The sequence below is a fragment of the Zeus faber genome (genome assembly GCF_960531495.2).
Source record: "Zeus faber genome assembly, chromosome: 15".
Classification (NCBI taxonomy): domain Eukaryota; kingdom Metazoa; phylum Chordata; class Actinopteri; order Zeiformes; family Zeidae; genus Zeus; species Zeus faber.
In genome coordinates, this window is record NC_137194.1 from 25049048 (window position 1) to 25170554 (window position 121507).

Below are 121507 nucleotides of genomic sequence, written 5' to 3' on the forward strand. Positions count from 1 at the left end.
TACTTTGTTTTGTCCCTTTCAAAGCAGGGGGGGATGGGGGGGTAAGTAAACCGGCAATATGTTAAATGTTGCAGGAATTACTTTTTATAATTAATTGCCGCTGTATTTCGAGGGGCAGGTCTATTACAAAACACGTATTTTTAAACCCGGGTCAATAACCACTTTGTTTACATTGATTTCGGAGCAGACAATTAATACTTGAATGTTAATGGAAGTTTTATCAGAGAGACTTGAGTCCAGGGTACAGCACTTTGTGTAAAATATTTAATCGTACATATCATTCTCGAGGCGTTGACATTATAGCGGCCATTGAGATTATAATGTTATAATTGCGCGAGATCTTTCAGGGCAGCTTGTGCCGTGTGATGAATACAAAACCTGCAAAAATGCGGGAAGATTCACCGGCAAACCACAGTTTCCTTACGGTGTCTCGTCATGCACTGGAACAATCCGTTACCGTCTTTTTTTCTGTTTTGTGTTTTCCAAATAACTAAACGCAGTCATTTAGAGTATAGGATGCAATCTGCCATCGGTGTCATTAGCCTAATAGCGGTTCGCTATTTGTGCCACATCATTTGGTTTGAATCTGGCTTTGGGGTTTGTTTGCACTTGCAGTTGTTCTGTTTTACAAATTATCTACTATAATTATTCTTCGAAAGCCTCCTTGTGTGGGTGATCTTAAAGGGTTATTTTCCTGCGAGGTTTTTTAATCAAGCTTTTATTTTAAAGCTTGCGGGGAGTCTTATTTATTTTTTAATTGCTTATTTTTTTGCTCTCAGGTCATAGGAGGCTCCGCTAAATGCAAAAAGAGAGATATTGGAGGAGAGTTAAACAAACAGGATGGTTTGGTTTCTTTGTAGTACTATAAAAATTAAGGAATGAGAAGAGTGATGTGTGACTATGCCGGTGTTTAATATTGTACCGGGACATGTGTTCGGTATAATTTCCTCAACTTTGATAATTCTCCAGACATTTGAATGTTTGACTATCATTACTTCTTCCTTTTTTCTACAGTTGTATTTAAAAAAAGACCCATGCAGTTACATGTTGTTCAATAAAACATTAGAAAGCTTTTTATCATTGTCATGTATTATACCTTTCCTAAAATCCCCATTGAGAGGAAGCTTGAAGGTTGTTTTCCATTTTGATGAATTAGTCAAAACCCTTCCCATGTCTTGCCTTGACAAAGTGAAGAGGTCTGAGCAATGGTGGAAGGCAGACTTTATTCAATCTTTTCACATGGAATTGTTGATTGGCTATATCCTTGATCGGCTATTGATCACTGGATGTGTTAATTTCTGCAAAAGTATGCCTGTGTGTGTGTGTACGTGGTGCGTTTCCACGGGTCAGGCCCACTGGGTATTAAGATTGTGCAGGCTCCCACCTCTAAAGGTGGAATTGTTGCGATGATTTATTGCGCCGACCCTTTTCGCGACGCATTTAAAAGGGTGTTGACACTCGTGGCCTCGTGGCATTTCAAACCAAATAGCCTTAGCTTCAAGCCTCCAGCCTACTTGGCTCGAGGGAAACCTGTATGGGTGAAAATACATCATATCTAAGTGATAATATAAGGGGGAAGCGTCTTCATTCTTCTCTGTTATGCCGTTTGAGTTGTTGTGGAAGTTCCTCCCTGCTGCCAAAGGGGGGCAGCAGATCAGCTGTTGCAGCGTGTTCACAAAACTTTTAATTGATTGCATCGAAGTGTCCATGGAGTGGGAAGGAGGGGAGTTGTGAGGGTGCAGGAGGGGTGAGGGAGGGGAGTTGTGAGGGTGCAGGAGGGGTGAGGGAGGGGAGTTGTGAGGATGCAGGAGGGCTGTTTTGAGGATGCAGGAGGGGTGAGGGAGGGGTGTTTTGAGGATGCAGGAGGGGTGAGGGAGGGGTGTTTTGAGGATGCAGGAGGGTCAGGGAGGGGAGTTGTGAGGATGCAGGAGGGGTGAGGGAGGGGAGTTGTGAGGATGCAGGAGGGGTGAGGGAGAGAAGTTGTAAGGATGCAGGAGGGTCAGGGAGGGGAGTTGTGAGGATGTAGGAGGGGTGAGGGAGGGGAGTTGTGAGGATGCAGGAGGGTCAGGGAGGGGAGTTGTGAGGATGCAGGAGGGGTGAGGGAGGGGAGTTGTGAGGATGCAGAAGGGGTGAGGGAGGTGTGTTTTGAGGATGCAGGAGGGGTGAGGGAGGGGAGTTGTGAGGATGCAGGAGGGGGTGTGGATGAGGTGGGGGAGTAATGAGGTGAGGGAGGGGAGTTGTGTGGATGCAGAAGGGGTGAGGGAGGGGAGTTGTGAGGGTTCAGGAGGGGGTGTGGGTGAGGTGGGGGAGTAATGAGGTGAGGGAGGGGAGTTGTGAGGATGCAGGAGGGGTGAGGGAGGGGAGTTGTGTGGATGCAGCGGGTTGAGGGAGGGGAGTTGTGAGGATGCAGGGGTGGGGGGGGGGGGGCTGTGGGTGAGGTGGGGGAGTTACGAGGACGCAGGAGGGGTGAGGGAGAACGAGGGAGCATGTGGGAGGGGTGAGGGAGGGGAGGTTGGGGAGGTGAGGGAGGGGGAGCCAATGGAGAGGCAGGAAGCTGCGAAGCGTTTGGACGGTGTCTCCGCGCTGCGCCCAGTGCGCCGCGCCGCGCTCCGAACACGCGCCGCAGGGACCCGGACGCGCAACGCTCCGCGCTCCCGCCGCACGACGCCGAGGTAACGACGCACGTCCGCCTCGTTTGCTTCCACGCATCCAACTTTCACGTCTCACTGTGCGTCTCGCCCGCGGTGCGCACGACCGCGCGACGTTGCCCTCATTGTCCGGCTCCGTGGCTGCGCGCAAAAAAAAAAAAAAAAAAAAAGCGACCGCGACGCGAGGAAACAGTTTGGGAACGTGGAGAGCGTCGCTTCACCAGGAAGCGGGATAAAAAAAAATACAATAAAATAAAATTAAAAAAAAAAAAAAAAGGTTCGAGCGGAGCGCGGAGGGTTGACGCGGGGATTCGGGAGCAGGAGGCTGCGGTGCGGATCCTCCAGCTGTGCCGTCAGGTGCGTCTTTTTCCTCCACATCTGGACCCCGGTGTCAGTCAGAGAAGCCGTTAAATAACCAAAATATCCAACACGATCCCGTATTTCAGGTTCCGCTCCTCATCCTGCTGCTGCTGTGCAACTCACTTTTATTATTTTGGGGCAACTTCCCTTTACGCCCGTGCGCAACCTTTCCTCGGTGTTGGTCTTTTTAGGATCCGGACGGAAGGGTTGCTCGTGTAACTTGATGCGGCGTTTTGCAAATTTAGGATCGCCCCTGAGACGCGGCATCCCGAGACCCGTCCAGCTGCAGGGGGGGTGTCAAAGAGGCGGTCCGCGGGCCGGATTCGTGACCGCAGACGGGTCCGATCCGGGCCACGCGATGATGCGTGGGTGTGGGTCGGTGGGGGTGTGTGTGTGTGTGTGTGGGTGGGTGATTATTTTTTCATTGATATATTGACATTGACTTATCATCTTTATACGTGTTAGGGTAGATGTCGCCGAATCAATTATAGTTGATTTAGTCTGTGATGGTCAATCTTGATCACCAAATAAACCAAAAGCTGTAAAACGAAACGCTTCATAGTTCCACCAGAGACGCGGGAGCAGGTTGGAAAACAACAAGACTTGCTGTCATTTCATCTGCTTGGCTCCAACTTTATCCCAAAACGGCATCTTGTTGGGCAGCTTCGGTCAAGCAATGAGTCGGACGCCCCTGGTCTTAGCTGACAGGCCCAGAGAGAAGAACCGTGATGTCGAAACGAAACCTTCGCTCTGAGACGGGGGGGGGCGACGAAAGTGGGCGGCTGTTAAGCACCCGAGATTATGGATGTATGAAATGAGTCATGGGAGTTGTAATTGCTGATTGTTCAATATACTGTGAAATTAGAATGCATGAAATGACTGCAAATAAACAGGTCTCCGCCGCCTCCGCCGCGCATCCCTAATGAATTCATGTCGTTATCGATGTTAGTCAGCATCAAATTCTTGCTGTGTGTGTGTGTGTGTGTGTGTGTGTGTGTGTGATGGAGGGAAGCGATTTGAATGTTTGTTTTCATGAATTCTGAACAGCGACAGTCTGCCTGCCCTCCGCAAAAACCTTAGGCCCGACGTCATTCCGTACATATTTAATGAAAGCCCTATCAAGAAAGACCCTGCTGATGGACCCTGGCAGGAGAGTCCTCGAGTGGTGGAATCCAGCCAATGTTCCCATCGGGGGGATTAAGCGGGGACTCTTGGGCAGCTTGACGTTCCAGCCTGATAAAACTAATGAGTTGAAGAGATGCGCCACTGTACGGCGAAGAAGAGGCTCTCTCTCTTCCTCGCCGGGCAAGTGCAGCGTTTTATAAGATTCAAGATTCAAGATTCAAGATTTTTTATTTGTCACATACATATACATACTTTCATACATATATGCAGTGAAATGTCATTTATACGAGTTAATGAAGGCATGTGGAGCATACCGTCCTCTAATGTATGGACACCTCGCATCGAACAGTGTAACTATCCCGCGAATGACGGCAAAAGCAAGTTCCCCTCATGTCCGAGCAGCGCGAGGCCCTGATCAGAAAGACGGAGCGCCTTCGGTGTATTGGATGCGGTGGTTTTTTTGGGGGGCGGGTGGAGACGAGGCGCGGAAGGGAGATGGAGCGCAATGACCTGGCGGCGCTCTCCTCATTTCCATGCCATCGCTCTCGTTTCTCTCTCTCTCTCTCTCTGTGCATTAACACTGTGTCAGGTGGGCCCCGCCCTGCCCCGCTGCTTGCAGGCCGCCGACGTGAGAAACATGACGGGTGCCTCTGTGTCCCTGTGAGTAAACAAACTCAAGAGTTCCAAACTCTGTTACATTTTTCCCCTTTTCACACTGCACCACAAACCCGGTAACACCCGCGAACATCCGGCATTTGTCATCAGTGGGAAAGGTTACATCCGGGTTTCACTCCCGGGTCAAATGATCCTGCAATAGACACGGGTTTTTATCGGCTCAACCTCTGATCGGCTCTGTGGACAGGGCATCCAGGTCCACCCGCTCACTTTGGCCTCTTTACCGGCGCAATGCGACGCACATTGAAGTTCCGGCGTTGGTGCGCAAAGAGACAGGAATATCCGTGTATCATTCCATCATTTCATATCCCATTTAGAATCCAAAATCAGAAGTTATTGCCTTTTTTCCGCATGGGCGACCTTGAAATGTTGTGTGGGGATCGCTCTGTGGGGAGCACAGTGGAGAACCCCCCCCCTCTGCTCCAGCACCCCCTCAAGCCGGTCCCCGGTGTGGACAGGTGTGCGCAGCGGGTGCTCCACCCGCCTTCTACTGTAGCGATGGGTCGTTCCTACTTTTGAACGGCTCCAAATACGTTTTTTGTTTTTTTTCCAATTTCCACAGTTTTATGTCGTTGTTTGTTTAAGTTGCTGTCTCCTCTACTGTGTTGTTCCCAATCACACCGGAACCTAGACACGCTCCTTTTCCGATGCGTTCGTGACGTTGAACGCGACGCACCAGAAAAATACGGCATTTCTCCTGGGAATGGGAGAGGTGTTGATCTACCTACTTTGAAAACGGTAAAACGGTGTTAGTTCAATACTGTCAACATGACGATCGCTCTACAATACAAGCCTGGAGACAAAAAGACCAAATCTTTTTTTTTTTGAGACGCTTTTCCGTGCATTGGTCGCGCTCATAGATCTGACGCCCGAGGTCTCAAAGTGTTTTTAACCGCGGGTTTCACAGCTTCACCACAGGAGCCACTAGCTCTGGTACCGACATACAGTGTATATATATATATTTTTATTGGTTGAAATGTAGTTTAAGTTTAATTGAACGATAGTTGTGACGGCTCGATGCTCGGGTCGGGTGAGGTCGACGGAGGCAAAGTGGCAGCGGGTTGATTGCTTCATTTAACCGCCACTCGGAGGCTTTTATATTTTCCACAGGCGCGGCAACAGTACTTGAGCCGGAACAGGTCGCCATTCGGTGGCTCTCACGCGCAGCGGCTGCCGACAGCCGGTCGCCGGCTTTGATGGCTCGTTGTTGTAGAAATCGACGCACAAAGACTGAACCTTGCCTGGCAAGGCGATAACACCGAGAGGGGCCTAATCCGGCCTCATTATGTTGCAGATCTGATTAAACGGGTTGACACACGCACACAAACGCACGCACGCACGCGTGCGCACACACACACACACACACACACACACGCACACGCACACGCACACTAATACACTATCATGAGAAATGTGACATCGCTCTCAACATTGTAATATTTTATCAAAACTAGATTTATTTTTTTTTTTTCATTGAAAGCAAAACTTACGATATCCGCCCGTGCGCGGTGATCACCGCCGCTTTCCACTGTGGCCGCAAAAGCCCGACCCCCCACCGGCCTCCATGGACGCCGGAGGTGGTGAGACAGTGAAATAGATCGACCTCTTTCCCGCACGGCAGAAAGCCCTGAGCGTCTGGAGAGGAGAAGTGGCGACGCACAAAGAGATGGTCGATGGTGATGCTGTCGGGGTGGTTTGGGTATTCAAGGTGGATTACGGCTTTTTTGTGCAGATTTCTTTCACTTTTCTGGTATGCTTTATGGTGGACTAATGCTCCCTCTAGTGGTTGAAAATCACACGTTGGATTTTTAATGGACATTTAATGACGATACAATAGAGGCTGATAGACCACAAGCAAGTCTGTTGTCAAAGATGGCTGTACCTCTTACCAAGTTTAGTATATTTTTTACGATTTGCCAGGGTTCAGACATACAGTGGTACTTTGACTTACGAGTTGAATTCGTTCCGTGATAGAGCTCGTAATTCAATCTGCTCGTATAGCAAATCAATTTTCCCCATTGAAATTAATTGAAATGCCATTAATCCATTCCAGCCCCCAAAAAACCACCCCGATTTTTTTCTGTTACGTGTTTTTAAATAAGAAAAATATATTTATAAATAACAAATATTGTATAAAAACATAATAAAACACAATAAAAGAGTGTGTAGATCATTTTTGCCTTCTCGCAGATGATACCCCCCATCACGCTATCTTCTGTGAGCTGCTTCTCCGTCAACCACACCAACAGCAGATTCTCCATCTTTTCGTGAACAGCGGTCCGCAGCTTGGACATCATTTTAACGCCCTTGGCTCTTAGACATCATTTTAACGCCCTTGTCTGGCGTAATACCCTTTATCGCCTCCTTCTCCTTCAGTATGGTACATATGGTAGAAGTACTACGCTTGTACTGCCTCAACAATTCCATCACACGCACGCCTCGCTCATGTTTTTCTATTATTTTGCGCTTTAAGTCAATGGACATCATCCGCTTCTTTTTCTCAGCACTTACTTTTTTCGGACCCATGGTTCGAAAAAAAATAAAAATTGGCAAATAACTGCACAAAAAGCACAAATCGCGAGCACAAAACACAAAAGCGATGCTTCCACGCTCAGGTAACCAGGTGAAGTGAGGGAGTGAGACGCGGAATGCTGGCCGCATTCGCTCGCCACGCCAACTAACAGCGGCACCTGAAGCTCGCTCCTCGTAACTCAATTTTTTGCTCGCAAATCAATACAAAAAAATCGACGGAACGACGCCTCGTAACTCTGAAAACTCGTATGTTAGTGCACTCGTAACTCAAGGTACCACTGTATTCGGTTCCACCTGTTTCATCTGCTGGAATCACGCTTGTCCTTCTTTTGCAGATTGCGTTTTCCTCCGCCGATTAATTGATACTCGGCTGAGAGGAGAAAGGATGACCTCCTTCGATGTTTGCCGTGTTTTCTTTTTTCACTTGAGCCTTGATCATGCATGCACCCTGCAAAGCGCCGGTTTCATCTCTCTCTCTCTCTCTCTCTCTCTCTCTCTCTCTCTCTCTCTCTCTCTCTCTCTCTCTCTCTCTCTCTCTCGCTGTGTCATGCTTGTTTGTGGAGGAACTTCATTAGCGGCCGGCCCAAACCTCGTCAGGTAGGCGAGCTCCGAGGCAGCGGCAAAGGATTTGAAGTTTCGGGGGAAGAGACTCGAGCGAGGCCGACTCAGAGAACCTCTTTTTAGGAATCGGCGCCGTTGGATTAAATTTTGAAATACATGTTGGCGGCATGCCTGGGATGCGTTCCGTCGTTGCTCCCGTCGCTAAGTGAATGAAGGCCCCCGCGCCGGCATTGTGTGTTATCCGGCGTCTGGCAGCCAGACGGTTTCATTCAACCTCACTGCCGCTCGCGGTATTACCCTTAATTCATCGTGGCCTCGGGTTCTGCTTCTCATTATCTGCGTCCCGGCCTCGTCTACCCGCTTAACCGAGCTGTCTCTCTCGCCCCACTTTTCTCGGCTTTTTATCGCACCGTACTTCTCTCCGTCAATGGGATTCTGCCGATGGGTTACTCTTTATTTCGAGAGTTAAACAGCATGTTTTTCGAGATAGTTTTTCTATTCCATTACCCCCCCCCCCCCCCCCCCCCCCCCCCACGAGCCCATTTTGAAACCCAATCGACTCAATAATACATTGTCGGTGTGAGTTGCTCTCCCAGGGAAGTGATCTTGCACTCGTCCAGTACAGGAGGAGGTTCTTCGGCTTGAAATGATCCAAAGTTGCCAGTTTTTCACATTTCCTGCAAATTACCCACTTAAATATCCATTTAACTTTCAAATTCAATTTCGCTTTACTGTCTATTTGTCCTGTTCCTTTTAACTCCCTCTAGTTGACACTATAACCATATTCTGTATCATATTATGGGGTGAAGACTAGGGATGCAAATGCACGGGCAAAGTATCATGGGTTTCTGGCCACGGTAACAGTATGGTCTCGGTATCTTTATATTTAAGGTTTTTCTTTTTTTTTATTAAAAAAACTAAAGAGTGTAATAAAGGTTTTTATAACAGTCTGCCACAAATAACTAGTGTAACGCTCTGTGTGTACGACTGTGGGGGGGGGGGGGGGAGATGGGGGTTCAAGTTAATTGGTGGGTTGTTATAATTTGCATACGTTTATCTGATTGGAGGTGTCCAGGATAGAGGGTAATTAAGTTACTATTTATTTATTTGTATATAATATTTTAAAAACGTTTCACAATAAAAGAAAATATAAAAAATAAAACCATTACTATAGTTAGTTATTTTTGTGTAGAACAGGTATAAACAGTAATTTTCACACATAAATAATAATAGTAAATTAACTTATTAACAGATTACCACGGCACCGCAATACCGCGGCTCACGTGTGTGCATTGAACCGCAGGGGGCTGCCGAACGGTTCGATAGCACACCGCATACCGTTGCATCCCTGGTACAGACTAGAGGATTCACATATACACTGTGAGTCCTCCGTCACCAAAGTCCTGTTCCTCCTTCGGCCCTTTTCTTTTTTATTTTCCTTTGTTACTCGATATTCGCTCCCTCCCTCCCACGGTGGCTCCTTCCCCTTAATTTGGCTTTGCATCCTTTCTATTTAAGGGCGGCAGCAGAGGAGGTCTGCTGGGAAGAACTGCGGGGTGGGGGGTGAGGGTAGATCGGTGTGTGTGTGTGTGTGTGTGTGTGTGTGTGTGTGTGTGTGTGTGTGTGTGTGTGTGTGTGTGTGTGTGTGTGTGTGTGTGTGTGTGTGTCACTTGTGGCCTCCTGCTACAGAGTCGTGAGCGAAACGACCGAACGAACGACCGACTCTTTCGTCGGAGCGACTCCCGACTACCAACTCATTTCATAAGATTTGTTCACCACGACCGAATCGTTTGCAAGTCACAGTCACTAACTTGTGAAATGGGAAGCGCTGGAACACGGAGGGGTTGCCGATCCGGTGGGGCGAGGGGAGTCACGGGATGTATGCACCGAACGCACAGAGTGGGGGGGGTGGTTAAGCTGCCATGCGTGACGCGGCACAGGGCTTTTCTTTTTGTTTCGTTCAATTGGGAAACGGAAATAAAAAATATTAGCGCTGCCCCCTGAAAGTCGACGAATCGAATCATCAGTCGAACCCCGTCAGTTGACTGAGATCCTTCAAGTCGAGCGGTCGTTTTTTTTTTATTTTGTTGTTTTTTTCCAGTCAGTGTTCATTACAATCTTCTTCTTCGTTATTCGGCTCTTCCCGTTAGGGGTCGCCACAGCGGGTCATCTGCCTCCAATACCTTCTGTAACAGGATGGAATGGATACGAGTTACAAAATGCACAGGGATAATCCGTTCCTCCAAATAAAACAAATAAAAAACAGTGTGGGGGCGGGAGGAATGGGTCACGACTCGTAGACTTGTTGAGATTATTGTCTGCGCATAACGCATGGAGAGGGGGTGATCGGGGAGGGAACTGCGGAGAAAGTGTCCCCGTTACGCACGGTTTGGTACCATACCCACGTTTCCTTCCATTAGGAGACGTGACATAAAAACACACTGTTCTGGCATCGATCGCTGGCTCGTGGGTCGTCTGTACCGTCAGAGAGGGAGACAGGTGCGAATCCAATTAGATCCAATTATCACTTTCAGACTTTCTATTTGTCTTTTTGTTTGGAGAAACGGGGAAGGCGGAGCTCGCATTTGGAGCCGCAGCTTGTGGGGAAGTGCCGGATCCGGTGAAATAGGTGCAGGTCCTGATCGAGGAGGATCCGGAACATTTCCCAGAACATGTAAATCGCTGCTGCTCGTATGTTCAGCCTGCACCGGTGAAAATAAGATATTTTCTGAGCTCGTTCCGACCCAGTCAGGGCCTTCAGGGACTTTTTAACCGGCATGTAACTCACGGTACTTGGCCGTAAACACTCTGTGCCGATTCGTACGTGAGGGTATGAATGAATAAGCAGCACCCAAGCTACCGTCTCGCCGGTTCCATCCCGGCGAGACGAAAGAAAATCCCCACTTGAAGGTCTTCTGGCAAGTCGCCGAATTTCAAGAAGAGAGCTATTATTAAACTCATACACCGACGACGTTGCGGGAAAACCTCAGCGGTTCCATTTTTAAACTTCAAATGGGATGCTACGAGCGTTAAATATATATTTTTTAAAAAGCCAAAAAAGAGAAATTAAAATATATGTATCCAAACTGAGGCAGCGCAAACAAAACGGTCGTTAGGGTTAATCTCCCTCCTTCCCTCTCTCTGTGGGAAGCTGCATCGGTCAATATCACTGAGCGGTGGGATGTTTGAGAGACACACACACACACACACACACACACACACACACACACACACACACACACAAATAGATTTTCAATACCAACTGGCCCAACTGTGCGGGTGAAGAAGTTTAGACGGAAATGAATGTCCCCTGTGGTGTATTAGAAGAGGAAGAAAAATATAGAACAAAATTCCCGAATTTATGGTTTTGAAGAAAAAACGGCCGACAGCGATAGATAAACAGATGGCGGCGTACTACGGCATGAGCAATGAGGTGAATCCTAATGCTCTCACAATATGGCGCAGAGTGGTGTCAACCCGGTGAATGCCTGGTATTACTTTGATGGTGTGATTCAGTGGGGATTAATTAGGGATGTGGGAAGGCACCGGGGGTCTCGTCGCTTGTCAATTCGGAACCAAGGGACCCCCCCCCCCGGTTATCGAAGGGAACGAGAGAAAATTGGTTCAGACGGACGAATGGCGGGCGTCGGGAAAGCGGAACAGATTTTGTCAAGAAAAGGTCATACGGTCATTGGAAGTGTGTGTGTGTGTTGTGTGTGGTGTGTGTGTGTGTGTGTGTGAGGATGAATAATGGATCTTTAGGAGGAGTTAGGGGGGTACCATTCCCACCGGGGGCTGCTAGCCCACGTGCTGGCCTAAGACGCTTAAGGCGGGGGGTTAATCTACGTGTGAGGGAAGCGGCTCGAGCTACACTGAAAATATCCCAAAAAAACCCCCACAATTTCCATGTCAATTCCATACAAACATATTCCTGGTACCTTCTTTTTTCAAAATATCTCCATCCATTCTGCCCTCTCTCCCTCTCTCTCTCCCTCTCCCCTCTCTCTCTCTCCCCGCTTGGTGCTCTATCTGTGTCGGTGTCTCGTCTCTCTTCGTCTCCGTCTCCTTCCATCTTTGTTTATCCGCCGCCTCTTCCAGTTGCATTTCATCTCCTCCACAAAGCCCTGTCCTGAATATTCTCTCTTACATTCTGTCTGCTCTTTTCAGCTCTTTATTTGGATTTTTTTTCCTGAATTTGACTCGTTCCGGGTGTCAACGCCAAGTTGGTTAGGTTATTTGTAATTTTTTTCACGCGCGTCGCTCTAATCTCCATTGAAATTCGCCACTGTGGTGATTCCAGTCGCCGGGCGCCCGTTACCGGAACACACACGGATGGCTGGGCTGCGATTATTTTTAATTCCCGTTAATTTTTAAATACACACCCAGAAACCTTGGTGACAGTCCCCACTGCTGGGGACACCTGGATGTCCAGGTGTTAATAAGGAAAAGTATCCTTTTTCCACTCTACGGGTTAACTTCACTGATTCACCCATTATGTGTTTGTACGTGGCTAAGCTTGTTTTATGATTTTTTTTTTTTTTTTTTTTGATTGTTTGATTTATCTTAGTTAGCACCTTTTGGGCCTGGCCTACACATGACTGTCCAAAATACTGTCCAGATAATTGACAGAGGCCTCAGCTGAAAGCACCAAGTCATCCAGTGTAACGTTAAAACCAAGGGACTGTTTTAATTAAATTCTGGATCCAAACAGAAGTGATTCCATTTTCCTTAAATTATGTGACAACCTATTATCAGACACCCACCTGCAACATGTAGTAATTCAGCACTCAGAGAACTTTCTACTTAACTTGTATTTTTGTGAGACCAGCAAAGCAGAATCATCTGCATAGTATTATGAAGGGAAAATGAGAGGACCGAGGACACTTCCTCGAGGAAGCCCACAATCAATGGACCGAGGCTGAGACAGTGTCCCATCGACATCTAGGAGTTGTTTTCTGCCGCTCAGATAAGAGCTAACCAATTGGACTGCAGCCTCATCAAAACCCATCACTTCCAGTTTGGATAGCATGTTACCATGATCAACTGTGTCAAATGCCTTCTGAAGGTCCAGCATGACCATACCAAAGAATTGCCCCCCATCCACCTCTCTCATTATATACGTATATATTTTTATTTTCTGGTTCCAGCAAATTAGAGATTATACCTCCTAACATCGGGAATCCAGACAAAATTAAACAGATATCCTTGAATGTGATGAAATTGTTACTCTGTCTCCTCTGAGATATCACGTTGTTGGAAATCACTCTTTTTGTACAACAACAACAAGACCCGTTTTGTCATTCTCCCCTTTCTGTGCAGTGTAGAAAGATGTCATTTCACTGTGGAACACAACGCTGAGCCAGTTGCTGAGATAAACAAGCCTGTTTACATGGAATGCTATGTTAAAATATGGAAAGCAATAAAATAAACATAATGAATGCAAATTAATACAATTAAGTTAAATTGAATTAAATTAAAAGTGAGGCGTAGCTTGCAGCCATAGTTCTGTCAGACAACTTGACGGCGCTTCCACGGCCTTATGGGCCGGCCTATTCAAGCAGCCAATCCCTCCTGCTCTACCTGTTCTGCTGCCTGCTCTGCTGCGTTGCTGTGCTCCCTCCACCTCCCCTGCATCCACCTGTTGGGCTCCACTCTTCTATATAATGGGGGGATTCAGGCTCATCACTCCTAGAGCCCAGACACCAAACATAAACGATGAAAAATAAATAAAGGTCATTTTGAAGTAAATATTAAAAAAAAAAAATCTATTCTGTTAAAATTACATTTCATTTGAATCATATTTGAGTAAATAGAGGAAAAAAACAACTAGTTGCACAAATGTGCAATGAATCACAATTACATTTTTTAAATGCTAATTATATATATAGTATGTACACAAAATTTCTCAGATATATTATTACTGGGAAGTGTATTGAAAATAAATTTGAATAAATGCACATTCAGAATGGCTCTTGGAGAAACTCTGACAACCACTGAAACTGCAATTTGGTCGCAATCTGCATCCATGGGGTTTTATTACTGTGTTTGGCTGTCTCTCAGAATCTGGGGGGCTGACGAATGGGATTCTGTCACCGAATCTTCCAGATAAGATACAGTTTTCATAGCACATTGAAATCAGCAGTCGATTCTTAAAGAAATATGCAGCCACTATCCATCAGACCCCTCGCAGGGTTTCAAATGTATCAATTTAAACACTAACATCAAGATCCACTTTTGTACTTCACATATTGGTTAGTATTTACAGTGTTGTCCTTGGGAGTCATTTTCAGAACAGAACAGTTCTGCCTGACTTTCAAAGTTGCAGCGTAGTTTTGAAAATGCCTAGCTCAGCAGTTTTTAGAGCCTGGGCTAAAGTGACAGCTGGCATTGCTCAAGCAGCGCAGGCAACCTGTTCAGTATTTTTATCTTACCTTTTGGCCCCTTTCCCTTCTCTTTTTTGCCATTTTGTTCTTCATCCAGCATGAAGTCCTACGTTGAAGGGCTTGTGGTGGAATTCTTTAAGCGTCGAACACTTCATTTCCTGTATTCTGGTGAATCTTTATGCACCAATTTGTACCTTTTCTATGTCAATTTATAGTGGAATTGCCTTTTTTATGTAAAGAAAAACACAAAGGTGACCAGGTGACAAATCAAAATATTATGGATTATAAGAAGAAGAAGAAGAAGAAGAAGAAGAAGAAGATAATGTAGTAGGGCTCTCAGGCATTCTGTATTCCTTTAAAATATGTATTCCCCTGTAGATCAACTTTTCTTGTTTAATATTATCCCACATTTTAGCCACAACAGATCAAACATTGATCACATCTATTATAGAACTAAATTAGATTAGATTTATATGACAAATTCATTCCTAAAATATGGGTAGCTCCACAGACAGAACAGTCCAACACATCTGTAGTACAGTCTATAGATATAGAACAGCCACATACAATAAAAACAGGTCAGGATAACACCAAAAAGACCTTGCGCTTATTTCTATTGTGGTTCTTAAAGGAGGTTGGAATCAGCTTTCACAACAATGCATCGATAACAGACAAACAAACACATCACTACATTACTTCCGATTTTTACTCACCCTTCAGCAATTTTTTTTCAGCATCGATTTGAAGTTATTGGAGTTACTGCTTGTCTTATGAGTCACAGGAAAGCTGTTCCAAAGTACTGTAGCCACATACACAAATTATTCCTTATCGAGTTTACCTGAGTGGAATAACTATTAACATCCGTCACACAGGTAAAATAGTTCTTCAGGTACATAGGAACAGCACTATAAACAACTGTATGAACAATGCTCATTCCAATTTGAGACAGCAGGTTTCCTACATTCAACCAGCCAAGGCTCTCAAAATGTGAGCTTAGAAGGTGCGCTCTCATGGGAATTATATGGGAGTGTAGAACAGTCCTTACTATATTTTTTTGTGTGAAATCTGAAGCCTATTTTTAAGAACATGGTAATGCCATTGTACCGTGCACAGCAAGAATAATTGAAATGGGATTGGATCAGGGCTCCAGCTAGTGTACCTATTACTCTCCTATCTAAAAACCTTGAAATTCTAGCCGAAGAATCGTCTTCTTTGATTGATCTTAGCGCCTTTTGGGCCTGGCCTTCACCTGACACATGACTATATAAAGTACTGCCCAGACAATTAACAGATGCCTCAGCTGAAAGCCACAAGTCATCCAGTGTTACTTTAAAACCAGGGGACTGTTTAAATGAAGTCATGTATTGGTCAATTTGATCGTGAATTATTTTTTCAATTATCTTTGACAAAACACCCAAGATAGAAAGTGATCTGAAATTTCATTGGTCTAATTTAGATCCCTTCTTAAAAAGCGGAATGACTCAAGCAAGTTTTAAATCGTTTGGAAAGGTTTACTTCTTTAATAGACAGATTAGCAATATGGGTGACATTATGGAGTATTAAACTCAGGAGTATCTCTTAGGAACCTAGAATGAATATTGTGCAAGCCCGTGGCTTTAGAGCAGTTCAGATTGGATAACTTCTCAAGCACAACTGCCTTGGAAACTGTCTCAAAAGAGAAGCCCTCAGGTTCAACTCCTAACTCAGAATAGTACTGGCGAACATAACACATTTTTGAAACTCTCGCACACCTCAAACCTTATTCCCAATATCTAAACTAATGCTGCAGGATTTGGTTTTCAGCCTTCTACTAAAGCCAAGTAGTTTAAGAGACTTCCATGACTTATTTGAATTACTTGAATAATGTCTACCATTACCCAATCTGCTAACTTCATTCCTTGATCCTTTGTAATGTGCCCAATTTTGCTCCTCTGTGATTTTCCTGTAATTACAAAATTTAAAAACATCCCTTGCCTTTATTGCTCCCAGAATGGTATCATTTATCCAGGCTTCTGTCCTGTTTTTTTTTTCTCGTACAATCCTCGGGCTAGTTTATCAATATCTTCTAAAAACTTTGATTTAAAAAGATTCCAACCTTCCTCAGCATCTGAGCTATGTGACTCGTGGGTCCAATTTCATTCTCTTAGACAATCAGCAAATGCCTGTTTATTCTAATCTCTTTAGAGACCTAATTCTTACGGAGTTACGGCCGCTCAACACAGATTTAGCGAGTTTCCTTGTACAGAATATGATGGAGTGGTCACTTATCCCGTAATTTAAAACCCCACTTGTAGCGATCCTTGTCCTGTGTGATACTAAACGAAGGTCAATCACAGTTGGAGCGGAAGTGCAAATTCTCGTCCGGCTCCTTAATCAACTGGTGCGATCCGACGAGACGACATAACTTCATGAGAGACTTGTATCCCGAATGTTCCGTTTTCGCAATGTCAGTGTTAAAGTCCCCTGTTATCACCACCTCTGAAGTGGTAAAATCCATACAATTACAGCAAACCGCTTCCAGCAGTTCATTAAAGTTGCTCTGACCAGGTGGCCGCTGGCAAGCACCATACAAAACAGGCTTGCATTTCAGTCCATATTTTATGGCTTGCATATCCAGCCATATCGTATATTCAATATTATTAACATCTACTTCGTCTACTCACTGATTTAAGCCAATATTCCATTGCACACTGACATACAATCTGCCTTTGCGATTTGGTCCCTTCTCACAATAACAAAATTCTCTATATCGATTTCAGGATCCTTGATTGAACTGTCCAGCCATGCATCTGTAAAGAATAAAAATCCCCCCTTATTGGTTGTGCACAGCAGTCGAATCTCACTCTTCTTGGGAAGAAGGCTCCTGATGTTTAAATGTCAGTGAAGATGTCTTGAAGGGAAAAAAAAATCCACGCTAGATGTTACCAGGCCATTATCCGGATCACTGGCCTCCACATGAATCTATGCCCTGGTCACCTGGATGCCAAACACTCACCCCCGGCACGTCGATTCGGCCCAGTTCTGATCCGCTCTCCGCTATGTAAACCTTAGGCTTTGGTCCCAGACATTAATGTATATCCGCCAATAATAATAGGCAAATTGATATGATAAAATCACAGCTGTTGACTTGGCATTTGCCTTTGAGTTTAAAGTCATGCTTGGCCGGGTACCAGCGGGGATACAGGAAGGTGTCCAGAAGGGTGTTGTTTCCATACCCAAAATGCGTAATTACTTTAGATAAAATCGAATGGTCGGAAGTAATTTGTAGGTCCCTTTCCATACAATTCTTCTGGCCAAGAAAAAGTTTATAACATTTATAACAATACCATCAATTAAAAATACCACCACCACGCCAAACTTGTCAGCTGCCATCTTGAGACCTTGAGACCAGAATGAGACCTGCCCCTGCGTGCGTACCGTGCCAGAGGTGAGGAGGGGACGCTGCGCCACCACTGACTGAGATCATAACTGTGTGTGTGTGTGTGTGTGTGTGTGTGTGTGTGTGTGTGTGTGTGTGTGTGTGTGTGTGTGTGTGTGTGTGTGTGTGTGTGGCGCACAGCGGAGCAAATTGCGCCCAAATCAATCCCTCTCCATGTGTAACGCGGAATTTGTGCCCATCTTCCTCTGCATTTTTCCCGCGGGTGCTCAACCTTCACCGTGGATGCTCGGGCCCAGAAGCACCCACGGGATTAGAGTCTGTGGGTGGAACTTTCATAAACCAGATCAGTATAGTAATTTGTGGTGGGTTATTTTTTTTTATTAATGTCATCCACAATGAATTAGATATGATCAGATTGACCTTCTACAGTCCCAAAGGGGAATTGTAATTATGTAGTGGGATCAGATAATGTTAAAGTCAATATGACATGAGGAAAAAAGTGAGAAAGAAAACCACTGATTGCTGATAGGACGATGAATCATTAGAGCAGAGGATTAATGGTAATTAGAAGACTTGAGCTGAATATGAAAATGAAAAAAATAATCTGATGTTTTGGATGTATATGATATGTGAACATTTGATCGTTCCTTTCATACAGATTTTAAACTATCTCGTACATTCTGACAGCGAACTCTTAGGTTGACTTTTAAACAATCTCATCACTGCCAGTGAGTTGTACAGCAAACATAGGCACTCACATACTTAGTGAGCTAGAAATATAGCTAGAAATGTAGACGCCTACAGGTGGATGGAGTGGAGGTGGAGGGAGTGCAGCAAAGCAGGTGGAGCAGGAGGGAGTGGCTTCTTAAATAGGCCATAATGACATGGAAGCCTAAGTCCCTGTCAAGTTGTCTGACAAAACTAGCGCAGCAAGCCACACATCATTTATACTTATACTAAATGTTTTTGTAAGTTAGTTTAGTGCTGCAAATATTTTTATATGGCATGTATAAAAAAAAACAAAAAAACAGAATAAGTATGTGGTACTAACCTAGGACGTAGAAAAAAGATAGTATAATGCAACGTCATTTAACACGAGCCATTCTGAATTCTTACAGAATTTGTAGTACATCATGAAAGCACTGCCGGCAGCGTTAATGTTTCCATTGCGGTAATAATCCAGCAATTCAAACAGACTGATGCTGATATCATCTTGTACAACTTTTATGAGTTTCATAAGATGAGATGAGATTTAGATTCACAATTGCACATTGATTGAAGTTGGTGTCCGATATAACAACATTTATATAGTCTATTCTCGCCTCATTTGCCCCCTGTTTGTTTCTCTTGCACACACACACACACCCACACACACACACACACACACACACACACACAGACTCAGTAGATCGCCTCTTTCATCGCGATGAAATGCACATTCTGACAGAGAGCGGAGGACGACATGGAATTAATGAGAAAACTGGCTATTGCAAGTGACAAAAGTATTATGTTGCAGATCCCCCTTCTTGGGCATAGTCAGTCGAGTTTGACAATGTTTTGCTTATGCAGTGAAGTGTGTCGTTTTATAAAGAGCAGCATTTTGCCGACTAAGCCATTCGCATATTTCTTAGATCGCTAGTGGTGGTACCGCAAAAAATGGCAGCACACGTACACAGGCATCACAAAGAAGTGGGTCTTAGCGGGAAATAAAGATCTTATCTGATGCTTCCAGCTGCAATTCAGATAAAACTCTGCCCCTTTCCATCGTCGCTGCAGCTGATATCCCCAATAAAATTGGAAAATGTATTGCGGCAGATTGGTATTGATTCTCACTTTCTGTGGCGGAGGATGCAATTTTTAAGCCATTAAGTCAATGATTTCAAACCGCAGATTGAGGTACAATCTAAACCCAAAAGACAAAAACCAGTGAAAGGATAAACAGGACGGAATTCATCTTCTTTGATGAGTGTTGGAGAACAGCACAGATGGTGTGGTAATCCACCATGTTTTGTTTTTGAAAAATAAATCGATATATATTCATTTAGTTGGAACATTTAAGAAACAGACGTTGAGTGTATTTGCATTGTGTATATGCTCCTCTATATGCCATTTCCATCATTGGTAGCAGGGTCAGACTTTCCTCGAAATATGAAGTTCAGGCACGCGTGAATAATTTATCAAAAAATATCCCCACTACCTCAAGTGACCGAGGAAAACAAAAATCCAGTCGATGCGAAGGCGTGCTTTTGACGAGGGCAAAACCGGATGTTGAAAAATAACGTTGTAGTGTAATCCGCCCGATGCAGACCATAATATGGATTTCCACTTTAATCCAAATCCAAATGACCGTATAGCTCTCAATGTATTGTGATGCATAACGAATCGGAAGTTGAATTAAGTCAGCACCTCGAAATCAATATTTGCATTGAACCGAAAAATCTGCCGATCATTAGCTAGTTATTTTTTATATTGCACCCCGCCCCGCCTATATTGATTGTTTTAACCCTCCGCGCTGCCCCCCGGTGAGACCCGGTGCTCCTGCCCGGGCCACGGTGCCCTGTACGGCCCGTGTACTACCACAGCCTCTCCTAGAATAATGCATCAGTTTTTTGTTTTTTTTACCTTTTTCAAATGTATAACTTGATGAGCATTAAGCCGTCCCTGAGCACACTGAGCCGCGCTACGTGTGTGGGGGTATGCGTGCAACATTTTTCTAAAAAACACAACATTTCTGCTGAAACACTGCATATTTTGCAAATGTTAATTTTCTTATCTGAACAATTACAAGCCTTGAAGTTAAATCTATCAGTCAATATTCCACTGTGATTGAAGGTTTTTCTTTTTACAATACAATAGTTAGTGTTGCTCATAATATAGAACGATGTATTCCTGATGTTTTGTGAATAATACAGAAGATAAGGAACTTCAAACAAAATGGCATACAAAATCCCAATCGCAATATTGGTCTAAAACAATCGCAATTTGATTATTTTCTCTAATAGTTCAGCCCTCGTCTGAACCTGCCTGAGGATCTCTCTCTACCGGCACATGGCTGCTGCTTGAACGTTTGGCTCTTTCTCTCCGGCTTGGTCCCACAGGCGAGACTCGGAACCACGTGCTCCGGATCCTGGAGGTCAATGTGAGGAAGACAGCCCCGTCAGGTGTGATGTGTAAAGGGTGGAACGGTGTGTGTGTGTGTGTGTGTGTGTGTGTGTGTGTGTGTGTGTGTGTGTGTGTGTGTGTGTGTGTGTGTGTGTGTGTGTGTGTGTGTGTGTGTGTGTGTGTGTGTGTGTGTGTGTGGGAGGACGAAGAAGAAGAGAGGCAGATTTGGAAGGGCGATGAGGGCACCCTTCCAACTCTGAGCGTTGAGGAGTGACGGGACCCTAACACCACAGAAATGTTCTGATCCCTTATCCCCTCGTAGGAGCTGATGAGAGAGAGAGAGAGAAAGAGAGAGCGTCTGGGCGGGGGAAGAAGAACAAACAGCAGGCCCATGAGGGAGTTCAATTATGGATGCGACAGGCATCAGATTTTCAATCGAATCTTGAGAGGCGGCGGGAAGTGGGGAGCGGGACGGAGGGGAGAGAGAGTGAAGGAACGAGGAAAGAGAAAAGGCGGAGGGACGGCGGGCGCCCTACCCAACCCCGCTTGATGACAAAATAGCCGGGAGGAAGCTTCTGAAATATTCAGGGCGGAGGAGGGCGGAGGAGGGCATTGCCTGGTGAGCGTCCCGCTGCGAGGACGCCTGTTGCCTCTCGTAGCCAGAGAGGTCGGCTCTCTGGAGTCCAGAGGGAAGGGAAGTTAGGGACAAACAACTCGACCGCAAGACGTCTCGAGGGGCCGAGGCGCTTCCTGTTTGGAGGAGGCGGCAGCCTATGTCAAATCCAGCGAAGGGGAAGAAGGCTTTCGTGAACGCCCCGGCCGAGTGGATTTTCCTCAGGTTCACCACCGCAAGTTGAGTGCACATTCTACACCCGATAGCCGCCTCATTCCGTACCTCTCGTCTGGACTTCTTCTCCTGACCGAACGGGTGAGCGCTCCCTTTATAAACTTGGCGTGGACAGGAATCGCGAGTATTTGGCTTCAACGCACCGCCACATACCACAGTTAGCCGCCAACGCCTTGGATCACCCCATTGCCATGGTGCATGACTCTGGGATGCCTTTTGCAGAGACAAAAATTGAGGTTCATTGCTTTTGTCCCACTGTTCGCTGAAGCTGGAATGGTGGATCACTTAAATTAGATCTCGCTACCCCCTGTAGCGTTCATATTGCGGTTCCCAAATCAACTTACTGCGCCAACTGAGAGTCACAGGCGGAAGATGGAGTATTCACCTTGAATCGCACGAGAACCCCGGGTCCAATCATTTGGGGACTTGAACTCGGAGATGTGTCAATCAGAACGCTACCTCCACCATCTTTACAAACATGTTGCCTCTTGCTGCAATATTTATATTCCAAATTCTAATTCCACGCAGTGTATTTATTTGTGTGTGTTCGTTCTCAATGCATTTATTTTTATTATTTTTACCTCAACATGAATGATCTCAGCACAGACACTCTGCCGCAATTGATTTAGGTTTTTGCCCCCGTAACAGTATTTCCCAAGCTGGATACCATCAGCGTCTTCTGTCCTTCTGTTCTGTAAAAGCCTTTGACACATTTCTGACATTTTCATTTTAGATTTTTTTTTTTTAAATGTTTTTATGTCACAATGCCTCCGGGCTTCGCGTCCTCCTCTCTCTTCGCCGGTCCCGTGCCAAAATAATCTGAGATTAAAGCCGCAAAGCCGTTAAATCGAGTTATATCACAGTTGCCGTCAAGTCATCGTCGCCGCCGCGATGTTGAGCTCCAGACGTAATTGTGTTCAATTTGCTGAAAACATTAAAGGATAGGTTTAGCCATTTTTCAACCCAGGCTGTTTCCCATAATTTACTGTATAACTGTTCTTTACTTTTGAAAAGAAAACAAAAAAAAACAAGTAAACTTCAACCCTATGGTCAGACAGTCTATATGTTATACTGAAATATATATACTAAATATATACTTCACTGTTTGCCCCATTGGACTGGCATTCAAGCACAGTGAGAAGCTGCGGTGGAGTGATCCATTTCCCTGAAGTTCTGCATTCAGGGAGGTTGTTATAAATGATGGCAAACAACATTTTGATTAGGCCCAGGCTAAGGAAAACACCAAACCCTATCCTTTAGTGTCGATTCTTGACACCCGAGATTCAGGTGTGTCTCCTTCGCCATCTCCACCGTATCCAGCTGGCAGTGTCACCACCACCATCATCATCAGTGTCAGCAGCATTCAGCATACTTCACCTGCAGCGTGCTGTCCTCAGCGGGTGTTTTTTATTTTTTTTTATTTATTTTGGGTTTTTTTATGAGCTGTCTGCTGTGCTTGTCGTCGCTGGTGAGCTCTGGCCGTTGAGTATGATATTCCCTGTCTCCGCTTCAACCCCTGGGCTTGTCCCCACCCACCCGCCCAAACAGCCCCCTGACACAAGCAATGCATATAATGCATGAGGTAGGCACTAGAGTGCCGAATTGGGCCCACTGCAAAGAACATGCTGTTGTTCGGTGTCGGTTTCCAGGTCCTTACTTGTGGTGCTTCAAAATGAGTGTGATAATGAATGTTTTACTGGAGGATGATGGGTTGAGTTCGTAATGCTTATCTGGAGCTCCTCAGTTCACATCACTGTTTTTCTCTGCGTAAAGTGATTTCAACCATTCCAAAATTGCTCTCATGTATGACTGATCAGTGCCTTTGCCTTATTTTCCTGATTCTCATATTATGAATTTCTTTTTTCAAAATGAGCAAAAAAGGCCTGTCGAATGAGTGAAGATCGTTCCACTTTTTGCTCCAATTTGCTTCCCAAAAAACATATTTGAACAGAGTGTTATTTTGAAGCCACGAATGCAGCGAGCTGTTAAATATCACAACAGCGTGTCAAAGAGCTAATCGCACCACAGTTCTTTAGCGTGAAAGCGCAGCCCCCCAACAGGGGCCCGGGCTGTGAACAGGGCCCGTCTGTCTGGCCGTCCTTCGCGGCCCATCGCTGATTTTCGGGAATTCCAAAACGCCGCACCGCCGCGGCTCCACTTCCCCTTCGCCTCGTTATCTTCATGACGGATCACAGGGTTTTTCCTGGTCCAGAACTGGTTCTCGTTGTTTTGCAAAAACGCTTTGACCGTGGATGTCCGTCGGGGCTCCCATCAGGTTCCTTATGTGTCCTGGTTAACATCGGCCAGGCGGAGCCCTCACATGCTTCCCATCGCAGCCCATAAACCCACACGTACAGGATCATCATCTGTGGCGGCTGAGCGAGGAAGGCAGGTTGTAGTGGGGTGGGGGGGTTGGGGGTGAGGGGGCTCGCAGGGACGTGCTGTACCGCTCGCCCCCGCGGACGGCTCTATTAAACTCGAATTCCATCCAGCTAATTGGAGATTGACCAATTTAGAACATGTTGGCTTTTGATTCCCGTTATTTTTGGCACCATTAACGTCAGTATTGTAGGCGTGGGGGGTGGTGGGGGGGTCTTTAACATAAATGAAGCGCTCCTGCATCAAACTCCTGTGTCATGGGTAACTTTAGCCCTGTTTCAAGCAGCACCGTATTCATCTTTCTACCAAATAAAGAAAAAATAGGGCAAAAATAACTTAATTCATATATTTATTTTATTCATTATTTTCTATTATTTCTCTATTTTCCCCGTCATATTTTTCATATTTGCTCTTATTTTTCCGCTCTTATCCCCTTCTCTTCCTTTTCCACATCAGATCAGCCGTGGTGCCATTTAGACGTCGTTCATAGAAAGAAATAGAGGAAAAACATTTGCTTGCAAAGAAAAGAGCATTGCCTAATCATTCATGCTTCTTACTTTTCATAAAGTATCATACAATATTCTTTAAGTGTTAAAAAAACAAAAACAGTCAGCTGTTTTGCACAGGGGCATTTTGGCAACAGCATCGCCAGCAGAACAGCTGTTACCAAGATGAATTGGTGCCAGATGTGCCTCTCTCTCTCTCTCTCTCTCTCTCTCTCTCTCTCTCTGACATCTATTAGGCTACTGCGACTACTGTATGTATTATTTAATTCTATAAGAACTCAATATATGCTTGTGTGTGTATTTACTGTAGTTTTCCCACAATTCCTCCCACTGACACACACACACACACACAAAAACACCCTCTTTCTCCTCCGAAGTGCACATTGTCTCTTATTTAACATACATATCGTCCTGCTCTGTCTCTCCATCCGTCCTTCTTTTTTCCTCTGCTTCTCCTCCTCCTTTTTATTCTCTCCTTCTCCCACCGAAGGTCAGGATTCACACAAGGGGACAGTGCACACTGTGCTAATTGGGAGGAAGGCGTCACTCTCAATGAATATGCAGTGGTACTGTGAATGTGTGTGTGTGTGTGTGTGTGTGTGTGGTGTGTGTGTGTGTGTGCGTGCGTGCGTGCGTGCGTGCGTGCGTGCGTGCGTGCGTGCGTGCGTGCGTGCGTGCGTGTGTGTGTGAGATATGAAAAAATTATGCAGACGGGGGTCAGCAGAGAGAGAGTGTGACCAACCCCCCAGTTATCTCGCCTCTCCTAAATGTCATTGCTTGGGCTTCTTCACATTCCAAGCTCACTGACCCTTTACACACCCCCCCACCCCTACTCTCCACAATTATGCATTTATTATTTATTATTGATTATTTTTCCAATTTACCAAAAAATTGTTTCACAATTAATATATATAAATTATTATTCCCACAATTAATTATTTTATTTTTTTATTAATGATTGTTTTCCCAATTTATTTTTCCAATTTGTATTCATTAATTAGTTATTTTCACAATTAATTGTTTATTTTAAATTATTTATCATTTTCACAATTAATATTAATTAATTATTATTTTCACAATTATTCATCATTTATTTCGGGACATTAAACCGTATGATGAACTCTGTCAGGGTTCATGTGCTTGGAGATCGTAACCTCGGTGTGTGTTCATTTTGTCGTCCATCCATCCGTTCATTCTTCCTCTGGCTGTCGTCCCTCCCAGGTCGATCCTACTCCCGGGGGAGGAACCGGGGGGAGAGAGAGGTGTGTTTCGCCGGGAAGCCTCTGACGAAAAAACCCCAGAAGAGCCGGGAAAACTGGGAAACGGGGTTCCCGTCGACTTAAGGTGTCTCACACTCGAAAGGGAGCGACTTGCACCCAGTTTGACTCATTTTCGCGGAGAATTGTCTTCTCTTTTCTTTTTTTCTTCCCTCTGTCATTGAGTGGACATTGGACCCCGCCGCCAAACAGGCAGCTGGAAGGTTCCCGGGTCCTTCAGGAAAGGTTTTCCTTTTTCTTTTGCCACTCTGGATTATCACGGCTACAAGAGCAGGTCATCACTCGTTATTGGGCTATTTTCTCTTCTCCGGTCTCCCCTGTCCTCCTCCTCCTCCTCTTGACGCTGCGTGATAAAATATTGAAAATCATCCTCCCGGCGCCTCCCTTTTTCGAGAGTCTCTGTCTCGAGTGGAAAAACCTCCCTCTCAGGACCCAACACGCCTCTGGAATAAACCGTCTGCTCGCACACACACACACACACACACACACACACACACACACACACACACACACACACACACACACACACACACACACACACACACAATATAACACTGTCACTATTGGTTGGTTTGGAGCGGAGGAGAGGAGGAGGTGAGAAAGGGATGGAAATGAAGGGCAGATGGCGCCTACACTAACAGACGGATGAATAAAATATTCGGATAGAGAGAGAGAGAGAGAGAGAGAGAGAGAGACAGAGAGAGAGAGTTGTGACATCTGTCTTGGGAAAGTGAGTTAGACACGCTTGATACGTATCTTTCTCGCTCCGTCGGCGACCTCTCCTTCCACAAACACACACACACACACACACACACACACACACACACACACACACACACACACAGACACATATACACACACACACACACACACACCTATCAGCTCTCTTTTTCTACTCCTCTTTTTGTTTTTCTTCGCTGGTCACTGGTCCACCGGAAGGGACAGAAAAACAATAACAAATCAAAAACTCAAGCCCTGCCGACCTCTCCACTTGCCCTGTCACTCCCCCATATTGTCGGGGCTACGGCCTTGTGCCCCCTCCCCTCCCCCTCCCCCTTCTTTTCCCGCCTCCCCCGTCTCCGGCCCTCTGGCACCCTCCGACTCCACCCCACCCTCTTCCTCGTCTGCCTCCTCCATCTCCTCCTCTTCCTCCTCCACCTCCTCTTCCCTCTCCCCGGCGTGGTGTGATGGTGGCCCCCCACCGCCTCCTCCGCCTCCTCCTCTCGCCCCGGGAGACATGCCCGAGAGGGACATGGCGGCGGTGAGCCCCGTCAAGTCCCTGCGCTGGGAGCAGCTGCCGCCCATGTCGCGGCGCCGTGTCTACTGTGCCCCCGTGCACCTGGGAGGGCTGCTGTATGTGCTGGGGGGCTGCGGCGAGACAGGCCTGCCGCTGGACAGCGCCGAGGTGCTGGACGTGGAGAGCCAGACATGGAGCCAGTTGCCGCCGCTGCCCACGGCGCGGGCAGGGGCCTCGGCCGTGGCGCTGGGCGGCCGCGTGATGGTGCTGGGCGGCATGGACCACCAGCAGACGCCGCTGGCCTCCGTGGAGGTGTACCACCCCGACGAGGGCAAGTGGGAGCGCTGGGCCGGCCTGGGCCAGCCCTCCATGGGCGTCACGGCGCTGGAGAAAGGTAAGAGGGGTGTACTTCATATGTTCTTGAGATAAATTCATTCAGCATGAGAAATGACACATACGGTATTTACCACCTTTCAGGGCTTTAGGTCAAAGGTAGCATTGTAGCGGAGGTTTTTAAGTTGGACTGCCTATTATAGTGCCCTCTGTGGCACTATGCTGCATCTATTCAGGATTTTTGGCTGTTTAATAATGCTGCATGTGCATTGATTGTAATCGAAAGATGCGTTGGTTGTATGTGTTGGTTCAGAACAGCCAGGGCAGCTTACTAATAGAGATGGTTCTGAGCTGCACTGTCCTTGCAGAGATTCTCCCTCCACGGCTATATTTAATTTGCTGCATTACGATATTAAATGCAGCAGAACTGCATTTCATACTCTCCAGGAGAAAGAAGAGAACGATAGAAAGTGGGCAGCGCTTGTCTCAAAGGAAGGATCAGTGAAGGGTCGTTGGGTGGCAAGTTGACTTAATCCGAGATTGACTTTTTCCGCTTCTGCCTCCTCCTTTATCGACTGTGACATCCATTCCTTATTGAATGTGACTCGTACTTTCATAGAGTCATTTATAACGGGAAATGGTATTTATTACATATAAACACTTTTCTTATGTTGAAACGTAACTTAAATATCATAGTAGAATCTATTATATACTATATCTCTTCGATGTTTTTGAATGAATATTTCAAGAGCCTTGGTCGGATACAGTAAATGTACAAGTCGAGGCTTTTGCGGCTCTGAGGGACGTTCAACCGTCTCCTAAAAGTTGCCAAAGTTGGTCTCCCAACTCGAGGGATTTTGAACCGCGCCGCCACCCGAGCCACGCCGTTTTTGGGCAGGTTTTGACGGCTTATGCAGACGGGCCGTGCGGCTTCGACGGCCGCGCACCATGGTTTCACTTGTAATCCTGCCCATTTAAATTAGAAATGAAATGTTGCTCTGGCTCGCCCAAAAAAAAAAAACGTTTCAAAGTAGTTTGGGGAAAAATGAAGGAGGCAGCAATCAAGAAGGGGCCTCTCATGACAACGTGCAACTCGAATTAGCGCTCTTGTGGAACACAACAGCGGCGGCAGGGAAAGGCGGCAGGCGCTGTTTCCAAACTGGAAAAAAAAAGTTTGTTGATTAACTCCCCGGCTTTGTTGTTTTCTGGGCGGAGGCTGCTCGCGGCTGATTCACGCCAGGCGTTGCGTTCGGATCTTTTGAGCCGCGAAGTCTGGGCATAGGTTTGGCCTCCGTTGAGTAAACACACAGTGAACGCTGCGGAAGTTCCCGGAGGGTGACGCTCTGAACTGCCATGGCTGCCTTTCTGTAAGAGTGTGTGTGTGTGTGTGCGTGTGCGTGCGTGCGTGCGTGCGTGCGTGCGTGCGTGCGTATGGGCGCGGTGCGGCATGCTTCCCATTGAATCCACTGTTGCAGAATTTCTCTATTTTTGTGCGAGAGGTCTATTTTTCTTCTCAGCTGCGTGCGGCCACACAGGCCTTTTCAATAGAAATGCGAGATAAAACGACATAGATACGTTTTTGTGAAGAGTGCAATCAATTTAAATGGGTTTTGTATGAGCCTACATTGTACCAGAGATATAGAGCTGCTGTACTGCCCCAGGGTTGAGGTGTCTAGTCAGAAAATAACCCCCGCGATGGTCCTGTCCTTTTTTATTACAAACTTCTCTTCAGGCGCACTCTCTCCCTCTCTCTCTCTCTCTCTCTCGCTCTCTCTCTCTCTCGCTTCCACTCGTGCTAGCATTGGGTCATTCACGGTTCTTTTGTACGGTTCTGGTTCTTTTGTAGGAACGATGGAACAGAGTCTCGCTGATGAGCCGTTGTTTTCTTTTGTGCCAGACTTTACAACCCACCAATGAACTTGAACCCCCCCCACAGTCTCACACACACAGAGGGTTATATTGGTTATTTATGGCAGACTACTATAAAAACATTTTTTGCACCTTTTAACTAAAATATATATGTATTTATCTTTTGTCTTAAATATAAAGATATCGAAACCGTACCGTTACTGGGGCCCAAAAACTGTGATGCATACCAAACCGTGGGAACACTGCACAGTTGCATCCCTAGTGTATGGGCAGAAGGAATGAGGAAGGAAGCGTCAGAGAGAGAGAGAGAGAGGGCGAGAGACAAAGATTTAAAAAAAAAGAAGAGAAAATAGGAGAGAGCAGAGAAATAGAGACAAAACAAGAAGGCAGATGAGGCGGAAAGAATGAAAACGTGAAACGCTCCATTACGATGATGGGGACAGAAAGGAATTTCATCGATAGGGAGGGAGGGAGGGAGGCAGGGGAGAGACAAAGACACGTCCATTAGTTGAAGTGGTTCTTCCCCGCAGTTTCCTGTGTTTACATCTCGGGGCGGCGTGACACCGCTGAGTGCCGACTTGATAAACCCTGGAATCAATATGACCTTTGGCGGCGAGTGCTCGGCGGAGTTCTACCTCACTCCTTTCAGGCGGGGAGGGGAGACAACCAAACAAAGCCATTAAATGGAGACGGGAGCCTCCGCTCTGGTGGCTGCGTTACCTCCAGTCGCTCTTCGGCTGACAACCGCGCGAAACAACTTGAAGAATTGAGACACCGCCACGTCAATTTTGGCATCTGGAAATACACAACGTTTGTCACTACATTAGGAAATACAAATTGTTGTAATTACGTGCCGGTTGAGACGAAGGGAGCAGCAGAGCTCGGCTGCAGTCTCAGGGACCCGTCGCATTCACCCTCAGAGAACCCCGCGCGGGAAGCCTGTATGTTGCGAGGATAGGCGCTCGAGTGCGACGTTTTGCGTCGGATGTGGGTGGAGAGTGCTGTTTGTTCAAAGTCGTCTTCCCCGCCTCTGGACAGTGTTTGGTGACGAGCGGTGAGACCGAAAGGCCCCGGGACAAGTGACAAGTTCCGCTTCGCTGTCCCCTGACAGCACACCGCCCTGCGTTAACTCATATTTTAACACCCGTGAGAGAGATGGAAACGGACGAACCGGAGAAACTCATCAGGTTCCCTGGAACGACGCCTCGGAGGACATTTTCAATATGTGCTTGAAGCCTGGAAATAATAATAATAGCACTAACATTGTAATAACAACTGTCTGTTGTGATTGGTTGTTTTACCCAGACATTCTGTTCGTAAAGGGGCTGTGGACATCATTGTTGTCACCACTAAATCCTATGGAATTGACTCGCACTAAGTCGCTATAGGAGTGAGATTACGCTCGCTCTCATTTTGTTAATCCTCTGGTTTCTGTCACACGAATGTCCAGCGCTGCCCGGACGGCTCCGTGCCACGTTCTTACTGTCTTCTTTCCGGACTGCTCCCTGGCTCAGAGGTGGGAGAGAACAGCGAGCAGTAGTTTCCAGTGTGTGTGTGTGTGTGTGTGTGTGTGTGTGTGTGTGTGTGAGTGTGAGTGCCGCTCCGTACGTGTTGTGGCGCCTTGCTGTAAGAAGCCTGCGTTCACGCGTCCTCTCGCTGATGTGTCCTGACATCCGTCTCGCAAATGACCCACTTTTCCCGCGCTACCGTCTCTGTTTACTCATGTGCGACTCTCTAATGTTTGGGGCTTGTCCGCCAACGGTGGCCTTGGCTGTCGTCAGGAATGTAACTATAGCAATTCAAGAGAGGGTTGTTCTGCTTTTCATTTTCGATCATGAACATCCATTTAACATCTCTAAACATCTGCAAAACATCTCGTAACATGTCTTTTCATTTCTAAACATCTCTATCATCTTTAAACGTCAATTTATCATGTCTAAACATCTGTCTATCATCTGTAAACATCTATTTTTCATCTCTAAACACCTCCAAAACATCTCTAAACATCTCTTTATCATCTCTAAACATCAATTTATTATCTCTAAACATCTCTATATCATCTCTAAAAACATCTATTTATTATCTCTAAACACCTCCAAAACATCTCTAAACATGTTTATCATCTCTTAACATCTCTATATCATCTCTAAACATCTAAATACCATCTATAAACATCTCTTTATCGTCTCTAATTCACCTCTAAACATCTATTTATCATCTCTAAACACCTCCAAAACATCTCTAAACATCTCTTTATCATCTCTAAACAACTCTATATCCTCTCTATACATCTCTTTATCATCTCTTAACATCTCTATATCATCTCTAAACATCTGTTCATCATCTCTAAACATCTCTTCATCATCTCTAAACATATCTTTGTCATCTCTAAACATTTCCAAAACATCCCTAAACATCTATATATCATCTCTAGACATATATTTATCATCCCTAAACATCTATTTATCATCTCTAAATATATATTTTTCACCTCTAAACATTTATTTATCACCTCTAAACATCTCTTTATCATTTCTAAACATATCTGTCATCTCTAAACATCATCTCTAAACATCTCTTTATCATCTCTAAAAACATCAATATATCATCTCTAAATGTCGATATCATCTCTAAACATATGTTTATCATCTCTAAACATATATCTATTATCTCTAAACACCTCCAAAACCTCTCTAAACATCTCTTCATCATCTCTAAACATCTATTTGTCATTTCTTAACATCTATACATCATCTCTAAACATATCTGTCATCTCTAAACATCTCTTTATCATCTCTAAACATCTATTTATCATCTCTAAACATATCTTTGTCATCTCTAAACATCTATATATCATCTCTAGACATTTATTTATCATCCCTAAACATATATTTATCATCTCTAAATATATCTTTTTAATCTCTAAACATTTTTTATCATCTCTAAACATCTCTTTATCATCTCTAAACATTTATTTATCATCTCTAAACATCTCTTTATCGTCTCTAAACATCTCTTCATCATCTCGCAACATTCATTTATTATCTCTAAACATCTCTTTATCATCCCTAAACATTTCTTTATCATCTTTAAACATCTGTTCATTATCCTTTAACATTTCTTTACCATCTCTAAATGTCTCAAAATCCTCTCTGAAACATCTCCAAATCGTTGCTAAACCTCTCATCTCTCTATAACATCTCTATAGTATCTCTGAACATCTCTAAATCTCTTTGTATCCAAGTGATTGGTAAGAGCTTAGCGTGAAGATAGAGAGCAGTGGTGTTGTTAGGGGTGGGTGACAGAAAGGATGCCCAGGTCTTCAGCCCCGATTTTTTTCAGAATAGCCCCTGATCTAAAATAGCCCCTCAGGCCGGCTCTGCGCCCGATCGCTTCCTCTCTGATGGTGCAGACTGTGCGCCAAAACAGTGTGGGTTTTTTTTATTTTGTAGGTTATCTTGTTTTTTACCTAGTTTCCTTATGGAATGAAACAAGCACCTTACATGATAGAGAAACGTTCTCCGTCACTCTCTTACCACCAACCCCCCACGCCCGGGCCAAGTTGCCTGGAGCAGCAAAATGGCTAGAACCTGCGTGGGCTAAGCCCTCGATGTCTTTGCATCCTGACTAATGGGGTTTTGTGTGTGTGTGTGTGTGTGTGTGTGTGTGTGTGTGTGTGTGTGTGTGTGTGTGTGTGTGTGTGTGTGTGTGTGTGTGTGTGTGTGTGTGTGTGTGTGTGTGTGTGTGTGTGTGTGTGTGTGTGTGTGTGTGTGTGTTTGCATTTACGAGCGTCTGTACTAGAGAGGGCCTGGAGTTTGAGCTAATAACCTTCCCTCACCCACGAGAGAGAGAGAGGGAGGGGGGGAGAGAGAGGGAGGGAGGGGGAGAGAGAGAGGGAGGGACGGAGGGCGAGACAGGGGGGGGATATGAGGAGTTACATGGTGTGTGTGTGTGTGTGTGTGTGTGTGTGTGTGTGTGTGTGCGCGCGCGCTCTAGTATGTAGATGTACATTTGTCCTAGAGCGTTATATAAAGGCAGAGTTCCCACTGCGTTATCCTCCCTTGCCTTCAGCAGATGAACACAGTCTCATGGGTAATCTGCTCTTTGACACAGCAAAAGCCCCTTTTTCATCAAAACTTCCCCTTAAAGATGGAGCTTTTTAGCTGCTCGCTCTGTCGCACAATGGCACGGCCAGTGCAGCGAGGCGGGTACATTTCGTTTTTTTGATTCACTACACGTGCATTTAGTCAGCTCATTATGGGAGAGAGACGAAGCATTTAGATGGAGAAAGGGAATTTACAAACCACAGTGTGTGTGTGTGTGTGTGGGGGGGGGGGGGTTGACCTCCAGCTTTTAACCTGCATTTTAACATTATCGTGGTATTACACTGTCTGACAGCAGCAGCTGTTCAGCACAGAGCATCGGTAACTCATGTAGGTCACAAATGTTCGCTTCCTATGGTGTTCATTACTTGACAATTTATTCATTTTTGATATATATTTTATTTTTTCCTCTGAAGGATGGAAGTTGCCGTAGGTAGCCAAAAAACACCCATGAATAGGTCATGAAATGTCTTGTGTTTGTGTGTGTGTGTGTGTGTGTGTGTGTGTGTGTGTGTGTGTGTGTGTGTGTGTGTGTGGTACCTGCACCAGCAGCCACCCATCATTGACACATCCTTACCTACCGGCCCAGCCCTAAGGCCTCTCCCCTCCTGTCCTGTGTGTATGTGTATGTGTGTGTCTTCCTCCCCTCCTCCCATCATCGTCTTTGCATCACATCCCACCCGCCTCCCGGTTGTTTTCTTGTCTGTCTCTTCGCTTCCTCTCCACTCCCCGTTTTAGAGTCATCTCATTAATCGGGCATTGCTGTTGCTTGGCAACAAGTGTGCATCTCGCCTGTTTGTTTTTCAGACTAATCAGGGGAAGCTGCCGTGGCATGTGTGTGTCGTCCTGGGTGGTTCACTTCACTGTGTGTGCATGGGTTTTAGTGTGAAGCTCGTAGCAACCTGTACACAGCGTCCTCCATGGAAAGACAGTGAGTCTATCGCCTGCAACCCCTGGCTCTGCCCACCTCGCTTTCCAAATCAGTGTGGATCCAGACCCTCTCCAGCCAGTTGTTTTGTTTCACCATCCCTCCACGCAAATCGGCCATCCTACCCTGTTCTGTTCTCAGTGGTTCCCAACATGGGGTCCAGGGGCCTCCCGAGGGGGGTCCTTCAAGAGGTTCCAAGGGGTCCCCAGAAAACTGAATACTAGTCAAATTTCATTGTCACCGTGAGAGAATGTGCAATGAGGACTGTTTAGATCGTTCTTCTCAGATCAGGGTCCCGGAGAGAGAATCTTTGCAAGACCGTGGGCTAATGCATATCAAATTGAGGGTCCTTGATATGAAAAAGGCTTGTCTTATCTCAAAGCCAAGGCAAGAGCAACCCTCTTCCTCCCTCCAAAAAATGCCCTAAACACATACAGTGTCTCTTGCTGTTTGGTTTTCCTCTCAGAATGCCTGCATGGGTTTGGTTCCCTCCTCTAATCGACTTGTAAGCCCCTCCGTGTCTGCCGCACGGCTGTCTTCGCCTCCTCCGCCGCACTTGTCATGCTTTGGAGAAATGGGCGCAATTTAATTGCCGATTTAACATGACTCATAAAATGTCTCTTACTGTCCCCCATGCACTTAATTCCTCCTTAATTTCTGCTGCGTTCAGTCTCTGATGGAACACCACCGCACCCTCCCCGCGTGACAAACCGTCAACTGCCCGGCGGCTCAAAAAAAAAAAAAAAAAAAAGTACCCTAAAAAAAGGAATTATGCAAAGCCGGAACTTTCTTTCTTTTTTTTTCTTCTTCTCATTGCCACCGTTGGGGACCGTAATGGTTCCTGTAATGTGATATTACGGCGGCTTCTCGGGCAACTTTGCTCCAGTGATACAGTATGTATGATCAGAAATGGAAGATAAGTTTGAAGCCTCTGGGTAGGATTAAAAAAGGAACGATGGGATCGTTTGGGGTTCGGCACAGGATCGTGTGTGTAAGTATCTGGTCTCCGCTCGTGTGATCGGTGAACACTTTAAATTAATGACTGGCCTTCAGGTCGAATTCACGGCTTATCCCTTGGAAATTGCATCAACGGGACGCAAACTCCTCGCTTCTGTTTGAGGACATGGGGACAAGGGGGGGTTGTTTGATATTCTAGAGCTCAGTGATTACAAGGTATTTTGAATTTTTTTTCAATTCACACTACAGGAATCCAATCAAATTTCGATCAAGTTGCATTTCTTTTTTTTAAAAGAAGGGACAACACGGGAAGATATTTTGTTTACACCATTTCAAGTCACATAGTTCCGCCAGAGCTGAGATGAAGTTACTGCAGATGATTGCGAAGTAAACTATATTTGTTGTAGTGTCACTCCCCACTCCTCACAATTCAGGAGAGAAGTAGAAGAGGAAAACTGTTTGAGAACACAAAATACGGAGCTATGTCCGGAATGGCATACTACGTACCATATACTACATTGGCTTACTATCTTACGATGTGAGTAAAAAGATTGATGCCTTTTCAGACATACGTGGGTACCTTCCACATACTATTTGAGCATGTCATGGTTTTGAACACTAATCTGGTGCGCTAAATCGTATTCTAGTACCCTGTTCCACGTGGCTGTAGAGGAGCAATGGTGACTTGCACTGGCTAAGAAAGAGCGTTCAGAATTTCCATTTCTTCCGCCGTCTACTTCTGTTAAGAAATGCCAAATGGAGAGCAGGAGCATCAATAATTTACTGTATATGAGCCTTTTAATGGAAAGTTTCATAAGTTGTCCAGTTGCTATGCGATGCTGAATGCGTCAGTCGTTTTCAAGCATTGTCTATACCTATAAACAGTGAATATTTTGTCAGTTTAACTTTTTGTTCACTAGTGGAATCAATAACATCAGATCACAGGGAATGACACCCCTGGCCAGTGAGATGGATCATTTATAACATTTCTCATAGTCTACAGACAGTTAAGCTCAATATGACATAACAATGCATATGTTACACGATATCTTATATACGTAGGCATTGCTAAAGATATAAAAAAAATACATATAGTACATAGAATATAGTATAGTAGTCTGGTCAAAGCAAGTGGAGCAAGTTCAGCAGAGATGGGATGGAGAAGGTCCCCTTGCTTTGACGCCACAAAGCTGGTCGTTAAAATACCACTTTCCCCTTTCAAAGACAGACCTGCTGCCATTGGCGAACGTTTTCTTTAACTAGGTGATTTATTTTCTGCAACAGTTGCTTTAATGTCACCGGACTAGAGCGAGTGCCGGCTGCTTATGGTGCGATGCAGCTGCGCCGTATGTGGCATTGATCGGGCTCGCTGCCGCCATGTTTGATTCACCGTGACAATTGCGAGGAGAGATGGAGGTGTGTGTTCACCGTCACACACACATTCTTTTACCGATGATATCAAAGGGCCTCATTCATGAACAGCGTGCCCCACAGATTTGGGCTCAAATCCTGCTTACGCACAGTTTAGGCGAAAATTTGAGATTGAACAATATGTTCACACTTTGTTCTCACTTTAGAATAAAGTAGAGAACTGCTTTGGACCATGCGTACAATGCATGAGAGTCCTGGAAAATGATATTGACAAAATTGAACCACATGTTAGTAGTAGAACCACACTTAGAATTTTTTGGGGAAATATTCAATATTACACAAAATATAATATATCTATATAATATACTGTATATTAAAAAATATATATTGACTACAAATAATAATCCAACACCTATTATTTATCTTATGTGCGTATCTTGATTTGTGGTGTGTGTGTGTGTGTGTGTGTGTGTGTGTGTGTGTGCGTGTGTGCGTGTGTGTGTGTGTGTGCGTGTGTGTGCGTGTGTGTGTGTGTGTGTTTATAAGTCTAGGATCCTTATATTAACTGTTGTATGTGCAGTTTGTTAACTTTACACACGGCTATAAAGCAGTCATATTAATCTCCAAACAAGTTTGACAATGGGTAATTTCGCTTTACGGATATATTTATGGATATTGCTTCGAGAGAGGGAGCATCTACATAATTATTTGTATTTCATTATATTATCATAGAAGTTGTAAGAATGCAAGAGAATGCAATTGAGAATGCAAGGGGTGGAGGTGGAGAAGGCGGATGAGTTCAAGGACTTGGGGTCGACCATCCAAAGCAGCGGAGAGTGGGGGAGAGAGCTGAAGAAGAGAGCACAGGCAGGGCAGAGTGGGTGAAGAGTGTCCGGAGTGATCTGTGACAGAAGGGTTCCAGCAAGAGTGAAGGGGAAGGTCTACAGGACGGTAGTGAGACCAGCTATGTTGTACGGTTTAGTGGCGGTGGCTCTGACAAAAAGGCAGGTGGCTGAACTGGAGGTGGCAGAGTTGAGAATGTTGAGATTTTCATGGGGAGTGACAAGATGGATTAAGAATGAGTACATTAGAGGGACAGCTCAGGTTGGACAGTTGGGTGGAAAAGTGAGACAGGTGAGATTGAGATGGTCTGGACACGTGTAGAAGAGATGAGAGTTAGATTGGGAGAAGGATGCTGAGGATGGAGCTGCCAGGCAAGAGGAAAAGAGGAAGGCCAAAGAGAAGCTTTATGGATGTGGTGAGGGAGGACATGCAGGCGGTTGGTGTAAGGGAGGAAGATGCGCAGAACAGAAGGTATTGGAGGCAGATGATCGGCTGTGGCGACCCCTAACAGGAGCAGCCGACAGGAAAAGAAGAAGATCATAGAAGTAGTAACCTGGAGCCTTATCACCGGATCAACCGTGCCCCACGTCCAAATCCGCCATCGGCTTCCACGCTACAAGCACTAAACAAACCATCGAAATGTGAACGGATGTGTCTGCTACGCACGCATCATGGATCCGGTGCTGACTTTGCGTATCCAGCTCTTTTGCGCACCTCGAAACCCAAAAAGTAGTAAATTCGGAGACCGGTCCTCGCGAGTATAGTCAATCAAACACACACACAAGCACACGTATAAACAAATGGAGCAAGTAGAGCCTACGTGAAAGGGTGTTTTGGGGCTTGTTGTACAGTAATGGGGCTGGTCAAAATCATCCACTGAGTCTCATTATCTGTAGATCTTAGTGCTGACTCAGAGTGTGTGTGTGTGTGTGTGTGTGTGTGTGTGTGTGTGTGTGTGTGTGTGTGTGTGTGTGTGTGTGTGTGTGGGCTGGGTGCATGGGTGGGCATGTGCCTGTGTGTGTGTGTGTGTGTGTGTGTGTGTGTGTGTGTGTGTGTGTGTGTGTGTGTGTGTGTGTTTCGTAAGTGTTTGAGCATGTGCCTTTCAACTTGTTTGTGCTTGATGTTGTGTGTGGGTGTTGTGTGAGAGTGTGTGTGTGTGCGTATGTGTGTGAGTGTGCGTGTGTGGGGTGGCCATGTGTCCATGTTGCGTGAGCATGTGTCCATGTCTATGTGTGTGAGTGTATTTTTTCCCTCTATTTCAATGTTTTCAATGTGTGCTGCTTTATGAACAATCTCTATTCCTCACCCACTCACTCACACACACATACACACACACACACACACACGCACACACACACACATCAGATGCTGTATCCTCACCATGGCATGCAAGTGACATTTGTTTAATGTTATCCAAGATAATAATAATAATAAAAAATATATATATTACATTCTTCCTGTGTTATGGACTGTGATAAAAACAAATCTCTAATGCCACTTTCATTGTGGGTCCTTTTATTTCACAAAAATGGTTATTTCTGAAGGGATTATGTTCATAAAAGCATAAGAAAGCCGGAGATAATGACATCAAAGCCGCAGCACTTTGTGGAGACCGCTGCACCCTGCCGACCGTCTGCCGGCGGTTTGATGATCCCTCGCTCGGCTTCCTCCCAGGACCCAGTCTGGCTCTCCCAAGTTCTAATATCCATGTGGGGTTGGTTTGATAACAGTGGTCTGCACTCAGAGCGAAGTCCCAAAAACTGTAGCATTAGGGCTCAATGATAGCAGTTGCCCAGCTGCCACGGACAACCATATTTGGACAACTGTCAACCATGTTGTGCAGTCGGGTTGCCCTGGTGTCAACCACTTTTCATATGTTTAAAACAAAGGATATACAGGATCATTATCTCTCAATTATAAAATGATTCCAATTCGGCAACTGTTTTGTCAACTGACAACTGACAACCACTTCTTAGAGTTTGTGTCGGCGCTGTAGACATTTTGTTTTGCCCAAATAAACTGTCTTAGCCAAAATACATGGAACTGCTGTTTTTTTTTTAGCACAAAATCACCTAGTCTGATTTATCATTTATCATTTCATATCAAACTTTTAAAAGTGATTTTCGTCGTCGGGCAACAAAATATTTTATTGCATATTTCTGTGTTACAAGCAAGAGACCAGGCAGAGATTGGGATTCCTCAACATTTCCACCTTTCCAGGTGACCTTTTATGAGAGGTGGAACTGCTTTCTGTTAGCTTGGGGATGAGCGTTTTTACTATCCCTGACCCTGCTGGGCTCTAGAAGAAACACCTCCAACTCCCTTGAAGAGAGCAAAGCTCAAGTCGGGTTCGTTCTCTACTTCCTTCTTGGGGCCGCGGTGAAAATCATCAAGTAACCTCAATGAAACCTCCATGGATAGGATCTGCCTCGGAGCAGAGACGCAACTGCAACGACTGGTGGAAAGACAAGAGGACTCAATAGCACGACTCAGAGACAGGAATCTTCCTAAAAAAAACAACAGTCTTTACTTGCAACAGGTTGGGTACACAGGAAGTCAGTCACCAGATCAGTAGAACCAGGCAGGAATAATGCTGGAACGCTTGAAACTAGGTACAAAGACGAACTGTCACAGAGAGACAGGAACACACAGATTAAATGCACTAGGGGAGGGAAGGGTAATGAGGGACAGATTAAGCTAATCGAGGCAGGGTAGACCATCACACGGGAAGCACAGAAGGACAGGAAATGAGGGCTCCAGGAAGCAGGGCGGGACGTCTCAGCAACCACTTAAAACCCCCGACAACCCGTCAGACGGGTCGATTTGATTTTGGTGTGAAGATCCCATTCCACCCCGGCAAATTAGTTGAGAAATATAAAATATTAAGATGTGAAATGACGCGGGGGAAAATAAGCGCCGTAGGGCTGGCAAACTTTTTAATGAGCAAAACAACCGTCGCTGACAGCAGAAGCCCGCTGAGGGACGGGGGCTGCAGTCTTGAGTCGCGGCTTACTGCAGTGACTCTTCTGCAGGGTCTGGGCAATGCGTCTGAACGCGGTTGCTGCAGATCTCTCCGATGTCCTGTTCCACCGCATCCCAAACGCGCTCTATTGGATGGAGATCCAAAGACTGCCGAGGCCACCAGAGTTCACTGAACCCATGGCCGTGTTTGTGGAACCAGCTTGAGATAGTGTGTGGCTGTGGGACTTCACACGTTCCAAACCATTAGTTAGATGGCTAGACTGTGACCATAAAAGGGGCGTACATGGTCAGCAACAATAATGATGTCGGCTGTGGCATTTAAACGGTGAGAGGAACGGTCAAGAAAACATTTCCTCACACACAATCACACCACCAACACCCGCCTCAACCACAGATACAAAGCGGGTCGGATAACGGCCCTGTGTGGTTTACGCCAATGTCTGCCCGTACCGGCCGCATGTCGCAGGCATGTTCACCAATCTTCCACTGTCCACAGTTCTGGTAAGCCTGTGCCCAGTGTCACTTCCCTGTACTTAGCTTCAGGAGTGGAACCCCGGTGCGGTTCCTCTTTGTCCGCTTCGAGGTTCCACGTGTTGTGCCTTCAGAGATGCTCTTCCGCTCTTCGCCATTGTTGTGACGCCTGGTTCTTTGGGTTACAGGGGTGCTGCCCGGTCAGCTCGAACCGGTTTGGCCATTCTCCTCTGACCTCTCTCATTATCAGAGTAACAGAACTGCTGTTCACTGGAACTTTTTTCAGGTTTTTTTTTTTTTCTCTGTAAACTGAGACTGCTGTGTGGGCAAATACCAGAAGACCCGCAGTTTCTGAGATTCAGAAACTGGCTCACTGGCTCACTGTTCGCTGTTCACTGTTTATTCAAAGTTTATTAATATTACACGTGTCACGTGTCCAAATTGCACCAAATCCGACATTGCTCGTCCTTGGGTCCCCAGCAATACACAGGCCAAGTGTGAAGTAGATCGAATGAACGGTTGTCGAGATAATCGAAGGCCATAGAGACAAACGGACAGACAGACAGAATCAGACAGATTCCTGAGATTCCTGACAGATTCCTGCCTTTATAGTTCGATTAGATTAGATAATAACTAAAAACACACATCAATTCTGTTGTGACCAGAAATTGGTTTGGATTTTGTTGGTTATTGGTTTTGTCCACATCGCCCCAACATATCAGGTCTGGGTATAAAAGAAAGGGATTTGTCTCCTTGGTTCTGAGCGTTGTGAGTGTTAAGTCATATTACACAGAACACCGACAGGCGGTACATTTGAAATCAGCTGTGACTCAAAGGCGGATCCTTAACGGCTGCTTGTTGTCTTCTTCAGCGCCCGAGAGGAACGGGAGAAAAGGGGGAATATTAAAAAAACTGCTCGGAGCTAATAAAAGTAATGACCCAAACCATTACCTCAACCCATTAATCAACCGCTGCCCTTAATCACAACATAAATATGCAAATTTGAACTACAGATAGAGAGAGAGTACTTATTTTCTCTAAATATATTATGGATGGCGAGGCGATCTACATCATAGAGCGAGAGGGGGGCGGGCAAAAAAACGCTGCCTGTGTGGATTCAGAAAGTGCTGTTGTCAGGATTCCACTTTTGAGTCCATTTTCCGTTCACTCGTTTCATATGCAGCCTCGACGCGCATCTCAACCCTCTCTGTTGAGCCTTTCTTCCAGACCCACCCGGCTCACTCTCCGAGGCCGTTCCATCAGCGGGCTGACGCAGTGACGCCGGCCACCTCATGGAACATTATTCGAGCGAATCCCATTTCTCTTTTACTTCTTTTTAAATTTCAATAAAAAAATCTATTGTTTGACTGGAGCCCACACGAAGTGGAGACCACGCCCCATTCACCGGACCAGTATACCGGACCAACAAAGTTATTAAAACTACTTCCCAAGTATGAAGTAAAATCTAAAGTATATTCCCGGGCGTGATATTTGTTTTCTTGTTCCGAATAATAGTTTCTTTCCATGAGTGAGGTTTAATTTGTTGTGGAGGGAAAATGTATTTGTTTGTTCATTCGACTCAGTAATCCACGTTTGGACCGCACATCAAGGTGAGAGAGTCACAGCGAAAGCCTCCCTATCACACGCTGCTCGTTTCATTCAACGGAGTCAAACAAAACAACCCACACCTAAAATAAACACACAGTGTTTTGGGGCATCGATCACGGCTGCCCCATGGCCGGCACTCCGGGTGCAGTCGGTACCGACCGAGAGGGAGCGGTAGGGAGGCGTGGCGCGGGCCCTGCGGGGCAAATTTAGATTGGGTGGTATTCGTGACACGTTCGGTGCTGAAGCCCCCGATGACGCCATTGTCGCCAGCGTTCTATTACTGTAATACCTGAAAGTGTGGTGACGAAAAAATCTGGGTCCCCCGCCCTGTTCCGGCACCCTTGTTTACAGTGATTTATTTGGAGGGACAACTCCGTTTTTCCCAGGAAGGGGGGCTCTGGATCCCCACCCCCCACCATAATTTCTGCCCCTGAACATGGGTCGACAGTAGGGACACAGGAGACTGGCCGAGGGCTGAACGGGAAGAAACCTTTCACCAGGAGGCGCCGCACTTCGCCGCTTAACCTCTCCATCTCCATTCGAGCTCGGCGAACCGGGCACTGGAGGGTTGACCTTGCCGTGGCCGGGACGTGAATGGATATTGATTTGTTCCCTTTTTGTTTACGCATCGTTAGATGTTTTGGCTGAGGTCATAGGGAGGGAAAGCGAATACATGCTGTTCTTGCGTGCACGCACACACACACACACACACACACACACACACACACACACACACACACACACACACACACACACACACACACACACACAAGACACCATTTCTGTGGCGAGTTTTTGTCTTTTTTTTCTGCTCTCCACTCCACAAGACACATACTGCTGACTAAAATATGAAGCGGGTCCAGATGTCTCGTACGACTCTGGTTCGTCGTAGGCCACCTATGATCAACAAAAGGAGTATCCAGTATTTCAAAGGTTATAACTGAGGCTGTATTAACAAAGCAGACCTGTAAGTAGTATCTACTTTATTGGCGAAGTAAGGGAAAAATTGCACTTTAATTGTAATTTATTCATACTTGTTTGGGACGTTTCCATCTGTTTCCATTTTTTATCCATAAGTATGTTGTTGTGGACATCTGTGGAAGTCATTGGAGAGCTGGCAAAAAAAACTTTGATTTTACCGAAGAAGAAAAAATGGACGTAGGCGATTTGAAGCCTCGAGTTTTGTTTTTTACCTTGGCTGGAAACGGAGTCACAATTTTCTAAATTGGGCAGCGGTCCCTGTCCCTGTGTGACAGTCGGAGGACGGAAAAAAAGCACACCTCACTCGAACTGGGACAAATAGGAGACCTGTCCATCAAGGCAACCACGCCCCTAGATATACACATTTTTAACCCTCAATATAAACTTTTTAGAACGATTTTTTTCAAAATCGCAGTCACCCATTAGAAGTCAACATATTAATTGAGACCCCAGCATCTTGTGGAACAAAATGCATTGAATTTGTATTTCAGACTTTTTCCATTGACTTCCATTGAATCTGATGTTTTCCGAACTGTAGTTTAAGGCACGTCCACATTGGGTCCAACACCCGGCCATAATGGCTGCCGCTTGGGCAAGGAACATATACACTCAAATGTTCAAAACTCCCCCACCCCTATAAGTACACTGTGACAGAACTCACACCGTCAGCCGAAATCCACTAATGGTTCTTTAGAAATCGGCCCTGCATAGACTTAAGTACACAGACCGGCATGGAGGCACTGGGAAGTATACTTTCTCTTTCCTGCTCTCTATTCCACCTGCCCACACACACACACACGCACATACACACACACACACACACACACACACACACACACACACACACACACACACACACACATACTACTGTCTCACTCTGGGAGAGCGTGGTAAGGTCTAGGGGGAGGTGGAGCTGGCAGAGAGACTGCGAGCCCTCGCCAACTAGACAGTGACAGAGTGGATAGGTTTCTGCCAAGTCCCGTAATTTCTACATTTTTAATGTGTCTCTCTCTCCTCAGGCCGTGCCTTAAGCTTACACTCCGTTTTAACGGGTTTTTTTTGGATTAAACCATCAGCTAAATGCCCGGCTCGTCCAAAAAACATTTGTGACTTTCGAAAGTATTTTGCGTTTAGCTGCTCCACCACGCTCCGTTGTAACTATGACATTGTTTTAGAAATCTCTTGAAAAGGTTGATTGGTACCTCACACTCTTATTAGTAAGTATTAACATTGACTATGCAAAATGTCTCCTTTGTCACTCCTTACCAGACCTTTTTAATCCTTTTTAATTTGCTTGATTTTCTCTCTCCGCACCCTCGGCCTCATTAATTTGTTATTGCTCGGTACTTTGATTTCTTGCATCAGTCTGTCGTTCCGGTTCCTCGTTTATTTACCCACACAGCCGGAATAGTAAATAAGGATTATATCATATCCTCCATAGGTGCCATTATGCAAATCGCCGCAGGCGTTCTGCTGGGTCGGGGCAGCCCCACAAACGCAATTTTTTATCGCAAAAAAACACCCGTCAAACAAATATTCGGATCGGTGACACCCTAGAAAACTGTTAAACATCTTCCTGAGAAGGTGCTAAAATTATACTGCCAACCCACTAATGGGTAAAATGTTAATTAACTAAGGTATTGGCATATAAAAATCATTGTTCTGGCAATGACAATTTGGCAATTTGGCAATTTTTTTATGATCAGGAACTCATTTTCCTGACTTAGAGTTATTCTAATGTGAGGGCTTCTCTATCGCCGCCATCGATGTGTGAATGTGTGTGTGAGCAGGTGAATGTGAGGCATGTACTGTAAAGCACTTTGAGTGGTCGCACGATTAGAAAAGTGGTATATAAATGCAATCCATTTACCATATTGACTGACAAAGAAATTAAAAATCCTTTATTTCCATATTTTTATAATGGAATTCTAATGGCCGGCGGACCCTTCACGACTGCAAAACACATCATGGTGCACCCGTGTTTTGGCGTCTCAGAAACGTCCCTCCGGTGGTCGACCGACATCTTTGACAACGAAACCCAAATTCTGTTCTGCTGTTGAACAGAATCCAGATGATCGTCTCACGGTAATTGATCTGCAATTTTTTGAAAACCAATTTACATTTTTTGACTGAAACCACTGGACGGAGGAGGAAGGAAGAAACAAGCCCACCTTGTTCCAGCGCGAACAAGGGACCTGTCTCTAAGCCTTGATAACTGATGAATGGAACAATAATCTTGAAATATGTGTCATGAAACACATTAGGGGTCATGAAAGTATTGGATTTCTAAATATAAATCCAATCTATAAATGTAGTTACGATGCAGACGTGAGGAGTTCATATTTATAGACCTGCTCCGCCCGCTCAGACCTGCCCTTGGCTTAGAATAAAGGGGATTCCTTCCTTTACATGTCCACCTCCTCCGCCTTGTTATCTAACTCCGCCTCTCCCGGCCTCCTATTTAACCACACAATCGTTTTTCTCCCGCATCTACCCCCCGTTTTCTACTTTGCGGGCCCTCACTTTTCCCCTGAACGTTCATTTCACTTGTAATTGTTCGCCCCGGCCTCCTCCTCCTTGTCTACACTCGCACTTCATGCATAATAACGGCGCGAGCGCACTAATGGAGAATTAGCGTTGCGTCGGAGACACTGTCTGAATGGAGATTTAATGTTGTTGTCGACAGCCGCGAGGCAGTCGGGCGGATAATATTCCCATAACCTTGATTAAATTGAGAATGATAACGGCTAATGGAAGCAAAAAAGCCCCCTCTTTATTCTCCCCCTAACCTGACACACGGCATTAACATACGCGCAGTTGACCTCAAAAGGGTTCGCACCTTCCCGAATTCATCTTGTAGCTGCTTGTTGTTTTTTTTTTTTTTGTGTCCTCTTATTAATATCATATTGTCTGCTTGACTATAACTCAGTTATACAGTAACCAACAGCACTTTATATAGTCATAACAGCACCACAATGACTGTTACAGCTGAAGGGAGCCAATGCTTACTTTCCTTCCATCTTGACCTGTCAGCTTGTGCCCCACAGCAAATTAACTGTATTAACTATTCGCCAGGGTAGATTGGGTAATTACACTATCATTACACTGTAATTACACTATAATTACACATTGTAGTTTCACAATTATCAGTTCTATATAAATGGTTATTACGCTTTTTGTGAATTGGCACCTCTATGCTCATATAAGACGTTTCCAATCAAGGACGTTTCCAATCTAGGACGTTTCTGGTAACGTAATTTCATCAAACCTGAAATCGCATCGCGTTCAGAATACCAAAGCATGTTAATGGGGGCCGGGGCTGTAGCTTTTAAAGTCTGTGGGATACGGGCCGTAGGGAATTTTCCAACCACTTCATCCTCTTCGACCTTTTCATCCATCCTACCTGCTCATCCCGAGCCAGACTCGTCTCACATTTCCCGTCCGTGCTCCACTCTCTCTCAGCATGTCTTTCCCCGCCGATTGTAATTCCTGAGCCCTTGATACATCCTCTCTCTCTCTAAATTGCCCTCTCTCTCTCTCTGCCTTTCTTTCTCTTCGCCCAACTCCGATTCATGACTTAGAAGCAGTGGCCGGAATATGTGGATGGGCCTGAGATATCAGACCCGGCTCCACCCGCTCTAGGCGTGCTGTTGGCGTTTCCTTATTGTTTTGTTCGATAAGGAAACCAGGAGTGAAAGGAGCGAAAAAAATACATCTAAAATAAAAACAGACTGTTTCTATTTGTTTTATGGAGAAGAGGTGCCGTCGGAAACTGCGCCCCAATCACTCCCTCTCCATTACCATTCTGGAGACCAAAAAACACTTTAGAAAACTTAATGATGTGATGCAATATCAATAACTGTTGAAAATTGGAGATTTTCACGATTTTTGACAATTTGACAATTGGATGACAAGCACTATGTTCTGAAAATGGCTGAGAAAAACTCACTTATCTTCAATGTACCTTAACATCCCATACATTTTCTGGATGGTCTAGATTCTGGGTCGAGAGTTTCACGAGGGTGTGACTATCCTCAAGGTCACAATAGATCATTTTATACAGTAAGGTCAAGTTAAAAAAATAAATGCTGTCATCACATTGAAATGGTTACTACAAGGCCATATTTCATCACACATGAATGCAATTGGACTCTTTGGATTCAGAAGTCACCAGCTGTGAAGCCACGCCCACTTTCTACATATTACGTGGCTGTTTCGCTACCACAGTGTGCAGAGATAGGAAACATAAAAAAAGTCGAAAGTAACATTGTTTCACTGCATGCAGAACACGGTGTGTTCTTACCCGAAGCTCAAAACACCGACTGCGCCGTAGAAATAAAGGCTAAGATGGCAGCCTGGGGGCCCCCTGGTGGCTTTGGGGGGGGCCCATGCAATTGCATAGTCTGCATATAGCAAGAAACTGCCCTGTTTCTTCCTACATCTACCTCATGTGTGTGACAAATAAAAATCTTGAATCTTGAATTGTCCTTGAGGCTTCCCTGAGCCTGAGGAGGGAAAGTAGACGCACTCTGTTCTGACAGTATGCTCCCACCAGAAGCAAATTTATCGCTTCTGTTCGCTCAATCGCCAAAGAGCTGTCGCTGGAGACTCACACCGGAAGCCATCATTGTCGATTGCGGCCGTTCCTGTTCAACTGAGTCGTTGCCATAGCAACGTATAAACGAATGAATGTGCACTAAGCCGCATTCATTTATTTACATGTTGTTTGCAAATAGAATTTATTTATTTATTTATTCATAAAAATTAAAATTGAAATAATATAATATTTACTATATTAATATACAACAATATGCAACATTACCCCACAAATCAAGGGTCTTGGGCTGCCCCAGCTCCTCTCTTTCTCTCTCTCTCCTCTATGTGCCTGTGGTGGATGGGGTGGCTTGAGTAGCCACACCTGATGCTCCGTTGGTTGGGCATCAGGTTTAAAAACCCCGTCCACACACTCAGCCACGAGGGGAGCCCTCTGTCATGACATGTTCCATCTGCTCCTGGCTAATTCCATCTAGCCTCATCTCTACAATAAACTGGTCTTCACGACCCCCCCAGTCGTCTGTGCCAGACATCCCTGAGCACGCCGCTTGGGTGGTGTGTGGTGGCGAGACTGCCACAGTGGCCCCCTTCCATCTCCTCTCGCAGTCTCCAACTCGTGATAAACAAAAAATACAGGAACAAAACATTTCAACCTTCTGTCTCTTTGTGGATGTATGTGACTGTGTGAATGCACAAACTGTAGCTTAAATTATATATGTTGTTTCTTCTTCTCATAAATATTCACGCATTTTGACCATGTGATCTGTGCTCTATGATATACTGCACATGGAAAACGCTTTGAATCAAAATATTTGGAAGTACAGGGAGTCTCCATGAGAACTTAACTTCAACAGCGATCGAACTTAAACTGTCACGTTTCTATTAAATGTTTTTATTATAGCGCATTGATGTAATAAACCTCACCAGTGATCCCCAACTACCTCCCAAATCTTCCATCATTTTTTTTTTTTTAATTACTTCTCTATGAATTAAATGCGTAGCGTTACATCAGAATGTACGGGGGAAACCAGCTCCGGCAACAATGAGCTTTTCCTCCATTTTGGGAATGAACGACCTCCCTCCGCTGTGTCGCTTCTTGTGTGAGCGTACAGTCAGGCGTAACCCCGGCTTTCGTACCTCTTTCCACCAACTCCAACCCTCTGTCCTAGTGTTTCCCAACCGTTTGTCGACCATGGCAAACTTCTAATAATGAAAGAATCCCACGGCACACCATCTATCTGTGAAGAAGAAGATCCTGTTAACCCGTTTAACTTTTCTTCTTATGAAATCCTACTCGTAAGTTATGCAAGACTCGCAAAGAATTCGTTCTCAATGAACAAATCTTTTAACACAGTCGGGAATCATTAACTTCGGCAAGTGGCTGAACAATTGAATCTTGAACTAAAAACAGTCACTGAGGGAGGATTTAAAGACCGAGGCAATAAAACAAAAAAAAAAAGGCCAAGGCATTCATTTTGAATGTGACTCATTTACACGTTGACAGCCAAAATAAATAAGTGTGACAATTAAATGACTCTTGGGAGAATTCCATCCTCAACTCTCACCGTGCGTTACAGCAACTGAACCAAACAAAGTAAGAGTCTCGAAACTCAGACAAATCTTTTTACTGAGTGAGTCGTAAAGAGCTGTGTCTCAAAAATAGTTGGAAACCTGATGATAGTGGTTTCTGGCTGGAATTTGTGAATGAGACGAATTGGCACAGCCATGCAGTTTTGATCTTGCGACACAAGAGCTCATTTGTCATGATTTAAAAACAGTTCCGTTGAAGAAGGCCGGTCGAGGAGGTCCTCCCTTCTTCTCCATCCCTCACTTTTCCTTGCTGTGGTGTCACCGCCTCACTCTCTGTTTCTTACTTCTGAAAACTGCGATAACCCTCCTAGCGGCCTCTTCCACAACTTTAATCCAGTCTCTTTTATTATCCGTTCCCCACTTTATTCCCGCGAGTCAATTTCGGGTGGTAAAGCTAATACCTCCTTTTCACGGCACTTGCACAAAGTGCTCCATCACTCTCACTCAAGGCATCTGACGGGGTATTGCTTCGGCGGTCTTAAGCGGCGTGGTTGCGAAATATTTAAAATGCATTTTTTTCTCTCTTTGAAATCAAGTTTTTTTTATGTCCCATAATATGATATTACTTTACAACACGGTAAAGCCGTTTTATTGCGCACTTGTAGGGCGGCCGTCGCTCATATAATCCATCGTCAAACTGAAAGGGAGCGCTCAGCGGTGGCAATTTGTCCCTCCAATATCCACCCCGTGACACACCGGCGGACATGATGTGCAGTACTGCCCTCGGCATTCCAATATGTGTTCACCTTCCACTATCACTCTATTTTTTTATTTTTTATTTTTTCATCGGGAGGAAGCTGATTGCATTCGGATTGGCTCAGGAAAACTCAGTTTGCACACGCGTGATCGCGCTTCCCTGCATGCGAAAGCACGGCGCGTGAGTTCGCCATCCGTGAAATAAACATGTGACGGATCCCGACAGACTCGGCAGGAGCACATCAAGTCCATACTGTAAATCCTTGGTGATACTTCAGTTTTTATCTCGAGGTTTGAGCGCTGTATACACAATCCAGTTTGATTTGCACAAGACGGGATACAGTTTGTGTGTGTGTGTGTGTGTGTGTGTGTGTGTGTGCGCAACCTTTGCTCGTCTTTGTATATGATATACGTGTTGCTGTGTCAATGGGAATACGGAGCGTGATGTTTCACCCCATGAGCGGCTAAATCAGATGAATAATGGAGCAGTGCTTGTGGTTGGGTGTGTAGAGAAGATGAAAGGCGCTAATGGATGAGCTGGATATGTATGCGCCCCCGATCCCCCACCTAGTATATTTTCGAATATTTTAGTGGAATGTTGCACGTTTCCTCCTGGGATCCGTGCTGCAAAAAGGAGGCATCCGTGCAGAAGAGGCCGGTTGAATGGGCTTGTCTTGGGACGGGCTTGTCAAAATGTACACACCGTGAGGATTTTCCAGCACTGGTGTACAGACTGTATCTCTAACAGCCAGTCATGATTTAATGAAACGGGAGCTACTCCGTGCGAGTGCTACCCGGCTCCCGCAGCTGTTGTTTGTCCAGGTTTGTTCCTTTGTCAAGAACTTATAGATTGCTTGTTAACAAGCTGAACCGAAGCCAACTTGGCTGGACTGGGCTCGGACAGCACCGCCTCCACGTGAGCAGCGCCGGGACGACGTGACTTTGCGGCGGTGGAAAGGCCTGAGCACTTGTTAGCCGTCTGAGTACGAGGCTCCTCCTCCCCTCCTCTGTAGAAACTTTGCAGCGCTCCTGCCAGTTTAACATCCAACACTTGGCCCATTAGACTCCTCTGGAGTTCCAGTTCCTTGTGGGTCGGCGCTGTCCGCAAACAGGGGTCGGGCCAAACAGCACAACGTTGGTGGCAGAGTTTTCTGGAAGAGCCGGGAAAAAGTTCCTCCTTGTATTTTATTCTCAACACCATTGATGATGGTGTTGACCGCCAACCGCCACGGCCCCTGGTAAACCTCGAACGAATCAAATGTTATTTTGGAATTCATATTCCACTAAAAGCCTTGTACGACATTGAGTTTCCTTGCGTTCCGGGTCAATGTCACGTGACGAGTCGACCTGGACGCGCTCGGCCGAGCACCTTCAGTTATTCTTCCCTCCTTACCCTTCCTCTTCCCACTCCCTCACCTTCCGTTGTGTCTTTTTTTATATTCTGCACCTATCTTTTATTATCTCCGCCCCCGCCACTCCTTCTGCTCCTGATCTTCCCTGAGGAGCGTCTGGCCCGCTGTCTCACCGGCTAATATCCATCTTGCCGTTGACCGCGGCTGCTTGATAAGCGCCGCACATGCTCCAATCAGGCTTTCCATCAGTCGCCCAGACAGGTCAGAGAGGCACCCGACTGTACACGCATGCCAATACGCCAAACAAGTCTAGTATGTGCGATGGCGCGGGAATGCCGAGTGAACGGGACCAGTATGCATGAGTGCAAGAGCAAGTACAGAATGCAGCACTGAGCGCTTCAGCCGCTTCCCGGTCCATATTTCTTCGTCAACTTTTCCATCATTTTGAAATGTCTGGGATTCGGCATGAAGCCCTGTTCACACTACAGTGGCAAAAAACTTGGGAATTCTATTGGATTTACCTTCAAACTTAATCCGCAAACCCCAACTGCGAACTGCCACGGCACAGCGACAATTAAAATATTTTTAACGTTTTCCGTTCTGGGGGTCCGCAGTGTTACAAATAGGTCATTGGCCCACCAAGGGGTTGAGCAGCTGTTTTTACCACTCTGGCACCGTGTCAAATGAAACCAGTGGGTCATTCTGAAGGGGTGAGATTCTTGCCACAGCGGTGTGATAGTGGCTTTACTGGTGTTACGAAGTTGCTTCATCAAGAACGTAAGATCCACATCGACTTTGGAACTTGAACTTTTGAGATGTTTTTGGTCGACAGATTCTGTTGTTGGTGAACGCACTGCACAACAATGTGGTATTTTGCCATTTGTTTTTTATCACTGCATTTTTTTTTTAACTTGTCAAGGAGCAGAGTAAGTTCTGAGCCAACTGTCTGGTTCTTCAACATCCAACTTACCCAGTGTGAGTGCCAAATATACTTTTATTTTATTTGTTTATTTTACAGATGGTGCATATTCATAAACATTTCTGCTAATGTGCCAGCGTTAGCCCCAATGCCTTATTTCTACCTGTACTCCCTGGCTAGATCTCAATTGGCTTCTAATATGTGACTGTGAACCAGTAGCACTCAATGGATATAGACAACCCTTCCCCGTCGGTGAGAGAAGATGCAGAGAAGTGTGACAATTTCATCCTCAGCGTTCATCCCTCCGAACCTTCAGCTCGTCATTATTTCCCTGTGCAGCGCCGGCGGAGCGCTCTCTGCCGTCAGAGCCGCCGCACTGACAGCGGTGATGTCCTTTTGTTCATTTTTAGATCACAGAGTCACCGTCTCCCTCTTATCTCCACTCGCACACGAGATCTGACTGGCGCGGCTCCCAGTACGCGAGATACCGGAATTAAAGGGCTCGTGCTCCAAGTCACCTTCTATTTCGCTCCACCGTATGCTCTCACAGTCTCTGTCTCTCTCTAAAGGATTCTCTCTGTATACGTGTATATGTATAGAAGGACTTCTGCTCAGAACGATGCTATTCAGTTTTTCCAGCGCCAATCCTTTGACTTTAGACACGGTGGTACTTTGCCTTCAAATATTTTTCTATATCTTCTTTGCGCTCTTTGGTCCAGAGCTTTCCATAAAGGTTCAATGAAGTTCACGTCTTGTGGTGAACATGCTATAGTTGACTGCATTCTGGTTTTCATTAAAAAAAATTGTGAATTTATATACTGTAAGGGCATTATCACACCATGCGGTCTTTCCGTCTTTATGTCTGCCGCCACGCTCAGGGGCACTGTGGCACAACTTCAGCAAACCCGGTTCCCCTCGCCCGCTCTGTCTTCCGTTTCTTTGCAAATGCCGCTTGATTGTACAGTGTGAACATTGTACTCCATCCGCTCCTTACCTCGGTATGGGTCAACGCGCTGCCACTCACTGTTTGACCGATAGCTGCTGTGGTCGCTTGCGTGGAAAACAGAGCTTGTCCTTTTGGTCACTCCCTGGCGACTTCCATCGCTCAAAAGCACACTTAAACACACTGCGATAGAGAGCAGGTTGAACGTTTCTGAGCAAGGACAAAGGGACGCCATGGATGCCAAAAGGACGCCATGGTAATCAATTATTGGAAAACGCTTTTTCATGGTGTGTTGTTGAGTCTGCAAATAAACAGCTCAGCAACAGTGTTTCCTTTTTTTTTTTTTTTTCTTTTTTTACGTTTCGTACGATATTTCAACCTGCTCCGTCTTTCAGTCATCATGTTTTTGAGACACGTTGCAAAAGCCAATGGAAGCCAAAGGAGAGCAGGGGAATAATGCAAATCTTCGCTCTACACACAGAGGCCTCAGCGGCTCTACATGGACTCACGTTGGCGTAGGCAACAGAGAGAAGGAAGCACAAATGTGACTTCAACATAAAACTTTCACATGCCTCCGAGCTTCAATTTCTTGCTGCTGTCGAATACTGCAGATACTTCCTCTCTCTCTCTCTCTCTCTCTCTCTCCCTCGGGCTCATCTGAATTGTAAATGCCTGGGGGAAAAAGGAGCGTGGCAGGTACCTCGAGCGACACGGCGCCCTGGCAACCTGAGGCTGCATCAGAGGAGAAAAGATTAAGGGGCAGCGGAGAACCGTCGTCTGGCTGGCGGAGGGAGAGAGAGGGGGAGAGAGAGGGGGGGAGAGAGGGAGGGAGAGAGGGAGGGGGGGGTACAGTAAGAGAATCAAGACGAATGTGTGTTTTTGGATAAAAATTAATGTTTACAGTCGACTCTCTTCCTCCTCTCCCGCTTTTCCTGCTGCTTGTGTTTGTGTGTGTGTGTGTGTGTGTGTGTGTGTGTGTGTGTGTGCGAGAGAGAAAGTGTGAATGCTTGGAAACGAGCACACACAGACACCCACACAAACCAGAGAATTAAACATGGCTGAGGAAATGGTTTGCGTGCACACCCACGCACGCACGCACGCACGCACGCACGCACGCACGCACGCACACACACCCTACTGTATAAGCTGATTAATGTTGAGATGGAAGACAGAAAGAAAGAGAGTGAGGGAGGTTGGAAGAAAGATGGGACGTGGAGATGATTTGTTTCCCTCCTGACCAGGAACGCGGCGCTGCCAGAAACGCAGCTGTATACCGTATCGCCCGACTTCCAAGGATGCTGGAAGGCCGCGTGCCAAATAATAACAAGCGGCTGTTTCAATGACGGCGATGCTGCCGGGTTTGGGTTGCCGTGGTGCAAAAGTCTTGCGATACAAATGAGATTGATGAATTAATGCAAATTCCCATTGTCTATAATTCAAAGGAAAGTCTTCCCCCGTCACCATCACTCTCTCTCTCCCATTAGGATGCAATTTACATCTATAGTTTATTTTGAAAGGTGATTCGGTATCTTTCATAAAAGGGTAATTCTGGGACCCAATGGTCTATTCTATAGAGAATGCAGCTCCTTCGTCAATTGACTAGTCAGCAGACTGTCCATCGTACGCTCTCGGGTGCATGCATGTGTGCGTGCACGCAAACGTGTGTGTGTGTGTGTGTGTGTGTGTGTGTGTGTGTGTGCGTGAAAAGTGTTGTCGGGACTTTGGGTTAAGGTTGGGTTGGAAAGGTTTAGGGGGTAGACGGAGAGAGGGACACGGCAAAAGAGTATGACACATAAATCATAAAGTTGGCTCAGAAGTATGAAGAGGGATGGAGGCGTCCGGTTCCGAGACAGCCGAGGGCACGTTTTTCTCGGGTCGTGGATCTTGCCGTGTCACGGCTCAGCCGCGCTTATTTTGGATGCAGCATTTTTTTTTTCTCAAACGTCCCCCGTCCTGTAACGTGCTGATATGTGCGGAAAATTAAGCCCCCCACCCCCCTCTGCACCACTTGGAAATCCTTAAGACGACGTGCGAAGGTCCCAACTGGAGAAGCTGATGACTGCGGTAAACGCAGGAACTGGCACTGCGGGAGGAGGACAGAGGACAAAAATTGGCCCGCAGAGACACCGATTGAAGCCTGAGCCCCATGATCCATCCCATAATGCCTCTTAGCTTATGCGGCGCTGTCGGGCGAAGGCTGCTGTGAGAGGAGTCCCGCTTAGTGCAGACTTGTTCTTTGGAATTTCCTTCTCAATTCACTGGGATTCTTTCGAGGCGCGTGCCGATTGTTTGCACCGATGTTTCAACCGAGAGAGTTTCAGGTTCATCGAGCGTCGGAAAGTAGCGTAATAACCTGTTTTGGAGAAATGAATGACTTTGGCTTCACCGTGGTTGTTTCGGTGTGATTTTTATCATTTAGATCGTGCCAGGACGCATTAACCGGATTTGAATTTTGATCACTTAAAACCACGCCCCGTGCCCATTTCCGCTGGGTGCACTGGCGCTGGAGATGGTTGTGTAGGCGCCAGAGTCCAGGGTCAAAAGTGTGTTTATGCGTTCGCACGCAAAGGTTCAGCGTCCGATCCGCGTCACAGAAGGTTCTGTCGGCGAGTCGGTGCGGGGCCCCCGAAAATGACACAGAAGAACAGAAAACGATTATCTCGCTCTCCGTGTTATTTTTCCAGGAGTTATTTATATTTTTGCAACGGCCACAGAGTCTTGTGTTCGAGCGTTGGGTCTGGACGCCGGTGGCCGGAGCGTTCAATTACAAAAAACTCACTTCGGAAATGACCAGCGAAACCGAGACCTTTGTTTTACTTCTGGGAGAATTTGAGAAGTCAAGTAAAAAAAAATCCTACAGCCCTCCAAATGCTTCACATTTTACATGGAAATCATTACTCATCAGTACTCCAGAAAAGTGATTTGAGGGAGAATAAAAGCGGAGGCAGCTCGGTGGTTGGTCCAGCTGAGTCTTCTCCTTGGCAGCCGTAGTGACTCAAATGTTTCACCTTTCCTTCCGCAATGAAATCAAGGACGTTTCCATGTTTAATGAAGCCGCCTTTAGTGTGTGACGCAGCAGGCGTCTCACACACACACACACACACACACACACACACACACACACACACACACACACACACACACACACACACACACACACACACACACACACACACACACACAGGGTCTTCACAGCTCACTAATGTTAACTACCCCCCCCCCTCCCTCTCCCACACTCTTGATGGCCTATCTGTTCTGGTGTTCTTTTATTAGTTTGCTATTTGTGATTCCGTTCGCCTCGCTCCTCTTATCTCCGTTTCATCCCTCCACCCGTCTCCCTTTACCCCTCTTTCAGCCCGGCCCCCTTCACCTCCTTCCACCACCCTTCCCCCTGCGCGCCTCACTGCCCCCGTCTACCTCTTCACCTGCAGCCTTCTCCCAGTATACCTCTCCATCGCTTTACCTCTCCCTATCCTTCCCCCTTTTGCTCTCTCTCTCTCTCTCTCGCTCTCTCCCACTCGCTCTCTCTCTCGACTGCGTCCTGTCCCTTCATTGTTACTCTGTTCTTATCATCGGGTATTGTTCATAGTGTGCGTGCGTGCGTGTGTGCGTGCGGTTTTACCCACTGCATATACGGAGGTCTTCTCCTATAGCCGACTGCCTGAACTATTTGGCCAGGACCACCCCCCCACCACCCTTGGAAAGCCTTTGACATAAATAACACATGACAACCACCCACAGTGTGCGAGCAGTGACGTCGGCGTGGTTGCAGTTCAGTGAGCGCACGTGCATGAAAACTGACAAATCTGATGAAACTCCATTCAACTTGTTGTAGGGCGGGACGATATGGACACGATCAACTACCGTGATGTCTTTGGACCAATACCTTGATGTCGCTATTTTGGCGATTTTGTCCAGGATGACTATTAGTTCTTTCATGAAGAGATTGATAGATCAGTTCAGAAAATTGCATTACTTTACTGTAATGCAGCCTTAAAGACATTTAACAGAAGCGCGATATTACAATAATGTAGGAAAAAGACACTCACCCCCCTCCAGGCCTCCACTCTCTCTCTTCACTCTCCCTCTTTTTTTCCCGTCGTCTTTATTGTTTTGTAATCCTGTTTCCCCCCGACGCTCCCCGCTTTTAATTTCACTTCATTTGAGCGCTTACAATCATTAAGGAGTGTTTGCTTAGGATGGGGAGAGAGGGGGACCCGCAGCCGACAGTCCGGCTACTTGGCCCCCAAGAAGCTGTGAGCCAGGGCGGATAAAATACGACGGACAGGCCGGCTTGCATGGAGAAATACTTCCAACCCAGGTCGATAGCGTTCGGCGTAAATCTTGTGTTTTTATACGGCACTACTTTGTGACACGGGATTTATGTGTCATAATATACTGTGTATGGTCATGAAAGATATGCGTCACAAAGGTGTCAAAGCCCTATTGTGACGCATGCCTGAATGTTGTTTACCGCACAATACATCATGCGCGGCATAAACATAATAAAACACATAAGTCAAATTAATTTCTGACAATACGCACGCACACAGAGCTCACTGTATTTTAGAGGAAAATTTTTACCCCACTCCAATTGCCCCTCGTCCTCCCCCATCCCCAGTTCTGGTGCAACACTCTCCCGGCAACAAAGGCCGTTGTTGTGCAACGCTCACGCCTCTATTTATAGAACGTGTCACTCCATGTGTGCGTGTGTCACAAACACGGGAGTAGGAAATTAGCCGAAAGAGGCGCTCAGGTGCTGAAGCCGTCTCGTGTGGACGCTATGTCCCTGTCACAATCATTACATAATGGCTCTGAAATCATCGTTCGCATCTTTCCTCGCATCTTCTTTCTGTCCAAATTCAAGGGAAATAATTTTTAGCCAATGTTGTGACGAATGGAATGTGGAGTGTGAATGAGATGCATTTTCATCAGTTTTTCCAAGCATCTTAACCGTCCACCCAGATTTTTATGTTCCAATGTCAGTTATTGGCTCTTCTGCAATAGGTAGATATATAGTATTATACTTATACTATAAGAGTGAAGATTTCATAATTCCTACAGTCCGCAACAGTCTCTCTCTCTTTCGCTCTCTCTCTCTCTGTCTCTGTCTCTCTCTCTCTCTCTCTCTCTCGCTCCATCAATCCATTTCATGTCTTTATATATTTCCATCCCTTACAGCCCCTTCTACCTTAGTATAGCATCTCAATATAGCAATTTTTACTACTCACTACTCCCCCACCACACACAAACACACACACACACACACACACACACACCTCCACACATACACACAAAAAAACACACACACACACATACACACACACACACACACACACACACACCCACACACACACACACACACACACACACACACACACACACACGTGCTGGATGGCTGCCTGCCGGCTCTAGTAAGGGTCAAGAACGCAGCAGAGGAGGTGATGTTTCTGTCAATTTGCTGAGTATCATTTGTGTTGGCAGGAAACGCCGGCCGCTAATGGATACGTGCGACGCCATTTAAGATGGTTGTAATCCTGTGGAAAAGGTCAATCGCAGCGACAGCAAAAAAAACAAAAAAAAAAACTCTAGGGACACTTTCATAATCTTGCAAGATTCACAAACATCAATTAAAATAATTTTGTTTCCGATATGAAAAAGCGAAAAGAGTCTGGTTGTCGAGGAGGCTCATTAAGTCGAATGAATCAAAACGAGTCTAAGATGTAGAATAAAAAAAGCCGCCGTCCAATTCTTGGCTAACGAATGAAATAAACTACAGTACATCATCAAAGACTACACCGGGATCATTTACTCACTTAATAATATCATTTAAAGTTACGCTTTTCTTTGCAAACAGATTTGTCAAGTGTTTTTCGGTACATTTTAGCAATCCATTGACAAAAGTCAGACAGGTTGAGCCCCTGCCGCCCTTCTATCAGTTATATCCGACGCCATTCCCACCGCTTCACACATTAAACCTGAATTTTTTGAGGTTTTTGAAACCTTCATGTTCACCCATGCGTTTGGTGTTGGGCGGGGACCGTGCGGAATTCAGATCCCGGCCACCGATTTTCAAGGAAACACCGTGGAGGCGGTGAGATGACTTAAAACAAACGGTTTCACGTCCGACTGAAGAAGCGCCAAAATGGCCTTCCCCAATTCCTTTGACGACCCGGTGTCGGAATGAAAGCGCTGATCGATTGTCGGCACACACGGCGACCGCGCCTATGGCGGGTTTCCCGGAAAAGAAAAATGTTCCCACGGAGAGAAGCAGTGCGGGGTCCCGCCACAGAACCGCTTTCTTCCCCTCCGTCTTTGTTTCGCGATGACCTATTTTATATCACTCTTGATCAAGGACGAAAGCAAAAGAAGTGCGGCGGGAGCGACGGGGAGAGACGGAGAGCAAGGTGTTGCCTCATTATTGCGTTTCCACCGGAAGGAGCGGTGGCGGCCTGTTTTTTTTTATTTTTTATTTTTTACGTAGATTAATTTTCAGAACTCCCCTTTAAAAAGAGAGAGGTTCTGGAGAGAGAGAGAGAGAGAGAGGGACTTTGACTTTTAAGATCTCTTTATTTGCAGTAAGTCATGGATCCACCTCACAGAGATGCGTCATTTATTAACATTGAACATGTCACAGCAGCAGCAACTTGATCACGAAGGAACCAAAAAAACATAGCAAAAAAAACAGACAAGTCAGTCAACCGGTAAATAGGCAGCAAGAGTACAGACATCCCTCTTCAGAGATAACTAGGAACGCAGGGATCTGTTGGTTTCTTCACCAGGTTTGAGACAGCTGTTCACTATAAGGACAGCTCCCTTTGTAGCCCAGACTTTCTCCTTTGTACAGTTTACCTCCTTAGAGAGAGAGAGAGAGAGAGAGACATGGGGGCATCTCAAAAGGTGGTCGCGAGATATGAACCAACCGGAGTTCCTTTTTGTTTTCCTTCGTTATCTTTTCTTTTGTTTTTTATTGTGCTAGTCGATGTGACTATTCCTCTCCTTCCTCCTCTCCACCCATCCCGACCGAGGGGGAGAAACTGGGTTAGGTACAGTAATGAGAGTCTTTACGCAACAACTATACGTCTGCCCTAATGAGGCTCCTCTCGCATCGTGAGGGAGCGCAATCAATGGGAAGAGGCATAGAGGGAGCGTGAATTTGGAAACAAAAAAACAAAACAAAAAAACAAACTCCTACTGCTGGAGCTAATGGCCTTCTCGCGCTCTACACGGCGATGCGACGCGACCGCGCCCTGCACCCCCTCTTTCCCATGTGCAAGCGGGCCATGGCGGCTGCCTTCACGTGTTTAATCGCGGACCCGACAGAGCAGGTTGATATCCGGCGTCGGAAACTACCGGCTGCGCGCGGTGTCGATGATTTACGCGTTAGGATGCGGCTGCACGTATAATGTAATTATCCTGTATTTGCATTAAATATGAAGTAAGCCCCCCCAGGTGATATATATCTGCAAGCCAGATATGTAGGCCACCAGTATAAAATATACACACACTGTATATAAGTGGAGAAGTTTCTTTCTCTGCACGTCCTTGCGTCTCACGGCCCCAGAAGGCGGAGTGAAATGACTGAATTTATTTTTTAACACATCCGCAAATCAGACTGGGGATTGCCAAAAAAAAAAAAAGAAAAGAAAAGAAAAGAAACAACAACCTCAACATGTATTTTTTTGCTTGAGAGGAACAGAAACAGTAATTGGCTCTTGCACGCTGCAACAAGAGGCTTAGAAGACAGATAAATGGCCACCTCTCTCCGCAGCATTGCGGGCGCGACGCCCAGATGTGTTGAGCATCGACGGGGGTCTTTACGGAGCTAGTGTCGGAGCGCATGACCTTTTTACCATCTTTACCGATCGCAGCCTATATTTAGATCGGCTGCTAGGACACGCCTGACCGTTGAACCTGACCGACTGCGTGTGGTGTGGGCGTGTGTCAACAAAACAGCATTTAGAGAGAGAGAGAGAGAGAGAGAGAGAGAGAGAGAGAGAGAGAGAAAGAGAGAGAGACAGAAAATCGGCCATAAGGGGCCATAAGGGGGCCATAAGAGAGACATACAGGCCTCTATGCTCTAATGAGCACTGTGATGGGAGTCGCATGGCGCCCAGAAACAGTGCGGCCATGTCGACTCCCTCCCTTACACGCCGGCACTCTTTGGAGAAAGATTGGGAGAGAGAGAGAGATTTAGGCTGCGACTGAGAAACAGAGTTAATAATGGAAGAGAGAGCAGATTGTGGGCGGACTCACTTCGTTCAACATGGTGTGTGTGTGCACGCGCGTGTGTATGTGTGTGTGTGCGCATGCTGGTGTGTGTGTGTGTGCACGCGCGTGTGTGTGTGTGTGTGTGTGTGTGCGCGCGCGTGTGTGTGCGTGCGTGCGTGTGTGCGCGAGTGTGTGTGTGTCTGTATGTGAGTGTGTGTTTGCCTTCCCTTGAGTGTGATCTAAGTGAAATGCCAACAGAAAAATAACAGTGGGGTTTCATTTGATGTAATAGAAATCTATCAGAGCAGATAGTCTCAGCACACACTCCGCCAGAGCGACCGGGAACGTATTGATGTATGGTATTGTGTGTGTACGCGTGCGTGTGCGTGCAGGTGTGTGTGTGTGTGTGTGCGTGTGTGTGTGTGTGTGTTTGTGTGTGCGGGGGAGAGTGATGGATAGGCGGGGGAACCCAATTCCGCTTTCCCGCTGTACCTCTTATCTGCTTGAACAAGTCTCAAACAAATGGCAGGAGGCACGACGTGAATCTGATCAAATGAAACTAATCTGATGGAGCGGGCGACGGGGAAAGACAGGACGTGCGTACCTGGTGCCTCAAAATGCAAAAGGCCGACTTTTGCACATGGGTAAACACACACACACACACACACACACACACACACACACACACACACACAGATAAACACCCCGATCCGGCAGCTTGTCCTCACGCCCTTCCAGTTATTGAGTCAGGATAATATCGTTGGGTCGATACACTCTGAGTGCCTCTCTACCGCCTCGTCTTTTATACCTTTGCGTTTCGGCCCCGCGGTGAGCTTTATCTCCCCGCTCCCTTTAGGGGAGGGGGTCCATAAATCATACTTACCTCTTTACAGGAGTGTGTGTGTGTATGCGTGCGTGTGTGTGTGTGTGCGTGTGTGTGTGTGTGTGTGTGTGTGTGTGTGTGTGTGCGCGTGTGTATGTGTGTGTGGTGGGGAGCGCCGTGTGCTATATTGCTGCTGTTTTTCCCCTGCCCCCTTGCTGATCGCGGACAGAACTGGAGCCGACGTTTGGTTTATTGCTGCTCTACGGTCACAAAGTTTGTATTTGTATTGAATCCCGTGTACTGGTCAGGACGAACTGTAACTCTGTAAAGCTGCTTGCGACCGGCGAATCTACTTGCGGTTTTAATTACACATCGATTTCATCGTGTCTAAAGGCAAGGACACAGGGCTTTCTGTCGTAATTTTTTTGACTCAAAGGGGAAGATGGCTTAGCCTACGTAAACCGGAGCAGTGTCCAAAGTTTCCTTTTTCTGACAAAGGAACCTGGCCAGCGCAAGGCAAATGAAAGCGGCAGCCGATGAATTCCTTCCTAATGGCCGCATCGTCAAGGAAACACAGGGGCCCTAATGGTGAATAATGGGTCCCATCCGGCGACTGCACACGCTCGGCCGGTCGCACGCGTCGCTTGATTGGTGGAAGAAGCGCGGTGGTGGGACCCGAGGACGCCCAGAGGTGCGGAGTCGTTCAGCGGGTTTGACGGCGACCTTCCCCCGCCAACCTTATTTAATTAATTAGAAAATCAGCTAAGCTTCGATGTGGCTGTTGAGCTATTCATCATTTTAATTCGGACGTGAACATTCCGGGAGAAGTCGCCTTTCGTCTCCGGTTGGATACCGTTTTTTTTTTTTATAGAGGACTGGATGAGGGTTATTGTTGTGAGTTTATTGGTAAGTCCCTGCCTGTGCCATTGATGTCTGATGCTTGTGTGTGTGTGTGTGTGTGTGTGTGTGTGTGTGTGTGTGTGTGTGTGTGTGTGTGTGTGTGTGTGTGTGTGTGTGTGTGTGTGTGTGTGTGCACGCACACAACCTGTTTCTCTAAAAACCTCTTCTTGTACTACGGTGATATTTGATAAACTCATTCTTGACCTGCTTGGTTTGTCGGCGGGACTTCCGCCGGCGTCGACTGTGCTGGGGTGGAACGGTGCGAACCTGAGACCTTCTTACGGTGGTCCTCTTCCTCCTGTGCATGTGTGTGTGTCTGTGTGTGTTTTTTTGGATGTGTGTGCGAGGGGGCTCTCCCGCAGAGTTTGAGGATCCATGCCATCTGTGTTTTTTATTTTTTAGGCACCGCTGTACCCCCCCCCCCCCCCCTCGGCAGAATATCTGCCGACCATTCCATCTGAAGCGCATATTATTTGCCTTGTTGTGAACGAGAAAATCCATCGGCAGACGCTTAAAACGACTTTTCCCTTTGTAAATCCTTGAATGCAAAACTTTGTACAAATCTAGCCGGCATCTCCTAAGAAGTCTTGGTGCTCGGTGTTACCCAACGACAACGATCAAAATTAATCTTCCTCCGGGCCCCCCCGCCTTGAAAAGCGCAGCGACTCCGGGATGATTTGGAATTAGAATTTCTCTGTGAAACGCTACAAACCCGCTCCCCGTTGGGAGTCTTCTAAATATAGCAAAACGGTCATAGGCCGGCGATTATTCACCCTGCTTGCCAATCTCCTAAAGAAGTAGCGGTGAAAGGGAGGCGGTGTGTGGGTAGTTTGAGCGCAGGAGACCTGTTTTATGGATCCGTGAGTCCTGGTGTTATTCGCTGTTTGGGGGCGACAACTGGGTACCTTTGTCCCTTGGCCTTGGCACAGGGAGGGGCCCAGGTTGGCTTCTGCATTCTACCTGAACTTGTGACATATTTTATTGGATTGGAGGTGTGGAGGTATTTGTATAGAAGACCTATTGTGGCATAATATGCATTGAAAGGCAAGGTCATAGTCTACCTAGAATTTGCTTAAGTGGTTTGGTTGGACAGGTTTCATACAGCGCTGGAGGCCCCAAGGAGGACATTTTGGTCCCTGGACACATGATCCCCACCAGCTTTGCTGGGAATTCTTCTGTTTCTGTGGGGCTGATGAAAAAAGGGGCCAATGAAAAAAGAATTTCTCTACCCGCGTCATCCTATTTATCGTCCAGAATAAATGCCGCTCTTCCTGGCGAACCAACGAAAGACGACAGCTTGGTACTCAGCGGGGCCCGAGGGTATTCTGGTCCCATACACTCCCGGCGCTGGGACAATCAGTCTCTGTTAGGAGCAAATACATTCACGATAAAGAAATCAATGAGAGAATCTGGGTCTAATTCATCCCTCCGTCCAGGTCTTGCCGCCCGCATTTCACTTCCCCCACTCAGCCACCGCTGTCGTTTTCCTCGCATCCTCGGCTTTGTCCGCGTGCGGAGAAGCTCGGGCCCCCGAGGCTGCCGCGACCGATCTGTGTCTGTGTTGATGCCGCAGGAGGATGATGGGTAACGGTGTTCCGTCGTTGTCGGGCTTGAACCGTCATTGCGTGGCTGCAAAAATGCTGTCCGCCGCACGTTGTTGGATGGTGCGTCGCGTCGTCAGCCAAAACGGACTTCAACACCGCGACGGCGTTCGACGTGATGGATGTCAACGCCGCCATGGCGTTTGCCGTGACGGATGTCAACGCTGCGACGGCGTTCGCCGTGACGGTTCTGCACGCGCTGGAGGAGAAAATGAAAATCACTGTGTCTTTAAAAACATCCCTCTGTCCGTGTTGGCTTCTGAGCCTTCACCGTCGGTTTAATATTCCATCTTCGATAAAACTAGCTCTGTATTGCTTAAATTGGTGGATGCTGTGGCATACTGATGTGGAATTTTTCAATCCGCTAATTTACTCTCTTTAGATGAAGTTTTTTGAACAGAATATAAACATTTCAACGTTACCGAATAAAGAGATTAGGGGAGTGATGATGACAGAGAATGAGCTGTGTGTGTGTGTGTGTGTGTGTGTGTGTGTGTGTGTGTGTGTGTGTGTGTGTATGTGTGTGTGCGCGTGTGTGCGTGCGTGCGTGCGTGCGTGCGTGCGTGCGTGCCTCGGCCTTGTGCGTCTCACTGCCACACAACCACACACACACACACACACACACACAACTGTACATTATCAACGCAGTACCATGTCAATATCTGCCTGTCTGAAAAAGACCACACCCTAGCACAAAAATTCACAAGCTCACACACACACACGCACACACACACGCACGCACGCACGCACGCACGCACGCACGCACGCACGCACGCACGCACACACACACACACAGACAAAACCACACACACCTTCATTTCTCCCCTAAGATGTGAATCACATTAAGTGTAGATTAGCATCCTGCAGTCAGCCAGTCTGGGACTGATTATGTCGGGACTCGACGGGGTAATAAATGGCCCCAAATGCCAAAGCCGACATTGTTTTTGAGGCATCTATTACAGCGACATGATTATCAGTGTTTTCACGCCGGATGAAAAATAGCCAGTTTTTCCCTTTGACCGCAGCAATATTAAATAAAACTCCCTAAGGTTCCACCTTCCTTTCATTCGGAGCAATGTAAACAATTTCGAGAGCAATTTTTAAAATCTTACTTGTCAGTGTTCTTGTACTAAAATAAAAAAAATAGATTTTACCACCCGTGTGTTTCACTCCAGACAGAACGCACCTTCATCCACCGACTGACAGAGTAGATTACAACCCCGGCGTTGAACACGCTGTCCGATGCAGCACACAAACAGAGACGCCTATTACACTTTCATTTCGGTGTCACTTCAACATCGGCGTTCCGGGAAAATCGAATCAGTGCCGTGCGCACCGGGAGGACCGACGGGTGGCGGTGATGGAGTCTTCCCGGCACTAAAAGCCAAATTGACGAGGGGCTCCGGAGCGATGTAAAATCATAATAATCAATAATAATAATAATAATAAGTAAAGCTAGGAAGAGCTTAACCTTGGGAAGCGGCGGTGGCGCTAACTATGTATTTAAGCGTAATTAAAATATGCGCTTGGGGGGAGGAGACACAAGTAGCTGCATCCAAATGAAGTGCTCTCTCAGAGGAAAAAAAGTCGGCTTCGGTTCAGTTGGCTCAAAAAGGATTTTAAATTTTTTATTTTTTTTTACCATCATTAAACCCTTCCGTTTATTGAGACCAAGCTGCCTTTTTTTCCCCCCAACCTCGTCCTTCAGTGCTTCTCTCTGTAACGGCGTCTGGAAATGAGCCAGACTGCCTTTGCTCAAGGCCGTCTCATCTCCCGGTCGAGCGGTTAAACAGGGCAGAAGGTTTAGTCGTCTCTTGTAATGTGGAATGAATGAACGCCCCAAATTTGTACAATCCATCAAGTTTGGTCTCTGCGCGTCCTTGTTGCTTCTTTCCAGACGGTTTGATTGACAACGCGACAGGCCGATCGGAGCTCTTGTGACCAGGCTTTGAAAGTCCTTGTTCCAGGCTCTTGTGATTGGTCAATGAGAGAAGGGCCTCACCGGCTTCGAATTTTTCGCCAAAGTTTCACGGTGCGGCTAACGTCGCTGTAGCTCTCTGCAGATCAAAGCTGGGTTACTAAAGACCTCCACTTTTGGTTGGGCTCACGGTCTTGAGTTTACGCCACCGAAGACCGCCTTTGAAAACCCCTCCTCGTTATAAAGCAACCATCGTCGCAGATGCGGCTTCGGGGAATGTGGCCGATTCTGCCCGCTGACCTCCCACCCTCCGGTGCCCTCCGACCTTTTTAATAATGCTCACCCTCTGGACCCGCGCGCGGAGGTCGAATGCCGGTGCATCCCTCGGAGAAATTTATTTTCTCTGCAAAGAAAACCCTATCGCCCAAAAACAAGAAAACAGTTCAATGACGGATAATTGAGAAAGTGAGCGAGATTCGCCTCCACTCTCCGTAGAGTCGTACTAAAATGATTCCGTCGCAATAATCTGTATGCCTAAAGGTAAATGTTTTGTTACAAATATGTTTTTTCTAATGAGATGTATGCATTTTTAATTGTCTTTTTTACTGAGGCAACGAAATGCATTCCTCCGCATTTCACCATCGTAGTAACTGACGTATCTAGGAGCAGTGGGCTGCCTTATTGCTGCGCCCCTGGGAGCAGTTAGGGGGTTAAATGTCTTGCAAATTCGGATCGCCGGCGGCAAAAGTCATTTTTTCCAGGCCGTGCGCCCGTGCGTCACTAAGCAATGGTTAATGACCGCTCTAAATCAGCAGCGCCACTTTAAACGGTTCTACAAGTCCCCCCCCCACTGTGCGGCGGGTTTGGGTTTCGTACAGCTCATCCATCCCAACGGAAGCAAAAACATCCCTCACCGACAAGAGACAGATCTTAAATCGTGTTTTTTTGGGGGGGGTTTTTTCACACTGTTTGGGATAGGAGGTCACCTCCCCCTTCCCTCAATTTTCACATTTAGATCTGCAACTTGACTACGATTATCTCGGTACTCCAGGCCCTCCCTCCCAGTTTGTGACAACCCAATGAATATAAATGAATACATACGTACCTTAGACAAAATGGCAGTCCCGGCAGGTCTACAGGGGGGCGAGGGCTGGTGTGATTTGATTGGGTCTCTCTGTGGACGCGGTACTTAGCCAGGCTGGAGCTGTTTCCTTTATGTGGGCTGTCTGTCAGGCGCGGTGAAGCCATTTTTCACTGTCAACAACCACCAACCAGCCGTGAGTCATGGCCATTGGCGTTGCGGCAGTCACAGATAACAAGAAAGTGTTGTTTTTTTTAAATGCATACAAAAACGCTTCGAGACCTGAGAGATATTCCTTTGGCTTTGATTGGGTCTCAAACCTTCTTTTACATGCAGCAATTGACGTTAAGTATAAATTCACGTGCAAAATTATACTTTCCATCAAATAGTATAGAATAAAGTCTTAACATTTTCATACATCCAATTCTGTACCATGTCCAAGAAGTTACGTTGGGAAGCTAATTTAGGATGTGCATTGTGGCTTTTTTTGTGGCTTCTTTATTTTTCATTTTTTTGGAATATTTTATTATTGGAAGTCTAATGAACAGATCAGTTGGACCTCCGCAGTTATAGTTTTCTCCTACTACACATGGTGGACTAACTTGCGAATTTCTCACAAGGTGTTTATCTTTTTCAGGAGCGTAATGCAATGTATTCGTGTAATGCTAATGCATCGCAAAAACCTTGAGATTAGTTTTCTGCAGCATTATTCTTATAGGGCTAACGTGGGCCTTTGGCGTATAATTTGGACATTACCTATTAATTGCAATGCCTTTCTTTCATCCCTTTGTGCTGTGACGGAGCTTTTACTCGGCAGGAGGTGACAGTTATGGGAAAAAAACAAGGTTGTGTAAAGTAAATGTGAGAAAACGAGGGAACAAAACAGGAGGATGGCACTTAGTATTCAGGCAAAATGTTCCTCTCCAAGGATATTATCTTCAGCCGCACCATGTGTTTAGTATAAATGCAGACTGGACTTGTTGAAGTCAAAGCATACACGAGAGACAATATTTTAGTTTAATTATTTGCGACTGTTAATCTATACCGTAACAGAAATGTTGTGTATGTTAAAGGGCTCATGCTGAGTCCTATTGAAACGGAAACATTCCAAACTCTACACTGAAATATGAACCTTAACTGAACGCAAACACAAACACCGTAGTTTTTTATTTTTGTTTTACATGGAGGCGACGTTAAACTCTGAGCACTTCAGCCTCAGCGGGGTATCTGCAGTCGCGTAGCAACAATATGCAAGGTGGCCTTTTTTAAACGTACTGGTGGGAATTACTATTTATTATTCATTATATTTAATTCCATTCCTTATCGCTGTTTGAGGTGTTGAACTTCTTTTTAAATTTGATTTTGGTACTGTTATTTTTGTTTTTCTATATGAATGGAAAGAGAAGAACCCTAATTGTAACTAAGTGCAGCTTAATTAAAATAACACTTTAAAACACAAAAAAGTCCATTACAAAATATGTTTGCCGGGCATCTAACATTAGAGCAAGTGTCACTTCAGCCACGGAATGCTTACTCGTCATGGCAATTTTTGTCATGTTCTCCCCGTGCTCACATGGGTTTCCTCCACCTACCGTCAGTAAGGACACCCACCAAAAAACATGCACAACATCATCGTCTGACCAGCGATGGACACTCGTCACCAGGTCCCTGGGCGCGTCGATGAATGCTGCCCACTGCTCCTGGCTGCCCCCCCGGAGGAAGGACAAGCCAAGGATGAGTTAAATGCAGAGGCCTCATTTCACCGGCCACCATCCAAAGCATGTGTGTGTGTTTGTGTGCGTGCATGTGTTGTAGTGTGGTGTGTTGTGTGACAATTAAAGATTCTTCTTCTTCTTCTTCTTCTTCTTCTTCTAAATTGACAAAGTTAGAGTCACTCAAATAAAGTAAAACTATACATACATTTTTTAAATATTAAGAGAAACATGTGCAAATTAAAATTTAAGCAAGTAGAGTGAACTGAAGTGAAAAGTGCTATGTAGACATAAATTGTATGTACTGTATATATAATTAAATGTAATAAAACATTTTTGCATTGAATTTTTTAAAATATATATTCATATTCGGTATATGATGTGTGTGTAGGTGTATTCGTCAGGTTTATCAACAGAAATGTTCTATTGACAAGCTATGTTTCATGGCACTATCAGCTCTAAAGCCATTAGAAACACAAGGCTGGGGACAATAATTGTGTCTCGTCTCCAGTTTGGGCCTTGAGCCCCAAATTGTGTGTGTGAAATCTGGTTTTAAAAAGTTGATTAAAATAGGCTCATCTATAATAAAGGCACCCTTGAGAGAGAGTGCCTCAATTTCCCACAACCCCAGTGTGGTTGCTGCAGCGCCTACCACCCCCACACATGTGGAAATGCCAAGTGTGACTGCAGTCAGGCACTGCCTGACACAGCCCTTCCCTAGACATTACTTAGCTATTAAAAAAAGGGGGGGGGGGGGGCTTTGAAGTACAGCAAAAATAGCTTAGATATAAGCCAAACGTCCACTTAACATCAACCTTATTTCACCAACCTATCATCGACCTAACATCATCTTAACTTCAGCCTAACATCAACCTTACGTCAACCTAACATCATATTAACTCCAACCTAACATCAACCTAACATCAACCTAACATCAACCTAACATCATATTAACTCCAACCTAACATCAACCTAACATCAACCTAACATCATATAAACTCCAACCTAACCTCAACCTAACATCATATTAACTCCAACCTAACATCAACCTAACATCATACTAACTCCAACCCAACTTCAACCTAACATCATATTAACTTCAACCTGACATCAACCTAAGACCTGAGACATCAGGTTTTGCTGCAACACCCACCACCCCCACACAGGTGGAAATGCCAAGTGTGACTGCATTAAGGCACTGCCTGACACAGTCCTTCCCTAGACATTACCTAGCTTTAAAAAAAGGGGGGCTGGGGGCATTGAAGTACAGCAAAAAAAAGCTGATAGATATGAGCATAATGTCAACTTAACATCAACCTAATTTCAACAACCTGACACCAACCTAACTTCAACCTAACATCATCCTAACATCATATTATCATCATCCTAACATCATATTAACATCAACCTAACTTCAACCTGGCATCATATTAACATCAACCTAACATCATATTACATATTAACATCAACCTAACATCATATTAACATCAACCTGACATCATATTAACATAATTTAACCAACCTAACATAATCCTAACCTCAACCTAACATCAACTTATTTTCAACCTAACATCAACCTAACTTCAACCGAACTTCATCCTTATATAAACATCTACCCAATATCAACCTCAGCCTAATATAAAATAACTTATTCACAAAAATTCAGCATCTTTAATTCAAATGCATTAGGAATGACAGGGTCCTTGTTTACTAACTGCATCACTGTGTCCATACGGAGTGAGAATACAAGTCACCATGATGGACGAGGATTAAAACAATATTAAACATGAAACAAGCAGAGTCGTACATCTTTAAACAGGGCTCTCTTCAGACCTTAATTGCGACCTTTTTGCACATTTGTACTCATCCTAACCGGCACGCAGCCCAACGACATGTTATGATTAATACAAAGGAAAAATCTTCCAACGGTTCTTCAATGTCAGACGGTACAAAAAGAAACGGAAAGGAGAAATAGAAACCCAAGATGAAAGCCCAAACCCGAGCCTGCAGGTTGGAGAGATCCCGATAAAAAGGGAATGTAAGAAGCTCAGGAGGTGGTAATGATGGCATGTTATTATTCACCCCGACAGAGATTTAGCACAGGGACCTTTTGCACATTTCAGCTTTCAGCGTTTAGCAGAATACATTAAATGACGCACAATCCTACAGTGCAAACACTGAAGCGGGAAAGAGACATTGTTTGTTTTTTAGTTTGTGTGTGTGGGTGTGTGTGTGTGTGTGTGTGTGTGTGTGTGTGTGTGTGTGTGTGTGTGTGTCGGTGTGTGTGTGTCGGTGTGTGTGTCGGTGTGTGTGTGTCGGTGTGTGTGTGTTGGTGTGTGTCGGTGTGTGTAACATCAACCCAACTTCAACCTGACTTCAACCTGACATCAATTTGGCTTCAACCTGACTTCAACCTTACATCAAAGTAACTTCAACCGAAAATCAACCTGACTTCAACCTTACATCAGTCTCACATCATCCTAACTTCAACCTGACTTCAACCTGACTTCAACCTGACATTGACCTTCCATCAACCTGACTTTAACTTGACATTGACCTTACATCGACCCGACTTCAATCCGACATAATACTAACTTCAACCTGACTTCAAGCTGACTTCAACCTGACATCAACCTAACTTCAACCTACATCAACCTGACTTCAGCTTAACTTCAATCTAAAATCATCTTAACTTCAACCTAACTTCAACCTAAGTTCAACCTTACATCAGTCTAACATCATCCTAACATCAACCTGACTTCAACCTAACATCAACTTGACTTCAACCTTACATCAGTCGAACATCATCCTAACATCAACCTGACTTCAGCCTGACATTGACCTTACATCAACCCGACTTCAACCCGACATGACCCTAACTTCAACCTGACATCCATCTTACTTAAACCTGACTGCAACTTGACATCAATTTATCGTCAACCTACGTTCAATCTAACATCCATCCAGTTTCTATTGTTGGTGGCAGGGTCCGCCTCTCCAGCAAAAGGGAAAAAACAACAATGAATAACTCAATCATGAGTCATACTTTAGAAGCTAAAGAGGGGACGGACGACAGTAAAATGTAGTTGTGGAAAAACAAAAATGTTGCCGTTTTAAACTCGGGGACTCACAGTGGCATCCACCCAGCAGACAGACGGTGTTATGGATTTTCACTTTAAAATCACATCAAAATGCCATCGTGACCAGTGTAGCCGAGGCATTGGTTGCCTATCCCCTTGTCCAGGAAACAAACTGTATGGACAAAACCTCTTTCTTTTTTTTTTTCCACCCCCACACCTCTTTAAGCTTCTTGTCCGACATTTGTTCACGGAGCAGATAGACTTTGATTGCTTCCTTTCTTTAGGCCAAATGGAGGTTTTGACGGGACCATCGATTGGCTGCCCTGTCTCGCTATGGAGTACTTTGTGATTGCTATTGACCCCCGGTGTGTGTGTATGTGTGTGTGTGTGTGTGTGTATGTATGACAAGAGATACTGTATAGTGTGTGTGTGTGTGTGCGTGTGTGTGTGTGTGTGGGGGGGGGGGTTCGCCCCTCAGTCTTCTGCTCTCTGGTTGTCTTTCGATGGCATTTAGACGTTTTGGAGAGAGAGAGAGAGAGAGAGAGAGAGAGAAAGAGAGAGAGAGAGAGAGAGAGAGAGAGAGCTGTGTTGGTGAATGCTTCCCGCAGTGGGGGGCGTATCAATCCGGTATTGAAGCGTCTTCTTCCGGCCGGAGAGCAGTGCCCTTTAAACGCCGGAGCAGGGGGCGCCCTCACATCCTTCTTCCTTTCTGTAGTCAGTTTTCCTAAAGCAGCTCTATGTAACTTTCGGTATTCGCGCTCCTACAGTGTCTGGATGCAATTGCACGGCTCGGTCCGGTGTCCGTGAAGACTTCATTTTATCGAACAAATTTGGACCTTATCGGTCACGTTTCAATAACAGTCTATGTTACGAGAGCAAATATAATATACACCGAGGTTACACTTGCCGGAGCCGTGAGTGAGTGAAAGTAAGGGCCAGCACGCGCTGGCTGACGTGAGGTGGGATCCCGGCCCAGCAGGTGCCGGGAATAAAAGCAGTGCCATTCTCCATACAAGTCAGTGTACTGCTATTTTAAGGTAAACAAGCTATATAGTGTTGCTTAAATGTCCTCAGGTTAGTAGTCGGTGAGCTAAAAAGTAGAAGCAGTAGGAGAAGAAAGAAAGAAGTTGTTCTTCCTTCTTGTATTTATAGTGTGATGCCAGAGTTTCCGTTACGTGTCCTGGAAGGTTTCAAGTTCCTGGACAAATGGGAGAGATTCCGGTCAAATATGATCTGTGTTTATTGAGCTTGAAAATAATTGATAAGCAGGCTTTATAGAGAATGACGTCATCAAGGCATGTAGATGTATAATTTTTTTATTGAATATTCAAAATAAAAAAAAGTCGCATCAGTGAACGACATTTTAAAAATGAATAAATAAATATGACGAATATTACTACTTGAAATCAGATCATTTCAGTTCGTGAACAATAAGTAAAAAGTGCAGCCGCTTAAATTAACATTTCACTAAAATAACATTTTAACTTAATCAAAAACAAAATAAATATGACAAGTAAGTCAAAATAAATAATTTTAAAGCTTGTAGTATTGTTCGTCTTCTTCGGGAAGTCCTGTCGACATATTTTACACAATAAATATTTACCATCTGCTTTGGGTCGGAACTTAAATATCCCCAAAAACACCAAATTATGGCCGTGACGATACATCATCTTTCTGCTTCTCTTCTGGACGCTGTGCTTTGTTTCGGCTCCGTGTTTACTGCGTTTACAAGCACAGCCTGTCCACGGGGGAGGGGGCGGGGCTTAGCTCTATATCGACAAACGTGATTGGTCAGAGGTGAAGCTTTCAGATCAGCTTCGTCCAAACCGATTGGCTTCCCGTTGCAACTTGCCGAGCACGGAAATGGACAGATCTGCAGATTTTTTTTTAATGGAAATGATTCACCCAGCACAAATTCAAATCGTGCTTGGAAGGAATTATTTTCACCGGACATTATGACCGGAGACATTTAAATATGTTGGACTTAAACAGATTTTCCCGGTCAAAAACCGGCAATTACCAGATAAGGGAAACTGTGTGGTACAGAATTATTATTATTATTATTTTTTTTACACTACTGCTTGGTTGACCCCTAAATGTCCTGATTTCCCTGGCCCAACTTCATCGACTGGGTCTGCGTTGAAGCTGCGTTTTATTAAGTCGTTGCTTCATCTGCCCCCGATGCCTAGCGTGCTCGGCGGATCATTTTGGCTGTGCTTTAACCTTCATCACTCTCCCTCTCTCTCTCTCTCGCTCTCTCTCGCTCTCTCTCTCTCTCTCTCTCGCTCTTTCACTCCATATCCTTAATAATAATCTCCATTCAATATAGCCCCCCTATGCCCCCATTACTTTTTCGCCTCCCACTCTACGTATTTTTCTCCGCTCTTCTATTTAACCTGCTGTCATCTCCCGGCAGAAATACCCGTCCTCCTCCTCCTCAGTCTGTTTACTTCAGACCGAGGGGCCCGGATTCAGAAACCTCCCAAAAATTGGAGCGCCTTTTATAATTATCTGGTGCACGGCAGATTGTGCGATGGCCTTAACTCAGGCGGTAACTTAACAGCCTATCACAGAATCCGAGGGGATCTCAAAGAATTTGACTCCTTACGAAAGTTAAGGAGTTAATAACCAAGTTATTGTTTCTCCCCAATTATTAGTGTTGTGGGGGGGGGGGTGGGGGAGATGTTCGATGAAGGGCAATGAGAGGAGAAGAATGAGAGAGGAGGATAAAAGGATGCAGCGGCGGTTAAAATGCGAGGTGGGGAGCGGGGCCCGAAATAAAGCCGTCAATTATGCAGAACGGGAGGACAATAGAGGGGTGGGATAGCAAAATGATGAAAGTGGAGAAAGATGACATGAGAGAGAGAGAGAGAGAGAGAGAGAGAGAGAGAGAGAGAGAGAGAGGGTGAATTCAAGTAATTGATCTTCTGGAAATTAAAAGAATGGAAGAATACATCAGAATGGCTGATGTATTACAAGGCGTTCTTCCCACAGGTGAAGACAGAAAGAAAGAAGCAACTGATTGACTTTTGCTGTTTTTGTATTTTTATTTTATCAGATATCTACAGGCGGTAACATCCAGTATACTGTGTTATATTTATCTTCTATTCCTACCCGGACCCAGGTTGAATACTTCACTCTGCTTCAATACTTACAATAATTCACTACTTCAATTGTCCTACGCACAATGTCATTTTTAGAACTAATGCACGCCCGTTCAAAATTCAAGACTTTCTGAATGTATGTCAATGGTTCAGTCCTGTGTTCCATAGTGGAAGATGAAACTGCCAGTTAAAATCACACGCCGGGGAAAGACGCTCTTTGTGGCTCAGTCGCAGAGCCCTGAAGACCCGCACCCCACGCCGGCTCGCTGTTCGCTGTTCATCGAAAGTTGATTGATAGTTCAGTTTAGGTCATTGATTGTGTCCAAATTGCGCCAAATTCGACACCGCACGTCCTTGCGTACCCAGCGAGATAGAGATAGTTAGAGAAGATAGTTAGATGACCTGCAGACGTTTCTAGGAAGACGGAGGCAGTGTCTTTGCAAAGGAGTATTCGCCAAGGAAGTCACATAAATTCCGGGGCTATCAAAGTCTGCGCCTTAACGAGTGTGAATTTAAAAAAATACCTCATATTAATTACACTGATCTTGCTAGAAAGCCGCTTCCGCTGTCTTGGCCACCAGTAAGCTGTTTGTATTCAGTCAAATTAGCGTAGCAAAAGCTCTGTTAAGCCGGCAGAACCAGCGCCAAAACAATCGACTCAGCCTACAGCTGCATACAGTATGTCCGCGTGTAAGACACCATCCAGGCTGCTCTGCAGTGAATATTAAATGTATCGTTGTTGATCAAGGGTAAATCTTGCACAACGCTGCAAACCAGATCCGGTTTACTTTCGCTTTCAAAACGGCTCAATGGTCAAATTACCACCATGTGAAAGCTGTGCGCTGGCAAGTTGATATGAACTACCAGTGAATATCAGCGAAGGCCTTTTTTTTTTTTGCTCCTGAAAGGATGCAAATTGTATCACACAAGCAACTCCGGTGCACCAACATCTGTACAGTAAGTGATCCCGAGAGGCTTTGTTTGGTTTCTGTAATTGGCCACATCACGCCACCACTGACAACACGCAAGCTGCTCGCGGATACGGCCGCGACGCCGTGGAAAGTGCCAACATTGTTTACGGCGACAATGAGGGGCTGGTTGGCGCGATCGCCTTTGTTGTGAAAGATAATTTGGGATTATATTCACTGTTTGCCAACCAGAAGACACGCGGAGGGTAGTCATTCTGGACGTACTGGGAAAAACTCTTCAAATGAATCTAGAAAGGAATCATATGTTATGGGATGGAAGTGGTTGTGTAACGGACATCAGTCAGATCCTCCACATGAAAAAGGCAGGATTTGTCTTTTTCCAAACCTTTTAATTTCATGGCAAAAATGTGTGTGCTTACGCCGCCTTTATCCTTTATAACATGTTCCCTTTTAGTTTTGTATTGTTTTCATAGACTATTTTTTGTGTGGTTTCTTACATTTGTTCTCCACACGTAGACGTGTAAAAACAAGGCAAACTGTAATAAGAGTCTTTGGGCTGCAGTGTGGTTGCCATGGCGTCTCCGAGGGAGATGGGGAACTGGCTAAAGCCCAGGTTCCTTAATTAGAAGCGATTGAGATGATTGGAGCAAGGCTGAGCCAAAAGGCACACACACACACACACACACAAGCACCCACACATGCAAGGATACATGTGTACTACAAACGCATACATTCAATGACACTGCCAAAGACACAGACACACACACACACACACACACACACACACACACACACACACACACACACACACACACACACACACACACACACACACACACAAAATATCCAATAAGAATAAACATGGACTTCCCATAGAGACACATACAGCCCACACACACGCATCATTAAAAAATCAAACATGCATGAAAACACAATAAGCCATAGCGGCTCCATAATGGAGAACTGCTATTGAGCTGTTCGGAGGCAAACCATGTGGGCGGACGAGCGAAAGGTTCAACATCTCCAGTCTTCTAAGGGTGCAGACTGAAGGAATCACATTACAGCTCTCAGTGTTCTTTGCACTTTCTCACAAGCAGAATAGCTGCAGGGTTATTCAACCATCCCCGTATTCACAGTACTCAAAACAAAGTGGACTTTAGGCGGGCTTGAATAGAGCGTAATTATGAATCACTGTTCTTCTCAAATTTCTAAAAGGATGCCCCGTTTTTTTTTTTTAAGACGGGAACAATTACATTTGTTTTCAGAAATTATTTCATCCATCGCGTCTTACATAAGTTACGTACATGTTTTCGGCGTTAGTAACTAGAAATCCGGGGAACTCTGCAGGGGCAGATTTCCCAAAAGTTAAATGTAGATTTGAAAAAATGTACAAGAAAGCAAACAAACAGGGTTCATAATAATGGTCATTTACGCAACTTCCCGGCTAGTAAAGCCTCTTTTACATTTAATCTGAGAGAAATTGTATTATTCCATTTCAAAATGCAGTGGATTATCCAAGGGGCTTTAGGCAGAAAATAGCATGTTTTGGAGGTGGAATCCCAGGTTAATGCAGTTTACTTGCTGCCTGAAGCTTGACAGGGACTTTCTTTTTAAATATATTGGTGCTAAAAAGTTCGTTAACTTCTGGGAATTTCTGCATTCATTGTTGATGTACCTAATATGTGATTGATCAGATCGTCCTGAGAGTAGATAGTAGTGTTATTTATTGAGCGGAATGGTCCAACGTCAATGTCGGGAAAAGTATGTGAACGCTTTCACTAACTGGTGTCGACCAAATGTTTCTCGTAACTGTTGATGAAGAGGTATTAGACCATTCCTCCTTCCCGGACTGCTACAACCTTTCTAATGGATAAAGGTCAGGACTTTGACTCGATGGTTCCAAAATGCAACATTTCATCTGCTTGAAACATTCTTTCTGCTAGACCAAGTAATGCGGTTGTTGCCTTGTCTTGGCCAACGGCCATTGGACATTCGTGGATGGATACGCTGACATTCTCCTGTAGAATTTGCTGTTACGATTCAGAATTGAAAGTTCTGTCAACGGTGGCACGCTGTCTCGGCCCCAAGGCATCATAGCCACAGCTCATTATCCTGCCTCCACCAGGTTCTTCCGTTCATACATCCACAGAACATCCTTCCACATCCGAGGGTCTTTAGCAAACATCTGCGGTGTCTAGGCTAACCCTTTCCAATCTGTGTTTGCCTGAGGGTGGACTCATTCAAGTTCAAATTTAATCTGGATTTAAAACCTTCTAAAGGGTTCACAGAACCACGCTAAATATTTTTTTTTGTGAATTCTGTCTGTGCCGTGTGTCAGGGCGCGGGAACGCGTTCGACTGCATACATAAAGGGACCGACATCCTGAAAGGAGAACCAAAATCCTCATGAGATCATCGTCTTTGCGAACCGATCAAACGTTTGATACTCTGTAGGTGACGGCTTTTCTCGTGCACACGCCTGTTCTCCCCTTTTGCTTTCTTCGTAATGGATAGAACCACTCGGACCCAGCCGTCGAGTTACCTTCGGGAGCAAACATGATGATGTGCCAGAGTTTAAATTTTGACTTTGATGTTTCTATGCTAAACACTTACTTTGAACTTTTTAAAAAGGTCCTTTCAAAGGCTGAAAGATGCTTACATGTATTGCAGAGGTTTCTCGGTAATGGGCTGCTTTGGGTCAAAACCTAGCTGTGGTTATGTACATTGCAACCTTCTTCGAGCCTCAAACTTTGGCCCATCTTTGGCTTGGTGAGCACAGGGTCAAATTTACATTACATTTACATTTAGTCATTTAGCACACACTTTTATCCAAAGCGACTTACAAGGGAGAATAACATTCAAGCTCCATTGCAACAGAGACATTAGTGTACAATAAATACTGCTAAGTAGTGCTAAGTAATTGTAAGTTAGGAGAGGAGGTGCTCTCTGAAGAGCTGGGTCTTTAAGTGCTTCTTAAAGACAGAGAGGGAGGTCCCTGCTCTGGTGGTTTTTGGCAGCTCGTTCCACCAACGTGGAACTACAAATGAGAATAGCCTGGATTGCCGTGGTTGTACGGCCAGCAGAGCCAGGCGACGCTCATTTGATGAGCGCAGCATCCGGGGGGTAACATGTGCTTTTACAAGAGCATTTAAGTAGGTGGGAGCATTCCTAACAATCACTCTGTAGGCATAAGAGATAAGAGACTTGAACTTGATGCGAGCGGCTACAGGTAACCAGTGGAGCTCGATGAGCAGCGGAGTGACATGTGCCCTCTTTGGCTGGTTGAACACCAGTCACGCCGCCGCATTCTGTATCATCTGCAGTGGCTTCACTGCACAGACCGGAAAGCCAACAGTTCCGTTTTCGCCAGGTTTAGTTGAAGATGATAATCCTTCATCCACGTGGATATGTCAGCAAGACAATCTGAGATTCACGTCGAGATAGTGGAGTCGTCAGGCAGGAAGGACAGATAGAGTTGAGTATCATCTGCATAGCAGTGATATGAAAAGCCATGCGAGCGGATGATCGGGCCCAGTGAGGTGGTGTATATGGCAAAGAGGAGGGGTCCCAGCACTGAGCCTTGGGGCACCCCTGTGGTGAGGTTGTGAGGCACAGACAGCTGGCCTTGCCATGTCACACTGAACGAGCGCCCAGTAAGGTAAGATTCAAACCAGGAGAGTGTGCTGCCAGATACGTCCATACTTGAGAGTATGGACAGGAGTATGCTGTGATTGACAGTGTCAAAAGCAGCTGATAAGTCTAGCAGAATGAGAACCGAGGATTTGGCAGCAGCTCTAGCAGTTTTTAAGGCCTCAGTCACAGACAACAGGGCTGTTTCGGTGGAGTGACCACTTTTGAAGCCAGATTGAAGTGTATCGAGAAGGTTGTTTCTGTATTCTCGGTTCCACAGGTATTCTGTAACCTGTCTAGAGACCGCCCTCTCTATGGTTTTGGAAAGGAATGGGAGGAGTGAGACCGGCCGATAGTTTTCTACTTGAGTGGGATCGAGTGAAGGTTTTTTGAGCAGTGGTGCGACCCTAGCCACTTTGAAAGCAGAGGGGAAAGTGCCGGAAGTTAGGGAACAATTAATCATATGTGTGATTGCCGGGGTGACAGTCGGTTGTGAGTAAGTTGTTTAGTGAATTGGCTGCTGATGGCTGCCACTTTGTTAGTAAAAAAGGAGGCAAGGCAATCAGCGGTGAGGTTAGTAGCTGGAGGAGGTGGTGGAGGGTAAAGCAGAGACAGATCTTGTTTCCACGGAGTAACGGCGTGGCGCCGTAGCGCGGCGTGGGCATGGAGGTGAGTTATTTCACTTTTTTGTGGAATTTCCTGTGCAGTATTCTTTCTGAACCCTACCTCCAGTTATCCTCTCTGCCTCTCTGTTGATGTATGAATCCATACATCAATCTGGCTGAGTCATGCTCTTCAACGCAGCGCGGCGTAATTGGATGAGCCCCGTCATCGCTGCCCAGCTGCGCCGCGACTGTCCTTGCACTGAGCTGCATTCGGAGTGACAGATGTATTATCGCTTTTTTCTTCACAGTTTATATCACACCGCGACAGCTCTGTCATCTGTTTCAGTAGCTGTTACTCTGCCTCTCTTTCTCTCTCCCTCCCTCCCTCTCTCTTCTCCCTCCGAGTGCTCTCTCCCTCTCTAAGAACCCCTTAAAATTCTCAGATTGGAGTCCAGTCGCGACTTCCAGAGTGCTAATAGGCTGTTAATCCGCAACACTCTCTCCTCTCCTCTTTTTTCCTTGCATTGCATTTAATCCCAACTGCCACCCCCCTCCCCCCCCGGTTATTCTGTACCTTCAACCCCTGTTTCCCCACACCTCTCCTCTCCCTCCTCCACCTCCCTTTCTCCTCTCATCCTGCAGTGCTGCAGCATCAAATCTATGTTTGCGTGCTCATTTTTTTCAGAGTCAGCTCTTTTCTCTCTCACTCTCTCTCTCTCTCTCTCTCTCCCTCTCTGGTCTGTGGTATTATAATGACACTGCAGTAACTTGAGGGGGGGTGCATGAGTTTGTCCTTGAGAACGTGACTTGGGGCGGGGTTGTAGCTTTTTGAGATGTTGTTAGAGATGTTCCCAGTATCCTGATAAATATCATAGAGTGTAGCTATGGATGGATGAAACAGATACCGGGGCGGGATGGAGAGAAATGATCCAATGTGTCAATTTCTGAATTTTCTGATGTTTTTTTGGAATGGTACCTCAAAGCACGGGCTGTTGAAGAAATAGGATATTCATCTTTCTTTCTTTCTTTCTTTCTTTCTTTCTTTCTTTCTTTCTTTCCATCTGTCCAGATGGGAAGGTCTATGCACTGGGGGGCATGGGGATGGACACGGCGCCCCAGGCCCTGGTGAGGGTCTACGAGGCGGAGAAGGACCAGTGGCAGCCCCTCACCTCCATGCCCACGCCGCGCTACGGCGCCACGCCATTCCTCCGTGGAAACAAGATCTACGTCATGGGTAAGAAATTTCACCAAAATTCTTCTTCCTCTTGTTATTATCAATATTTATCTCTCTATGTTCACCTCCCTCGCACAGGCTAACACACAGCCGCACACTTTGTCCAGGTAGTTATTGTGTCAGGACTGTAGCTGCGAGAGAGAGAGAGAGAGACGGAGAGAGGGAGGGATGGAGCGATAAAAATTAGTTACGGATGTCTGAGACGGTGCTTCAGAACATGGCCGGGGAAATTGATGGTTCAGAGCAAAATAGGTGGAGGTAGAGGTGCTGCAGAGATAAGGAAAGATGGATAGATTTTTTTGAGAACTAATAAAAACCTGCAAAAATATACGACACCCGGTTATCATCCTTCATCTCCTGTCTGCCACCTCGGTTCCACCTGTTTGATTAAGTGGTTCCTCGCAGCTCAAACCGTGGGGCCATGCGCTCCAAATGAAAAGGGTCTTTACATGGGGTTTAATATAGACGCATTGCTGCCGTGGCGCTATCCTTCAAAATTGGATTTTCATACAGGACTCTACTTTAATATTGGAAATAAATCATCATACAACCCACTGCAATGTCTGGTGAAATGTTGGAAGGTTGTCAGTCTAGAAAATGGTCGTAAAGGGCCATCACAAGTTATCAAAACCAAGAATTACTTGGCAGCAACGCAGATGGGATGATGGGATGATGAGATTGTCTTTCCATCATGAAAAGTGTTCTAAACAGACTGTTAAGCACACTTAACAGTCTGAGCCCATTGGTGCCCAAGACCAGCTCTTTTAGCGGAAATGCTTCGGTGGTCATGATTGCTACACTGTTCTACACTACATAGCTCAATTGGCTGAAGCTGTTCTCTCAATATTGGATGAATTTGAAAGAATCTAGTGCTCGATGACTCCTAATGATCCAAAAATAAGGTTAAGCTCAGTTATCCTAAGAGATTTGTCCAGTCAAAACAGGTCATGACAGAGGCTCTCTTCATGTATGTGTGTGTGTGTGTGTGTCTGGTGGGGGGGGGGGGGGTGATTTAACTGTTGCTCGTTGATCGCTCTGACGAGCAACAGGTGTAGAATCGCCTCTGATTCCAGGGCCGATTGCCTAGAACCAAGAGACCACATACCCCCAACACACATTGAGGCCAGAGAATCCATGGCCGAAGCCTACTGTGGTGCTGTGGCCACCCGTTGACCTGCTGGTGGCTCGAGTGCGTCTTCAGACGGCCCTTCCGTGCCCCTTCCCCGTGCCGGAGAGTCCCTGTTCAGTTGCCACTGCGGCTGTTCCGCCTGTCACACCGCCCTCCGACACGGAGACACAGGCAGAGATGTTGCAAACACACCAGTTTACTGTAGAGAGTGGCAAGATGTAACAAGCCGGGAGCAGATGGACAAATGTCATGACAGAGGCTCCCCTCCTGTGTGAGGGGGTGGGTGATTTACCAGCCACCTCTGATCCCGGGCCCAATTACCCACGCCCGATGCAGGTGTGGCTGCTAAACCACACCACCCCCACACCATAACATGTTTTTGGGGCTTTTGTGACTCGCAGACATACTGTTCTATTCCGTTCCATTTGGTTGCATTCCACTCTGTTGTATATTTCATTCTGTTGTGTTCTGTGCCGTATTGCAAACGGCAACAGTCATAGCAGACACGCAGCATAGTTGGTTGGTTAGTTGGCTTTTTCCAAGGAGACTCTTCCGAGAGTTGCTCCCTATGGGTCAATTGTTTATTATTTAATTCATAGAGACCATAGGGAGGCGACGAGCGGGAGAACATACAAGACAAAAAAAGAAAAACGCACAACCAAAAACTTGCTGATGGCTGGAAACCATTTTAAATTCAGTAAAGGCCGCTGCCAGAGGCAGAAAGCCAAGACCGCGTTCAACTCTTCGTAACAAGCTTCCTTTTGGGGTTCACCACCGCCAATGCTGCCCACCGCAAAGCGTTCCGTCTTTTTTTTTTTTGTAAACGAAGGTGCGCAGAGTCACTGCTGCTTTGGCGAAGCCTTTTATAACAGAACCACCCCGAACGCTTTGTTTTTGTTCTCCAAATGGGTTGTGGAGGCAGAAGAGCTGGGAGGGGATGGTTTGGTTTGATCTGCAATGACTGGTTCTTTTGAGATCAAGCGCGTCTCCAGCAGGTTACCTGTATTTCTGACATCACGTTAATTAGCAAGACATATCACAGCTCTCATCTTGACGTAGGAGTTTTTACTTTATTTTATTTTATTATTAACTTTTTTTAAGAAACGTCCATAGCATACCCCCCCCACTACCAACTAGGCTGGTAACACACAGAGTCCAATGTGCCATGCTTGGCAACTAGGACAGAGAGACTAATGACAGCCAGCACAAACTGCAACAACAGTGCAAATAGACACAGCCGGAAACACACACACACACACACACACGCGCGTGCGTGTGTGTTTACCCCTATTTATTGGGATCTGAGGATTTGGTGTCAGCCACAAGTGTCAGCAATCAAGAAGTGGCAAGTGTGGCAGAAGAAGGCGATGTCAGCAGAGCCAGTGAGGATCAACATTTCTTCCGTGAAATACATATTTCGCCCCACACACACACACACACACACACACACACACATACACACACACACACACACACACACACACACACACACACACACACACACACACACACACACACACACACACACACACGCACACACACACACACACACACACACCTGAGCGTTTACTGGTTGAGACTCTGCTCTGTCACTAGAGAGGAGAACAAGCCTCAGGGTGGCCAGAGAGAAAAGAGAAGAGAGATGAAAATACGGAGTGATGATTAAGAACGATGGGGAGTGGACGAAGCCCAAAGAGGGAGACAAAACCGCCGCTGCTGAGAGTGTTCACACTATTGGCCCACACTGAGTTTGGGTATCTGTCTCACTGTGTCTGCAAAAAAGAAAACGAAGAAACAAAGAAAAAAACAGAAAGAAATGGAGAAGTTACATCCCAGACACTGAGATGTAGAGTAGGGTTGTTACTTTTGTTGATATTTACTAATTAATATTTTATAATTGATTATGTTGTTGTTGTTGTTGTTGTTATTATTATTATTATTATTATTGTTATTATTATTATTATTAATATTATTATTATTATTATTATTGTTATTACTATTATTATTATTATTATTATTTTTTTTTTTTTGTTATTGTTGTTGTTATTATTATTATTATTTTTATGTTTATTTGATATTTACCAATAATAATCCGGAATTTCCCTCCTGGGATTATAAAGTGTTAATATCCAATCATGATCAATCTGATAAACAAATACAGGCAAATGATTAGATTTACTTTTATTTTTTTTTGTATTTTAGAAGCTGTTTTCTAATTAGTTTTAACCAGAAAAGATTGCATTTCTTGCTTTTGGCAAAAACTCTGCTCGGATGGGATCGACGGCTGCCCGTGACTTAACAGGTCCAACTTTTTTCCCTCACCTCCTCTGCTGCCGTCATCTTTGGCGCCCTTCTCCTCCCCCGCGTCTCGCTATCGATCTCCTGTCCCTCCCGCCGCCCACGTGAGCTAACCCTCTCAGGTCCTCATCTCGCCCTCCGTCCCTCCCTCCCTCCCTCCTCCACACCTACCGTCTTCATCTCAATATACTCGGCGCAGTGCCTCTTCTCTCTTTTCATCGCGGTCAGGCCATGTGAATGCGGTTTCCTATTTTCACTGAGGTGAGGGTGGGTAACCCCGAGGCGGGTGTGGCTGCTCCCTGTTTGCCCAGCTGTTTTTTTAAACACAGAACGTCAAAGGCGATAGTGAGGCGATAGAAGGCGATAGTGGCGCCGCCCCTAGCGGTCGCCTGCGCCGGCGCTCCGGTTACTTTCTTACTCTTTAGTATTTTTTTCCTTTTTTTATCACGATGTTCGCCAGAAAAACATCAACAATTAACTCATACGGCCGCGATGCACTCATGGATATAAAAATTTCCCTAAACGAACAACTTTGGGACTTTTTATCCGTGGGAGCAGAGTGGCCGGCGGAAATCCTACGCGGGAACACTCGCAACAACAACAAAAATGGAGTCGCTGTTCCACGAGCCGGCCCACGGAGGAAGCACCGAGGTAAACGAGGCGGCATTCGGGTCAGAATGAGGACGCAACCTTACCGTCCACCTCTGCCAAGCATCCTTCTTGCGAACGTCCAGTCCCTGGAGAACAAGATGGATGAACTTCGAGCGAGGATTCAATTCCAGCGTGACACGAGGAACTGTTGCGTCCTCTGCCTGACGGAAACATGGCTGAACCCACTGGTGCCGGATGAAGCCATACGTCCAGCCGAGGCCTTCTCCGTGTTCCGCGGCGACAGAACTGGAGAGTCGGGGAAATCCAAAGGTGGAGGCGTCTGCCTAATGGTAAACAACCGCTGGTGTAACGCCAACAACACCAAATTCCTCTCCCACTCCTGCTCGCCGAACCTGGAACAGCTGACCATACTATGCCGTCCATTTTATCTCCCCCGGGAATTCAGCACGGTCATCATTACAGCCGTTTATATCCCACCGCAAGCGGACACCAACGCAGCTCTGTCGGTTCTGCACGATGTGTTGTGCGGATTTCAGAACAGACATCCCGACGCGGCTGTGGTGGTGACTGGAGACTTTAACAGGGCCAACCTGAAAAAAGTTCTGCCGAATTTCCACCAACACATGACGTGTGCCACCAGGGGAGACAGAACTCTGGACCATTGTTACACTCCTTACAAGAACGGATACAAGCCCGTGTCGCTTCCTGCTTTCGGGAAATCAGATCACGCCGCGATCTCGCTGCTTCCTGTTTACAGGCCTCTGATCGCGCGGGATCTGGTGATGACGAGGGAAGTGAAGCGGTGGACGGACCAATCAGAGGCTGCGCTTCAGGACGCTCTGACTGACGTAGACTGGGACATGTTCCGAGCGAGTTCAAGTGACGTCAGCGAGTTTACGGAGGTTGTAGTGAGTTTCGTGGCTACGCTCGCGGATGAAATCGTTCCCACGGTGAAAGTTCGGATATTTCCAAACCAGAAACCATGGGTTGATAAATCCATCCGCTGCGCTCTGAATGCGCGCACGGCCGCTTACAACGACGGACTTGTATCTGGTAACATGGACAACTACAAAGCGGCGTCGTACAATCTGCGGAGGGCGGTGAGGGACGCTAAACGGACGTACAGAGACACAGTGGAGCTGCAGATGGAGCGGGGGGACACAAGACGCTTGTGGGAGGGGCTGCGAACAATAACAAACTACAAGAGCAGCTCCTCCCCAGCCACGAGTGTGGACGCCTCCCTAGCCAACCAACTGAACTCCTTTTATGCGCGGTTCGAGTCTGGCCGCAGCACCGCTAGCTCGCCTGCTAATTGGAGCTAGACCGCTGGGGACGAGCGCGCACACTCAGTGTCCGTGCACGAGGTCAGGAGGGCTTTAATGCGGGTGAACACCAGGAAAGCTGCGGGCCCAGATGGCATATCTGGACGAGTACTGAAGACCTGTGCTAACCAGCTAGCTCCGGTGTTCACCACAATATTCAACATCTCCCTGGCTGAATCAGTGGTCCCATCCTGCTTCACGAGGTCCACCGTCGTTCCTGTCCCGAAGATCGCCTCTCCAACCTGCCTGAATGACTACCGTCTGGTGGCCCTCACCTCGGTGGTCATGAAGTGTTTCGAGAGGCTGATTAAGGATTACATCTGCGCCTCCCTCCCCCGCACCTTGGACCCGTTGCAGTTTGCGTACCGGCAGAACAGATCCACGGATGACGCGGTCTCCCAGGTACTGCACACCACGCTCACGCACCTGGATGGCCAGAAGGGGGCCTATGTGAGAATGCTGTTCATTGATTATAGTTCAGCTTTCAACACCATAGTCCCCACCAGACTGGCTGTCAAGTTGTTGGAGCTAGGATTGAATGCTCCGCTGTGCACCTGGATCCTGGACTTCCTCACAGGCCGCCCCCAGGTGGTCAAGGTGGGGAAGTACATGTCAAGCTCCCTCACCCTGAATACAGGATCCCCCCAGGGCTGCGTCCTCAGCCCCCTACTGTACTCCCTGTACACACATGACTGTGTGGCCAGGTCCAGCTCCAACACCATCATCAAGTTTGCTGACGACACCGTGGTCGTGGGCCTGATCACCGACTGCGATGAGAAGGCCTACCGCGAGGAGGTGGCTGACCTGTCACTCTGGTGCCAGGACAACAGCCTCCACCTGAACGTCAGCAAAACCAAGGAGCTGATTGTGGACTTTAGGCGTGGATCACAATCGAGGACGCACGCGCCCTTGTGGATTAATGGGACTTCTGTCGATAGGGTGAGCAGCTTCAGATATCTGGGAGTCCACATCACAGAGGACTTAACATGGACTGTTCACACAGACACTCTGGTGAGAAAGGCGAGGCAGCGTCTCTACCACCTCAGGCAGCTGAGGAAATTCCGGGTCTCGGTGAGGATCCTCAAGTCCTTCTACTCTGGAGCAGTGGAGAGCATCCTGACAGGCAACATCACTGCCTGGTTTGGGAACTGTACTGCCCAGGACAGGCGGGCCCTGCAGAGGGTGGTGCGTTCAGCTGAACGTACCACTGGAACTACCCTCCCCCCCTTGCAGGAGTTATACACCAGGAGGTGTAGTAGCAGAGCCCGTAGGATCATGAAGGATCCTCATCACCCCAACAACGGACTGTTTCAGCTGCTGCGGTCAGGCAAGCGCCTCCGCAGTCACACAGCGAGAACAGAGAGACTGAGACGGAGTTTCTTCCCTCAAGCCATCAGAACTGTCAACGCTGACCTCACCAGGGGTCCTAACTGAGCCATGCACTAGGCTCCACTACCTACTGTACTGTATGTAGCATACTGTACCGCATACTGTATCACTGTTCAGGGTTGTTCGTGATGCCGTATTGCTGCGCCGTACTGTTGTATACTGTGCTGTATCATCCCAAACACTACCTCACACTATTCACATTCACATGCCACTTTAATTCACATGCCACTTTAAATGCACATATCTGTATATACATAGCCATATTCCTTCAACCTATTCCATTTTATTTCAATTTATTTTTTATTGTATTTTATTCTATATATTTTTTATCTTATTCTATAAGTATTCCACTGACTATATTACGTTTTAGGAGTCAGTTAGTCGGTCTATTAGAAAGGCATTTTCTACTTTTTATTTTATTTTATTTTTGTACTTTTTCCTAGGACTTATTGTGTGCTATCACCGGGTGCGTTGCATTACATTTCACTGCATATATGTATGGAAGTATGTATATGTATGTGACAAATAAAAATCTTGAATCTTGAATCTTGAATCAAAGTAAAATGGACACTATGAGCGTCAAAATTAACCCGTCAAAAATGGATGGTGTTATTTACATGGTATTAAGGCATTATAAGCATGTTTCTACATGTTATTATCACAATAAGTTTGACAGCCCTTATTTGAACGTTTCGAAATATCTACCTGCCCTTTTCCCACGCTCATTTCTCCACCAGGCGGTCGCCAGGGCAAGATGCCCGTGACGGCCCTGGAGGCCTTTGACCTGGAGGTGAAGAGCTGGACGCACTACCCCTGCATCCCAAGCCGGAGGGCCTTCTCCTGCTGTGCTGCCAGCGACGGCAGCCTCTTCAGCCTGGGGGGCCTCCAGCAGCCGGGCCCCCACAACTTCTACTCCAGGCCCCACTTCGTCAGTACAGTGGAGGAGTACGACCTGGATCAGGGTGAGCATGGCAGCCCACTTACACCTCTTATCTTCCTATTTAAGTTTCAGGACGTGAGCCAGCGAGGAGGAGGGAACTGGGTTAGGTTCGGAAACTTTGAATCCAAGGGGGGCCGGGAATTAAAAGTTTGTCCTGAAAGGGGTTTGAACGATTTCTCCTGTGGGCTCCTTTGGGAACGCCGGGAAAAGATCATGACCGACAGACGAGTGAGCGTCTGTCTTGAGAACGGACTGTTACAATCCCTGTCTGGCTGGAGTTCTCCACTTTTCAGGTCTCACACTAATGACTAAAGTCTCACAACTTGGGCTCCGGAGCTAATTTTATAAAGAGCTCAAAGAGGAGCGATCCGGAACAGAGTGTGTCTCTCTGTTGTCTGCTGGGAGGTAATTAGGTTCTGGCAGCAACAGGGGGAAGACGGCGTTACCGGAAGCAGAGGAAATATACCGGCCTATATTTTGAAGCTTCACCAAATGCACAAGAACAATCCACAATTCTACAATTCAGCCCTTCTTTGACTAGCTGCACTGGCAGGCCAGAAGCTGAGAGCGAACCAGCTCAGAGCCTGTGTGAGGGCCGCAGGTTTGATGGGCTATGTCTTGACGATTCTTTGTCTTTATGGAATGAGTGATGAGTTATGAATGAGTTATGTCAAGTGCTTTGACTTGCCCTGTTGTATGAAATTTGCAATACAAATAAACTGGAATGGCGTAATGGGGGAGCAAGGGGTAAGCTGTTGGATAGATAGATAGATAAATGGATAGATGGATAGGTAGATAGGTACATTATTAGATAAGATAGATAGATAGATAGATCGATCCAACAGTTTCAATATCAGCATGGGGAAGACACTGATGAGATAAACGTGTAAGATAATGTGAAGCTGAAGAATATTTATTTAGAAAATGTCCCACACACATTTGGACTGTGTGGGCATGTGGCAATATGTATGAATGCAAGGCCACTTCGCATGAGAGGCTTCATTGTTCAGAAAATCCATACGCTGGATGTCCCATTTAACGAGAAAGACATGAACTCACTGTTTTTCTTCTCCTTTTTTTCCTCAAAAATAATTGATTTTGGTCTTTTTATTTTATTTTTTTCATATTCCGTCACTTTAAGCCAGGTGTTTCAACTGCGCCCGCTGTCAACTTCATACTCACCTCTCCGAAATCAGATCTTTTTTTTTTTTTACTTGAATACGGCACCACTTAAGGCAAAAGGCACTTAAGACCGCACAGCGCGTCTCACTTTCCCCGACAACATCGTGAGATCGTTATCAACCATGACACCGGCCCACAACTATATCAGTCACATTTTAAATCCCTCAGACGGGGAGAGCGCAGCGTTGAGTCATAGGATGGCTCGCACTTAAAAATGGCAATACAAACCTAACAGAAAAAGCTATTCTTCTCAATCTTTCTCATTATAATTTTCTACATTTTATGCAACTTCCGAACTCAACCTCCGAGGTCTAAGCTCGGGGTGTATTTTAACAGATAGACGAAGAACCCTACAAGCCCCGGCTAGACAGTGGAGATGGAAGAGTGGGAGAGGAAGATGGGAGGGTGAGGTCAATATGGAGAGAGAACTTGGGTTCACTTAGGCCGACCGAAAAAGCACGCGCAGAACACAGTCCTCGCACACTCACCAACAGACAAAATAACAAGCCTCTCATAGCTCCGAGTGCCGAGAGAGAACTCGTTCCATTATGTTGGAGGTAAGATGATGATGATGATCCCAAACAAATGCGTTAAACCTTCAGGATGCTCTCGATCAAGCTGTCTCCCATTAAAAGTCCTCTTGTGAATCTTAAATAAAGTCAAATTCCAAGGCAAAATCGGCTTAATGCAACAACGTCAAAGCCCATAACGTCTCTAGAACTCGTAGGTAAGAGTGCAGCTTTAATCAATGGGCGACATAACCATACAAAAACCATACCGAGGCGCACAAGCAAAACCCAATTCTAGTTCAATTCTAGTCCAGTGGTGATGAAGCGAACAACGAAGGTTGCCAGATCTAAAAGAGGAAAAAATAATAAGAATTAGACAATTAATTAAAACGTGTAAAATGTGTGACTTTTCAGAGCTCTGACTAGGATCTCTCCTGTAAGGGGAAGGCATAACACTACATTAATCTGACTAAATCGAGTTTGACCTGGGTCCGGATTGATCCGGTCCGGACCTAGATTTACTAGTAGCGTGTGTGTGTGTGTGGCTGTATGTGTTCGTGTGTGTGCGCGTGCGTGTGTGTGTGTGGAGCGGGAGGGCGGTCCAGTCTACTACTGGGCCATGGGCAACCCGGCGCCTGGAAAACGGCTCTTGTGAAGTTTAAAAGGGATTGCAGATTGTGTGAATGATTGGGGAAGAAAGGGGAAAGGGAGCCAGAGTGAGAGGGGAGACCCAGAGCACAGCAAACAGATGTTAAAAAAACAGTCGGGCAGCAACAGATGTAAGAAACAGCCGGGCAACTGCGGGTTACCGCCGAGGTCTTCTGGGAGATCGCGGGGAACCTTGTACCGGGTGTTTACCGCTTCCTGCTCTGCAGAGGGGAAAAATGATGCCTCGATGTGTGAAGTTCAGTGTGACTGTGTAATCTCATGGTTTTGGGGTTTGACTCACCGGGCCTCAGTTAACACCAAGCAGGTTATAACATGCTTGTTGTTTTTTTTTGCGCCAGAAATGTCTAATCAAAGTAATTTGCATTTTAATTTCTCTGCATCGAGATTTCCACGCTCTCTAAATTGCAGAGCGCTGCGCTGGGTTAATGGAAGTTCTGCTGTGTACCTCCATTGGAAACAGCCGGTGTGCGTTGCGAATTAGCATTTGCACGTGTGTGCGCGAGACAAAAGGGGCTATTAAAACAGAACGAGCCGGGCCAATGGTGGTAATTGGTCTTCAAAATGAGACCAAATGAGAGAACAGATGCATCGTGGACTGAAGAATAAGAGGCTGAAGAGAGAACGCCATCGAGTGAGGTAGCAATTGAGATAAACAGTGTTGTGACTGTGCGTGTGTGTGTGTGTGTGTGTGTGTGTGTGTGTGTGTGTGTGTGTGTGTGTGTGTGTGTGTGTGTGTGTGTGTGTGTGTGTGTCTCCGTGGGTGTGTGAGTGCGTGTGTTGCCGCCAGGCGAGATTTGAGCGAGGTTGACAGCGTGTGCAATGTAGGCGGTGTGCATGTCCATGTGTCGGACAGGTGTATTTGCATACATGTGATTGTATGTGTGTGTGTGTGGGTTAGAGCGTGCGGTAGGATGGTGATGTAAGACCCTTTGGGAACCAGGTTCCTACGCACTGTGGGAAAGGACGGGATACGATTTGGCTCATTTCCAGGTCTGGATAAGTATGGGGGGAAAAAAATAATGTATTGTGGAAAATGATTTGTGTTTTACACGCTATTAGCCTTATTCTGTTTTCTAAAATATAAAAACTCAGGATTATGGATGGGATGGTTCGTGAAAGGATGCTTTTGATAGAGGCAAGCAGGAACCCCAAGGAGTCCTAATGGGAAACGAGAGCAAAATGACCAAATTTGCACATTTCTTGCCCCCGAACTTTCTCGCCAGTTTTATTTCATCCCTTTGTTCGACATGAACGTTCTCTCCTACAGTGTGTGATTCATATGAGATGTCTCTGCCAGCGGTGGCGATTCAGCTGCAGTAATCAACAGATGCTTTTCTTTGCAGCCCTGGCCGCAGTAGAACCGGACCTACTGTATGCCAGCCTGCCGCCAGCAGCGTCCGACCCCATGTCCTGTCACTCTGCAGGAGGCCAAACAGATGCTCAGCGCGGTACGAACACTGAGCTCCTAATTCTGGTGCTGGGTTCTCATCTGAACTGTGGATGTGGGCCGCCATCGCCGTGCCAGGCGTGATTTTTTTTCCCCGTTCCGGTCCGGCCCTGCCCGCCTGCCGAGGTCCGGGGATTTAACCCACGAATCGTGCTCTTCGGTCTAGAGCGCCAGAAAAAAGCAGAAACAGCCCACCAAACGGATTCTTTGGTTGTTGTTGTTGTTTTGTGTTGGATAGGTTTTGCATTCTCTGCTCATACAAAATTACGACGTCGGTGTATGGTCGACCTCCAACTCCGCGCTACAGGAACTAAATGAGGAACCATTAAGGTACTGAACCTTGCGTTTGCCCAATTGGTGTTGTTCAGTACTACAAACCCCATTGGTTCCTGTTGCCAAAGAGGTACCACCGTGCTTGGGATGCTTGGGGACTTTTTCCGGGGGCCAGGAACTACGGTATCCAAGTGGAACCAATTTCGGAGCTGAGTTCCTCCTGCGGGGAAACGCCTTCCTGAGTTCCTAAGTACCGGCGACTAAGCTCCCGGTTCCTGAAGTGGTTCCTGCGGTGGAAAGGCCCCCCGAATGTACCTTTCACTTGGAGCTAGACCGCTGTGGGTGATAAAGAAAAGGTCACTGTAGTGTTATATATTAAAATATATGAATACGTTGCCCAGGCGGTAGGTCCAGTTTAATGTTAGTTAAAAGCTTCTATGGGGTAGGTTGAATGGCAGCTGGAGCATTTAATTTATCCTTTGCCCGAGTGCAATTTTCCCGACTGGTAATTGGATTTTGAGTCAATTGAATTGGTTTATTGTGTTCTTTGTGTCTTTCACTTTATCCCCTAACCCTCCCACCCCCTGTCACTCTTTCTCTCTCTCTCTCGTGCTCTCTCGCTCTTCCCGGTCCGTTTTCTCCTTTTAACCGCTCTCTGTGGTAGCAGGCGCGGTTTAGCGCTGGGTGCGTCTTAATAGATGCCTGTCTGTTTCTTTCTCGCCTGGCGGTGAGGGCATCCGGGTGATTTTCTCTCTCCGTCTGCTTTTCTCAGCCCTGAACTCCAACAGTGCCCGGGGGGGCTCAGATGTCTGTATGCTGCTTCTTCTCCTTCATGATCATTATCTATCACGCCGGGCGTTTTATTATTGCACATTATTGTTTGTACCTTTGTTTGTTTGTTTGTTTGTTCGTTTGTTCCAGAAGTCGTTCATTCGATCACCGCCCTGCGGCACTGTCCTGTCGTGCACAGTCGAGTCTTATCGCAGGAATAGATCGCCGACATTTGAGTTCCACCGATGTGATCAGAAAAGACGGGAAGATTACGTTAAAAGTCCAAAGTAATTCAAGCCCAGTGAGGAAACATTCCAAAACTGGAGGAAGGTATAAACAGACCGAGACGGAACCAGGCAGAGAGAGGAGTCAAATGAATGAAGGCAACAAAACACCAGGCCCTCAGAGTCAGAGTCAGTGAATAGGTAGCCACTTTTAAACAGACAGTGTACAGCAAACTGAGACAGAACCAGATGGAAAGGATTCACTGGTGAACATTTTTCCCAAGGTGTATTTACAAGCATATAGTACTCTGCCACAGTACTTCTTTCTTTTTGCTTGAAAAGTTCCCTTGAGCTGTGACTTTTCGGTCATGCCAGACCTAAGCTCTTCACATTCCCTGACTGGTAATCTGCCGCCAGGACAGTGTTTAGACGGCACCGCAGGCTTTTCATCACCACGCTTCGCACCCGGTCGACTACATCCTCCGCGGTGCAGATGGCACGACTCCGGCGTCCAATTGCGGTGGACGCACGGGGGGCGGCTTCGACGGGAAATCGAAAGGACCGCGGCTCGGTGGCGGCAGCCGAACCCAAAAACCAGCATCACAGAGAGTGAGGGTGGCGAGCCGTAGCGAGGGGGCAAATTGGGATCACTGACCGTCTTTACGTCGCAGAGCGTCGTGGGGCTGATGTGGGATGTCGGCCCCGCCTCAGTGGGATCGTCAGGGGAAGCGCTCCAACACACAGATCCTTGAGGCGCGGGGCTGTTATTCAAAAAGTACCTTTTGCTTTGTTATGTTTTGTTCGCTTTGTTTAATAAGATGGCGTCTCTGCCTTTTTTCTGCTCTTTCTGTTTATATCTTTCTCCGTGTGGGAAGATGTTTACTTGGGCTTTGATTCGAGGACTTGATACGGCATGGGAACGTAAAAGCAGAAGCAGATAAAAGTGATGATATTTTCATCCTGATAGGTAGAGATCCGGCACTGTTGCTTAAAATGTTAGTGATCTATTTCTGTCATAAAACTCTATTGAGACTGCTGATTGAAAGAAAGAAATAAAGAAACGGAGTGCGGACGAGAAAAGTATAGAAGTATTGTGGAGGACAAGCTTTTTCCCTCCCATCACGCACAGTACAGAGCAACAGAAACTAATGAAAATTTTAAGCCTCTTGTTTTTCACCGCTGATGCATTCTCCCCGCTTTTGTCTCCGTCCAATCAGCATCCAGTCATTTCTCTTTTCTCATTATCTCTTTTCCCTTATCAGCTTTCCTCCTTCATCCATTTTATCTTATAAATGTTATCATTTTATCATTACATTTTCTAAAAATGGCTTCCCGGCATCGCCGCAGATAATTTGCGGCTCTGCGTTTTGAAATGCAACAGGTGATTGTGAAATTTTATTTTCTCCTATAACTCCTATTATCTTTTGTCTTTCTATCTTTTCTGCCCCACGTGTTTGACTCAACATGGAAGCAACGTGGCAAACCGGGAAGGAAAAATCACTCCTTGTTACGCGAACAATTCACGCTGATCACGGCCGTGGAAGTTTAGCCGCAATTGCAGGCAAACGAGCGCTCGGAACAACAGTAATTATGTAAAGTACAGGACGGTTTTACCAACGCCATATGCTTTCGGTGTCCGTTGTCTAGGTGTATGATTAAACACTGGCAAACCATTATTGACTAAGACCTGCTGTTGCTGGAAGCCCATAAACAGTCCCCTGGGAGCGCTGTACAAATATGTGAAAATTATTTGTGTGTGTGTGTGCGTGTGTGTGCGTGTGTGTGCACGTGTGTGTCTGCGCGACTTTTTTCCGAGGCAAATTAAGCTCTGGCAGAGGAGCCTCCGTCTCTACAGGGACGACATCGTTTTTTTCTTGTTGACGCCGGGGAGATTCCGAGCGGCAGCCAAATTTATCTTTATGACCCGGGAGAGGAAAAAACAACTGAAGATTTATATTTTGGGAATAGAATGAATTATGCGCTGTGTGTTTGCCCAGAAGCCTTCAAACAGAAGTTCACAGATTTCTCAGAGTTTATACCTACTGTATACATAGTACGTCATTACATTTTATTACTATACACTATTTACTTAATACTAATGTAACATACTTATCATCTTATCCAACCCCATAAGATTGGCAAGAAATCACAAAACAGATGCCAAAATATTAAAATTTCTTAGCTTCATATAGGCAGTGAAATTATCTGATTGCAATGAAATGCTTTAAAGTTGAACTGAATTGAATTTCCCTCGATTCTGAATCATGTCCCCACCATTTTCAGAGTTTGATGTCAAGGAGAATGGGAGAAGGTTTGACCGTTCCTGACGTCGACCCTCAAGCTGAACTTCTCCCTCGCTGACATTGTAACTCATGGCTGCGGGGTGTTGACGTCGATGCCCCCCGCCCCTCGCCACCATTCACCCCCGTCCGTAATGTCCCGTGGTGGAGGAGGAGCCACTTGTTGGTTGGCGCTAACAGCGCCGCATTTATGGTCTTGAACTGGTCTATTCCTATGTTCCAGTTTCCTCCCGAGTGGATTCACTCTGACCAGGATACAAATCAAATACTCTGCTTTACATCCCGACTTGCAGTGATCCACCGGAGGACTCAATGGATCCATGTTGGTTTTAGCGTTAATGAAAGAGTGAGATGTAGAGGGAGGGAGAGAGAGAGGGGGAGAGAGGGGTTAAATCATACTGTAGAAGGTCACGGTTATATCAGAAGGTCGTAGAAGCGCTTTACACACCCCACCACCGACACACACACACACATACAAACACCCGGACACATGCGTACTGTTTACCCAATCTACATTCAAACTTGTTACAGATTGGTTCCTCCCTCACTGATCTCTAATTATCGGGTAACACAGAAACACACACACACAAACACACACACACACACACACACACACACACACGCCGGGAGGTAAATGGAGATGGACTTCCATCTCCACCGGTTTGACGGGGCTTGGTTTCACGGGCCGGCGGTTCCTACGGTAATTGAGCCGGCGGTCAGCCCCGTCAGCGCACTCGGCCGCCTCGCCCACGGGAACGGGGAGAAGAAGAGAAGGAGAGAGGAAGTGTTTAGAAACGGCCGGGTTAAGAGTGCCAGGCTTGGGGTTTGGACGGATGGGTAACCAATTTCCTATCAAAGAGCTCGGCGGACTTTTAGAAGCGCCTTTTCCTCCCATTGTGACTCTGCCACCGCCGTTTAGAGCCGTCTATCAGAGCTCATTATTTTACCAATTTGTCCAATGTAGGTATCTAGATCCCTCGCTCACCTCTTCCTGTGTGAAAGAGAGAGAGAAAGAGCGGGGTGATAAAGGGGAGATTTAACTATTAGGTAAAACCACACCAGTTTACCTGTCATATGACTAGGATGTGTATCTGTCTATTTACAGAGACTACAACCCGGGATTTCTTCTTTTTTTTTAATCCTTTTGAATCACGTTCTACTTTGGCCCCAATGCCTCTCATCCATTTCTGATTAGATTTAGGGAAATTAGGGAAACTTTCGCCTGCCCCCCTGTCTGTGGCCCCTTATCATCCCCTCGATACAGATCAGTGCGCCGCTGTAGAGCTGTTTTTGCTCCCGACGAGATTAAGCTCTCCTCAAATCTTTCTCGCTCCACCCCCCCCCTCACTCCGTCTCTCTCTCTCTTTCTCTCCCTCTCTCTCACTCTCAATTCTCTCTCTCTCTGAATGTTTTTGTTTGTTTTCTGTCATTGTTGTGTTCCATTTATTTTAATTTTTTCATCTTATTTATTTATTTATTTACTCTTTCATTATTTTTAACTCACTATTTTTTGCTTCCTTGGTTGTGTTGGATGTTTAATTTGTCTCTTATGAATGCTTATTGTTGGAGATATCCTTTGAAAATATGCAAATAAATGTTTTTTAAAAATCCAAAAAATCTCTCTTCTCTCTCTCTCTCTCTCTCTCTCTCTCTTTCTCCCCCCTTGCCTCGAGCCAAGATAAGATTTTAGAAATCTGTAACCCGCTTCATCATTTTTATTCCCCCCCTCGTTTGAAGGATCTGATTTGAAGGTCATTGGATAAACAGCGTGAGGATTCACTTTGAATGGAGGGAGAGGTTGTAGAGATATGTTTGAGCTTTGACAGAGAGAGGGAGAGAAACATAAATAATTTTCTTATGACGCCATTAGTAATTGATAATAACTATTGATAAACTAGCTCTAATAGTGTCTGACTTTGATCTGATCTGGACAAAACAACACCTCTCAGGCTTGTTTACAAATATAGAATCTGGGCGTTAGGTTGAAGTGAGGAGTGAGGACCTTTCTCGAAATGTTGCCCCCTTAGCTCCATTACGGCTGAATGTCATGGCGTGGGGGAGTTGGGGGGGGGGGGTGGAGGAAAGGTGAGAGGCTGGGGTGAAGTGGAATGTTTTAGTCGAAGAAACACAACACTTGAAAAAACACTCCTTTCCCAGGAGACTAAAGGACCTCCTCGATCGCTACATCCTCTCATCCGAACTAACATTGAATTCCTAAAAGCCTCTTCTATCCGCTCCCCGTCCCGGCTCCCCTCGCTGATGAGAACGCAACCGCAAAAAGGCAGGAAGTCGGGAGCCTCCGAGGTTCCGTGATATCGGATCAATCGGATCTGCGTCCAATGAATATTTTAATCGTGTTTACCCCCCAGCGCCACTGTGTGCTTCGGCTACGTTTCTGAGCGTCTAATCGCTGTTCTTGGCATGAGAAACCCAAACCAAGCTGCCGACATCGATTCCGACGGCTCGTCCGCTAATGATGAATCATCCCTCAAACTCATTTTCATTCCCTTTTACCCCTGTTACGCAAGCTACAATATGCAAACTCATTTGCTCACATAGAGTACGCACGTTTTGGGCCGCGCCGGGGTCATGAGTGACTATTCCACAAGGGGCCACCAAAATTACAAACCTGGTAGGCGGAAACATTGAGCGGGGTATTTTAAAAATGGCTACCAAGGAGGACTGTATGATAATATAATAAAATTATAATTATAAAAATAAAACTTCTTCAGTTTTGTCGTTTGTTGAATAGTGTTTCAGCCTATTTCGTACCCCTATGCGAAATGTGAGGAATAGCACGTTTGCGTGCCGTTTCAAAATTTGAACGCACACATTTCCTATGCAAGAACCCGAGAAACACTCGTTGCGTAGCTCTTTGCGTTGTGGCGCGCATTGGGTTGGGTATGTAACTTAGGCTCTTCTAGTCTTCTAGTCCGAAATCTCACTCTGTGTGTTCTGATTTCCTCTGTCCCCGTCGCGTCGGCTGGTTGAGGCGAGATAATGGGTGGGAGGTTCAGAGACGTCCAGTTCCACCGGTGCTGCTGTGCTGGATAATACCTGATCCACTGTCAGCCTAGCTGCTGCTTGTGTGGCCAGGGGGAGCTGTCTGTGGTGCTGAATCCATTTACTGGCCTCTTGGCTTTACTTCAGTGTCTCAGCACACAAATAAAGCACATACACATGCACATACACACACGCACGCACGCACGCACGCACGCATGCACGCACGCACACACACACACACACACACACACACACACACACACACACTCAACTACGCATACACTCAGGCGCATAAACATGCAGGAAGTTTGGAGTGCGACTGAGTTGTTTTTTTGGCTCTGCGCATCTCCTCCATCCTCATAAGACACGCAGATTAGTGCATTGATCCTTGAAATCGATAGAGCACTTTTAATCAAACCTGCAGTGCGCTGGGGCGCACTGCAGGTTTGGCCTCCGGCTCTGCGAGTGTGTGTGTGTGTGTGTGTGTGTGTGTGTGTGTGTGTGTGTGTGTGTGTGTGTGTGTGTGTGTGTGTGTGTGTGTGTGTGTGTGTGTGTGTGTGTGTGTGTGTGTGCGTGTGTAAGAAGTGGTGTTACCAGTCTATATAGCAAGAGAGTCAGATGCCAGAGTAGTGGGGAATAAACACTAACAGACTAAATATAAAGAGAGAGAGAGAGAGAAAGAGAAAGATGGAGCGAGGATTTGAGGAGAGCGAAATCTTGTGACGCAAAAATTTGTAGTGAGGGGATTATACTGTATGGAGCCACAAAAAGGGGGGGCAGAGATGGGAAATTTCCCTACATCTAAGAGACCTAAGGGTGGATGACAGAAGGGAGAGGAAGGAGCTGTGAAAAGGTTTGAAGGAAGGAGACTGAGAGAGAGAGGGGAAGAGTCGGAATTCATTGAGATGCCGTGAGAGTGCAGAGTCTTGTCATCGCACATCGGATGCCAGAAAACAGATTATAGTTTCTGGCCGCTGCTCTGTGTGCGCTTAAAAAAAGTGTATTTTTGTTGTCACGTGAGTCCCCCAGATACCGAGGGCTGGAAGTGAGACAGAGAGCGAGAGACCCAGAAAGAGAGAGCGAGATCAGAAAAAGAGACATTTCAAAAGCTTTTTATAGCCTTCCACATTGTGCGATTTGAACCTAACAAGTTGTTGGGAGAGATGTTCAGAGATAGGGAGTGAGGGGTGCAGATAAAAGATGCAGTCCTCAGTGAAAAAAAGCTGCCCACAGTCGGTGCGATTGCTATTCCACGCTGCTCACTGCTTTACCGTCCGATTATCATCTGTAATTTCATTTTTTAGCCTTCCTTTCTTCCGTCCCTGTCTCAAAAGATCAGGTTATCCTACGATACACAGGCAGCGGCTCGCATCACTTAAAATTTCGTCCGCTCCCACGGCGGACGCCCGCTGTTGTGAGCCCGCTCAGCCACAGGACCACAGGACCACATGGGTGCGAAACCACAAGACCTTGGACGACGGCGCCTGGCGGAGCGCGACGGAACCGACAACTAAAATAAGCAACAAATACAAATATACAAATAACAAATAAACTTATTTAATTTTATTTTCATAATTTTCTTTCTTGTTTTTTTTATTTATTTTCATTTTTTTTTCAAACAAAATACACACCAAGTCCAGACCCAATGCAGATCCCGCCTTCGGACATTAAGGCTGGTTGTCTGTTGGAATCATATAAAATGCAAAGCGTCCCTTTTTTTCCAGTGGTGCAATATATTTTAAAACGATCGTTTAAAAATAACAATAAGCACAATTATAATAAAGCACCACAATTTTACAACCTCCTCTTTGAGCTTCCCAGACCCCTCTCCGAACTCCGCCCGGTTCTCCCTAAGAGAGGGATGGAATGCTGCTGCATGTTCCATACACACCTAGCAGATTTATTGCATGAGGCAAGCAAAGCGAGTTGCGACCGATGGTGTTATTATTCTGCTCATGGCTGCACACACACGTGCATTTTATACATTCATAAAGTCTATGTGTGGGAAGGCATGTGTGGCGGCACATGTATGCATTTGCCTGTTTCGCTCTCCATTTGTGTGTGTGTGTGTGTGTGTGTGTGTGTGTGTGAGAGAGAGAGAAAGTGGGAATAGGAAAAGAAAAAGGGAGTGGGATTGATTCAGGGCTTTAAATAAACACACCCAGCTCGTCCAGCTGAGCCCACCAGACAGATGTCTGCCCTGCACGTCACTCAGCCCACCCAGCCCTCGCAAAAAAAAAATCGGTGTGTGTGTGTGTGTGTGTGTGTGTGTGTGTGTGTGTGTGTGTGTGTGTGTGTGTGTGTGTGTGTGTGGTATCTATTCAGCAGTGCTGGAAGTACAAATACCCTGGCACTAGATCACTCTTGTAAAAACAAAAGTACCCTTTAAGTGCCCTTAAATGTACTTAAATTAATACAAGTAAAAGCTCTTGTTATATCCAGTGCCCTGATATAACAGAGCCTATAAAACGAGACGACACAATCTGATAGGTTCCTTTTGCTTTGATTTATATTAATATAAATCCTAAGTAAAAGAATACATTATATAAGAATATGTTCTTCCAGTATGTAATTTTTGTGTTCGGGTACGAAACCGCCGGAAAAGTGTGTTACGCTTTAAGGCGCCAGGTCACTTCCTCGATGTGGACTGAGTGCTCGCTGAAGGGGCGAGGTCCGTACAAGAGGCACTGTAACCCTTGGTGTACATTATGTCTGTGTTTTGTACCATAGGCTGTTATTGAAACTTGAGCGACAAGGTTCAAATTTGTCCGGGCAAGGTTTACGACAGTGGCGTAAAAGTGCAGTTGCACTCATAAACTATACGGCCGCCAAATCCCAAATACCTAAAGTAACATAGTGCTGCTTTTAGTAAGTACAGATGCCTTAAAAATGTACTTAAGCACTTTAAGAAGACTTTCGACCACTTTGGACTATACACTTGTGCGTGTCTTTGTGTCATTTAGAACACAAGTGCGCACACACATACACACATACACACACACACACACACCTACACACACACACACACACACACACACACACACACACACACACACACACACACACACACACACACACACACACACACACACACACACTTGTACTGGTATCAAAGTGAGGTCCGAGGAAATACACCGGGTAAGTGAGGACCCTTGTTTCTGTGCACTTATAAACCAAAAACATAGTAAATTTGGATGTTCGGAAGTACAGTATAGTAAAACGAACACATACTGTACATATTTCTGCTACACACACACACACACACACGCACCCACACACACACTGCATAGCTGTCCATCGGCGGAGATAACAGCAGAACCGATTCCCAAGGAAAAAGGCACTTTGACGTCACAACACACCGTCACGGTGATTTCAGGCAATTTATCTCCTCCTCGCGGGAAAGAGAGAACGCTGGAAATGGAAGAGTGGGCACGGCTCCTTCTCCCCCCGTGCACACTCTCTCTCACTCTCTCACTCCCTCTATCTCTCTCTCTCTCTCTCTCTCTCACTCACACACATTTTCTTCTGTATTGTTGCTTGTTATGGGGCCTTTCTATTTTTCGGGGTCTGTACCGAGCGGTTTATCTCTTTGGCAGCTGCTGCTGCTGCAGGAACCAAAGACCTGCAATGTAGCAGCTCCACACGTCACAGTCGCTACGTGTCCAACGATGCTCCTCTCCACCCATCTCTTGTCCTCTCGTCCTTCTGTTTTCCCTCTGCTCTCTTCTCCTCCTCTCTCCTCTCGTCTGCTCTCTCCTCCACTCCTCAGCTCTCTTCCTCCTCTCCATTTCTCTCCTCTACTCTCTTCTCCTCTCTTCCTCTTCTTCCTCTCCTCTCCCCTCCTCTCCTCATCCTCTGTCCTCCTCTCCTCCCTCCCCCTCCTCTCTTCTTCTCCTCCTCTCATTCCTCTCCCCTACACTTTTTTGCCTCCTCTCCTCTCCTCTCCCCTCCTCTCCTCTCCTCTCCTAATTCCTTTCCTCTCTTCCCCTCACCATTTATTTCCTCCTCTCCCCTCCTCTCTTCAGTTCCTCTTTTCTCCTCTCTTCACTTCTTATCCTCCCCTCTTCCCCTCCTCGCTCCCCCTCTCCTCTTTTCTCTTTCCCTCTCCACTCCTGTCCTTCTCTCTTCATGTTCTCTCTCTCCTCCACTCTCTGCTCCCTTCACTTCTCCCCTCCTCCCTCTCCACCCTCTCTCTTTCTCTCTCTCTCTCTCTCTCTCTCTCTCTCTCTCTCTCTCTCTCTCGCTCTCTCTTTGTTTTGCTTGCAATTCTGTCCCAAGTCTCTCATTATATCGGTTCACTCAATTTAAAGGAAAATTAATTGACAATGTGAGTGTTTGTCTCCCAATGCAGCGTGACGGTCTGAGCAGCGCTGTAATTAAAAGCGCGTTTAATCGGCTGCTTCTGCTGCAAACTCCCAGCGGGAGAGGAGGGGGGTGACCGTGTGTGTCCCTCAAAGTGAAAAGGGACTCGAACTTCTCCAAAGAAAACACACGTCGGCTTTGTTTTCCATGCGGTGATGAATGCAGTGATTGTTTCTTCCCTGGACTGCGTCGCCCAACGATGTGCCCAACGCAACGACCGCCGGGGGAAAAAAAAAAAAAAGAGAATTCTGTTTTCCTCCGGTTTGATTATTTTTCTCCCCTTTCTCTTGAGGACCTTTCTGCGGTCCCCGATGCGCTTAAAGCATCGTAAACACCTTCCTGCGAGCGGAGAGATAGCGGCTCTGCGGTCGCCCGCAGCCGGACCGACCGACCGACCGACCGACAGACCGACCGCGTTCAGGCTTCAGCCCCTTTATTCTGTTTCCACTTTCACACGTGGATGCACACTCTTTAACCGAGTGTTTTTCAACCACGGTGCGGCTGACGGCTTGCCAAGTGTTCTGTGGGAAAAAAATAATACTTGAATTCCACTTTTTTCTATTCGGACCGTTCGTGGTGATGAAAGATTTAACTTTTTTTTTTCTTTTTGAGGTTCGGTCCTCGATGAGTCACGAAGCAAAATGTCGTTCGATTTTCCGACTCTTTGTTCATTTGATTCAGTTGCCGCAACGCACGGCGAGCGAGAATCGGAAGAAGAAGAAGAGTCGTTCCGGCTCACAAGAACCATTTGACTCCATCGCGATTGTTTATTTGGTGGAATGCAAAGAGTAAATCAATCACTTTCGATATGAATTGTGCGATATGAATTAACTCTTGGCTGTTTTTTCTGGCTATTATTTTCAGTTTGTGAGTCGAAGATTATCCCGCTTGCCCACTTTTTTGTCGGAGTGACTCCCCATCCCTAAAAGGATTTCATTCCAATTTCAGTCATTTAGAAGATTTGAATTTACGAATGAATAGTTAGTGAGCCTTGCATCATCATCGATATAAAACGTGTTCTGTGGCAGAAAAAAAGGTTGAGAAACACTGACAGTTTCCATTGAGAGGAGGGAGGGAGGCCATGACCCATGCAGGCCATCCTGCAGCTGAGGCACTGCAGAGCGGAAGGGTGCAGGCGGCAGGGGGTGGTGGTGGTGGTTGTTGGGGGGTGAGGGAGAAAGGTTGAGATCCAAATATAGAAATGTAATCTGCCGCGGCATCGCAGGCTCGCAGCCAAAAACATCCAGGGAGAGCGAAAGGGAGAGTAAGAGAGGATGGGATGGGAAGGAGGGGTGGAGCGGGGGATAGCACCTCAGGCAACTCACTATATCATCACATCCACATCTCCATGTTCCTCCCTATTCTATTTAGTAACATTTTTTTGGGCAATGTCTTCCCTGTTTTCTGTCGACCCCCCTCCCTCCTCCTTCGTACCTTTTCGCAGCTCCTTCCTCTCCGTTCCTCTTTCCTCCGCACTCTAGGTCTCTCCCTCTCCCTCGCCCTCTCTCTCTCACTTGTGTGTTGTGGTTGTGAACAAAGGACCAGGTAAGATGTCCAAGGTGTTCAGCCCTGACCAGAGGATACAATCCCAGTCTCTGCCTCTCTCTCTCTCTCTCTCTCTCTCTCTCTCTCTCTCTCTCTCTCTCTCTCTCTCTCTCTCTCTCTCTCTCTCTCTCACTCCCTCTCCCTCTCCCTCTCTGTGCATGCAGGTATCTGGATCAAGCCCACCCGAGCGTCCAGGATGAGGGAGAAGAGGGCAGACTTTGTGGCAGGCTGCCTGGGAGGAAGGGTTGTCGTGGCAGGCGGCCTAGGTCGGTTCTTTTTATTTTTTCTTTGTTGTTAATTTTCTTGTCGTTATCTGACGACTACTGTGAAGTTCAGCTCCGGGTACAGTACTTGTTTAAGAACTGAGTGGATGCATTACTCGCAGTGCTGATGAGTCACATGCCCGGTGAGACACAAATTACATTACAGAGAGCAGCGCAAGCGGCGAGCAGGTGATGTATTGCTGCTCGGCCGCGGAGCATAATTGATCTCATTACCGTGTGGAAAATCCACTCGCAACATTTGTTCCTATTAGAACAATGTATCACCTCGGCATTGATTTAACACACACACACACACACACACACACACACACACACACACACACACACACACACAACACACACATGCACACACACGCAACGAGCAATCTTGTTGAGTTAGACAAATTAATTTACCATTAACTTTTCCATTTTCCCCTGGGACTAAATCCCATTTGTTAAGTGAAGCGTAGCGTGACGGGAGATTGAACAATGTTACAAATGAAGCGGAGGTCAGCGCTTTTACTTTGATACCACGTTCCGGTCAAGCCGTTTTCGGCGGCCACGCACGCTCAGTGTGTCAGGATCCCTCTCACTTTCCTTCTCTCAGTTCAATTGATTTCAATTCAATTCAGTTCAGTGAGATCTGAGGGGCTCAACTGGTTTGGGAAGCGTGCGTTTACATTACCAAAGCCAAAGTCGAGAACGTAAAATGATGAATGTAGGCTGAAATTCAAACAGAAGAATGTCAGTACTGCAGGTAAAATATCAAACACACAAACACACACACACACACACACACACACACACACACACACACACACACACACACACACACACACACACACACACACACACACACACACACACACACACAACACAAAAACACACACTGACCAATACAGATCATTCCATTGATTTAATAAATGGCAAAATACTTTTCCATAAAAACTCCTCCATAATTTACACTTGACAGGCAATCAAACTAAAACATATCAAGTAAACCCCCCCCCCCCCACACACACACACACACTTTGTTTCATTGTGAGGGTAGAGGCTTCTGTATAACAGCTGCTGAATATCTGCTATTCCAGCACAATGAGCTCAAGTGGCTTCACCATCTAACGCCGTCCTGGCACCTGTAGAGAGGCTGATTGGGAGTGCGTGTGTGTGTGTGTGTGTGTGTGTGTGTGTGTGTGTGTGTGTGTGTGTGTGTGTGTGTGTGTGTGTGTGTGTGTGTGTGTGTGAATGAGTGTGAGCTCCTCTTATTAAGACCGTGGGGTGGAGCTCGCGAGTAGGAACTAGCATTTAAATTTGAAAAAAATAATAATAATAATAATCGGTTGCATACTTGACATAAGTTCAAAAATAATTGTGCTTTTAAATGGGAAACATTTTCATTTGTTCCTGAAATACTAATGCAAGTGTAGAAGTGTAGAAAAAACATTTTTAATTTTTATATTGCTCTACATGACAATTGCTAGCCTAACGTTGTCAGACCCATTCCTAAATGCGTATTAGTCTGGAACCTCTCAGCTTATTTTCCATTTCCTCGGGCTGTTATCAACGGGCGCAGACCAAAATGCCTCTGGAAGCAATTGGATAGACCTCCAACCAATCCAAAAGAAAAAAACAAACGTTACGGTTTGTTCTGGATTGTCCTGGAGCAGGAGCTGGAGTACTGTAAATCTGTAAAATCTATCTGTAGAACGCTAAAATGTCCTGGGTTTCACCATTCACAACCATATTTGTGCCCCTGTCTCCCTCTTTATACGTAACGGAGAGGCACATGGAGAGGGAGCGATCGGGGCGCAATTTGCACCATGATCTCCGCTCAGCTGGTTGTCCTCATGCCCTATTCCTCAAAATAAAACAAACAACAGTGTGTTTGTGTTTTAGAGTTATTTTATTTTACTCCGTTTCCTCAATGAACAAAATTTAAAAAAGGCACCGTGCATAATGGCCGGAGACGGGCCTGTGCACTTAAGAGTCCCAGTTTGGGAGTTTTTAAAATGTGAACAACCCGCTCCAATTGGATAGACCTACAACCAATCAGAGTAATGAAACGTGGGACATAGTGCTGCATACCTGCTGGTTAGTTGGTTAGTGCTACAAACCTGCGCCTTATGAGATAAAGGGTTGTGATTGGCCAGACCCTGGCCCGGTCGGCTGGGAGTCGTTCTGAAGGGGAAGGGGGGCCGGACGTATCTGCCGGAGCAAATAAAACATTTCATATTCATAGTGTTCGTAGATATTCATTGCATTTATGTAGTCGAGTAAAAAAACCCTGAAACTCAAAAAAAAAAAAAAGTACGGAAGAAACGGAATATACTTAAGTAAGTACAGATAAACCTTGAATCTTGAATACTACTCAAATGAGGCATAGCTTGTGGAACTAGTTTTGTCAGACAGCTAGTCACCACCACATGCTTCCATGCCCTTATTTTTTTTGGAAGCCTAATAATTTGAAATAACTTAAGTTTTATTTGTTTGTTGAGGGGGCAATAGATGACATTTTTGCTTTTATTTATCATTATGACGTTAATGTTGATTGCTCAGTGTAATGGATTTAGAATAATGACATCATCAGCGTTTAGATTGGTTCCCTATGAGCCTCCATTTCACTATGCATTCGGACTGCCACCGGGTACGAATTCCCAGGAAAATTATGGATTTAGGGCACTGCGTCACAGGAAGCGTGTAACCAATAAGCAACCATTAACGGAAATGGTTAACAGTGGAGCAATCTACTCCAGGTAGATCAAAAACCCTTGAATATAAAAACGACTCATTGAAATGTGTTGAGAAATGTAAACGTTATAGTGCTTTTTATCCAGAAAAACACGCAGCTCCCCCGCTTACTTGTGTTTGTTTTCAGGCCGGTCACGGCCGTTCCAATATGGCGGCGACGTTGACGTATCGCAGCAACCGGTTGAAGGAGTCAGTGCGGCATCTATGTATATACGTCTATGATTGCACAACCAAAATAAATAAAATTAGACCAAAATTGTGACAATTTCAACTGACCTCTTCAGTGAACATACTTCTTCCTTCTCTTATTTCCAAAGTTGCATTGATCATTTCCACGGAGTGCTCTGAGGAAAACGTAAAGCGTGAAGCTTTCCTTTCGGATTCTTACCCGGATTCACAGACACAGATAGGCCCTGTGTCTTCGTGGTGTGAATCATTCATGGTATTTGGCAAATCTACTCCTCTTTTTTACCCTGGAATATGGAAATAAAAGGATCAGCTGGTGCAGAAACAGTCCAGCGTCTCTGTCCAATAAACTCAGAATGAAGAAATAAGAGCTAGGGAGTGTGTCTGTGTGTGTGTGTGTGTGTGTGTGTGTGTGTGTGTGTGTGTGTGTGTGTGTGTGTGTGTGTGTGTGTGTGTGTGTGTGTGTGTGTGTGTGTGTGTGTGTGTGTGTGTGTGTACTGTGTGTACTGACTATGTGTGACCATATGTGTACCTTGGTTTGCTTGGTTATGCATGTGTGTTTGTTTTTGTCTATGTGAATATTATGTCTGTAGATGCTGGTTTATGCATGTGAATTTTTCTGTGTTGTGTCTTGGAAATGTACGTGTGCGAGTGTGTGTTTGAGTTGCGTGTGTGTGTGTCTGTGTGTGTGTGTGTGTGTGTGTGTGTGTGTGTGCGTGTGTGTGTGTGTGTGTGCGTGGGCGCGTGTTTGTTGGAGTTGATGTGTGTTTGTCTGTGTGTTTGTATGAATATTCCTTACAGTCCAGTTGTGTGCATCTTTATTTGTGTATGTCTGTGTGTGTGTGTGTGTGTGTGTGTGTGTGTGTGTCTGTGTGTGTGTGTGTGTGTGTGTGTGTGTGACACTAAGGTAGTCATGCAATGACAGTGCCAGCCACCTCTGCTCACGCTCTCTCCATCCTTCCATCTCTTTCCCTTTGTCTCTATCTATTTCTGGCACAGTGTTCTCCCTCCGACCTCCTCTCATCCTGCATGTCTCCTTCACCCCCCCCCTCTCTCTTCTTTGCTCTCTCTCTCTCTCTCTCCCTCACTGTGGTGAATACTTGACAAATTGATATCTGCATGTAAATTATAATTAGAGGTAGCTCATCAGAGTAATCTGCTTGGAGATGCGGGGAGGGGAGGAGGATGATGTGCAATTTCGTTCTCAGCCCTACTGGGTTCTTATCAGCCACACACACACACACACACACACACACACACACACACACACACACACACACACACACACACACACACATTCTTGTACTGGTATTATGTTATTACAGTGAGGTCCGAGTAAATACACCTGGTAAGTGAGGACCCATGTTTGTGAGACTGTATCATAAAGAATAGTAAAACAAACACAAACACATACATACACACATACATGCACAGAAACACACACACACACACATGCACAGAAACACACACACACACACACACACACACACACACACACACACGCATAAACACATGTGCAGAGACAAACCTCCTAGAGCGGTCGCTATCACTCAGGGTCTCGCTGTGATGCAGGTCACCATGGAAACGGCAGCAAGTTTGCATCGGCTGATGCCTGATGACATTCAGCGTGGCACCCGGCGTGAGGGATGGAGAGAGAGAAAGATAGAGAGAGGGGGGTTAGAAGGTTGAATAACGACAGGATTGAGTTAGACAGGGTTTGTATTTTCAACTGGTGATACCTCTACTACAATATATTCACGTCTCCTTTAACCTTCACCCAGGAACACACATCACGCTGCGGGCCGCGGCACTTTTTGTGAATTTCCGAGTTTCCCTGAAAGCGAACTTTGTCGTCATCGCTCAGAGGCCATTTCGAAGTTTTTCGATTTCCCCAGATGTAAAACGTTGACCTTTTGGGGCCAAAGATAGACTCATCCTGTCTCTTTTTTTTCATTCTTTGCTTTGCCGGGGATTTAAATTGTGAATTTGTGTCGCCGTGCAGATTTCAGGCCCACAAAGGCGATAGGGTGACTTAAACCACAGCTGCGCTTTTTAATTAGCACTTTGCCGTTACGGTCAACAGCAAAAACCACAGCGGGGCATCAAAACACCTCTGCTGTGGCTGCAGGGTAGATGTTGGCTTCTTTTAATAGAAACACACTAATTCATTAGGTGTTCTAAGGCTATTTGTGACACTGAGGGAAGACGGAAAGATTGGTGCTTGATGTCACCATGCCACAAAAGGCTTAACATTCATTGTGGGCTTTAGTGTGTGTGTGTGTGTGTGTGTGTGTGTGTGTGTGTGTGTGTGTGTGTTGATGAATCCTTTCTACTCCCGAGCATCTAGCTGCACATGCATGAGTCATACCCGCTTTATGGTGGTTTGTGCGTTTGTGTGTGTGTGTTTTGATGAATCCTTTCTACTCCCAAGGCTCCAGCCGCACATGCGTGAGTCACACCTGCCTCAAAGGTGGTTTGTGTGTGTGTGTGTGTGTGTGTGTGTGTGTGTGTGTGTGTGTGTGTGTGTGTGTGTTTGTGTGTGTGTGTGTGTGTGTGTTGTACTGTGCTGTTGACGTTGATGGAGACGGTGACCAGAGATCACAATAATGACTTGGCAGCAGTCAGCTCCCTCGGCACCTGTTGGTGTGTACACATAGTTACCTGTGTGTGTGTGTGTGTGTGAGTGTGTGTGTGTGTGTGTGTGTGTGTGTGTGGGTGTACTTGCGCGGTCATGTGCACATGTAATTCGTGCCCCCCTTTTTCGCACTGGGACTTGGTACTCTGTGACTCACGGAACAGACAGCTGGAGCCCATTTAGCTGCACCTCCGCTGTAGAACCAGGGGAAAGGACAGAAGGTTCTTGAGGCTGCATCCATATACAAGAACCTTGTGTTCCATGTTGTATTGTGTTGTATTGTAATACAATAAGGTGCAGCCAGCCGGTTATTACTGCAAAATAACCCCTGACTGACAGGGTGATCAGGATCTTGTGTCACTCTGAGATTATTTTGCCTTTATGTTGCGTTTCACCTTGTCTTGCTTATTACACAGCACTTTACTTAATAAATTAAAACATTGACACAGATTATTGATTTGAAGTGATGCTGCATTTCAGAAATATAACCCATAGCCACGTGACAAACTATTGACCCAGCAAAAAAAAAGTTGCCATACCTGTTATTAATGTTGAATTTGACGGTGACATTGATCGTGAAATGAATCATGTAGAATGGGAAGTGAGGGATTTTGATGCCTATGTCCACATTCACCCCTTAAAGTCTTCCATCATAGTTTCTAATGTCACGATATCAGCGATGTGGCGGCGGTGCTATGGTTTCCCTTGGCAGCGCTCCTTATGACCAGATCAGCGGTCATTATTCATAAAAAAAAAAATACGATTACCGCTATTGACCAATCAGCATTGAGTATTCCACAGAGCCGTATAATAACAATAAACACAAGTCCATCACACTTTCTAATACTGTACAGCTCATAACCCAACTGCTGCTTTCAAACAGTTGGATCGATATATTATGGTCCAACTGAATCATCATTGATACCAAAATAAATGATCTCTTTACTACAAAAGACTAAAGGCACTGCAAGAGTACGCCTACACATGTTATGCTATTTCCTTTCTCTTTAGGGTTAAGTTTTAGGGTTTAGGATTTATTTGGAACAGTATATGACCCTTAACTCCGTTTTTCCAACCAAAAAATATTTTGGCTTCATTTTCAGTGTCAGGGTGCCGCTACTCGTACTGGAAACACCACGTTTCCACCAAACAACCTCACAAAATCGCGAAAGGAAGGACTGCCGAGTCATTATTTTATCTCCTCAGCCATCGTAAATATCGGCGAAACGGACTTTGTAACATTTTGTCTGTCGTCCAAATTTTTAAGAAAGTTATCTAACACCCTTTAAGGTCTCTGTTTTCCCTAACGCCTCTCCTCCATTCCCGCAGGTAACGAGCCGTCTCCCCTGGGCTCGGTGGAGAGCTTCAACGCGACCAAGCGGCGCTGGGAGCACGCGGTGCCCATGCCCACGGCCCGCTGCTCCTCCGCCGCCGTCCAGACTCCCAGCATGCTCTTTGTCATCGGCGGAGTGGCGCAGGGGCCCAGCAACGCCGTGGAAGCCCTGTGCTTGCAAGAGACAGTGTGACGCCACCACACACCTGGGCTTGCGCGCACATGCACACATGCACACACACACACACACACACACACACACACACACACACACACACACACACACACACACACACACACACACAAACACACACACACACACACACACACACACACACACACACAAACGCACACACAATCTTTGATGTTCTTCATGCCCTGGTGCGTCCCAGCCCAATCACCTCCTGCGTCCCACATGAACTCTGGTTATGGATTCACATCGGACACACAAGGGAGACCATTTTTTTTCTCCCAAAGCTGAGATGGAGAGACGTTTTCAGACAGATTTGATAAACCATGAGTAAAAAAAACAAAACAAGGTAGGTAGACCACAGTGACAGGAATTCGTCAGAGAATAACTGCGTTCTTACCTTCGCGGGCTATAAAATACATTTATACACATATTATACAAAAATGTACATATGCCCACACACACAAAACAGTGTCTGCAGCAACAACACGCCTTTGAACTTTGAACTTTTTTTCAGAATTAAAGCAGGGTACTTTTCTGGATACTAAAGGAACATAGGGCCATATCTGTTTTTTCCTCTTCGGCAGCAGATGCGAGTGCGGCACCAGCCGCCTGGTGCCGTGCTTGGACTTTCTAAGACCTTGGAAACACTCGCCTGAGTTCCAGACACAGTCCCATTCTATATTTCCAGTGCGTTCCTGTGTGTTCTTTTCTTTTGTGTGTGTGTGTGTGTGTGTGTGTGTGTGCGTGCGTGCGTGTGAGTGAAACCGTGAATTGTCTCGGTGCAGCTTGTGACATACGGTACCCCCGAACGCAGCCCCCCAACGTCAAGGAGTGGCAAAGGAAGTCGAGTAAAACAAACTCTTCGGAGACCTCAGCTAGAAAACACAGCCGCCTTGTTTTCCGTGTCTCCTTCCCGGTGCGGAAGGGCTGGCCGCAGCATCCCTCCATTGGCCAATCACGTGCAGGCATCACGCTTATTTCGTCAAATCAGCTCGGAGCAGTCCCAGCACTACCAGCTGCACTGTAGCATCCAAAGAGATAATAAATAGTGGAGGAGACTGTTGTCGCTCTTCCTGGTGGTCCTGTGTGATTGATGGGCGTATATATTTACCTCCACCAGCTGTTAGCGAGACGGTTGAGATGGTTGGGACCCCGAAATTGGCAGCGTTCACCGGTCGTTACTCTAGTTCATTTTTTTAATTTCTAAGAGGCTTTTTGACACCGTGAGGGGTTGAGGAGATTCTGAGTGAAACATAGAACGCTCGATGGCGACATCGCTGGCCTCCGAAAATGGAGACAAGGAAAGAGAGTCGGAGACAGTCCAGACCTGTTCATGAGTCCTGCATGATATCCGAAAGAACCTGTTCCACCATCCGAAAAAATAAATAAAATCCTACTTCCTCTGACCCATCCCACTGTGCGCTCACGCTCATCGCAACTCCTTCATTAACGCAGGATTCAAACCCCAGACTCTCAGCTCTCACGTCAAAATTGACTACAGGCTTTGTTCGAAATGTTTTATGTGTTTGTTGATTGTTTTGATGATCAATTCTACAGAATTTTCCAAAGGTTGTCCATACGTTGGAATGGGCTTATGTCTGCGAAGCCTTTGTTCCCGTGCGATGGCATTTCTCTTTTCTCACACAAAGGTAAAACCCACCTCGACAACAAGGCCTTCTTCCCCACTGTCATTAAGAATTAAGTCCGGGAAATAAAAAAGCCTTCTGGACGTTCTGGCAGATGATACTTACATGGACAAAGCAAGCCGGTCGCAAGACCAGAAAAGATAGCACTCAAAGAGAGTGACGTGAGATCTTTCTCAAAGAGAAACCAGATGGAGTGAGGAAGATTTGAGGAGAGCGAAATCTCTGGGGCGTCCGAAAGGCTTGAAATTTCCCTCAATCTAGCAGGGTCACCTTTCCCACTAATGACAAATGTTAGCGGGTGTTAACAGGTTTTTTGCCACAGTGGGAAAGGGATATAAGAGATCTAAGGGTGGAGGGAAGTAGCTGTGAAAAGGTATGAAGGAAGGAGACTGTAGATGTAAAGTATGGCTCCATGGATGAGTGGCCATCCTAGGGCGACGTACATAGAATATAAACAAACACCTTGCTATCAATTGAAAATAGTGTAAAAACCATATCTGCATTTTTGTCAGCGTGAGAGAGAGAGAGAGAGAGGAAGGTTATGAATTCATTGAGATGCAGCAGCGTCTTGTCATCGCTCATCAGATGCCAGAAAACAGATTATAGTTTCTGGCCGCTGTGTGTGGATCAGAAATGCATAACACACATAAACATCCAATACAGGCAGGACATACTGTATTCATCAGTAGGTGCCCTTGTGTGTGTGTGTGTGTGTGCGTGCGCCTGTGTGTGTGTGTGTTTGTGTGTGCAGTATATGTTTCTGTATATGTGTGTGTGCGCGTGCGTGCGTGTGTGTGCGCCTCTGTGTACCTGTGTGTGCACGTGTGTGCCTGTGTGTGTGTGTGTGTGTATGTGTTTGTGTATGTTTCTGTATATGTGTGTATGTGCGTGTGAGTGTGTGTGTGTGTGTGTGTGTGTGTGTGCGTGTATCTTGATGGGAAAACACACGATGGAGAGAGAAGACAGATATGAATTTGTAAGTAAAGAACTCAGTCCATTTGAGACTCTAACTCCTCCGCTCTATCAATCACCACTCGTTTCTGCGGGGTACGTACCTCTGGTGATTTTGTGTGTGTGTGTGTGTGTGTGTGTGTGTGTGTGCGTGTGTGTGCACGCGCTTGTACGTATGTGTGCACAGGGTCTCCGCAGCAGCGATGCGTCTCTGACTTTCCGGTTGTGTTTTCCTGTCACACTTCAGTCCTTAAGGCATTGTGGGAGCTTGCCAGAGAAGGCCTCTCCCTTTTTTTTTTTTTACATTCTTGTTTGTTGCTCTCTCTCTCTCTCTCTTTCCCCTCTGAACCAATCGATCTGCACAAAAAAAACAACTGAATCTCCTATTTTCCCTTTCTTTTGACTGAGCAAATGTTTCGCAATTTTAGTTTTTTCTCGACTGACTTGACTCATGAGTCAATGGAGTCGATACCTGATGGTTTAGCCACGGGTCTCGCATTCCATCGCTGCATCTGTTAACAGGTTTCGGAAGAACGAGAAAGAAAAAAAAATGAACACAATATACAGTAGAAGTAACCTTTTCACAGAAAAGCGATGGCTGGTCCGTTGGAATGGTCAGTGTTGGCGTCGATGGTGCGAGGACATTCATGACTGTCGAGGGGTGGAAGCAAAGCCGTGGAATCAACAGTCATTTAATAGAAAGGCTTTTATTTTGAAAGTTCGAAGTCGAAGTGGATCTACATAGTTTGGGTTCAGAGGTTAAACTGAAAAAAAACTTACCTTGAGCTTTGGAATTGTACCTTGGACACACATAGGAGGGAGGCATAAACAGCTGAAGAAACCGTCGTTTACGACATAGCGGCGTTCGGAGTTTCTACCAAGCCCCGACCACTTGAACTGAATTCGACTTGTTTCCATGATGATCAGACTTTTAGCCGTGGCATTGCCTGACAAGTTGCCTTGCATATCATTTACCTCTCAGACTCTGGTTTTTTCGACACCCCCGTCCGTCCCCTTTAACCTTTTTTCCATCCGACGCACGAGCAGACTCAGGTTTAGGTGAAACAAAAAAGGAGGGGTTTCTGGATCTCGCACGTATTAAAAAAAATGGGGGTCACGGCAGAGACAAGCACCGCGTCTGGTTTTCGGACCACGGAGAAAAAAGGAGCCTCCCGTTGCTGTTTTTTTGCGTGGCGGGCGAAACGCAAGGGACGCGAGTCGGCCCATGGTTGGTAGCAATGTGTTCTACCTGAGCTTCAGCATAGCCATGTGCGGTTTCTTCTTTTGTATTACGAACGTTTGCATTGTTTTTCCATGATTAGTGAACGATGCCCTTTTGTTTATCGCCCCCTGTTGGTTGTTATGACGATCCTATTTTTGTTTTGTTTTTGTGAACTGAAACGTGACTTTGCAGGTACGTGGTGGTGATTTTCCGACTGGGTTCCCTCCCAGATTGTTTGTAACAAGTGACGTATTCCAGTTTTTCTCTTCGCAAATATTTATCGGCATCGTTCTTTCGTACTTATGAATATTTTGTTTTTCTTCCCTGTGGATGAACATAATGTTTGTTTTTTTTATGTTTCAATGTGAAAAGAACAGGATGTGGGTATACTTATACTTTCTTTCATGTGTGTAAACCTGTGCTTCTCAACCAACATAAAACCCCTAAGCAATTCAAAGTATCTATTAATTATTATAATTATTTTAACCCCTTATTTTAACCCCTTTGGTAGTGAAACTATTATACTTCAACACTTAGATTTACCTTTAAATCATCTTTATGTGCATTGTTTCAGTTTGGGCGTCTGGGCTCGACTGCTCATCGCTCCTGGCGAGTTGTACAGCAAACACAGATATACTGTAGAAATATTGGAGCGATGAGCTCGAATCCCCCGTTGGATAGAAGAGTTGAGCCCGACAGGTGGAGGCAGGGGAGGTGAAGGGAGCGCAGCAACGCAGGCAGCAATGCAGGCAGTAATGCAGGCAGCAACGCAGGCAGAGCAGGAGGGATGGGCTGCCTGAATAGGCCAGGCCCCTTATGGGCGTTGAAGCGTGTGGCGCCGTCAAGTTGTCTGACAGACCGAGCTCCGCAAGCTGTGCATCCTTTTTTAAACATTTTTTTGAAAGTCTTTAAATAATAAACCATTGCAGTGTTCGGGCACATTTTCTAATAAAATATGGAATAATCCCACACCCCTTGCAGGGGTCATTACTGTTTACCAGATTGAGAAGCATTAGTGGGTTATGTTGCAATGTTTTTTATGCATTTGTGGGTGTTTGTGTTTGTTATATTCTTTGTCAGGTATTTTGTTTTGTTTTTGTTAAGTGGGTTTGTTTTGTACAGACATTTGGGGAGACCCGCCCCCTGCCCCCGCCCCTATTCTCTTCTCTCTGGTTTTTGGACTCTGCTGTACTGTCTGTGTCGTTTCCCCTTCGGTGAATAACATCCCTACACCTTGTCAGCTCGATGGATTGGTGTCGCCATGTGCTCTGTACCGTATGTGCGATAATAATGGAGTTTACTGTCGTTGATGAAACCTATTGAAATTTTAGAGGATGAGCTGGAACTTGAAAAAAGGAAGGCTGGAAATTACTGGGACAATTTTTTAATTTGTGTGTGTGTGGGGGGGGGGTGTGTGTGTATATATATATATATATATATATATATATATATATATATATATATATATATATATAGTATTGTATTGTGTATATGTATTTATATGTGTATATATATGTTTATATATATACACAGGATATATATATATATATTTAATTTCAGTATGCGTTCAAGTACAATTTAAGTAGGAAGTGTGCACACACACACAGACACACAAATATGCAGAAACACACACATGCACATTGACATATACATACACACACTACTCACACTTCATTTATTCGCTCATCATTATTGATGCCCAGACGACACTCATTTCAGAGGCGCAGTGAGTTGTTGGGTGTTTATTTTGTGACTTTTGGTTCTCTAGTGGATGAGAGAACCTCTAGAACCTGCTGCAACACACAGGGTTAACCCAGATGGAATGTGTCTGTGGTTACTTTGACTGTTCTTTTGTTTGTTTGTTTTTTTTCCCCAACTGTAATAGATTGTTGTGTGACACTGCAGTGTTTCATGAACTTAATTGGTGGTGCCCCCCCCCCCACACACACACACATACAAAGAGAGAGTGTGAGTGTTTTTAATTCAAGAGACTACATTCACAGCGGAGGTGGAGAGTCAAAAAAGAAAAAGATGAATGAGGTGCTTCTGCTGTGGTGTCACTGTCATCAAGCCCGTGGAGATATTTCCATATCAGTGGTCAGCCTGGCTGCGTGTGTGCTTTGTTCCTTTTTTTTTTTTTTTTGTATTTGCTTTGTTGGTCGGAGAGAAAGAAAGGAAGGATTGTGACTCCAGTGCAGTAGTTCAGTGCCTATACTAAATGTGAGGTAGTGCCTCAACTATGAACTCTGTTCTATAATAAACTATTTTGACTTGCTGTCGGATCCACAGTTTCCCCGTGTGCTTTTCTGTTGTCCGCACAAATCTGTTTGCTTACACCTGCCGCGGGCACCTGGAAGACAGGAGGGAGAGAACGGGGGGTGGGAGAAGGGGAGAGGGAGGATGAGAGAGGGAGGGGGTAGAGAGCAAGAGGGGGAGAGAGAGCATAAAAAAAAGATGGAGGGAGGGAGAGAGGGAGTGGGAGGGGAAGGGGGAGCGGGGGAGAGATAGGGATGAGAGAGAAGAAGGGTGATGAGAGATGGAGGAAAGGAAAAATAAAGGGAGCGAGAGAAGAAAGGGACTGTGAGCGGCGGGGGGGAGGAGAGAAGAGGAGAGGGAGAAAGGCGGAGAGATGGAGCGAGAGAGAAAAGAAAGGGAATGTTTGTGGGAGTCAGAGAGGAAGGGGTGAGGGGAAAAGGAGGAAAGATGGCAGCAAAGGGAGGATGGGAGGAAAAAGTGAGGGAGTCTCTCTCTCTCTCTCTCTGCAGATGTGCATAGCCGAGGTGAGCAGGGAGGGGGGCCGCCATCCGAAAAATGTTACCCAATCCATAATGAATGAAGCCAACATCAAACCCCACTTCAAAAGAGAGACAGAGACAGAGAGAGAGAGAGAGAGAGAGAGAGAGAGAGAGAGAGAGAGAGAGAGAGAGAGATTGAGAGGTTTGAGGTTTCAAGCACCTATAATTTACATCTGTTGATGCAGGTACATCTATTAATCTACATCAAAACAAGAACAAGCAGTGTTAAAAACATAAATAGGAAACCTGAACAACAAGACAAGTCATATAACAAACCGAGATAAAATAAAACTGCTTCAAAAGTGAAGCACCAACAAATCCTCCTGAACGGAACACAGCACTCCCCTGATTCCCCAGGTCCTCACGAAATCGTCCATTTTATTTGTCAGTTTGAAAAATTCAAATTCCACCCTGAGACGGGCTGCCAGCACTCCTGCCATCATCAAGGTGGGATCCACTGACCCATGACCCTGCAGACATTTTTTCCTTGTTTTCCAGATGGATAATTTTGCTGTTCCAACTACCATGTTCATAAGGCTTTGTACATGTCTCTTTTGCACAGAATATTTGGGTACGAAAATGAAAACTTCGAAAGAAAAGTCCTCTCCTAACTGCTGGAACCTTTCCTTTAACTGCCTGAATAAACCCTCAAGTCCAAAGCACTGGATAAAAAGATGCTGGATCATCTCCTTGACTGAGCAGAAAGGACATCCCTCCCTGGTGCTTGGATCCAGTTGTGCCACATGTCTGTTCGTAGCCATCGCCCCATGTACAATCCTCCACTGGAGGTCACCCGTCTGTTTATCGACAGGGTGTTTGTACAGGCACCGCCAGCTGCCTTTCAGTGAAGAGCCTGGGCCAAAAAACTCAGTCCACCTCCACGCCTTCATCCCTGCCAGCCAGCGCAAGTTTGACACTTTAACGCAGGTGTAGTAGGTAACTTTCTCAACTATTGACTCCAACTCCCCTAGCCCTGGGGTTGTGAGCGAAAGAAAACCCCCCACCTCCTCCTGCCACTCCCCAGCAGCTGGAGAGACAGTCAGAGAGGGGAACATGTACTCACATTCATCCTCCCACTGGTCAGACAGAGTACGGTTTTCCGCAAACGCTCTGAGGGGCCCTGGCAGGGACGTACAGACGTCCTCCACCCTCCTCTCCAACAGTCTTGAGGAACTAATGCCGGTTATTCTTGTGAGCTGCTCCACTGGTGTTTTCATCAAAT

The 121507-nt window shown here is 46.0% G+C and overlaps 1 protein-coding gene across 1 annotated transcript; it reads left to right on the forward strand.

Moving 5' to 3' along the window:
- Positions 1-27011: 27011 nt before the first annotated feature.
- Positions 27012-113671, forward strand: klhdc8b (kelch domain containing 8B; the record flags this gene model as incomplete). The annotated part of the gene is made up of 5 exons (XM_080016045.1): positions 27012-27405; positions 82174-82338; positions 89826-90050; positions 106478-106579; positions 113475-113671. 5 exons carry the CDS (start codon positions 27012-27014, stop codon positions 113669-113671), a joined length of 1083 nt encoding a protein of 360 aa, XP_079872171.1.
- Between the last annotated feature and the right edge of the window lie 7836 nt (positions 113672-121507).